The 101,545-nt window shown below is 43.0% G+C and overlaps 2 protein-coding genes and 2 pseudogenes across 29 annotated transcripts; all 4 read right to left on the reverse strand.

Annotated features, from left to right (window-relative positions):
- Window positions 1–4,241: 4,241 nt before the first annotated feature.
- Window positions 4,242–4,394, reverse strand: LOC146399767 (U2 spliceosomal RNA; annotated as a pseudogene).
- A 6,445-nt stretch (window positions 4,395–10,839) lies between these two features.
- On the reverse strand, window positions 10,840–13,596 carry CCDC89 (coiled-coil domain containing 89). The gene has a single exon (XM_003129723.5). It carries the CDS (start codon window positions 13,526–13,528, stop codon window positions 12,413–12,415), a length of 1,116 nt encoding a protein of 371 aa, XP_003129771.1. The 5' UTR covers window positions 13,529–13,596; the 3' UTR covers window positions 10,840–12,412.
- An 8,254-nt stretch (window positions 13,597–21,850) lies between these two features.
- On the reverse strand, window positions 21,851–94,766 carry SYTL2 (synaptotagmin like 2). Of its 27 annotated transcripts, none has more exons than XM_084975520.1 (19): window positions 94,349–94,766; window positions 83,572–83,723; window positions 81,762–81,897; window positions 63,591–63,672; window positions 61,689–61,803; window positions 58,827–59,618; window positions 54,788–54,856; window positions 47,983–48,084; window positions 45,812–45,865; window positions 44,539–44,586; window positions 40,277–40,371; window positions 36,819–36,938; window positions 35,331–35,500; window positions 33,885–33,987; window positions 30,883–31,053; window positions 28,474–28,552; window positions 25,639–25,738; window positions 23,945–24,150; window positions 21,851–23,075 (listed from the first exon to the last, which is right to left on the reverse strand). In XM_084975520.1, the coding sequence occupies exons 1-19, from the start codon at window positions 94,447–94,449 to the stop codon at window positions 22,930–22,932; spliced, it is 2,841 nt and encodes a 946-aa protein (XP_084831646.1). In that variant the 5' UTR covers window positions 94,450–94,766; the 3' UTR covers window positions 21,851–22,929. The 27 variants fall into 27 exon arrangements, 23 of the variants coding, with proteins under 23 accessions (XP_084831646.1, XP_084831641.1, XP_084831634.1 ...); XM_084975515.1 differs by having other exon boundaries at window positions 52,418–54,856; XM_084975508.1 differs by having other exon boundaries at window positions 50,951–54,856.
- Window positions 73,535–78,932, reverse strand: LOC106504834 (large ribosomal subunit protein eL32 pseudogene; annotated as a pseudogene). Its single transcript, XR_014814829.1, has one exon. The product of XR_014814829.1 is annotated as a large ribosomal subunit protein eL32 pseudogene (transcript).
- Window positions 94,767–101,545: the final 6,779 nt, after the last annotated feature.

The raw sequence follows: 101,545 nt of genomic DNA on the forward strand, positions 1-101,545 counted from the left end.
TATATAATTTAATTTTTCCAAGTTTTTATTTTAAAAATTTCCAAATATACAATATGTGAATATGTATGTAAAAGAATATTGCAGTATATACTCTAATTGAACACTACTACCCAATACTCAGACTTAACAGTTCAACAATTGTCCTTTTGTCAAATGTGCTTTATCTGTATGTAAAGGTTGGTAAAAACAATTTTTCTTTTTTGCAGAATCATCCCAAAGTTGCAGATAAGACATACTCCCAGAATTTCATACTTTCTCAGAATTTTTCATCTATATTTGAACATTAATTCTTCCAGATAACTTTATAACATTTTCCAAGTTCAAAAATAAGCTGGAATTTTCGTGGAAGTTGCATTAAATTTATTAATTTATTTTTCCCAGTTACTTTATGCATTTTTTGCTACTAGACTAGATTATTTCTTCTTTTATATTTTCTAAATGGTTATCATTGCTACATAGGAAAGCTGTTGATTTTTTTTGTTAAATTCTTAACTGATTCACCCACTGAACTTCCTTGATAGTTTTTATTTTTAGCTTATTCATTCAAATTTCCCTGGTAGACAATCATATCACCTTATTGTACATAATGACAATTTTGCCATCTTCTTTGCAATACTCACTTCATTGTACTGACTAATAATGAAATAGCACTTCCAAATTGATGTTAAATAATGCTTTTAATAACTAACTTCTGTGTCTTATTCCTAACTTGAACAGGAACACCTGTAGTGTCTAGCTGTTGATTTGAGATGGATGTTCTTACCAGGTTATACTCAGTTGTAGGAAATAGAAACCAATTCAAGTATTTTAAGCAGAAAAAGATGTAATGGAGAGAAGGTGCTTACAAAGTAACTGGAAGAACTAGAGGAGGGGCATTAGGCTGGGTGATCAAGAATGCCTCTCAGTATAGGGTGGCCAAACAGGCCTGACAGGGAGCAGCTATTTCTGCCCCAGTTGGGAACGTTGTCAATAGAAAGCTGGAATGTTGGCCTCAAGAATGCTGCTGCTGCCAGTACTATTGACCCCATGTATTAATTATCTATTTCTGCCTGACGAGCTACTCAAGACCTTGAAACAACAATAAATATTTGCTTACCTAGTTAGGGCTTAAAATAACAATAAACATTATCTCTCACAGTTTCTGTTGGTCAGAAATTTGTATGTACCTTGACTATGCAGTCTAGCTCTGGAATTCTCATGGTCTTCAGGAAGAATTTGGCTAGAACTGGTGTCATCTGAAGGCTTAGCTGGGACTAGAGGATCCACTTCCAAGGTGGCTGACAAGTTGGTCCTGGGGGAAGCTCAGTTCTTTCTCTGTGTGGGCCTTTCTCCAGGCTGTGCGAGTGTCTACACTGGCTTCCCCCAGAATGAATCACCCAAGAGACCAAGGAAGCAACAGCAATGTCTTTTATGATCTACCATTGGAAATCACTTACGATCACTTCTGTAGAATTCCCTTGATCACACCAATCAGACTTTACTCACTGTGGAAGGATATGAACACTAGGAAAAAGAATCATTAAGTGCTATCTTGGTGGCTGGCTACCATATCTCAAAAAAATAGTGAGTGAATGGACAGCTACTTGAAAAAGAATGAAATTAGAACATTCTCTAACACCATAGTCAAAAATAAACGAAATGGATTAAAGACCTTTATGTAAGATCAGAAACCATAACATTCCCAGAGGAGAACATAGGGGGAACACTCAGTGACATAGATTGTAGCAATATTTTTTTGGATCTGTCTCCTAGGGCAAAAGAAATAAAAGCATAACAAACAAACAAAAGCAAATGGGACATAATTAAACTTAAAAGCTTTTGCACAGCAAAGGAAACCATTGACAAAACAAAAAGAAAACTATTTGAAAATGATACGACAAAAAAGGGGCTAATATCCAAAATATTTGCAAATGATATGACAAATAAGGGTCTAATATCCAAAATATTTGAACACCTCATACAACTCAATATCAAAAACAAACAACACAGTTAAAAAATGGGCAAAAGAGGTGAATAGGCATGTCCCCAAGAAGACATACAGATGGCCAAGAGGCACAAGAGAAGACGCTCAGTACCACTAATCATTAAAGAAATGCAAATAAAAACCACGATATATTACCTCACACGATCAGAATGATGATCATTAAGAATTCCACAAATAACAAATGTTGCAGAGGATGTGGAGAAAAGGAAACCCTTGTACATTGTGAGTGGGAATGTAAATTGGTGCAGCCACTACGGAAAACAGTGTAGAGGTTCCTCAAAAAACTGAAAACAGGGAGTTCCCGTGGTGGTGCGGTGGTTAAGGAATCCAACTAGGAAACATGAGGTTGTGGGTTTGATCCCTGGCCTTGCTCAGTGGGTTAAGGATCCGGCGTTGCTGTGAGCTGTGGCTGTAGGTCACAGACACTGCTCGGATCTGGCATTGCTGTGGCTCTGGTGTAGGTTGGCGGCTACAGCTCCGATTGGACCCCTAGCCTGGGAACCTCCATATGCTGCGGAGAGCGGCCCTAGAAAAGGCAAAAAGACAAAAAAACAAAAAACAAAAAAAACAAAAACAAAACAAACCTGAAAACAGAATTACCATATGATCTGGGTGTGTCCCCCTAAAATCTCACTAATTGGAAAGGATGTATACTCCCCAATGTTCATAGCAGTGCTATTTATAATAGCCAAGATATGGAAGCAACACAAATGTCCATTAACAGATGAATGGATAAAAAAGATGTGGTATATACATATAATGAAATAATAGCCATTAAAAATAATGAAATTCTGCCATTTGCAACAGTGGGGATGGACCTAGAGAATATTATGCTTAGTGAAATAAGTCAGGTGGAGAAAAATAAATACTATGTGTTATCACTTATATGTAGCATTTAAAAAATAAAACAAACGTGTATATAATAAAACAGAAACAGACTTACAGATATAGAAAACAAACTAGTGGTTACCAGTGGGGAGAGGGCAGTGGGAAGGAGGACCGTGAGAGAGATATGGGATTAAGAGATACAAACTGCTATGTATAAAATAGATAAGCAGCAAGGATATACTGTATAGCACAGGGAAATATAGCTATGGTTTTGTAACAACTTTAAATGGAGTAAAATCCATAAAAATATTGAATCACTATGCTGTACACCTGAAACTAATATGATATCGTAAATCACCTATACTTCAATAACAAATAAATAAATAAAACTAGTAAATGAATACTAGGATGTTGTTGCAGAAAAACCCAATGTCCCCAAGACTGTGCTTGGCAGCAAGAAGAGCCAAAGCAGGGAGAAAGGATGGCTGTCTAATTTGCAGCTTCCAAATATAACTACAGGGAAATCTGGCAAATATGGTTTGATCTGCGGTTTCTTTTGTTTTAGCTTTTCCATTTCTGCAATACTGAAAAGCACATTAAAAACACATTAGGGGAGTTCCCGTCGTGGCACAGTGGTTAACGAATCCGACTAGGAACCATGAGGTTGCGGGTTCTATCCCTGGCCTTGCTCAGTGGGTTAACGATCCAGCGTTGCTGTGAGCTGTGGTGTAGGTTGCAGACGCGGCTCAGATCCCACGTTGCTGTGGCTCTGGCGTAGGCCGGTGGCTATGGCTCCAATTGGACCCCTAGCCTGGGAATCTCCACATGCCGCGGGAGCGGCCCGAGAAATAGCAAAAAGACAAAAAAAAAAAAAAAAAAACACACATTAGGGAGTGCCTGTTGTGGCTCAGTAGGTTAAGAACCCAACAGGGTGTACATGAAGATGTGGGTTCAATCCCTGGCCTCATTCAGTGGGTTAAGAATTGCCACGAGCTGCAGCGTAGGATGCAGAAGCAGCTCCATTTCAACCTCTGGCTCAGGAACTTCCATATGCCGTAGACACAGCCATAAATAGAAAAAAGAAAAAGAAAAGAAAAGAATACATTAAAAGAGGGATTGAAATAGATGATGAGTACCAATCTATCAAATGCTTTACAAAGACCATGACATAATTGTACTCCATCACCAATACATACATTTATTAGATTTTCCATAGCAGAGAGTTGGAGTAGAGATGGTGGGGAATGCAGCTAAATCAGGGTTGGGGTTTTGCTAAATGAATACAGCAGAACAAGAGTGCTACAGAGGCTGGAGTGCTCACTTTAACACAGTTTACTTGTGCATTCATGAAGTATAATCTGTAAAGGGTAGGAAATAAGATCATGAAAAGATTTTACAATTGGATGAAAATTGAAGACTCAAAAGACTGACAGTATCTAGGGTATTGTAGGATTATGTTTACAAGCACTACATAATTGCATGGATTATATGCAATTCTCTGTGTACTAGCTATATTTCCATTTCTTTCGTCTCAAAAAAAGCATTTCTACACTTGATCTTAGCCAAAAGGCCGAGAAGCAATTTAAAAAAAAAGCATTTCTGAATGCAAATGAATGAGTTATAGTATTATGGGCTGGAATCGGATTTATTTTATTTTAAAATGACCAACATTGGTAACCAACTAAAATAGTAAGAAATCACTGGTATGCCACCCAACTAATCAAGCCCCACAATTGTTGACCCTGAAGCTGACACTTGCTGCTTTGGTGGGGAAAGGGACCACAGGTGTAGAAGCTTGGGCATTAGAGATTTGGAAGGATAGGAGCAAAGCTTTTTATGTTCTGATGGAAAGGACTCCACTTCTCAGGTGGGAAAGTGTCTTCTCTCTCACCCACGGGCACCCCTGAACCAGAACTTGGTTAAGCTCATTGCCAGTTTCTAACCACTTCTCTTCCTCCCTCCTTCACAAACATCAGATCTCTATTAACTTTTTAAATATCGAAAATCTGCAGTCATATACAGAGCTACAGAAAAGAATATGCTGAATCCCTATATACTCCTTCTCCAAATTTAAGAATTATCAAAATTTGCCACACTGCTTCATCCACTTGCCCCCTTTTTTTTGAAGTATTTCAAAGTAAAAATCATTGACATCATGTCATTTGATCCTTACACATGTCAGCATACATTTTTAAGTGTAAGTTCATCTTTTTCTGTAACCACAATGTCCTGATTGCACCTAGTCAGTTGTTATGCATTTCTTGGTATCATTTAACCCAAGTCAATATTCAATTGTCGCAAAAATTTCTAACTACAGATGGCTTGATGGAATGAGGATCCAAACAATGCGATACATTCTTTATATCTCTCAAACCTCTTTTACTCTAGGACAGCATCCCTCTACCCCTTGTCACCAGTCCATTTGATTTTTTGAAGAAGCCAGATCAGTTGTCCTGTTGAGTATCACTTATTCTATATTTGTCTGTTTGCTTTCTCTGAATGCTGCTTTACTTCCCCCTGCCCCCAGCTCCATCATTCCTATAAGCAGAAGTTAATTCTCAGGGCTTAGTTAGCTTAAGGTTCAACATTTTTGGCCAGACTACTTCCTAGGAGGCACTGCTCTGTATGGTGCATCACATGGGGAAGCATGTAGTGTCTATCTTTGCTGGTTTTAGTGAAGCTAAGATTGATTGATGTTTTCAAATGGGGACAGCGAAATTCTCCATTAACTTTTCTCCTAATGGTTTCATCTAATGATGATCGGTGCCTGAATAATTATTTCACTGGGCTTTTATTATCTGGGGTTCTTCAGTAAAAAAACACATTTATCTCACCATGTAGGGGCCATTTTGTTACCCTGAAATAAAGGGACTAGAAAAATGTAGGATAAATGCTCCCTTACTGAAAGTTCTAGCTCTCTGATTTCTTCTTCACCCAGTAAGATCTTATAAATAAGGTCACCCAGGAAGTGACATGATTTTAATCTAGGCAGTCTGATGCCAACACACCCCTTCACTCCCTGCACTAATACCTTGGCTAGTCTGCCCATCATAGATCTAGATTTCTTGAAGGGCCTAGTGAAAGGATTTGAGTGGAGATGGGGCGTGGGGAGGATTGAGCCAGATTATGCAGGCTCAGATTTCTGACCCAGAACCCGGGAGGTAAATATGGATGTGTAATTGGATTAATCAAGCCACAGAGTCTCTTGTTAGAGTCTACCGTGACTGCTTATTCTGCAGCCCTGGATGGTGTGACTATTGTGAAAGCAGTTTTCATGCCAAGAGCAGGAAGAGCTGTAACGGCTTCCAAGCTACTCTACTTTCATGTTTTCCTCATCTCTTCTCTGGGACAATTCTCACACATTCTGCAGGCTTTAACTTAAATGCCACTTCTAGGACAAGCTTTCCCTAACCTTTCCCTAAACTCTGCCATGCACTCCCATGTCATCCTAACCTTCAGCATTTTCTCCCCACCCACCGGGATGCTGATTCAGCGAGGATAAAGTTTCCAGGACTGAACACAGTGCCTAGCTGATAACAGGCTCTCAGTAAACATTTGTTACACTAATGAGATATGTTAAATGACAATTATTAATTAAAATTTAATGATCAGAAAGGCTTGGCCTGGAAGAACAAACAAAAAGGGAGTTCCTGTTGTGGCACAGTAGAAACAAATCTGGCTAGTATCCATGAGGATGTGGGTTTGATCCTTGGCCTTGCTGAGTGGGTTAAGGATCCGGCATTGCTGTGGCTGTGGTGGTAGGCCGGCAGCTGCAGCTCTGATTCAATTCCTAGCTGGGGAACTTCCATATGCTGCAGATGTGGCCCTAAAAAGAAGAGAGGGGAAAAAAATGAATAGCAGAATGGCTTGGCCTGCCCTACCTTTATTTTTTTTTTTAATTTTATTTTATTTTTTGGTCTGTGAGGGCAAAACAACAAAAAACCAATACTCAAAGCCTGAAAATTTGAATATATGAGAAAATAGGCCTTCCTAAAAGTTAAAATTTAAGTCTCCCATGGACATGTGAATATCCATGAGAAAAGTTAATACCTTTAAATCTTTAAATTTAGGAGAGAAATAGTAATCATTAGGAGGCATTCCTAAGGGCAGAAAAAGATACTGTCATCAGCTGTACATTGTTGAACATTCATGAAAGCGGCAGCTTCCAGCTGAACGGCCTGACCCAGTTCTGTCAAGCCATATTTGGCTCTGTGTAAAATATGTCTTATCTACTCAGTTCTTGGGGCAAGAAAAATCTGTAGGTTTTTTGAGTCATCTACACAGAAATAGAGCTGACTAGGAAGCAGTTATGTGGAAGATTCTTTTTTGTTTTTAATTTTATTAAATTTTCAAAGAGGTGATGTATTCACATGATTCAAGGGGCAAATGATACACAATGGAAACATCTCGAAGTTTCCTTCCCAATCCTCACCCTATCCATCCCTGTCTCCACTCCTCCATAGCACTAAGAAACACTTTTCTTAGTAATTATTTTTTCCAATATTTATTTATAGCTGGGAGTACATAAATAAGTAAGAATTTACATTCTTAGACCCCTCTCATTCTCTACCCCTTACACAAAGGTAACATATAACATTCTTTTTTTTTTTTTGTCTTTTTAGGGCCTCACCTGCGGCATATGGAGGCTCCAGGCGAGGGGGCGAATCGGAACTGTTGCTGCCGGCCTACACCACAGCCACAGCAACACCAGATCTGAGCCTCATCTGCGAGCTACACCACAGCTCACGGCAACGCTGGATCCTTAACCCCCTGAGCGAGGCCAGGGATCGAACCCGCAACCTCATGGTTCCTAGTCGGATTTGTTTCCGCTGCGCCACAACGGAAACTCCCACATATAACATATTCTGCAAGCCGTTTGTTTTTTCTCCCTGCATATGTCCTGGAGATACTTCTGTATCAATACACAGAGAGCTTCCCTCCCTCCATCCCTTCCCTCCCTTGTATTCGCAATGTATCCCACAGTTTATTCAAAATTTAATAGGTTCCTTACTGATGGTATGTAGAGTGTTTCCAATCTTTTGCTATTACAAACAATTATGTAATGGTCATCTTAAACATGAAAGAGAAGATTGAAACTCGTGCATGTAAGAGTGGATTCGAGTATCAAATAGGGACGGTCTGGCAAAGAGCTAAGACAAGTCCTTTTGTTGAACCGAGGAATGAGGAGGGTGTGGAAGGGGTACCATGGTTAGTTGAATATGTAGTGAATGATCAGGGAGGTCTGTTCCAAAGGAAAACTTCTTTCTTGAATTAGTTTTTTCCAAACGGGATAAATATCAGGTTTGAAAAGAACAATGCCAAGTAGGGAGACTCAGTTGTAGAGCTCTAGGGTCTTTAATAAGATGTTGTTAGTGTTTGGAAACTAGCATCCAGTTTGTCCTTAGGGAGATGGACAAATGATTAGAAAAGCCCATTTCTGGCCACTTCCCAAAATCTCAGCAACTTTTTTTAAGAGATGGAGAATTGAGAGAGAGACTCCCACCTGATAAGACCACTGCTGGTGGTCCACCCAACATCCACCTCCATTCTCGTGGGCAAAGCCCTACCTTTGTTAGGTCGCTGCATCTAGTATATGCCATAGAAAGTCGCCTCATTCCCAACCAAGGGCACATCCTGATTGAAGTCAGTCATGGTTGCAACACTGTCCATGAAGATGTTTGATTGACGTATTTGCATATGACCTGATTTTGGCCAATGACAGCAGAGTCAATGGTCAGCTTTTGAGAGAGCAGTTAAGGTCATGGTCCTCGTTCCTTTATTCATGGGCCAAGAGGTGGTATCTCAAATGCCCAGTTTTCTTGGTCTTACCATAGTGGGGAGCACAGCACCACTCCTGCCTTGACCCAGGCACAGCCACTCCTCGAGTATCTGAGTCAAGGAGGGTTGGAGAGAACAGCAAGCAGGTGCTCCTTCAAACAATGTTTAACTTCAATATAGAGGAATTGGGGAGAAATTGATATTCTTTAATACTTTGTTTACCAGAAACAAATTAATTTTCACTAAGTGAAACAGTATTGTGAAAACGTCAACCAGTCACTTTTCATTTTTCCTGTAGTTTTTCATTTCCTAGTTCTCTTTCATGGCTTTGTGTGTTTGTTTTTTGAACCAGACAAGTTCCTTACGGGAACACTGAATGGCTTACAATGTAGGTAACACAATAGATCACACTTATCAGCTACACAGCACTACTTACACATTATTTGGTTTTAGAATCTCTGTTCTATTGATTTTCATTTTAGGGTTACTGCTCATGGATGATGTCACAGATAAATCCACCAGGAATATCGGTCTGCTTTGTTATGTTTTTTACATTTCCCCCCAAAGGCAGTAATTTGGAGATCGTGGATTTATACATTGACGAAACATCACTGTATAGCATCCTGCCCACAAGGATGCAGGTTTGATGCCTGGCTTCACTCAGCGGGTTATGGATCCAGAGTTGCCACAGCTGCAGTTTAGGTCACGGATGAGGCTCAAATCCCATATTGCTGTGGCTGTGGTGTGGGCCCGCAGCTGCAGCTCTGATTCGACCCCTAACCTTGGAATTTCCATATGCTGCAGGTACAGCTGTAAATAAAATAAAATAAATAAAAACATGGAGCCCTTTGCCATACAATTATTAAGAATCTCAAGGCAGCGGCAGTAGGACCAAGTGTGGGGTCCCTGTGCAGGTGGCAAACCCATGAAGCCAGACCTGCCCAAGGGGCTTGGTTTCAATTCTCTCCTTCCACCCCAAAGCTCCTTGGCTTTGGGCAAGTCACCCTCTCTGAGTCTCACTATTTTCACCTATAAAATAGTTAATTGAACCTCTCTTTAAGAGTTGGCATGAAAGTGACACGAAAAGCAGTGGACACATGATAGGTGCACATTGCTCTTACTTTCCTAATCTGTTGTGCGATCTTTTCCTCAGCTAACCTCTAGGCATCCATCTGTGACCGTCTATTCTCATTACCACTTTCTAGTATCTTTCAAAGGGGTATTAGAGTGAACATTATGAAATGACCCGTTTCTAATCATTGTGAACTACAAAGTGCCAACTCGGTATGGCTCAAACTAGCACAAACCCTCAGCATGCCTCTGAACAGTGCCATCCTCAGACCTAGGCCACTGAGACCCTTTTTTGCGCCTACGCTTTAGGGGCCGTGCACCCCTGTCCCCCATCTTATCCACCCCCATGCTCTTCCAGAGGTACCCTTCTCCACCTAGCAGAGTTCCAGAGGGCAATCGTCTACCAGCCCACACTCTGTACACAGACCCCAGAATTCCCTGCCCAGATGACTGCTTCCAGGATGCCCTTGACCTCTGCACAGGAGTCACTTCTTCCTCCTCCCTTGCACAAAAATTGAGTAAGAGGGACGACCCTTCCAGTCGTTTGGGTCTAGTGGTGGGAGTTTCCTCAGGCCAGTGCTAGTAGAAGTTGGGGAGATGATATTGCGCCTGCGCACCAGGCTCTTCGCCATACAGCCCAATCTGCGTGGCAAGGGGGGGGGGGCATATCTGTGGTTCCTGTTTTCCAGCTTGCCGACTCTTCTCGCCTCTCCCTGCAAAATATGGGGCCCGCTGGCTTTCGAGGGTCCTTTTATTCTGTCCACAGTTTTATCTGTAGACATGCTTCTCAGCACCGCTTCCCAACGACTTACGGTTTTGCCAAATGTGCTGGACATTTTAGAAAACCTCTGTGACTTTCTACATGATGCTATCGCAATCCTTTCTCCCTTTTCTCCACCTGATGAAATTCTAGTTATTTAAGAACCAGCTTATATATCAAGTGCTGTGTTAGTCATTCCTGGCAATCCTACCATCCCAACCCTGACCCCCAGCCGTTTAGCAGGTGTGTGTGTGTTTCAGCCATAGTGACTCATAACACCCCTGGTTGAAAACACATTACACTGTATGTGATTGCTTTTTGGCCCCTCGTCTAGACTATGTGGGTGCTGCTCCAGGGCAGAAAACATCCTTCTTTAGGCTTATTCTCAGCACCCACCCTTAGAGCTTGGTACTCAGTAGACAGTCAATAAATCTTTCATTTATTGTCATCAAAATCCCAGCTCCCTAGTGAGCAAGTGGCCTTGAACAAATTACTGAATCTCAGTTTCTTCTTTTAAATAAAAATGAACACAATTACTTTCTTCAGGGGTCCTAAAAATTAGACAAAACAATACATCCAAAGTGCTGGTGTTGGGGGGCGGGGAAACAAAGTGCGTCAGCACAATGATAACTAGTAGGAACTCAATGGTCTATAATTAAATTAGCTCCTATATTCTGATTCTTGGTAACATGTAAGAGGAAGTAAGTAGTCCTTTCAAGCCAGCAACGTGGATCTTTGACATCCGTATTTAATACCACCATTTTAATAGAACCATGAGAAAACAGGTTCTACAAATTGTCTTAGATAATGCTTAAAATTGTGTATTAAAAAAGTACCAAGTAATATTTTTTAATAAATCCAAATCATTAGGTAACTCTGGGCACTCTTGGCACCAAGTGGGTGAAAAAAATATGTTGCAATATATTTTGAGAAGTATTCATCATATGCCTCTATATCAACTAAATACAGAGAAATAAGGAAGCATAAAGTGTATTTTTATAACTACCTCTTTAAGAACTTTGTATAAAACAAGTTTTTATAACGACTATTTAAGTATTTCTCAACAATGCTGTAAGTATACAGATACACATTCCACTTAGATGTTTTTCTTTAAAAAAGAAACAATTGCAAGAAAATATGCTCATAGAAAAAAAGCAATCGCTGTGTGTTGCTATATATATCATATGCAGTCTGCTATGACTTGTTATTCCATATTGGAGACCTCTATTAGCATATGTGCAATATTAAATGAAACTACTGATAATTTGCTTTTTTGCACCTCAAATTCTAATTTTTATTAAGGAAAAAAACCAAAAAAATGGCATGTGGTCTAAGCATTCTGGAAAAATTAAAATGGGTTGATTTTACTTATTTGAATCTTATTGCTCATGTAGAATGATTATAATAAAGTTTGCCTAGTTTAGAACTTAATGAACTCAATCTTTCTCTTCCAAGCCAGTATAAATCAAATAAAATCAAAAGGGTATTGCCATAAAGCAGGTAAAGTGAGCAACTCTTTGGCCAGTTACAAAATCAGTCGCTTTTCTGCAGGTTATCTATGCTACTATGGGAGACTCCAAGCTTATCTATTTACAAGGGCTTATTAAGCTATTTTTATTCTCACAATAGCACATCCCAACTAGGCACTTTTAAGATTCACTTACATCCATAAGCACTGCTAATTTAAAAACTTAGGATATCTGAGGTTGAGAATGAAAAATGTATGGGGGAGGTGGAGATATTGACAGCAAACTTACGAAGATTTTAAAGACACAGAAAGAAATTTGGTAAATATAGTGTATTCTAGGTGGTGGCACTAAAATTAGTGTTATCCTTACAATAGCAACAACATCACAGTAAAGTAGCTTTTCTTTGAGGGGTCTTTTGTACTTGAAAGTATAATAAATGGAATACCATCTTTACTCTTGCCATTATGCTAAGGCACAAATACTTGAAGTCTAAGTGAGAGGCCAGAGGAAGCAGAAGCTTCCTTATGGAAAGAGATGGCGAAGTTTGGCATTGAGCTCTCTCTCTTTGCTTAAGAGATCCAGGCTGTGCCTTTTGAAGGCTTCAGACTGCAGCCTGAGTTCATCATAGGCCTTCTGGATCCCATCCACCCTGCGCTGAAGCTCCCGAACTCTCAAGTTACTGTCCACGGCCACTGCCTCTTGTTCAAACCGCTCCACTGCGTGCCTCCTGGCCACATCTGCTGTCTCCAGCTTATCCTCAAGCTGGCGTATCTCTGCTTGCTTGTTCTGGAGCACCTTGCCCCTCTCCATGGACAACTGCAATAGCTCCTCTTTCTCACGACTGACGGTCTGCAGCCTGGCCTGCAGCTCCTGGTTCAGTAGGCTGTGTGCCTGCTCGGCCTTGGCCATCTGCTCCGTGGCCTGCTGGTGCTGCTGCTTGAGGCTCTGCAGCTGGCTGCGCAGCTGCTCGGTCTCCCTGGCGTGGGCGCAGGCCTGCTGGCTCTGCAGCTTCAGCAGCTCCTTCTCTCGGGCCTGCGCCTGGCAAGCATCCTGAGCACTCCGCTGTTTCAGAGTCTCCAGCTCCTTGGCCAGGGCCTCGCTCTGGGCGGTGAGCTGAGCTACTTTGACCTCCTGGTCCTTCAAAGCCTGGCTGAAGAGGTGGTCATTCTCCAGCCTCAGCTTCTCGTTCTCCTCTCTCAGCTTGATGTTCTGATTCTTGTGTTCATCCTTGAAGCGGATCATCAACTCGTGGTTGGCTGCCAGGGTCATAAAGCGTTCCTCCAGCTTCTCGGCATGCTCACTCTTGGCTTTCAGCTTCTCGGCCTCCAGCATCCTCTTCTCCTCCAGTTCTGCGTTGAGCAGCTCCAGGACCTGGCAGCGCTCCAGGGCTTCGTCTGACCTCCGCTTCAGGATGCAGATGAGCTGGGATTGCTCCTGGATGCGGGAGCAAAGCATCGCCTTCTCACCCTTCTCCTCCTCGGACAGTCCCCGGAGGTTTGCCAAGGCTTCCCTCAGACCATCCAGTTCCTTAAACTCCAGTCCCTCCTCTTCCTGGTTTTCGAGCTTTTTGTTTTGCTTTTCTAATAGTTTTTCAGCAGATGGGGCGTCCATCCCGAGAGCTGTCTCTTCCTGAGGCATCTGCAGGTACTATCCTGCACTATCGGGCCGATTACTCACGGTTCCCCTCTCCAGATTTCAAAAGCCACAGCGTTGCTAGGGGCTCCTGGCACTCCTTAGCATTTCACCCAGTAAGGACCCCTGTGATTGGTGGACAGGTCTGCAGAATGCTGTGAAGTAACAACAGGGGAGCCCAGAACCAATGTGGTCAGGCTATGCTCGCCTTTCTGACCAATCAGAGCTCTCAGCTCACAACCCAGGGTCTGGCCTGTGTTATGCAGAGATGCCAACCCCTCTGGACTTACAGCCGGCATAGGGGGAAGAAACCTGACGCCACCTGCTTTCTTGCGAGAGTAAACAAATCCAGCAGCCATGACATATCCCTCTACCCGCTCTCCGCTTCAGTGGTCATGAGAGTAGAGTCCGGTCTGTGGAAACGGCTGGCTCCTTAAAAAATATGCCATCTATAAATACAAAGCAGCAGTATTGCTCCTGAGAGCGAAAATTATAAATGGCTGAGGGTGTACCTGTAGTGTTTAAGACAGCTCAGTGAAAGAGCAAAGCCCAGTAGTAGCTCTTTTGTTTCCCCTTGCATTGGCCCCCAGCCGAGAATACATTTTATTAGATATTCGGCATGTCCTGTTTTGCTCATTAACACAATAGGATCACAAAGGGAAGCTTAACGGATAATGTTGGTGTGATGAACATTGCAACCAACAACAACAACAAAGATTCAAGTGAGGCTTACTTTACTTACACCAAAGGCAATTACAGATGGGTTATATAGTTAAATGTAAAGAGTAAAATAAAAACAAAATATTAAAAATGGAAACTAGAGGAAAATAAAGGGAAGCATTAAAGCTTCGTGTGAGAAGTCTTTCTTAGCTTAAATATTATGTAAGAGATGAAAAAGGCAAAGCTTACTTTGACTTAGCTGAACATCAAAAGTTGGATATAATTTTTAAAAATTATGTGGTTCTGAGGTCTCTCCAGCCTCTTCTTCCTCTGGATCTGCCTGGCATTTTACTCCCTAGCCCAACCCTAGCTGACCAGCTCTCTGGCCCTGCCTATAGGTGTCTGTTCTGCCTGGAATGCTTTTTCCCACCTTGCCCCTGTCACTTTAGTAATTTACTCAGCATTTTATGCTTGGTTAAGAATCATCTCCTCTGTGAAGCCATTCCTGGCCCCTACATATTCATTTGACCACTCACCTCTGTTAGTGCTGCCATTCTAGCTTATTTGTACTTCTAACAGAGCATGTGAAAGCTTTACTGCACTGTTTATTCGCCTGCCTCCCCCTTTTAAACCCCAAGATCCTTAAAGGCAGGGACTGGGTCTATTTTGTTCCTGACGACTAGATCTGTGCCTTGGGGAGATTCATATAAACATGTGCTGAATGGACACTGAGGGCAAAAATCAAATTGACAAAAACACCTACCATAAATATGACAGACGATAGATTTATCTTTTTATAAAGAGCCTGTATAAATTATTAAAGCATTAACAGCTTAAAAGAGAAGTGAACAATTACATTCACAGATGAGAGGAGACAAAGGGCTGGGAATTGAACCCCATGGTGATCCAATAAATACAAGTTTAAACTAGATATCACTTCTTCTCTCCACCTAATCAAAAATTTCCCCCTTATTTTAAGATGACTCAGGTCAGGTAAGAGTATAATGAAATAGGTTCTCTCTTTTACTGAAAGTCAATTGATACCATGTTTTGAGAATTTAAAACAGCTCTATGCTTTTGGAACTAATGATTGTCCTTCTAGGGAGATCTTTGCTCAGGAAATACTCTGAAAGAAAACATTTTGCTCAGAGAGTGGTTTATAACAACTAAGAATTGAAAACCAAAATGTCCAAAAAAGGGAAAATGTTAAAAAAAGTGTATTTTCATATAATAGAATATTATGTAGACATTAAACATTATCTGTTTAAAGGTAATTTAATGGCATGGAGATGCTTGTGTTAGATAACTGAAAAGAGCAAGATAAAAAAGTTAAAATTCAGAACAATGTTAGTAATGTGAAAACTTAAGGACAGGGTAAAGAGCTGGCTTTTTCTGTGTCACAGTTTCTGGTGGTCAGACTCAATTTCTCAAGTCTTTACGATAAGAAAAAAGCCTAGGGTGTTGTTATAGATGGATGGATTTTTAAATACTTCAGATTTCACTTGAAGCAAAATAGAACTGAAAGAAGAGTTTAAGAGTCTCCCTTGGTCCCAAAGATTAGGATCTCTTGTCCCAAATCCTGAATCTCTTGTCTACACAGGAAAAGCAAGGCTGAGGACTAGGGAAATCTTCTGAATTAAAATTTTAATAACAACTTAAATTGTAGGATATTTAGGGTTTATGAAAGTGGGTTCCAAGACTTTAAAAAATAGAAATGAAACTTATTTTTAATTTCTCCATCACATCTCTTCTTCACTTTTCCTTACATTTCAAGCTTCATATACTGAAATGGAACTTGCGAAACTGAGGCAAGTGACTAGAAAGTGAGAACAGTTTTCTTCAACTATATGCAAATGACATGATATAGGAAACCCTAAGGATTCCACACAAAAACTACTCAATCTGACAAACTAATTCAGCAAAGTACCAGGATACAAGATTAATGTTCAGAAATCAGCTATATTTTTGTATACTAACCATTAAATATCAAAAAAGGAATGTAAAAAAAAAATCACCCCCCCCCAAAAAAATACCTAGGAATAAACCTGACCAAGGAGGTGAAAGATATACACTGAAAACTATAAAGCATTAGTAAAGGAATTTAAAGATTCAAAGAAATGCAAAGATATGCTCTTGGATTGGAAAAATCAATATTGTTAAAATGGCCATACTATCCAAAGCACTCTTCAGATTTAATGCAATCCCTATCAAATTACCCATACCATTTTTCACAGAATTAGAACAACTGGAAAATTTATATGGAACCATAAAAGACCCAGAACTGTCATAGCAATCCTGAGGTGGGTGTGGGGGGCAAGGCAGGAGGGAGTGCCTTTGTGCTGCATCAGGTTAACCGAACCAGCTTTGTCACTGCAGCAGCTCAGATCACTGCTGTGGTGTGGGCTTGATCCCTGGCCCAGGAACTTCTACATGCCTTGGATGCAGTGACCAAACCAAAAAAAAATCAAAAAACAAAAAACCCACAAGGCAAGAGGCGTAACTCTCCCAGACCTCAGACAATATTACAGGGCCACAGTAATCAAAACAGTGTGTTATTTGTACAAAGCCATCTGTTCCATATGGCTCATTGGAACAGAATATAGAGCTCAGAAATAAACCCAGACACTTACAGGTCAATTAATCTTTGACAAAGAATGTAAAATGGGAAAATAACAGTCTCTTCAGCAAGTTGTACTGGGAAAATTTGACAGCTGCATGTAAATCAGTGAAACTGGAACACACCCTCATACCAGGCACAAAAATAAACTCAAAATGGCTTAAAGACTTAAACATAAGACATGCTACCATAAAACTCTTAGATGAGAACATGGGCAAAGCATTCTCTGATATAAATCATAGCAATGTTTTATTAGGTCAGTCTTCCCAGGCAATAGAAATAAAAACAGAAATAAACAAATGGGACCTAATCAAGCTTAAAGCTTTTGCACAGCAAAGGAAAGCATAAATGGAATGAAAAGACAACCTACACAGTGGGAGAAAGTAGGTGCAAATGATGTGACCGACATGGACTTAATTTCTAAAATACACAAGTAGCTCAAACAACTAAATAACAAAAACAAACAAACAATCCAATTGACAATTGGGCAGAAGACCTGAATAGACATTTTTTCAAAGAAGACACAGGGATGGCCAACAGGAACAGGACAAGACATTCAGTATCACTAATCATTATAGAAATGCAAATAAAAACTGCAGTGAGGTACCAACTCACACTAGTCAGAAAGGTCATTAATAATAAGTCTACAAATAACAAATGCTGGAGAGGGTGTGAAGAAAAGAGAACCCTCTTACACTCTTGGTGGGAATGTACATTAGTACAACCACTATGGAAAATAGTATGGTGATTCCTCAGAAAACTAAATATAGAACCACCATATGATCCAGCAATCCCACTCCTGGACATATATCTCAACAAAACTATAATTCAAAAGGATACACGCACCCCTTGTTCATAGCAGCACTGTTTACAATAGCCAAGACATGGAAACCACCTAAATGTCCATTGACAGATGGGTGGATTGAGAAGATGTGCTACATATATACAATGGACTACTACTCAGCCACAAAAAAGAATGAAATCATGCCATTTGTAGTAATACAGATGTAACTAGAGATTATCATACTAAGTGACGTTAATGAGAAAGACAAATACCATATTATAGCACTCACATGTGGAATCTAAAATATGGCACAGATGAACCTATCTACAAAACAGAAACAGATTCATGGACATAGAGAACAGACTTGTGGTTGCCAATGGGGAAGGGAGTGTCCTCTTCATTTAAATAAAAGGGTCAGACATACACTGAAAATTTTATTTGACGATTATGATATATGGTTGTCTGAGGTAGTCAACTGAATTCATAAAATATATTTCAAATGCTCAAAATATTGCTAGAAGTTTTTTGTGGATGAGCTTATGGATGCTTCACCCTCTCTTTCTACCTTTCTAAGTCCCTCGCATATAGTCGATGCTCAATATCTATTGAGTAAATAGATTTTCTATGTTAGGAATATTTTATATATCTTCTATGTTAAACTTATTTAAAGTAATACTAAATTTATAGATCGCTTGTCAAGGTCAAGAATCTCACAAGATCCTAATCAATATGCATTCACTGATTTATTCAATAAACATTTGTAATGTATGGTGTGGTGCTAGATACTAGGTCTTCATTATTAAATTAGGTGTGTCACTCTTCTCAGAGAACTTACAGTTTAGTAATAATGACATTCTGCTCCTCTCTGCCAAGGTGGTTTTCTTTGTTCTACCATTTTTTTCCCCCACCTGCCTTTGATCCTGAACGATATATTCCCTTCCCAGAGGTACAGGATGTAAACAGTGGCCAACACCCTCCCTAGGGGTGAACAATACATCCTCCTCCTTGCCTTTGTTAAGTCTTTTAACATCTTTTTAAAGCTACTATTTACATGGTTCTATACACTCTACACAGTACTAGACATTTGCACATTTAATTCTAACAATATTCTTGAAAGGTAGGCATTATTATCCACATTTTATGATCAGCAAGGAACAAAGAAATTAAGGCAGAGAGGTTAAGCAAGTTGTCCCAAGTCACTACGGGAGTGATAGAAACAGAATTCAAATCCAGATCTTTCTGATACTAAAGCCCATGGTCTTTAGTTCATCATTCATTCATTCAGTTCACATACTAAGAAACTTATGTCTAAGGTTTGCAGTCCCACTTCTTAAGATGACTACAGCCTAAGGATGGAGACAAATAGAAAAACAGAATATTCAGTGTGATAACGGCCAACACAACTGTGGATAAAGTAGACACATCACTCCTCTCAAAGAATAAACATGGGGATGCCATGATCTGAACTCTGACCCAACATCCTGACTGAGGTTCTAAATATGGAGAGTGAAAGTCACCTTTTTGTGAGGCTGAAGGAGAACCAGTTCTTTTGGAACAAGTCAGCAAGAAGTGGAAGGAATGTTGTGATTGGATCAAATCTGTAAGGGCACATGTTTTGTCAAACTAGTGAAAAGAGTGAATGAGCCTGGGAGAGAGTGGCAAAGGAAGCGGAGATGGGAGAGCAATCCCAAATCTGAATGGGAATAAGGGTCCAGCAGAAGGCGGATGTTCAAGCACTTTCTACGTAGATGGTGAGTATGGATGAGATGTAGGCAAAGCAGTCCAAGCAAGTTCCCTGGAAGTGAGGGTAGCCTAAGAGTGATCATGCTTTGGTGGGCTCCGAGGCCAGGGGAGCAGGCCGTGCACTGACCAGAATCCTCGCCACCTACCTAGAAATCATGGTGGATGTGGAAATTTAGGCCTCTTTGGAAAGCTTCAGCAGTGACTCTGAAAGATGACCTCATTTTTAAAATAAAGGAATTTTGAAGTGTTTTCACCAGAGGGAGACATAAATTGCATGGCTGTTTACCTCTTGATTTCTCCAATGCCCATGTCTATATAATATCCCATTCTCCTGACCCATAATCCAGGCAGGGTCAGTCATGGATCTTACCCTATCCATTCCTGGCTACAGTGGGTGGTGCAAGAGGTGGGGACATGACCCAAGCCTGGCCAGTTTCTCCCAGAGCTCCCTCAAGCTGAACCTAGGAAAGAAAAGTGCTTTAGCTGAGAGGTTGTGATGCTAGGGCTGCCTGTGGTACTATTTCCCACTCCCTGAGGAAGAAGAGAGATGGTACCTGAGTTCCTGGTTCCAGCCCATGAGTCCCCCAAGTAATATATGTTCCTGCAGTACTTTTTTTTTTTCTTTTCTTTTTCAGGCTGCACCTGTGGCATATGGAAGTTCTCAAGTTAGGGGGTGGAATAAGAGCTGCAGCTGCCAGCCTACACCATAACCACAACCACACCAGATCCTTAACCCACTGAGGCAGGCCAGGGATTGAACCCACATCCTCACAGACACTCTGTTGGGTTCCAACCCGCTGAGCCACAGTGAGAACTCCAGCCTGCAGTACTTAATTCTGTGGGCTAACCCAGTATCTTTCCCATCAATCCCCCCCTTTTAGCTTATTTCCAGTTGAATTTCTGGAAAAAGAACCCTAAAACATGCAATTCAAAGAAATGCCTCCAGTTTAAGCAAATAAAAAGTTTCGGCAGGGACTTTGCCTAAAAATCCCACTGGGTCAAAAGCCCGTCAACTTGAGTTCACCTCCCCAAAGAATTCAGGTTGCCCACACTTTGTAATGCATGGAGATCCCATTTAGCCTTCCTCTGTAGCCAGGTGAAGACTGCAGCTGTAATTTATATTTTCTTTTCCAGAAGAGAATGTGACATGACATCCCTTTGGACATCCCGAGGCAGTTGGAAGTTCTGTGGGTGGATGCAAGAAGGATGGTTCTGTGGTCCACTCTGGTGTTTTGAAGGCCAGGGGTCTGAGGATGGAGACAGGCAGTCCTAATCCTCAGTGAGGGGATACGAGAACCAACTTCATGGGTGCTTCAGAGCCGGCTGAATGCTGGGAGATGTCTGAGCAGGTAACTGGAAACAAGGAGCAATAAAGCTTGTCGTATGAAGTGGTGGGAGCTGGAACGGGATCTGCACTTCAGCCATGATTCCAGGTTGACGTGGGAGCTGGGCCTCCAATCACCTCGTCTTGCTCCTCCCACAGTCAGAACAGGAAAAGGAAATGGAGCTAAATTAAATACCCTCCTAAAAGACCTGAAGAGGTAATGGGTGTAGGGGGGCATTCTTCATTGTTCTAGGTTAGGTGCTCTTATGAGCAGTGGGCTGAAGGTTCTAGCATCTGTTTAGGAGAGGAGGCAAGGACTCTATCCATTTTCAATGATATTTGTTAGACACCCAAGATCTGACGCTCTGCTCATATCCAGGCTTTCCTTAACCTACGTGAAATCAGTGCTTCTTTTTTTGGACAAGCATAGGGAGTTTCTGGGCCAGGGATCAGATCTGAGCCAAAGCTGCGACGCCACAGCCGTGGCAACTTGGGATACGTAACCCACTGTGCTGGGTCAGGAATCGTACCTGTGTCCCAGGGCTCCAGCGATGCCCCCAATCCCCTTGGGACACACTGGGAACTCCAGTGCTTATTTTGAGAATAGCAAACTAGTGGGTTCTAAGGTGGAGAAATGCTTTATGTATTAAATGTCTCTGTGGAAAACATTATGAATAAATGTTAACTTACCTTCAAAGCTTTTCAACTGCCTTCTAAAAATAAAAACTATATGCTCTTAATAATGTAGCTGAAGATTCCAACTTTGAGGAAATGATGCCTGGAGTTACAATAAAGACTCTGGGAAAATATTGTCCCGAAATTCTTTAACCTTGTGAGGGAATTTAGATTTTAGGATTTTTTTCCCTGTTTTTCTTTTTTTGGTCTTTTTAGGGATGCACTTGCGGCATATGGAGGTTTCCAGGGTAGGGGTTGAATCGGAGGTCGAGTCAGAGGTACACCTGCCAGCCTATGCCACAGTCACAGCAATGCCAGATCCAAGCCGCATCTGCGAACTACACCACAGCTCACGGCAACACCGGATCCTTAACCCACTGAGTGGGGCCAGGGATCAAACCCGCAACCTCATGGTTCCTAGTCGGTTTCGTTTCTGCTGCGCCATGACGGGAACTCCAGATTTTAGGATTCTTAAAATAAAATATCTCATTTAAAATAAGAAGTCATATTAATTTGACAACACCATTAATCATATAATAATTTATGCTAAGGGTTTTACAAAATATTTTATGAAAATTATATTATACATACATAAGAAGTACAATATAATTTAACAATTTACATTCAAATTAAAACTTTGTTGCAGGGCATGTCTGTGACCACGCTCATGCTGCTTTCAATGTAGTAGAGATATAAGGAAAACAGAATCATATATGTGAGGGTTTCGTTTTTGTTTTTTTAACATATGGGCGTGCTCTATAACAAAATACAGGCTTGAGACTTAGGACTAATTAAGCTCAAAACTGAATTCCACCTATGGCCAGTGGGTGGCACCAAAGCACATTTGAGATTTTAACACTGGGAAAAGGGAACGTTTCTCAAGGCAGAAACACATGCAGTAGAATTAAGTCTTACTCCCCCAGCATGGAATTCCATATTTCTTTTTCTTTCTTTTTTTTTTTTTGGCCACGCCTATGGCATGTGGAAGTTCCCAGGCCAGGGTTCAAACCCAAGCTGCTGCATCAACAACACCGGATCCTTAACCCACTGTGCCACAAGAGAGTTCCTGGAATTCCGTATTTCAGTAGAGATTACAGAATAATTTCCTCATGGTCAACTTCTTTATCAACAGTGATATTCTGCCTTTTTTCCCCTCATAGGAGTATCTTTCTGTCATTCTTTTCCACAACCAACATTTTTTCAGTTCCTGGAAGGGTTTTCAAGGATCAAGGGACAGGTCCTCCTACCTACACCACAAGACTGTGGTGTGAAACCCATGATGGCAAAAAGACAACTTAATTTTTCACCCTATTTAATTTTTGTTTTTTGGCAGCCTTTTCTTTGAAGCAACAGCAACAGTTTGATTTAAATAGCTTTCTGAAACATCTTCTTTAATGTTGGAGCTGCAAATATAAGTTACACATTCTGTTACTATTTCAGTCTCTTGGGCCTTGTAACCAAAGAAGTACATGCAGGTTGACTTTGACATGTGTGGCATTTTAGTGGCAATAGAGGGTGAGGATCTCCGTCTACACAGTCAGATTTTCAAGATCAGATTCCACCTGCTTAGTAGTTTTCACTGGAGGAGCCAGCAGACTTTGGGTTCACTTGGAAATCTTGGCAATCAACAGCATTCTGAGAGGCAGGGTTGCTTCAATCCAAGTATTCGGGGAATTTACCATTTTTTCCCAGAGAGCAACTTCCTCTGAAGTAGAGTCCATCCAATCCACTTCAGTACCATAGCTTTTACCTGTGAAGGTGGGGGGGGGAGGAAGGGAAGCTTTGCATTTAAAAAGGAATAGCTCATTGGGGAAAAGTGGGTCATTCCCTAATTACAATCACCCATGGAAGACAACTAGGAAGAGTTTTAACATCACCAGGAGGGTAGATCTGGGATTCAATAGAAGACAGACCTGTTTAACCATCTGAGATATCCAATAATGGGACCCTGCACAACTGGGATTATTCTCATTACTCTCCGGGTAACACAAATACTCTCACATTCACATAAAAGGTAGATGAGACTCTCTCGGGGGCATAAGGGAGTAGTAGGGAGAATTCCCGCATTGGGTTGGAAGTGACAGATGATCTCTAAGGAAGTGTAGTTACAACTTTAGTCTCCAACAGACTATAAAGTTTGAATCTTGTCTCGCCTCTTACTAGCTCTGTTTATTAATTTCTTGGAACATCAGTTTCTCTGGGGAGAACATTAGTAACAACTCAGAGAACCGCTCTGAGGACTAAAAGAAACAATGCACATAAATCACTCAGGACTGTGACCAGTTCTGCCTAAATGATAGTTACGATTATTATGCAAAGCACACTTGAAGCCATGAAGGGCCGTAAACTTTTTCTCAGGAAAGAGTAGTGATGAAGGCTTTTCTGTTTCCACCCACAATAACTTAAGCTCTGTGTGGACAACCAATGCAATCCAGTTCATTCTTCATATCTGGATCCCTTGGCTCAAGCCTGACATTCCTTCCCACATTCATTTTCACACACTTAACAGCGACAGAATACCAGTCTTCAGTAAGAAGAAGCAAAGCAAGCAACCGACCAACATCTAGTGTCTCCAGAAGCATTCCGTTCATGGAGAATTTAAAACATAACAAACGGTACCTGTTCCAAAGCCAATCCGAAGACCTCCCAAAAACTGGTTGGTTAGCTTGTAATGGTCCCAGACGGTAAGCTCTACACAGGCTTCTGTCAGATCTTCGGGCCTGAACCCATCGTACACCATGGTGTGGTTGAAGACAGGGTTGGTGGTTTTCCCTACAGCTCTTGTCTTCTGGCGACTTTTCCTACTCGTATCTGGAAGGATGGTACTATAAAAGGAAACATCGTGAGAGCAGCTTAATGAGATGGCTAGTGCTCTTGCTTTCAATGTCCTGCAGTGACTGAGGATTGGCAGAAGGAATTGGAAGAAAAAAGAATGTAGAGAGATGGAGATACTGGTGGTGAGACATCCCAATAGGAAGACTATGCATTTAAGAGAACCACGCTTGCTTTGAATCCTGGCCCTGCCACTTACTTATCGACTATGTATTATAGGAAATTGACTGAACCTCTCAGACACTTGTTTTCTCATCCATAAAATGGGAATGGTGATGCCGACCACATAAGGTTAACGTTAGAATTAAACATGAAGCAAACAACTTAGTTCAGTGCCTGGATTTAGTAAGTGTTGACTATGAAGCAACAGTTTGAGGATTCCTCTAAAATCTATTCCTGATTACTTGTGTCAGCCTAAGAAATCAGTCTTGTACCGAATTGGAAAAGAAGAGAAACCTCTCCAATTGGCTAGATTTGACTTTGGGAATAAAGTACATTATATATTGGCAATTGTTTATGTTTAATTTATGGTAATCATTGAAATTAACCTATGATGCCTTCTGTAAAGGCAAGAAGGTCTAAGATTAGTGCTGGAATGGAAGACTGACTGGAGCTGAAAAACTTACCTATTGATGTCTATGAAGAATATTATTGGGAAAACCATAAATAATGTCATATAAACTTAAATAGCTGGGGATTCTTCTGGTAAAATCCATATAAAGGTAGTCAAAGAGAGACAGGCCAGCACACTACTATCTATGTAGTTACTATTTACTAGAGGCCAGGCATTTATATTACAACAGAGAAAAAAGTTTGCCACTTAAAAACCCAGACTGTCTTAAGCTCACAGAAGCTAATTATTAGTATGGGTCTGCTTAGCAAATAACTTTACAGGCTGATGCAAAGGACCCTTTGCAAATGGGCCACAAAGCACATGCTCCACAGAGTAGCCAACACATGTGGCATCTCACTATGAGACATTTCATAAACTCTTTCGTGCTGAATATATTGTCCTACCAGCAAATGCACCTCCTAGAAAACATTACTTATCTGAGTAAGCGGCCTCTGTTGTTTGTTTTTACAGGCTAGTGGTCAAATGGGAGCTGCATCTGCAACCTATGCCATAGCTTGTGGGAACGCCGGATCCTCAACCCACTGAGTGAGGCCAGGGATCGAACCTGCATCCTCACAGACACTATGTTAGGTTCTTAACCCGCTGAGCTACAATGGGAACTCCTGGTCTCTGGTTTTGATTGTATACACATCCTCTTATCTTTATGACTTAAACACCAAATGAAGCCTTTGAGGGGATGAGGGTGGTTCACGTCACAGACCCCTTTAGCTCATGTCGCCACTGTCTCGAGGTATCTCATTTATACAATGAATGATGAATTTCAGCATCACAGATACAGAGAAGTAAAACCAACCAGCAAAGGCCAGGCTACCGCAGAACTGAGAGAGACTGTTATTAATGTTATTACCATTTAACAAAAGAATTTAGATGGCTGCCCCTCAGCAGTGGTAGATCAAGGCATTCCTTCACCCAGATGTGCACCTCTCCAGTCGTAGGAAGCTTTTTACCTAACACAGAAAAAGAGAGAGAAAATGAAACGCCACTGCCATGCCTCTCTCGGCAACACTCCATCCAAAGATGCCAATCTAAAGAATGCTCTGGTACAGTGATGCTGCTAGGGCTTGATGACATGATCCTAATTGATTTTATCTATTCTTAACTATATCTTTCACAGTCTGGCTGTATAGAGCTCAGAGAGCTCTATGAAGATAATTTAATTGATTCCAAGTAGAGTACTACGTCGTTCTTTTTGGGTTTGGCTTGGCTCAACATCAATTATAGATATTAGGTGTGTGAATCAACCATTTACAGTTATATTCAAAAGCACTTAGTGAAATGCATATATCTTTCCAATATTAATACCAATGTCAACTGGTGCTGACAGGAGGCATTTTAAACATATTTGCCTATAAAGTAACCAAAACAGGTACTGGTTAAGGTACAGTCACTCTTCTTGTTAAAAGCAGTTACAGGAGTTCCCGTTGTGGCTCAGCGGTTAACGAATCCCACTAGGAACCATGAGGTTGAGGGTTCAATCCCTGGCCTTGCTCAGTGGGTTAAGGATCCAGCGTTGCCGTGAGCTGTGATGTAGGTCACAGACGTAGCTTGGATCCCGCATTGCTGTGGCTCTGGCGTAGGCTGGGGGCTACAGCTCCGATTCGACCCCTAGCCTGGGACTCTCCATATGCCGCAGAAGTGGCCCTAGAAATGGCAAGAAGACAAAAAATAATAATAAAAAAAATAATAAAATAAAATCCACCTCTAAACAAAACAAAACAAAATAAAACTTTAAGGAAAAAAAAAAAAAGCAGTTACCCCTTTTATAGGACCGTTGTATAGATACATGTAAGAGCCAGTGCTATAGTCAAGGAATTACTGGAATGGTGGCTTAGTCTCAAGTTGATGTCTAGGCTGGGTGCATGTGGATGGAAGAATACTACCATGTTTTTCTGCGTGGGTGAAACCAATCAGTCAACCAACCAGTGTTTAATGAGAATATATTACATGCTCAGTCCTATGCTACCAATGTCTTTGGATGTACAGGAAACACATGAAATCTATGTCCTTGGGAAATGTTTATAGTCAAGCTGGAGAAACCCTATAAAAACTATTAAAATGTAATATAGGGTAAAATGTCAACTTATTATATTACTGTAATGTTCTAGAAGATGACGTGATCATTGAGGGTAAATATGTTCAGGAAAAGCTTTAAGGAGGAGATGGGACTTCGTCTAAGACCTGGATAGGGTGAGGAGGAGAGGAAGCCACTCCAGGGAGGAGAAATTACACGAGTAAAAACTCAAAGTGAAGCGTATCACAGCATTCAGTCTTCCTGACCCCCCCCCCCCACAAAGAAATGATAGTGGGGAAAATGGGAAATGAGACGGGCAGAATTTCTAGGCATGTTGACCATAAATGATAGGATACAAGTTAAATATAAAAGAAGCTGCCTTTTAGAAAGATTCAGAAGTAACAAGATGGTGGTGCAGCCATTTGGCCTAAAGCTATGCTTTGCTTGCCCTCTAATTCTTTTTCTTTTTTCTTTTTTTAACTGAATTTGAATGCCTTTCTCTAGTTTAGTCACTGTCCCCACCATTATTTCTGTCAACCCACTAGCTTCACTGTCTGGTTCCTGAAAGCGTCTGAGTTTGCAACCCCTGATTTCAGTCATAACATTCGCGTAGATTCGTAAGGAGAGCAACCTGGAGAACGGGGTGGGAAATGAGAGGGGGTTAGCACCCATTTCCTGGCAGTCCCTCGCTCCTTAACTGTGTGGGAGACCTGAGGCCCTAGCATCCAGGATGCAATTAGTCACTTTGGAAGAAAAAGCTTTCTCTCCTAATTAGACCTTGAGAACAGACAAATGAGCTCTAATTTCTTAGGGGCCTCCTATGACTTCTCCAGTTTCCACCTGTGGAAAAAACCCACTCCGGTCCCATTTGTACCCCAGCACTATCAGTAGAACCACATTCTAAACACAGGAAAGGCCATTCGCACTGTGCAGATAGAAACTTTGGGGAGAGTGGGGCGAAAATTCAAACAAAGGCTGTAAACCTGACTGGAAAAAAAAAAAAAAAAGAGGATTTTTCTCACAGAAGCAGAAAATAGCGTGGTGGTTAGCAGGCAGGGGAACCTGGAGGGAAGGAGGAGAGGGGAGTTGTGGTTTCACGGCTCTAGTCTCAGACAAGATGAGAAAGTTCTGGAGATGGGCTCTACACCAATACAAATACACTTAACACTACTAATGGCACACTTAAAAATGATTTTTTTTTTTTTTTGGTCTTTTTAGGCATGCACCCTCAGCATAGGCATATGGAGGTTCCCAGGCTAGGGGGTGAATCGGAGCTGTAGCGGCCAGGCTACATCACGGTCACAGTAACTCCAGATCCGAGCCACGTCTGCAATCTACACCACAGCTCATGGCAACACCGGATCCTTAACCCACTGAGCGAGGCCAGGGATGGAACCCGCAACCTCATGGTTCATAGTCGGGTTTGTTAACCACTGAGCCATGATGGGCACTCCAGAAAATTTTTATATTATGTGTTTTTAACTACAATTTTTAAAAAAAGAAAAAATTCTAGTTTACCATTGTGGATTGACTCATTCTGTCTATACCATTACTAAGCTAATAACTTTATTCAGGGTTTCACCTTTGAAAATATCATAGAATGAAAAGGAATCCTTGGAGAGGGGAGGGATAAGGCAGGGGTTCAAATCTGGACAGAAAATCACTACATACCAGGCATTGGCTCTGGGACATACTGGAGAGCTAACTTCATTTCACCTCTGTTTTCTGCTTCAAGGGCAACTGGAGCCGTCTGTGAAATGAAGAAATGTCAGCAGGTGTGAGACACAAACCATTGACCCTGTTTGTTGGTACTCTGTTATAGGACTGTATCTGCCTGACTTCTGGAATGAGGTATCACTCATGAGTGCCCTGGATTAAAATCTCCCTCCCCATCAGAGCTACACTGTTGCTTTTACATCTGGGGAAAGCTAGCCTATGTATCCTGGAAAACCCTGCAGGATACCCAGAAAACATTTCAAGGCCTTGAGTTCAGAGAAATCAGAATGCCTTTCTTGGAGATGGGAGAGGTGTGCTGGGATGCTTTGATTTTTATAAAGACACAGACATTTTGTTAGTCATTCAACCAGCACAAGAAACAAGTTATATATCCTCTTTCTTTGAAGGAGTAAGAAAAGCGTGGGACAGGGAAAGGGAAGGAGGGCAAATATACATTTTCAAAGTGGCATTAACCTAGTTATTTTAGACCAAATGAGTCGAAGCCTATAAGAATAACAAAGACTGAACAACAAATTCAAAATGTCTATTATTTTCAAGTATTATATTGTTTTACTTTCAAATTTGGGTCTTTTAGAGCCTTGTTTCCAAAACATGGCTATCTATCAGAAACATAAGGAAGTTTGGTAAAAATGAGATGCTTTTGACATATTCTGAGGAATTCTCACATCTAATAAGTCATGGGTAGACCTAGAAATCAGGTGATTTTTTTTTTTTTTTTTTTTTGTCTTTTGTCTTTTGTTGTTGTTGTTGTTGTTGTTATTGTTGCTATTTCTTGGGCCGCTCCCGCAGCATATGGAGGTTCCCAGGCTAGGGGTTGAATCGGAGCTGTAGCCACCAGCCTACGCCAGAGCCACAGCAACTCGGGATCCGAGCCGTGTCTGCAACCTACACCACAGCTCACGGCAACGCCGGATCGTTAACCCACTGAGCAAGGGCAGGGACCGAACCCGCAACCTCATGGTTCCTAGTCGGGTTCGTTAACCACTGCGCCACGACGGGAACTCCTAAATCAGGTGATTTTGATGTGATGTTTTGGAACCATTTCTTAAGTGGAACTGTTGTGTTGTGTAGATACTAAATAATAATTTGTATTAATTGTATGTATCACTTGTAGCTATGATGGACTAGCTGGGATCACACCAACCCTCATACTGAGAACAATTTTAAAAACTGAATTAAAAAAATCTTATTTGAAGATTATTAAGCTAGATGGGGCCCAAATGGACATGTTGGAGTCTGACATTCTCTGTCTACTTTGAGGCACTGACTGACTTTTGGGTAGTGCCAACTGAGAGCATAACAAGCCTGGCAGAAAGAAAGACATGAAGAAGCTGAGCCGGGCTTTAGGTAGTCTCACAGGACTGACGGCAAAAATTGGAGTCTCTGGCCAAATCAAGAGACATGGCCTCAGAAAACACTCCGGACCAGAGGTTCTCAAAGTATGGTCCCCAGGCCAACAGAATCAGCAATGCCTAGGAATTTATGAGAAATGCATACTCTTGGGCCAGATCTTATTAAACCAGAAATCCTGGGAATAGGGCCCAGAAATCTGTATTTTAATAAGTGTTTCAGGTGAGTTGGGTAACATGCTAAAATTTGAGAACTATTACCGAGGCTTTCAGTTGGAACTCATGAAAGACCACAGCCTAGGAATGTGGGTGAACAGAAACTAGATCAAACCATGTGAAAATTAAACACCAGCCTAGTCAGTTCATTACCAGACTGGATAAAGGTGGTGTGTCCCAACTCTGTGTGTCCGATGTAAAGTACGAAAGCCTCTCAGATTAGCCCTAGAATTTTTCACATGCGATGTCCAGCATGCAGGTAAAAAAATGAACAGGCATGGCAGAACAAAGGACCAAATGACCAAACTAAGGCAAAAAAAAAAGAAAAAAAAAAAAGAGATAAGAGAGATTCACAAATGTTTAAGATATTGGAGTTTTCAGATACATACTTGAAATAACTTTCATAAATTCATAAAGATAACATGAAGATGGAGAATTTTAGCCGAGAAATGGACTCTATGAAAAAAGAATCAAATGAAAATGTACCTCTGAAAAGTATAATAACTGGGTGTAATAGACTAGGCACAGCAGAGAAGAAAATTATTGAACTGAAAGGTAGTTTAGCAGAAAATAGCCAGCCCACAGATAAGAGAGCAGGAAAAGGAACAGAAAATAGGGAAAAGGGCGTAAGAGACTTATGGGAGAGAGTGGAAAGATACAAGGACCCCAAACTATGGACAGGCCTTCTTAATGAAACTGCAATTTTATAGCAGCTTTCCTCTATATCCCAGGCCCCAAACCAACCAACGCACAAACCAACAAAAAACCCTGAACTTACCTTCCTCTTTAGAGGGTACCACTTCAATTGTTTATTCTGTTTGTTGTCCCAGTCCCAAGTTTCTAAATCAAGTTCCACTTCCCCTAGAAAACTATTGCGCTTAAATGTATCTCGATGCCAAACGGAGAGGTTCAGCTTCTGCGTCTTTAAGATCTGCTTTTCAATTTTATACTGCAGTTCAAAGAAGGAAGTTTAAATGGTACATAATATTATTTTATGCCAGAGAAATGATAGAGAGAAGAAAAAAAGTCATGTGTATAGATCAGATTTTCTCGTTAGGTTTCAAGTCTCAAGAATATTGCACAGTCATCTTATTCTAAGACTCTTATTTCAAAGAGCTAAAATCCATCTTTCACAAAAGCTGATTTTTCTTTCCTCCTCTGGAAAAGCAAACCATGGCTCAAGTATCATAGCCAGCAATAGTTTTCTAAAAACAAAAGCCAATTATTCAATTTTTTACTGGATGTTTTTAGTTCTAACCTGATATAAATCAAATTCAGTCTAAAAACATAAATGAAGCTAAATCCAATGGTCTATTTTCTAAGGACAAAATATTTTTAATAGACTTAATCTTTTTTATATCAGTTTTAGATTCATGCAAAACTGAATAGAAAATACAGAAGAGTTCCTATATATCACCTGCCCCATATACATACAACCTCTCTCTCTTTTTTTTCTGTCTTTTTGCCTTTTCTTGAGCCGCTGCCACTGCATATGGAGGTTCCCAGGCTAGGGGTCTAATCGGAGCTGTAGCCACCAGCCTGTACCACAGCCACAGCAATGCGGGATCCGAGCCGTGTCTGCAACCTATACCACAGCTCATGGCAATGCTGGATCCTTAACCCACTGAGCAAGGCCGGGGATCAAACCCACAACCTCATGGTTCCTAGTCAGATTTGTTAACCACTGAGCCACGACGGGAACTCTGCCCTCTATTTTTTTTTTTTCTTTCCTTCTTTTTAGGGCTCCACTTCCCAGGCTAGGGGTCAAACTGGAGCCATAGCCACAGCAACACCAAATCTGATCTGCACTTGCAACCTACGCTGCAGCTTGTGGCAATGACAGATCCTTAACCCACCGAGCAAGACCAGGGGTCAAACCATGGATACTGGTCAGGTTCTTAACCTGCTGAGCCAAAAGAGGAACTCCTCTCCCACTACTGATGCCTTGCAAGGACAAGGTATTTTTCAAGGAAAGATACACTTGTTTTTTTGTTTGTTTGGTTTGTTTTTTTTGGTATCCTAAGAGTTTTTAATCTAAAATGTAGTCAATCCTTGATTATATATAATCATGGAAGGGAATAATAGTACTTCTAATCCAAAAATAACCTCTCCTTGGCTTCATGATATACTACTCGAATGTCCATTTTGGTTGTAGCCAAAATGGCTTGTCTCTGAGCTGACCATTCAAATTAGCTGGCTTTTCCCGAGGATAGGGTTGAAGCTGCTGACCTAGAAAGAGCTGGGGTGCTGAGGTATACCACAGTCAACCTCTAATTAAAAGACCTGCTACAGAAACTCCCTAAGAAATTCGCCCATGGACGACTGAGAGTTAACTCTGCTTCTTTCCTCAGAGGATAACCCAAACACTTGGACAGAATTTTCAGAAAAAGGGAATGAGTAAGACTTCTCATATTTATAGTTTTAAACAATCTGTTACCCATGACTAAGGCAGCATGATACAGTCCGAAGGAAAAAGGAAGGTGGTATTTGAGCTGCGATGTTCTCCACTCATCTGTCTATCAATCTCTCCTTCCTATAAACTTTTTTTTTTTTTCCTTTTTTAGGGCTGCACCCATTGCATATCGAAGTTCCCAGGCTAGGGGTCCAATCGGAGCTACAGCTGCCGTCCTACACCACAGCCCCAGCCACTCGGGATCCAAGTCATGTCTGCGACCTACACCACAGCTCATGGGCAACACCAGAGCCTGGACCCACTGCGCGAGGCCAGGGAATGAACCCACATCCTCATGGATACCAGTCAGATTCATTTCCACTGCCCCACGATGGGAACTCCCCAATACACACTTTTTGAGTACCTATCCCAGACATTGTATTAAGAGTCAGCAGCATCAATTAAGTGTTTAATGCATATTAATCACTTCACACATATTAACTGTTAACAACTACTGAGGTAGGTAGGTACTATTCTTATCTCTCTTTTGCAGATCTGAAATGGAGACAAGTCATTTGTCCAAGGTACACAGTTTATAGGCAACACAGAGCTGGCCCCTGCCCTCGTGAGACTTGCAATTTAATGGGAAAGCAGACAATTAAACCAGTCGTTAAAATGCTGAATGTTAATGCAAGTATTATAAAATAAGGAGACTTAGGCAGCAGATAGCAGGGAAACAGGGGTTAAGGGCAGTCCCCACTTGGGTGACCTGAACAAAGACTATGAAAGATGAGGCTGGAGCTTAGGTTGTCAAGGGACTGGTGTGCCTGTTATGAAGGTTGGACTTGACCCTTAGGGTAATGGAAATTCTTAAAGATTTTAAGCAGAGAAATACATGATCAGATTTAGGCTTTTAGAAGACTGTTTCGGTTGCAATGCTCAATGTTGCTTTGTTTCCCTAAGCTTCACTTGTCTCCTCTGTGACATGCAGATAATACCTGCCTGGCAGTGTACAGAGGGCATGCGTGAGAGAATGCCTACAACCTTCATGGTGAAGCTCATACAAAACAGATTCTCAGAAAATGGTTATTCCTTTCATTCTTCTCTCAGTGACAGACTTCAACTGTAAAGATACTACCCAAGAGGACATGTACCCCCCACACACACTTTTTAAAAAATTGTATGGCCACACCCACGACATATGGAAGTTCCCAGGCAACACCCAATCCTTTAACTCATTGCCCGGGACCAGGGACTGAACCCATGACTTGGCAGTGACCTGGGCTGCTGCAGTCAGATTAACTGCACCACAGTGGGAACTCCAAGATGGCCTTTTAAATGCATAGGTCACCACTGAGCATTTTCTTAGATAGGGAGGTCAAAGATACCCGTAGTATCTCGTTATACACAGGATTCAACGTTTTCTTCACGACAAGTGTTTTCTTCTTGCCCATTTTGCCCTTGTCTGGTAACAGGTAAGTCTTTACATATCTAAAAAGAGAAGTGAACAGAGAAGGAAGTTAGAGAAAATAAAAGGGATGTGTCTACCTCTACTTTTAAAAATGCATTGGAGGAGTTCCCGTCATGGCTCAGTGGTTAATGAATCCCACTGGGAACCATGAGGTTGCGGGTTCGATCCTTGGCCTTGCTCTGTGGGTTAAGGCTTCTACGTTGCTGTAGCTGTGGTGTAGGCCAGAGGCTACAGCTCTGATTCGACCCCTAGCCTGGGAACCTCCATATGCTGCAGGAGCGGCCCCAGCAAAGGCAAAAAGACAAAAAAGAAAAGAAAAAAAGCATTGGAAACTGACAGAAATTATTATTTCATGACACTAAGAAAGCAGTAAGTAATTATGGCTCTCACCAATCAATACCTTTATATTTAAATGTTGAAAGTGATTTCAGTCGAATTGATCACTTTATACTGTTTTGAAGATATTTAAGGGGTATCTCCTGAATTTCTATTTTCCTTTGACCTTAACTAATGTGGGGCCTGAGAAGGACAACAGACCTTTAACGTGGTGCTTGATTCTATCGCTTAGTTTCCTATTAAGAAAAGACTCTGATGCTTGCAGAATTTTTAAAAAGTTTTTGCTACAGTATTTTGAAAAAAAAAAAAAACACTTAGCACATACCTAATCAAACCACATTTAATATAAAAAGGAAAAAAGAAAAAGAAAAGGATATTGAGCCCAGCTGTTTTTATAATAAAGAACTGGGCTTAAGTTAGCAAATTCATTAGGAATCAGACTTCTGCACAGGGCTAAGTGGGGGAATACCGATTAACTAAACTGAAATGCATTTGAACTTATGATTTCAAAGATGAACTGGTAAATCCCCTTAAAGTTCTGTGAAATATAATTTAAATATGGAAACGACCTCATTCTAGAGTCTTAACTATTTCTGCACCACTGGACGTTATGCAGTAAGTCCCACATATCCCTCATTTTAGAGAAAGTTTGAAAGTGTCGTGGAGAGAGACTGAGGCTCAAGCCCTCATCCTCATATGGCTGCTGATTATGTGAATTTATGCCAACCTCGCTTATCTTCTCTGGCCTTTGTTTCCTTATCTGTAAAAAGAAGGAATCAGGACTAGAGGACCGCAAAGGTCCCTTCCAACTTGAAACATTTTGTTCTCCTCTGACATTTTTATAATTTAGGAAGTTTGGCAGAGGAATCTATAAAGTAAACAAAAGAGCATTCTCCCCCAAGGTTTTCCCCTCAAACATTCCTTTTGACACAGTCCCACACATCCCCTCCCTTCAATTACTTTCTTTCCTTCACTCTACAAGACTAAGAGTAACGAAGGAAGAATAATGACTCCAAAATGTACTTACGGGTCCGAACGCTGCTTCTTAACATCCGCTGCTGCTAAGTCTTTACACTGGGCCACAAAGACATGCAACTCCTTCAGTGAGTCCACATAGTCGATTGCAAACTGAATACTTCCTCTCACTTCCAGATTGCCGAAGTCTCCGCTATAAACACTCATCACACTGCCGCTTACCTGAAAGCATCCGAAACACGCAGTGTTTGTCTCCATCTCATTCCTGAACCCAAGGATCATGGGTGTAATCCTTGCTTGCCTTTATTTTTCTAGTTTGCATATAAAAGCAGTTAATTTCAAATGGCATTTAAAAAGTGTACCAGCACAGACCACCTGACATGATATATATATGACGCAATGCCTAGTGTTTAACAAAAACGGCCTCTAAGAGACAGACGAAAAGTAAAATGCAAAGTTATTTCAATGCTGCCTCGTTTCAAAGCAGGGTGATTTTATGGTAGGGGGTATTCAGAGTTCCATTTTTAGGCATGCTTAGAATTTAAAGTGTTATAGAAAGAGGATGTGAGAAACCCTAGGCACACAAATCACAGTGACATGTTGCTCTATCAAATTTCCAAGGCACTAAAAAGGAATTTTACTAGGTTACCCATCCCCTGTAACTAAGAAAATGCTTACTGAGCCATATGCTTTTAGAGGTCAGGAAGGGTAGAAAATGGATGATTGATGAAGGAAGTTTAAAGCCTTCCCAAGGCCGTACGTTTGATTGTTATCAGCAGAAATTCAATTAAATAGTTTTTTTTTCAGAGTTTGAAAAATGCAAGGCTAGTGAGAATTTAAGCACAGCTTTACCATTTGTTTAGCATACCTGGTGAGATATGTGCATGAGTATGTATATCAGAGGCCTCTTGTTACATGTATGCAAACATATTTATACATGTATATTTCTATATACATACTACATGCACACACAAAACCACCTCCCTTTGGGAAAGTTTTGGGTAAACTCAAATTCTCTCAATCGAATCTGAGCAATTACTCCTAGAGGGCTTTCCTTGGAAAACCCTGTTCTGAATCCTTTTAAAAGACAAAGAACTGCCTCTCCTATTCTTTTATGTAAATCAGTACTTTTATTCATCAGAATAAGAGGCTTACCAAAAAGAGAGGTACAATTCTATACATGCAAATTGTATATAAAAGCATATCTGATATAAGCGGTCTTTTTATAATAGTTACCCTATTTGCTGCACAGACAAATTTAGCAATCATCTTGTTGGTAATTTAGGTTTATTTTTGAAGTACTTACGTCCAAAAAACCGTATTTATTTATTTTGGATATGAACTCTCTTGTGATTAAAAAGAGAGAAAATGGAAGATTTAGCTAGCCAGAAGCTAATTGTGGGTTAGAGAAAAAGCTTGTGCCCTTTGAATCTGAGAAATACAACAGAAGGCCATTTCACCGTACGTAGCAGGAGCATGGTGGAGCAAGGTTCACAGAAGCAGAGGGATATTAATTAACAAGAAGCCTATGTTTACATACAGAGGACAAGGACGTCATGCCAGAGGAGCTGCTAAGATTGGTTAGAGAGCTTGGGCTCTTCTTGTGTCTGCTGAGCTGGTAACTGCCTTCTGATGCTGTATCTGTTTCTCTGTCATCACTCTACAAAACATCATAGAATATACACAAAGCTTAAATTCAGAATGAGTCAAGATCAAAATTTGTTTAAAGATAGTATCTGGTATCCCACTGGAAGGACATTTTCCCAGCTGAAAGGACCCTAGTGCTAATTGCCAGGGAATGACATTAAAGATGGGGTGGGTGGTTTGCCTTGGGCCTCACCCAAGGAGGGGAGCAGGATTTGGCTACTGAAATAATGATTTTTTTCACCTAAAAGGTGGCCCCAAGATGCTACAAAAGGTAGCACTACTATGAGCTTTCTTGACATTCTCTTAATATATTTATATTGCTTGGAAAACTTTATTGATATATATGAGAAATTAACTTTACCTAAACAAAAGGTCTAAGATTTACTATCAAATCATAACATGTCATGCCTAATTCCTGTCATTAACATAGCCTTAACTTCCCTAAAAATCCAATCTTTTACTTGAGATCCTATTGAACTAGGGAAAACTGAGGCTAATCTGATTTGTGTTTCAAGTTATATATATCATGCATGTGTACATAAATTTTTTCTTTTTCTTTTTAGGGCCACACCTGACATGTGGAGGTTCCCAGGCTAGGGGTCAAATCAGAGCTATAGCTGCCAGCCTACACCACGGGCACAGCAATGGGGGATTTGAGCAGCCTCTGTGATCTACACCACAGCTCATGGCAACGCTGGATCCTTAACCCCCTGATTAAGGCCAGGGACCGAACCCACATACATTCTCATGGATACCAGTTGGGTTCATTACCACTAAGCCACAATGGGAACTCCTAAATTTTAACTACCTTTTAGGTATTTCTATAGTACTATTGCGCTTTTTGTTGCGATAGAGAAGTATATTGAATTATACATTCTACCCACATTACATTTTAACAAGTTAAAAAAACACAGCAACAAGATTTTTATTCTAAATATGTTCCAGGAAATATTTGCCTGGGTCAAGAAAGAAAAGTTACAATAACAAATTTTATTATATTTATATCTAAAGTTTATTAGATGGTAGCTTTAAAAATGCATGATTCAGAATGAGCTCCTTTTGCGGTTAAAGTGTTTAGGGAATAGTTCAGTGGCTCCTGGGGTTAGGGAAACACCTTTGTGCAGGAATGGTTAGTTCATGCCAACATATTCCAGGGCCATGCAATTACATATCAGTGTAACAGATGCCAATTGTAATGCAGATTAAGAAAGGAGTTTTAAAAAATTATGATACATACGGATGAAAAAAGAATCCTTCCTCAAGGATGAAAGAAAAAAAAAATCCACACCTTTTTCATGTCTCTATTACCACCATCTCTCCCCCACACACTCATAAACCATTTCCCCCATCACAGCCCTAATACATTCTACCTAGTACATCAGATCATTAGTGATTATTGCAAGGATAGGACCTTGTTTTGATGACCTGGAACAGTGATTTTCACAAAGCTGGCCCTCAACAAAGGTGACGGATGCTAAGCCTCAAAGGGACAGTGGACAAAGAAGCAGGGCACCCCAAGTGCTTTGGAAGGTAAAATGATACAGCTTAACCTGGCATCTCTGATTTAGACTGTCTTTTGTGCAGAGCTATGAGGCAGCGGGTTAAAACTGAAGGGAGGAGAAAAATTAAACATCAAGGACTGGTATCATTTTGCCTCTCAAGTTATTATATGGTTCATTCAAAGGACCAACCAAGACCAAAGCGTATCAACAAAGGGATAAAAGCATAGGAACTCCATGAGGTGCCTAGGCTGGCTTCCAACTAATGAGTTCATGTCAAAGAATGAGTGATTCTTTCAAAGAAACTGTAATATGGGCTCTTAAGCACATTCATCAAGGGCTGAATATTTGCAGATGCAGATCATCTAAAGAGCAGGTAGAGGGGTGCCCAGGAGGTGGGGGAGGAGGGATGTAATTTATAAGTTGTCCAGAGCTTTCCTTACATTCCATCTACTAAGAGAATGCTTGAGGATGAAGCTTTTATTTCACCATGAAAAAATAAGACCACACTGCAAATAGGAAGCGTTAACATTAAGGTGCTATATGTCAGCATTGTGCTATGTGTTTTTCCTGCATTATCTCACTGACTCCTCCCAATCTAATGAGGTCAGTTCTAGGAAAGCACTCAGGGAAGCTTAGGAAATTGTCCATAATCACATAGACAATCAGTAGCACCACCAGGACCGGGAGTGTCTCACTTCAAAGCTCAGACTCCCAGGTGCCTGGCTGCAAGAACACACAATCTCAATTAAGGCAAAAGAGCTGAGTTAAAATCTTAGATCTACTTTTTAGTAGCTGCTGGACTTGGGGAAAGTTATTTTACCTATTTGAGGCTTTCTTCTTTTATAAAACGGAGGAAGGAGTTCCTGTCGTGGCTCAGTGGTTAACGAATCTGACCAGGAACCATGAGGTTTCGGGTTCGATCCTTGGCCTTGCTCAGTGGGTTAAGGATCTGGCGTTGCTGTGAGCTGTGGTGTAGGTCGCAGACGCTGCTCGGATCCTGCGTTGCTGTGGCTCTAGCGTAGGCTGGCAGCTACAGCTCCTATCCGACCCCTAGCCTGGGAACCTCCATATACTGCGGGAGCTATCCAAGAAATGGCAAAAAAGACTAAAAAATAAAAATATAAAACAGGGGAAACAGTATCTACCACAACTTGGTTAATGAGAGTATCAGAGAGACTATTAAGTGCCTGGTACTTACTCGGCACTCAGTGAATAGTAAATAGTCATGTTTTTACTTGAGACAGTTAAGTAGAGTAGTTAATAGCATGGGGGCCAGATTTGGGCTCTGGTTCAAGCCCTTTCTAGCTGAGTGAGGTTACCTTACCTTGCTTAGTCTCGGTTTCCTCACCTGTGCTATCTGGGAGTAACGATGGTGCTCTCCCCTCTCCCCCAGGGATTCTTGGAGGATTAAGAGAGATAATACCAAGGAATCACACCCAGTAGATATCACTCAAGTTTGCCATGTCACTGTGACTTTATTATTTTAACATATGCTTTCACGCTAGTTATGCTTTCACTCTAAGCATGTACTCTAAGCTGCACAGGAGTTCAGGCCAACATTTTTCTGCCTGGATTTCTTCTTTTACACCGGCTTTGAAACAAAAGTCACATTCCCAAATCGATGCAATATGACTTCACTACCAAAAAAAGGGTTACTGGAGGAGTCAGATGAGACATGCTTTGCCTCATTCCAGGACCAACAACACTACCTCTATTGATATGAGAGGCAAAAGTCAGTCCCGCTGACCTCTCTGGTCTCTGCCATAGCTGAATACAAACACACCAACCTTGGCATAGCAAATTCACCTATTTGGTTCCATTTTTCTGAAGGTACAAAAGACAAACTTGCCTCATCTTGTAGAAAGGCTGGAACAGACTTGCTCATCCTTTTGAGTTTGTCAGGGTGGGAAAACTGATTATCAGGCTGTGAAGGCACTGTGGAAACTAAACAGCAGCATGTTCCATTCAAAATTATCCTCAATGGTCAAACATAAGGCATTAAGTTGAAAACACACTTTTCTTTAATCTATGAACAGAGACGTTTCTGTAAAATGGTTAAAGGCACAGTAGTTCACATGCATAGGACCGTAAGATAAGCGACATGCAGTTTTCATAAATTATAAAGAACTAGCAAGGAGTTGAACCAAAGAGAAACCAAAAATTAATTTTAAGCCCACTAGGTTTGATCGCAATGGAGAACTCAATTTGAATTATACTGAAACATACAGCCAATGTGAATTGGTTTTCATTTTTTCACATCAGAGCTTTGACATGTACTTTATTGGTTCATCTCCTGGAGATATATGTTTAACATGCTGCAGGCTGAAAAACTATTTCATTGGATAGCAGGGATCTTGGTTCACAATTCAATCGTAAGAGTCCTGGGTACTGAGTGCCTGAGAAGAGGTCGGTTTAGTGACTGTTGTGATGACTTCTAAGAGTGTTTCTCACCCAGAATTATGAGACTACAATTTCAAAATAATTCTTTTTTGAAAACAGAACTTAGATAGCTGTCAACTCAGAGAATTTTCAACAGAGATATCCCAAGGCCCAAGTTTGAATGATGCAAGGTAGGCTGCTCTAAGAATTCAATATGAAAATGTAGCACACGGTTTCTTTCTGAAATATTAAGTATACGTATGGAATTTCACAATAAGATGACATATTCTCTAATTTGTGTAACTCTAGTTAGAAAACTGTTTTCTTTGTTTCTTCCTTCTTTCCTTTCGTATTTTCCGGGCCACATTTGCAGTATATGGAGGTGCCCAGGCGAGGGGTTAAAGTGAAGCTGTGGCTGCCAGCCTACACCACAGCCACAGCCACATGGGATCCACGCCATGCCTGTGACCTACACCACAGCTCATGGCAACACTGGATCCTTTAACCCACTGAGCAAGGCCAGAGACTGAACCCATGTCCTCATGGACACTAATTGGGGTCATTACCACTGAGCCACAAAACGAACTCTCTAGAAAACTGTTTTCTTCTTTGTCTAAAAATGACAATGTCTAAACTTTTCCGATGGTGAATCAGAGCTTTTATATTGAATAAGTTAATATGTTTTGAGGCACTTAGAATAGTTCCTGGCACATATTAGGCCCTGGGTCAGTATTTGCTAAACAAGTAAACATTATCTGATAGAAAAGCTTTATTTGGGAGTTCCCATCGTGGCTCAGTGGTTAACGAATCTGACTAGCATGCGTGAGGACGCAGGTTCGACCCCTGGCCTTGCTCAGTGGGTTAACAATCTGGCATTGCTGTGGTGTAGGCCAGCGGCTAGTGCTCTGATTCGACCCGTAGCCTGGGAACCTCCATACGCCATGGGTGCGGCCCTCAAAAGAAAAGAAAAAAACAATTTTAAAAGAGAAAGAAAATCTTCATCTTTCTAATGTGACAAAAAAAATATACTGACTTAGCTTTCTCATTGAAAGAGCTACCAGGAAAACAGATAAATACAGATCAAATTCTATTTCTATATATTATTCGAAAGCCTCAAATTTAGCCCTAAACATTAGCTAAATTCATCTTCGGTTAAAAGAAATCTAATGAAGGAAAATAGAAACTTGAACTACACATATTAAATATTTTCTTATTCACATAATAGTTCTCACCTAGCTTTAGCCTCACAAATGCATCAAAATACATTTACGGTGTCTCTCACAATATGACATCTGCTTTAACCACTTCCCATTAAACAGTAACACATGTGGATGTATTCAGGTGACTTATACCGAAGCAGGTTAAGATTAAGTCCTGCAAGGGCACTATATACCCCAAGGAGTAGGCAAAACTTTTTTATCCTAACACTGCTAACTGTTACTTTCAAAATATAGATCTACTACTCAAATGTAATCAGTTTTACATGTATTGGGCTTTAGTTATTTGTATTCTGATCATGCATTTCATTTCATCGAGAGAAAGAGAATAACCCCAGCCTGGGCACTGAGTCGTCTTGGCAAATATCACAAAAAAGAGAGAAATTAATTTACCCAGAATTTAGCATGTGATTAGCCTAATCGTCTTGACCAATAACTAAGCTAATTAGGAGGTCACAAATGAAGACAGATATATTGTTCTATATTGTCTATGTTTTGTCTTCACTTCTCAGGCCAATGATGAACAAGATATAAAAAGATAAAATAAGCTGACCAAACTCAAGTAGCCAGTTGCCACTTCAAACAAGACAGAAGCCTCATTTTTCTCTGCAGCAGCCGGACAGAGAACACACACAAGCCGGGATTGCTTTTTTCCCTAAATTGTTCTTAAGAATTTGTCAGGTCATGTGCCAAAGCTCAGCGCCTTCATCTCCGGCAGGAGAACTTCATGAGCAAAGTTTCAGATTTCAGAGGAGATGCCACTGCCTTTAAGCATCAGCATTTTTTCTCTAGCTAATGGCTCCTTCATTTAGCTGCTCTTCTCTTTACGAACCATTAGCACAGCCAAAGACCGTTGGGAAAGTGTTATTAAAAACTCTGTGGACTCCAGAGGGCAGGTATGTGTATCATCTTTACCCCTCCAGTGCCTAGGATTATGAAACCGGCTGAAAAAGGGACGCATATCTGCATGCTTTGCTCATTCCCACAGACACCTTTTTAAGGCACTATTTGTCCTCGAGACAATAGTCACAGTCAAGTACAGGAACCTTCAGATTGAACAGAAAACAGTGAATAATCATTATCTTTTCTTGGTGGGGGGTATTAATTAGTTGATGCACATTAGCTACCACAAGTATACATACACTTTTTTTTAAATGAAATATAGTTGACAAAAAGAAAAAGAAAAAAAGAAATATAGTTGACATACAATATTACGTTAGTTTCAGGTATACGACCTAGTAATTTCACATTTGCATACATTATGACTACCATAAGTCTAGTAACCATCTGCCACCATACAAATTTATTATAATATTATTGACCATACTCCTTATGCCTTGTGTTATCTCACCTTACATTTACAAGTTAATCCCCTTCATCTAGACCCCTCTTCTTTCCCCCTGCAACCACCCACTTGTTCTTTGAATCTGTTTTTGTTCTGTTTTTTTAGATTCCACATATAAGTGAGATCCTGTGGTCTTTGTCTTTCTGACTTACTTCTTGTAGCATCACACCCTCTACATCCATCCATGTTGTCACATACATTTCCCACTTAAGATTTTAAAATCCACGTGCTTTACATATTGAGCATGCAGTATTTGAGTTTTGAACCTCAGAGCTTAAACGAGGGGCAGTATGAAATTTACTTCTAAATCTGATACATAAAGGGGTATACAGAACCATACGACATCGTAATGGTCAAAGTGCAGCTCTTTCTTAGGTCCAAATACATCATAAATTGCTTCATGACTATAGTCTTGTGTCAAGGCCAAAAAAGATTCAATACTCAAGATCATAGTGCAACATAAAAGCCAAGTGATATTAGAAAGTGCCAATTTCACTTTAAGTAAACACTCAAACAAGAGAGAGACTGGCAAAGGTAATAACAGTGCTCAGTGACAACATGTGTGTGTCTGTGTGCATATTTATATGCATGTATATATGACTATGTAGTATGATCATATATACCCCTTTATAGATCAGATTTACAGAATTATGTGTGTGTGTATATCATTTTTTTATTTTTATTTTTTTAGGGCCACGCTGGCAGCACATGGAAGTTCCCAGGCTAGGGGTTGAATCGGAGCTACAGCTGCCGGTCTACACCACAGCCGCAGCAACGTGGAATACGAAGTGCATCTGTGACCCACACCACAGCTCACGGCAACGCCAGATCCCTGACCCACTGAGCACGGCCAGAGATCGAACACGCTTCCTTATGGATACTAGTTGGATTTGTTTCCACTGTGCCACAAGGAGAATGCCTATATATTATATATATAATATATATTAAATGTATAACGATTCATCAGTGGAATCATGAATTAATCTGTCAACCAAGGCAGTAGTAAAACGCTTTTTAATAAAACCCTTGTCAGAATGAAATAGTTTTTTGTAAGTGGCAAGAGTTTAGTACAATAATAAATGTTATTAAGGGGGTTAGTTATTTCAGTACATTTAACACCACGTAGAGTGGCAACATTTAGTCATTTGTAAGAAAGATCCTGCTACTCACTTCCTGGAATGCATTCATTTGTATCTGGCTCCTGATCTGCTTTTTGATCTACTCAGAAGAGCAACATTGAGAATAAATACCATTTCAACAGAAAGATTAAAGAGACATGAAAGTAAAGCTCAAATGTCAGTTTCACAACCCAGACTGCAGAATACATGACAGGTTTTCGGCTTGCTTTCGTCTGTTCCCCAGCGCATTTCTTCTGAGCCTGTTAAAGGGCTCCTGTTCAAATGAAAATCCAACATCCAGCATAGGAGATGTTCAGCATCTTTCCTCTCACTCACTCAGCCACAGCATGGAAAATGAAAAGAGCATTGGACTACGAGCAGTGACACCGAGAGCCTATCCCTACCCTCCCACCGACTGACTAGCTAAAGGAGCCTTGACCGATCACCTAATTTCTCTGAGCTTTTCTTATCTGTAAAACGAAGATAAAAATCACTGCCCCACCTACCTCAATGGGATTGTCGTAAACATAAAATGCGAAAGACAAAACTATTACATATAAGTAGGGCATGACCTGTGAAGAGCTCTGTTGCTGCATTTTACATGGGAAAGCTCAGTTAATATACAGTTTTCTTATTTTTGTGAAAGCAATTTAGAAAACAAAATTCCAGCATCCCAATACAAATCATACATTTGCATCAACGCTGAACCATAAAAATCAGCCTCCTTTCCATCCCTTCCCCAGCTAGCAACCTATTCATTTTATAACTGAAGCCAATAATACCTGGTCCACTGACAAGCTGCAAGACCTTCTGGCTCCTTAATATTCAGAATCAGTTCATTTCACTATACTTATGTTCATGAGCAGAAACAGGATGCCCGCTCTTGTTCTGGGACCCTTCTCTTTGAACTTAAAGCTTTACCAGTTATACCCAGAGAGATCTACATGCTGGGACTTGAGAATTAAATTCAGCGATAACTTAACCCAGGAATCCACTCCACTCTCCCTTCACAAGGAGTTCTGCATGTCAGAGTGGCAAAACCCTGCTCATATCCACAGAAATACAATTTCCTATTTATAGAAACCCTCGCTTGCCAAGGGTCTCCGATGAGATCCTCAGAACAGTGTCACCAGCAGAAACCTTAAGCATACAAACTGTATTAAATGCACCAAGTCAGAACCATTTTATAATAACTTAGGCACCATTCATCACGTAGTGGCAAATGACGCTCTTCTATTTATCTCACAGCTGCGTCCCGGTGACTGGCCCAAACCGCCCCAGAACCTGACACACAGACAGACATGCAAATACATAAAGATATTTACCATCTTCAGCACTACGTACTAATTCTTCTGGCAGATTATCTACTTTTGCTTGATCTGTGCAGGAGAAATTAAGAAACGGTTAACACGACTGCCCCTTGGCGAGGAAAGAACAATGCGATTGTCCCTGGGAGCCCCCGGAGTTGGCAGCAATTAGTCAAGATGCGGTGAGGGGTGCAACCAAGATGTCTTCCCCCAAATACTTTCTCTTTAGATTAGCTACTTGAGCCAGTGCCATAGCGGGAGCTCCCATTTCACCCCCGATGCAGCTTACATCAGCACGCTGCTGCACACGGACTCCCAAGGGTTAGATAGAGGGTTAGCTCAGAGCAAGCAATCGGCCGGCAGCAGGAGAAAGCACGGGGCTGCAGCAGCCTCTCTATTCTTCTGGAAAGGGTAAGATGCATAGCCATGACTAACACCTTCCCCAACCCTTGGTCATTAACAAATACTTCTGCGTGTGCATCATCGTTTGTGTATGCCTCTGGGAGCCTTGCTTGGGAAGTCAACTGAAGAGATGTAACTGGGGACCAGCTGCTAAGTGGAATCTTGGCAGGCTAGTGTGAGAGTGGGTATCGGTATTTGGAAGGGAGCGTGCAGGAATACCCGTCAGCTGATGGAGATTTTTTTTTTTTTTTAACCCTACACATTCCTGAGTACTTTAAAGCTGCGCCATGGAAATAGCCCCATGCTTCTCAGGCAAAAGGTTTGCCAAATTGGACAATTGTTGCTGAGGTTTTGTGTCCCCCCACCCCCACCCCCACGGCCTTCAGTGACATGGGAAAGAACAATCAGGGCTGTCTAGTAAGGGACTGGGCTCGCCTTCTCTGGAAGCATTCAGGCGGATGTGGGGGGTTGGCCACCTGTTGAGGAGGCTGTAGCGGGAATTCCTGAATTGGGGGTTGTTCGGAATGGGTGACCTTCAGGGTCTCTTCCAACCCTGGGATTCCAAGGTCTTTGGAAGGGTGAGGACTGCATTCCAAATCGGGACTACTATCCTCGAGCCCTGAAAATCTCCAAATTTTAGCAACTGTTTAGTGACACAGCTTTTTCTCTTTTTCCTTCTTTTTCAAATTCTGACATTTAGTCTCAATTGCAGATGCATAAAAATATTCTAAACATGACAGCAGTCAATTTTTAATCATATGAGTTTGGCAGTGGTTAACTTGCACTCAATACATTTTCTCATGACCATGTGTAATCCCAAGGGTGCATCTTAGATTAAAAATAATAAGAACAGGGAGTTCCCACATGGCTCAGTAGGTTGAGGCTCCAGCATTGTCACTGTAGTGAGTGGCTTGGGTCGGGTTCAATCCCTGGCCCAGGAACTCTGCATGCTGCGGGTGCAGCCCAAAAAAACAAAAACCCCTAGAAGTCGTAGTTTCCAATTCATTTGTCTGGCTCACAAGTTCCTATACACATTATACTTTATGTTAGTATTCAAGAAATCCTTCACCAATTAAAGCAGTCAATGGCGAATGATGTGCCTGAAGAGTTGCGTGCCAGGTAGCCTTTGGGTTTATAGCTCTACCATCCAAAAGAAATTCGTGAAAAGAAGGGATAAAAGAGAAAGGAAAGTTCTTGAAGTCAGGGATGAATTCATATCCATATCATGCAAAATTCATCGGGCAGCCAACACTCTCATATGTAACATGGTCACTTCATAAATGTTCTTGGTAACAGCCTGTTGATTTTGAGTCTCAGCTCTGCTATATGCCAGGATGCAAATTACTCTACCTCTCTTGACTTGACTTTCCTTATCTGTAAAATGGGGATAACAATTTGTCCCTCACAGGGTTGCTTATGCCAGTTCAGTAAAATAATGCGTGTAAAATGCTTAGCCACATCTTGGCACACAGGGATGTTAGCTAGAACCACTAGAACCACTAGCTACCACAGTCTTGAAATTTACTGTACTTAAATAAACACTCAAACTGGGATTTTTCAAGGAAACCCAGTGTCCTAGTAACCAAACCTCATGTGTTATTTTACAAGCAAAGTTTCAGCCACTTTAGGGTGAGCCTCTTCGGCTCCCTTCGGGAAAGTTATTCTCATCTGTTAAGCCCCCCTTTAGGGGTTTCAGTGCACAAGAGCATGCAGTCAGGCCACAGAAGAGCATGTAGCATTTTTAAGCTTAGATGGGGCATGAAGAGTGGGACAAACTTTATTCTCACTTGATGAATCTGATGAAATATCTTCTAGACTTTTGGAAGGCATTTTCCTAGCAGCACTCCTTTCCAAAGTTTTCAAAACAGGACTGGGTTCTTCTTCTGAACCTGTTACAAGACAAAACCGATGAATACTGCACAATGCAAACAAACAAAAAGACCACCAACCAAACTCTTAATAACCAATGGACATTGAAACAGTAGGTTGAAAGGAGGTATTATGCCATAAGTCTCTATACTTGTATTCACTCTAGGAAGCGCTCCACATACGAAAATAAAATTTCTCCACTATTAGTATGTTCTTTAAACAACGTTCCTGGTCAAGAAATATCTGTAAGCATAAATGACATAGAAACAAGATTAACAAGATGACCGCATTAATAGAAATGGGATCTCTTAGTTGTCTACACCTCTGTTTTAGGCACATGATTTGCTCCTTCACTTCTAGCTTTTGAAGATAGCCACAAAATAGTTTTAGGGACATTAAAATCATTAGCTGAAAACCATGGAAGGCAGGATTCAGATGTTTCAACATCGGTGTATAATAGGGTACCTGGATGGGTGAATTCTCCAGATCAACAAATGTAGGCTTTGGGGGTTGCATGAACTTAATAAAATTTCCAGCAAAATGGTGGGTAAGGACATGAGATAGTCAATTTTTTTAAATTTTGCTAAGACATTTCAAAGGGGGGAGACTCTACCGTCCTACCAATGCCTTTCTTTTATAAAAAGGAAAGGCATTTTAGGAACACAAGAGAAAAAAAGTAAAAGGGCATAACACCTAACATTACAAAACAATTGCTCTAGACAGTCCTTCATTTTTCCATTTCGACGGTGAAAACTCCCTCCCAGATAAGCCCTGGTCTGAGTACTGCCATTCGTCACTGCTGTATTCTCAGTGCCTAGAATAGTGGCTGGCAACAGGCACTTCAAAAATGTTTGCTAAATCAATGAATGATTCCATTAATGAGTCGATGAATTTGGGAACCATTTCTCTAGACAATACTTTCCTGAAATGCATCCCAGTTCTGCCCAATGTTAATAGGCATTCCACAGTAATGGATTCCAAGATGGATCAGATTTGAGTTGCTCTGTGTTCAAATGTAAAAGGTTCCTACTACAGACCTTCTCAGTGACTTTAATATGCTTTAATATACTAATAATGCACATAATCTCCTAGCATTCTCTCCCTTTTTTTAAAAGGAACATATTAAACTATTGATTGGTTAAGAGCTCAGCCACAAGTCAAACATGTTAGGATGCTCACCAAAATTATGGTACTCTTGTTGTCAGGTTCTTTCCTACTCTCATTCCAGCTCCACCCATTTATGTAAAAAATAATAATTTAGGTTAAAGGATATGGAACTATGACTGTACCATTTTATACCTCCTACTTGGCTTATCATTTTAAAACATCTTCTCTGGGCTTTGTCTGGGTGGTTCTTTATACTTCATTTTTTTTTTTTTTTCTTTTTGCCTTTTCTAGGGCTGCTCCCGTGGCATATGGAGGTTCCCTGGCTAGGGGTCGAATCAGAGCTGTAGCCACCGGCCTACACCACAGCCACAGCAACACAGGATCCGAGCCGCGTCTGCCACCTACACCACAGCTCAAGGCAACGCTGGATCCTTAACCCACTGAGCAAGGCCAGGGATCAAACCTGCAACCTCATGGTTCCTAGTCGGATTCGTTAACCACTGAGCCATGACAAGAACTCCTATACTTCATTTTTAAGATGGGCTTTTTGTTGTTCAATCAGTTACACTGGTATTCTTGAACACAGCTATACACATTAAGGAACAATCTCCAAAGTAAGAGCAAATTTACAAGCCCTTCACCTCTGATGGGTCAGTTTACCCTAGTAACTCATGAGGTAGCTTAGTAAAAGTCTACTTCAACAATTTAACATGCTTATACACCTGCTTATAACATGCATATGTCTGGTTTCAGAGACCGGTATTTCACTTTCCTTTTCTCACCAGTAACAAATGTTAAAGGGGCTTCAGCTTGATTAATCAGGATTAAAGGTGGATTCTTGGTCAGTTTTCAAGAAGAGGCCCTCCAGTTACTTGTAAAGGAACCCAAACCTCTCAAGTCAGCCACTCAGCAAAGCTCATTTGTTCCCACTGAGACTGAAGGGAGGTAGAAAAATGACAAATTCCATTAATTTTCTACTAAGGAAGGTGGTCAACACTAGTTGTTGTGCAACTTTGGTTAAAATGTTCCAGCCAGAGAGTATCCTTTATCATTTCATCCCTCTAATCAGGTAACTTCTAATCCCTATTTGTTCCTGGGTTTCCCTCCTAAAATAACCATGTTGATCAGAACAGCAAACTGACTTAAGCCCTGGGGCTTCATAGCCTGGCTGAAACCAGGACCCAAAGTCCACTTAGAAGAATATGGTAATTGATTAAGATCTTCATCCACTTAGCTAAAGCTGGAGCCAAAGAAATGCTTCAGGCCAGGCTATGCCCTTAGGTGGAATCAGGTGAAGTCATCGGACTGAGTCATACTCTAGAAGGGGAATAGTCTGCAGATAATTGAAAATGAGAAGGAGAGAGCGGCAGCAAAAATACCACAGCACAAGATATCTGAGGGAAAGTTCCAGCCTTGCACTTTTGTTCCTGGTACTCAGCCACTACTGTGGTAAAATGCTGCCCCTAAAAGAGAAATTTGAGCTCCTTTGTGGCACTTTCTTGCCACAGATCTTACTATTTTTGAAACATAAAGATTCTACTGTTGATTGGTGAGAATCAAGCCAGATTCTGAAACACTGCCTTATGGGTCAAGCAATCGCTATGTAATTCATTTGATTAAAGAATACAAAAGGAAATGTAGTTTTTATTAAGAAAATCTAGGGAGAACTGAAGTGCAGAGAATTTAGCACAGTTTGGGACTGTCAAATTAATCCTAGTTTTAAAAGCTATACCATCCTTTATGTCACCATTATGTAAACGAACTCATTAAAATGCTCACTGGAGGTATTTCTCCAGCTTTCTGCATTAGAACTGATGTTTCCATCTGCAAAATCAGAGTCAGAGATGCCTTCTTTTTCTTCATGTTTCCCTGCTCTCTTATACAGTGATGCCAGAATCAATTCAACTTTACTTATTTTCATAGAGTTTTCTGCGGTCGTCAGGAGAGGGAAGAAGGGTTGCTCACTTCTGGGCAAACTAATTGCTTCAGGAGCCTCTTTGAAACCCGGCTCCTGAGAAGCCCCTTCTTGAACCACTGCCACCTCCCTCTCACTATCCCTGTCCTCTGGGGGGTTTATCATTTCAGTGGTCCCTGTTGCATGGTCCACAGACAGTTGTGCGGTGCCAGGGATCTCAATCCCACTTTCAGAACCACAGAGATCTATGGATCCATCAGTCACAGCTTTGTCTCTTCCCAACTCTTCACCACCTTGGTTGACGTGGGACCGGGAAGCATGACTCTTGAGCTTCATTCCAGAGGCCCCTGAGGCTGTCCAGGAAAAGGGGGGCACTTTCCCCAGGCACCTCGCCTGCCTTGACTGGGAAAGCTCCTTCTCGGGAGTTTCATCCTTCACTGACATTGGGAGCTGATAAGAACAACTGTTAGATGTTTCTTTAAGGAGTTTCTCAAAACCAATATCAAAAGCACCCTCAGCTTTGGATGGGGCCTCAGACTTTTTTATTGTTTCTTTTACTTCCTTAGGATGGAATGCAGGAGCAGCTTGCCTGGGCACCTCAGTACTACCTATTAGCTCAGATGAATCAAGAGCCCTGGGATCACTGTCATGTCTTGAACAGGGGGTTGCAATTGTTTCCTTCAGTAGTTTTTCTAAGCCAGCGCTGAACTCAAGGAGCTCTGATTTAGGCTGAACAACTGTCTCCCTCACACTTTCTGTCACTTCCTGAGGTAACTCTGGGCCGTACCGAGCAGCAGTGGAAGCAGATGAGCTCAGGGTCTGCTCTGTTGGAGACATGTGGGCAGCTGACCAAGACCCAGCTTCCTGAGTTTTATCAGGAACTACGCTAAAGGCACAAAAGTTCTTTCTCTCTGGAACTGTGGTGTCCACTGAAGCCCATGGTGGGCTAACTCTCAGAGAATCTGGGGGGCTACCTGGGACCTGCACGCTCTCAGGAAATTCTGCGTTTACTACTCCAGAAACGACTTCCCTCTCAGCTGGATAACTCAAACAGGCTTCTCTAAAGAGCTTCTGTAATGCAGCCCTGACGTCAGCCAGTGCAGGTTTGGGTGGAATAACAATCTTTTCTACAGTCTCTGAGATTTCCCTTTGAGAAGGAAATGCCTCATCCTGGGGAGCAAGCTGAGCATCCCTGAAAGAGGGCCTGTCTTGGGGAGAGTTGGCCACATCCCTGCAAGAACCCTTTCTGTGACACTGGGGAGGCTGACCCAGTGGGCGAGAACCCTCTGCGCCCACGCGAAATGAGCTCGCCACCTTCAGCGGGCACTCACCACTCCGAGCTGTCTGGGAGGGAGCCGTCTTTCCCCAAGTTTCTCCCCCCTCTGGCAAAGGAGCTACTTTCTCTCTCTGATAGACTGATGGATTCGGATTCCCTTCTATCCCCTTTGCAACCTCTCTATGCTCTTCAGACTCAGCGCTGATCCTAGTAGTGACGAGCTCACACTTGGTGTGCAAGGGCGAGGGTGGAGTTCCAGGTGTTTCCTTCAGGAGTTTGTCTAGACTCGCAGCCAAAGTGTTCGGTTTGACCCTGGGAGGAGCTACTGTTTTGTCTATATGTTCATGAATGATCTCCTTAAGTCCTTTGGCTTCTTCCTCAATAGCAGCAGAATCTGTCTTTGGAGGCCATATCCTCTTTTCAGAAACCCCTGGTTCAAGCACTTGTTTTTCATGAACTTCTCCACCAGAAGCCTGGATGCCTGGGGACGAAGCTTCTGAAAGCAGCTTCTGCAAGCTGTCGTTAAAAGTGTCTTTGTAGTCCTTAGACGAAACACTTGTTTTCACTACGGATTCCTGAATCTCTTGCATCTTTCGGTCAGAGTAATCCTTTTCTTCCTTGAACTCTGGAGTAACAAACGGTTCCGTATTTTTTTCCATGTTTTCCTTTGGTGATTCATTTCCTGGCAACTGATGAGTGGACTTTCTGGGTGGTCTCAATGGAAATGTGGTTTCATCTGGTAACACCTGGAGTGTGCTCTGTGAATTTAATTTCTCTGTTTCCTCTCTTGCCGGAACTGTTTTCTCTCTTTCGTGGGTATTTTTTCCTGATGATTTAATGTCACTGAATTCTTTGTGTTTCTGGCTATTAAAAGGCACAGATTTTTTTTGGCCGCTGGTGGTAGTATTCTCCTCCACAGTATCTTGACTGTTTGGCTGGGCTCCTAAGTCCCAAAACTTCCTCAGATTCTCAAATTGAGAGTGATTATAGACCTGTTCTGTACTGGGTTCATCCATTCTTTCTCTTAGGGACATAACTTTAAAGTTGGGATTCGATTCATCGATTTGAGATCTGTCTTTCTCCAAAGAGGTATGTATTTCACTCCCAACATCTGAAGGATGTGGCAGTGGCGGTAAAGTAGTGTCCTTTCCGGAATGCAAATGGTCTGGCACTGGTAATCTTTTCACAGGCTCAGTTGTCTTATTCCGAAACAGAGACACTTGACCTGGTTGGTCAGCTGAAGGATAATTTTTGGATGGACCTAATACTTGGGGCCTGGTCTCTTTAGGTTTATGTGAGGAATAAAAACCAGAGAGATGGGCTGCTTGGCCATCCTTATCTAGGACCACTGGTTTGGCAGTGACTTGATTATTATATTTACTATGGCCTGTAGATAAACTATTGGTGGACTTCACAGGCGGATATGCATTAGCAGAAGGTCGTTCCTGACTGAATGAAGATGTGGGTTCTTTATGAGTTATCTTAGCAGCAGTTTTCTCACCTTCCCAAAACGATATTCTGTCACTCACTCTTTTGTATTTCTCTCGCTGCACTTGGTTCTGGGAAACCTCACCAGCTTCTTGTAGCTGGACCTCGGGCTTCTTCCAAGACTTATTGCTGGCCACCTCAGGTGGCAGTTCAGTCTTCTCCGGTTCTAAAGAAGCTTTAAGGTTATAAGTATCCCTTCCTTTGCTCTCTCTCTCTGCCTTCATGTTGTCTTTCAAACTTGGCTCTTCGGCAATTGCTGTAGAATCAAAATTCACTTCCGACTTTCCTCTGTTTTTTTCATAAACATGAAGCTTGGGCTCTTCTTGTTCACTTAAGCTGTCAACATCCTTAATGCGGCATGAAGCCTGGCCTTCTGCATGAGATCCTTTGTGAACACTGTGAGAATAGTGACGGGTTGGAGGAAGTACCCCAGTTCCTTCTATGTTTTTTGAACCTTGGCTATAGTCCACAGTTTTACTCTCTTGATTTGGACTATAGATTTCAAATGGTTGCAGTATGCCTGGATGTTCCTTGCCTTGTTGGGACAAATTAATAGATTTGGGTTTGACATTCACCTTGTGGTCCTGGCAATTTTCAGAAGGCAGCATATTTTCCTCCATCTGAAATGCTGAATCAGATACCGCAGGTGTCAATTTCACTTTGGTGGATAATAGAGCCTTTGAGCCATTTTCTTTTGGACTGCTATCATCTGTCTCCAAGGCAACCGCAATCTGTGACTTTGAGTTTGTTTCTCCTTTGGGCTCTGTTTCTCGGGGATGTTGGAGAGATGACTTACTGTCTTCTGAATGAGAACTTCGGTTAAACCAGTCTAGGACTTTAGATATGGAATCATCAGTTGTCTTCCTCATCTCAGTGGCATATGGACCAGAGCGTGAGGACGTCTTAGCTTTTAGGGCCTTGAGAGGAGGGGGCTTACCTTGCTGATGGTCTCTAGAACTGTGATCTGGCACCTGAGAAGGCTCAGGCTCAGTGTGAGACAGTTCATCTGCAACACAGAAACGCTTTTCTAAATAAGAAAAGAGAAAACTTACAGAATTATTCTTTGGTCACTCACAATATCTTTTAAAAAGGCGCTTTGCATTTACACTTTCCACACCATTAACTATTTATAGTAGCATGTATCAGGCGTTAGAATGTAAAGCATCCTCATTAAGATATTCTACCCAAGATGCCCTATAAGAATAAAGGAAGCTAAATATAGACCCCTGGAAGTGCAGGAAATTCCAAGTGTCTGTTTTCTCTTAAAAATTTATGTGGGTTTTGTATTCTGGCCTATGTTACATTTTAAATATTAATTTTCTCCTTGTCTCAAATTTTTGCTTCAAACAGACGTTCCAGGAAGATACAGCACATTGATTTTATGACTCCGCCCATCCCCTGGCACACCCCCAAACCCTTGAGAGGGCTTATACTCGAATTTGAGGGAGTTTCCATTGTGGCTCAGAGGTAAAGAAACCCAACTAGTATCCATGAGGATGCGGGTTCAATTCCTGGCCTTGCCCAGTGGGTTATGGATCTGGAGTTGCTGTGAGCTGTGGTGTGGATTATAGATGCAGCTCAGATCTGGCATTGCTGTGGCTGTGATGTAGGCTGGCCGCTGTAGCTCCAATTCAACCCCTCTCCTGAGAACTTCCATATGCTATGGGTGAGGCCCTAAAAAGATAAAAATAAATAAATATTTATTTATTTATTAGAAACAAAGATTTTGGAGATTTCAGGACCTGGGAAAACAGCTTTCAGGAAGATTAAACAAGGAGTTCCCTCCAGAACATCAGAATGGCACAGTGAAGACACTGGCATTCCTGGGCCTTCCTCCTGCTAGACCTAACCTGAATTTCTGAATATGAGGCCCAGGAATCTTTCCTACCAGCTAGCCCAGTGACATAGTAGAGTCTGGGCCCATGGTGTCGAGAGGCTCCCGCACTACCCCCTATTTCACTTCTGCAATTTGTAGTTTCTGTGAGACAAGTAACATGAGGACTGATGGAGGATGTGATTTCTACCTATCCCCTGATGTTTGCTAGCCCAGTGGCTAGGAGGCTGGAATAGGATATTTAAGTTCTTCCTAAGCTACAGGAAAGCAGGGAGAGACTTTTCTGAACCTTAACCACAAGGGATGTGGCACATGAGGGAACTCAGGCATTTCCCCCTCTTCCTTATAAATGCTAAGCTACACGATACATGTTTCTGAAAATAATAGGAGCCAAATTTTTATGAAGTCAGCTGTATTGCAAAAGCACCAGAAGAAATGTCAATGAATCAAATTCTCTCTTGGAGTTCCCTTCGTGGCTCAGTGGTTAACGAACCCGGCTAGGATCCATAAGGATGTGGGTTTGATCCCTGGCCTCGATCAGTGGGTTAAGGATCTGGCGTTGCAGTGAGCTGTGCTGTATGTTACAGACTCGGGTCGGATCCTGCATTGCTGTGGTGTAGGCTGGCAGCTGTAGCTCCAATTTGACCCCTAGTCTGGGAATCTCCATATGCTGCAGGTGTGGCCCACCCCCCCAAAAAAAATTCTCTCTTTAATTTTAACAGCTCTGGCTACATATACAAACAACAAAGGCTTAAAACAATAACAACAACAACAACAAAGGCTTGTACAATAATTGGCTTATAGTGGATCCTGGTTTCTTTCTTAACTACACATTATACAATTAAATTTCTGTCAGTAATAGTGAAGTTCTTTTGAGATATATTTAAGCATTCTTTATTAGTCTAACAGAACACTTAAGATGAAAAAAAATGCTTATAATATACTGTCAGGGGAAAAAAAAAGTCTGGACAGTATAAACATAATTTAAATTATATCCATGACTGAAAATGATTGAAAGGCCCTACAATTAAATGTTCACAATAATTAATGCTGGGTGATGTTATCACAGATGATAACTGTTTTATTCTGCGTGCGTTTCTTTTTTTCCAATGTTTCTACACTTTTCAAATGAACATGTATTACTTTAAAAATAAAAACACACAGGGAACTACGTCCAATTTCTTGCAGAACATGATGGGGGATTATAAGGGAAAGAGAATATATATATGTATGCCTGGATCACTCTGCTGTATAGCAGAAACTGGCACATTTTCAATCAACTATAATTTAAAAAAGAAATGAAAATAAGAATAGTTATTTTAAAAGTTTTATGCCAGGTAATATTTTGTTTTCTTCGAGTATTATAATGAGTGTGATACTGACTGTCCTAAAGCTTAGAGCTAAAGTCACATCCTTATAATTCACACAATTAGAGAGTTTACCAATTTTTCTGTCCTAATCTTCTTTTTATGCTCTAGTATTTACTGGTGTGTGTGTCTATATCATACACATATACTAATATATTATATATAATATGTATATATAGGGATAACAGCAGACCATTAATGAGTAAGTAGAACTTTGTTTATAAGCTCTAAGGCCAGAATATTTGTTTGCCAATCAATTTAATTGACGCCTTCTTCCCAAATTTCATGGTGAGTTGCAATTGAAAAATCACAAAGCACAAATAAATAGATGATATAAAGTTATAAAGGTAGTCTGTGGGAAAGCAGGCATACTTTGAAAAACCAAAGTTTTGCCAATTTTTTTCTATGGATTATAACAAAGGAAAACAACCAAAAATTTTTGTTTCCTCTTTTGGATGAATATTTAAGTAAGCATCGTCCAATTATTGGCTAGGGTCTACTCAAACTTTACTAATTTCCTTTAATACGAGCTCCTTTATATCTTGAAGAAGCACCTGCTAATTTAAAATTTTTTAAAAAAAATATTCTGTTCACATGCTTTACAATGTCAGGGAGAGGGGTGATAGAAATGTTTTATCCTTTGAGAAGTGAACTGATCCTAACAAGTATGAAACTGTAGGCCGGAGCAAAAGTGACTCAAGGTCAACTTAACATTGACTAATAAGGGAGGGGAAAGCACATGAAACTTGACTTTTACTACTGGAAATCTTCCTGACTAAAAATATTATCATAGGGTTGGAGTAAGATTTAGTGAAGGTGGAGAAAGAATATATAAAGTGACTTTTCACATTTTTTTTTCTTTTTAGGGCCGCACCTGTGGCATATGGAAGTTCCCAGGGTAGGGGTCGAATCTGAGCTATAGCTGCTGACCTACGCCACAGCCACAGCAATGTGGGATCTGAGCCTCATCTGCAACCTACACTACAGCTCAGGGCAACACTGGACCCTTAACCCAAGGCCAGGGATCAAACCCGTGTCCTCATAGATACTAGTCGGGTTCGTTACCACTGAGCCATGATGGGAACTCCTTGTTTTTTAAAACATAAGAATTACGAAGTAATTCTGTAGGTATGGGGAAGCTGTTTGAGGCATCCCCTGAGAGTTTTAAAATCTTTGAGAGCTAGTTAGTAGGAGAAAGTGGTATTCTCACTGCCTCCCAGCTCACACCGCAGAAGAAGAAAATTCCTTCAGAGCATTTAAAGTCTAAGAACAAACAGATGGAGGCCCTGGGCTGGCCCAAGCATGAGGCTTTTTGTAGTAAGAATTTAAAGTCTAGTTTCCCGTCCTTTGAGGCTAGGAAAGTGAAGGTTCTCCTGAAATTAAGAGAAAACAGAATTTGGTTTAAATGATAATTGATAAATTTGCACTAGGTGAGTAATAATACTATTTACTCTGTGCAAAGGTCTAAGCATAATTCACACAATTAGAGAATACATTTGACTTATCTCAAAATACTGCATATACATTTTGACTTATCTCAAAATACTGTAATTTGTTTAAATAATTGATACAATTACATTTTTTAGGATTAAGCACAATGTGCCAAAAAGTGTGCTATCCTGGTTCTTTTCGTTATTGGTGGTTGAGGAAAACCTCCAAATCCATTAAGAGGTATAGACATTCCCCAGGGGCATCCACTGGGCTGCCTGGCTGGCCTGGCTATTCCAAGCCCACTGGGTCATTTTTTTGTAGCCCGGTAGTGACGAATCTCTTACCAGCAGGGTTTTGGGACAATGTTGACTCAAGCTTTAACAATTCTGATGAGTTAGCTTTGTGTTCACCAAGGGTGTGTGGATTCTCAGTGGACTGTGGTCTTGCAGTGAGAACTTCTTTGGGAGAATGGTGCTCATTAACTGGAAAAGAACCAGAAGTTGTTGGCTGATGTGTGTCACTTTTTGATGCACTTGGGCTTGAGGCTGGGGGCTGAAAAGGCAAAGGCTTTCTGTCCTGCGAGGGCTTAGGGTCCTTCCAAAACTCATCTGCGTCCCCAGCATCTTCTGTTCCATTCTTCAACGAGTCAGATTCTAAAACACCAAATTCTCCCACCTCACGGCCACGGACTAGCTCTGGACTCTGTGGGTGTCCATCTTCCAGCGCAGAGAATCTCACGTGCTTTAACGGCTCCAGCGAGTTTGAGGAGGAGTCATCCTCTAAAGAACACTCCTTCTCAGAAATCCTCTCATGGATGGTTAGGCCAGGGGACACGATTTTGCTTTTGGGTTCAAAGCTCTGATGGAAACGAACAGTTTCTGAGTCTGTGCTGCTGGAACTGGAGTTGCGTTTCAGGATCCCTCGCGGAGGCCCTCTTGTGTTCAGGGAGTCTGTCCTTTGTCTAGGAAGGGACTGCTTATCATCTTGCTTTAGGTCAGGTGATTTGTACATCATTCTCCTGGCTTTGGGGATTGGAGGCTTGATTTGGGACCCTTTCTCAGGGCCTGGCAGAGTCGGCTCTGGTTTCTCTAACTTTTGACTTGAAATATCCGGGCGAGATGATTTTTCTTTGGACTCTGACAGTTCACCGGAAAAATCAAACATATTAGATGATATACCAAATGGACAGTAACTCAATAATTTAAAACACTTATAAATTTAATCTACATTTAGCAAAAGTACTAAAATATTAAAGACAGTAAAGCATGTAGCCTAAGTACAGTCCTAATTAAAAAACCTTTAAAAATTAACGCCTGAACGTTATTGAACCAGACATTTAAGACTGCTGTGTTTTACATATATACACAATAAAAAAAAGTTTAAAAAAGAATTTAAAAACTCAAGTAGGCTAAAAGAAAACCACAAAGTCACTTAAAAAATTCACGTACACAAACTAGAAAAGGGAATACAATTTTTTTAAAGAAAATCTCAATATCTAAAGCAAAGATTAATATAGTCAAAAAGTTTTAAAAAAAAAGTGTAACCTGTCCTGTTTCAGGGACTTTTTACAGTAAAATATTTTGTGCTATAACATAAATGTCCATCAACAGAGGAATGGATAAAGAAGATGTGTGTACATATACAATGGAATATTACTCAGCCATAAAAAAGAATGAAATAATGCCATTTGCAGCAATATGGATGGACCCAAAGCTCATTATACCAGGTGAAATAAGTCAGAGACAAATATCCTATGACATCACTTTTCTGTGGCATCTAAAAAAAATGATACAAATGTATTTACAAAACAGAAATAGATTCACATCCTTCAAAAACAAACTTATGGTTACTAAATCGGAAAGTTGCAGGTTAGGGATGAAGTGGGGGCTTGGGATTGGCATATGCACACTATTATACATGGAATGGGTGGTCAATGGGGACCTCCTATAGAGCACAGGGAAATCTACTCAGTATTCTGTGATAACCTATATGGCAAGGAAATCTGAAAAAGAATATGTGTGTAACTGAATCACTGTTGTACAGCAGATATTATCACAACCTTGTGAACCAACTATACTTCAATAAAACATTAAAAAATGAAAAAAGTATGCTATTTAAAATTTACCCACTGCTGTATAGCACAGGGAACTATACCTGTGATGAAACATGATGGAGGATAATGTGAGAAAAAGAATGTATATGTCTACATGTATGACTGGGTCACTTTGCTGTATAGCAGAACATTGTAAATCAACTACAATAGAAAAAATAAAAATCTTAAAATAAAATGTATCAAAAGGAGAGGAGGAAATACACTACTATTAAAATAGGTGAATCGAAAAGCCCAACTCCACTGTTTGACTGTTAATTTTCTCTCCTTTAGCCAAGCTTTAATGCTTATGGAATCTTCTTACAGTTGCTTTCGAAGAGTTTAAATTGTCTAAGAAGTCTTCTTAATGGTAGGTAAAAATGGTAAAATTCCATAAAAAGCAGACTTCAATCAATTAAGCCAAAAACTTGACTGAACGCTCCTGAGGGACTGGGCTGATAACTGCAGACTGGAGGACTGTAGCATTGTCAAGTGGTCTTTTTTTCATGAGGCAAACTCTTTTACTTCTATTTTATTTATTTTTTGTATTTTTTTTAGAGGGCCACACCCATGGCATATGGAGGTTCCCAGACTAGGGGTCAAATCAGAGCTACAGCTGCCAGCCTACGCCACAGTCACAAAAACAAGGGATCTGAGCCACGTCTGTGACCCACACCACAGCTCATGGCAACACCAGGTCCTTAACCCACTGAGGGAGGCCAGGGATCAAACCTGCATCCTAACGGACCCTAGTCGGGTTCGCTACTGCTGAGCCATGATGGGAACTCCTAAACTCTTTTATTTTTAAACAGAGAACTGTGAGGTGAATACCTGAATGCCTATGGTGAGAAAACTTCCCAGTTTGCTGACAGGGGCCCCACGGCATGGAGGTCACACAAGTGTCAGCTCCTAGCCTGAATGCATGGATTTCGAGCTTCTAAAACTTCTGCCTCCTTCCATCAGGCAGGAAACCAGTGGGCATAGTAGAAGAATAAGAAAACCATCAGGACTTGGCTCTTTCTCTTGAGAGCTATTTTAGTTCAAGGATCTCTGAGAATTTCCCTCAGTCCATAGATAACAAAGATAAAAATATCTAGTTCATAAAAATAATATTTACCCTTTTCTGAAGTCTGAAAGAAACCAGCCCTTCCATTGTGTGACTGCTCGTTTTTGGTTTGTTGAGATAAGTGATCTTCCGGCAACATGGAGCTATTAAACGGATTCTTCCTTTGCTGGGGAAAAATATTGTTTATTAAACTCATTTTAAGTGTCATAACACCAAGTCAGTGTCAGCAAATGCTTATTATTATCTCCAATATGTGATAGTTCTATGTGGTAAATTCTTTTTTTTTTTTTGTCTTTTTCTTGCCTTTGCAGGGCCGCACCCACGGCATATGGAGGTTCCCAGGCTAGGGGTCTAATCTGAGCTGCAGCTGCTGGCCTACACCACAGTCACAGCAACACCAGATCCGAGCCACGAGATCTGCGACCTATTTACCACAGCTCATGGCAATGCCAGATCCTTAACCCACTGAGTGAGGCCAGGGATTGAACCCACAACCTCATGGTTCCTAGTCGGATTTGTTTCCACTGCGCCACAACGGGAACTCCCTTGGTGGTAAATTCTATCTGGCACGTTTGAAAAAATGGCTGTCCTCGTAAATGCACTGAGCATAGAATGACCATGTATGCCATACCCGCCCCCCCAAAAAACCTGTATAAAATATACTCAATTCCAGAGTCCTACAAAGGTAAACCAGAACCAGGCATGCAAATGTAAATCTCACAGAGGTGTGGTTTTTTATAGAAGTGAAAAAACTTGGGCCCAAACATACCAAAGAGCTGGGCAAGGGCAAGGTGAACCTGAAACCCTCGTCAGGGCAGGTTCCCACCAGTGCCCTTTCTACTATATGAGACTCACTCTGAGAGATTAAAGCTGTACAAAGGATAATTCTAACTGCCCTTCTTAAAAGGATGTAAAAGACACATATCAAAGTATCTTAAAGTGCTTCATGGTCACTGTTACAACCATCAACTCTAATGACAGAAAGGGTATCAGTAAATAGATTTTTTTTTTTTTTTTAAACATAAGACTGAAAATCCACGTTTGCTATCTGTAGTTTTGCACACTGACAATTCCCCCACACAACCTCTAACAGAGTTTCAGGGAGTCAGGGATAGGGACTGACACAGAACCAACAAGCCACATTCCACAGGCTGAATAGTGGAACAGCCCCCAATAGTGTCAGACCTTTTTTTTTTTTTTTTTTTTTTGGTCCATATGCACCTGCAGCATATGAGGTTCCCAGGCTAGGGGTCCAATTGGAGCTGTAGCCTCTGGCCTATGCCACGGCCACAACAACACTGGATCTGAGCTGCACCTGAGACCTACACCACAGCTCACGGCAATGCCAGATCCTTAACCCACTGAGTGAGGCCAGGGATCGAACTTTTGTCCTCTTGGATGCTATTCAGATTCACTTCTACTGAGCCATGACGGGAACTCCCAGACTTTTTAGTCTTTAGAGGGAAGACTATCTTCAACCATGTAATAACATGGTATTCATAAAATTTTCCACCACAAGAGTGATTTCCTATGTTAAATAGTAAAAACTGGGAGTTCCCGACATGGCTCAGTTAACAAACCCGACTAGTAACCATGAGGTTGCAAGTTCGATCCCTGGCCTTGCCCAGTGGGTTAAGGATCCGGCGTTGCCGTGAGCTGTGGTGTAGGTTGCAGACGCGGCTCGGATCCCATGTTGCTGTGGCTCTGGCATAGGCCCAAGGTTACAGCTCTGATTCGACCCCTAGCCTGGGAACCTCCAAATGCCTGCTGCAGGTGCAGGCCTCAAAAAGACAAAAGGTCCAAAAAAAAAAAAAAAAAAAGTAAAAATCATCTCTATTTTGTAGAGAAAAAAAAAGTACTACAAAATCCTCTTTACTTCATGATGCTTTGATAAAATGAGGAAAATGGCATTCTTGCCTCAAATGACATTTTCAAAGTCTGAGCGCAATCTACCTTGGCTGGAGACGCATCTGACTTCCTTGTGTTTTCCTGGGATGTATCAATCACGGTGGAAGCTGGATTTACCGCACTGGAACTGCAAAAGAAGCAATAATTCAGAGAATAAAAAGCTACTCTTTGAGGAAGTGTAAATCACGCCCCTGAAGCCAAAAGCTTCGAAGGCAGGGTAGGAGAGGAAGTTTATCAAATCAAAGAGCCAGGAAGGGAGAGGGACCTGGAGCCTAGGGATGATGAAGCAGTCAGGCAAAGGCAAGGGTGGAAAAGAAATGAAAGACAGACATGAGACAGGACAAAACCTTCCATCAGAAGCCTGGACATTTTTATCACAATACCAGGCACACAGGACGTTCACAGTTTAAATCTGTAGAAATAAACCTGTCTCCGTGTTGGAAGCTAACACCAGGTATAGGCTAGAGAGTGGGCAGGCAATGTCCCTGCTGAAATAAGGCCCCCAAGCAATGGAGAGAGTCCACAGGCCAGGGCCCAGCATGGCAGTGCTGTAGAAAATTGCTAAAGGCAAGACTCAGGGGAGACAAGTGACATGGCCATGGAAGAGAAGAAACGGCAGATCTCAGAGACGCTGTGACTGGATGATGGTGGATTGGGGCAACTTACTGCGAACTTTCAACCCAACTCTCCAGGCAGGCTAGGTGAGTTCGTGTTCAAATACAAGAGGCGTAAGGACAAGAAGAGCCCCAGAAGATGGAGGGAGGTGAGAAGCCTGGAGCTGGCTTAGAGGATGAGGATTCTCTAGATCATGATTCCGTATCCCAGGAGGGGGCAGGGCAGCTCTAGAGGCAGAGTATGGGGAGAGTGAATGGAGAAAAGTGAGTTGAGCTCGCTCCCTCCTCAACAACCACTCCCTTGGCTAGTGAGTAAGAAGGGCAATAAAGGGTCATAGTAGCCCCAAATAGGAAGGAAAACCACCTGCTCAGACTTCCTGCTCCAGGGGCCTAGCCTCAGGCATAAGAGGTGAAGTCACTATTGGCTGAAAGCACTGTGCCTGTGTTAAACTCCACCCATTCTCTTCGTGACATTATTGAATTAAAGGCTTGGAAAAATACCTCAGAGGGTGCTGGCTTTTCAAGGCACAGCTAAGAAACTGGAGGTAGGGGAGAGGAGCACTTTGCCCCAAGGTCACAGAAACTTGCCCAAGATTACTGTCGCTAAATTGTGGGCTAGATTTTCTGCAGCTTCATTTCCATTCCTTCTTGCTACACTTCAATTCCTCTTTTGTATAGTTAGTCCAAGGAAGAGGCTGAACACTTGAAGGCATGCTTCCTTTCGTTCCCCTTCTCACTGTTCCAGAAAGCATTTATCACAGATGAGGCAGATGTGTATCAAATACAGCTTGACCACAGGGATATGAGAAGTGGGGAAAAGAGGATGGGGAAGGGAAGGGCAGGGAAGAAGAGTAGGCACTTTTAACATATCCGGAATTAAGGCTAATAAACGCACACACACACTGCAGGAGGCCTCTACTCTTATAACAGGTGAGCACAAAGTTGAAACAAGTTATCCAGCAGCCAGTGTGAAAAAAGAATCCTGGTCACTGATAGACCTCACAGTAAAAGCAGCCGAGAGCTCAGGACTAGAAAGCAACGTCTCTTGAGTGTCGCCTTAAGAAGCCAGTGAGTGAGACGCTATAGCAGATATTGTGTCCAGTTTGTCAGAGTGTTTTGTATCATCTTCCTTAGTAAATAAAAGAGCCTATGATTAGAGGATCTGAGCCACATGCTAATGTGTCTCCATGGAATAGCCATTTTCTTCCTTCCCTTCCCCACTCTCCAACAACAAATGACAAGCAGAGCCTCTATATCCTCTTCCCTCTGCTCCCTGGAAATCCAGTTCCTGTGACTCCAGTGCCACCAGCCCCTGGCAACTACCCATGTCACACCTCATTGCTGCCCTCTCCTTCCCAGAGACGAAACCAGTCTCTCTCTTACTAAACTCTATGCAGCAAAGGATTTCCGGTCTGCTCTGCAACGTCATTCTGTGCATACATATCTTATCTCTCATAGTAAACTGGTAGATCCTTTGAGAACATCTTGATCATCTTTCCATCCCCCACAATGCCCTGTATAGTGCCTGGTACACAACTGGTGAGTGACTGAACAATTAAAGGCTGATGGAGCCGGTGCCAGGGAAGGCAGCAGCAGACAGGAAACCATGTTTTTTGTCTTTTTTTTTTTTTTTTTTTTTTTTTTTGTATTTTTGCCATTTCTTGGGCTGCTCCCACGGCATATGGAGGTTCCCAGGCTAGGGGTCGGAGCTGTAATCACCAGCCTACGCCACAGCCACAGTAACTCGGGATCCAAGCCACATCTGCAACCTACACCACAGCTCACAGTAACACCGGATCCTTAACCCACTGAGCAAGGCCAGGGATCGAACCCACAAACTTATGGTTCCTAGTTGGATCCATTAACCACTGAGCCATGACGGGAACTTGTTTTTTTTTTAAATCAATGTTACCCACAGCCGATGGAAATCCTGTGAATTTAGATTGTTATGATCATTATACAACTACAGATGTGATAAATTCATTTGAGTAATAAAAAAAAAAAAAGAAAAAAAATGTTACCCACAGCCAATATAATACTCAGTGGAGAAAAGCTGAAAGCCTTCCTGCTAAAATCTGGAACAAGACAAGGATGCCCACTCTCACCACTTTTATTTAACATGGTATTAAAAGTTCCAGACACAGCAACCCAGAAAAAGAAAGAAAGGAAGGAAGGAAGGAAGGAAGGAAGGAAGGAAGGAAGGAAGGAAGGAAGGAAGGAAGGAAGGAAGGAAGGAAAAGAAAAGAAAAGAAGAGAAAAGAAAAGAAAAGAGAGAAGAAATCCAAACTGGAAGAGAAGAGGTTATTGTCTCTATATGCAGATGACATGATACTGTATATAGAAAACCTTAGATTCCACAAAAGAACTACTCCATCTAATAAATGAATTCAGCAAAGTAGCAGGATACAAGATTAACATTTAGGAATTGGCTGCATTTGTAATATACTAACAATGAAATATTAGAAAAGGAATATTTAAAAAATTCCTTTTAAAATTGCACCCCCAAAAATAAAATACCAGGAATAAACCTGAACAAGGAGGTAAAAGACCTATATGCTGAGAACTATAAAACATTAATCAAAGAAATTAAAGAGGATTAAAAAAAATGGAAATCCCATGCTCTTCAATTGGAAAAACTAATATTGTTAAAATGGCCATACTACCTAAAGCAACCTACATTTTTAATGTGATCCTATCAAATTACATGAGACATTTTTCACAGATCTAGAACAAATAACCCCAAAATTTATATGGAATCATGAAAGACCCAGTATTTCCAAAGCAATCCTGAAGGAGGCAGGGGGAAAGCAGGAGGCATAACTCTCCCAGACTTCAGACGATATTACAAAGCTACAGTAATCAAAATAGTGTGGTATTTTAAAAAAGGAGTTCCTGCTGTGATGCAGAAGGTTAAGAATCCAATTGCAGCAGCTCAGGTCACCGTAGAGGGGCAGGTTTGATCCCAGCAGGTTAAAGGATTGGGCGTTGCCACTGTGGCACAGGTCGCAGATGCAGCTGGGATTCAGTCCCTGGCCTGGACACTTCATATACTGGGGATACAGTCATGTTCATACAAACAAACACACACACACACACAAAAAGTGCGGTATTGGTACAAAGACAGACATACAGATCAACACAACAGTAGAGAGAGCCCAGAAATAAACCTAGACACCTACAGTCAATAAGTTTTCAACAAAGGAGGCAAGAATATAAATGGGAAAAACAAAGTCTTTTTAGCAAGGAGTGCTGGCAAAATTGGACAACTGCATGTAAATCCATGATGCTAGAGTGCACTTTCACAGCAAGCACAAAAATAGCCTGAAAATGGCTTAAAGACTTAAACAGAAGACATGACACCATAAATCTCTTAGAAGAGAACATAGGCAAAATATTCTGACATAAATTGTACAGATATTTTATTAAGGCAGTCTCCAAAGGCAATAGACAAAAATAAACAAAAATAAAAATAAACAAACTGGACCTAATCAAACTTAAAGTTTTTGCACAGCAAAGGAAACCATAAACAAAACAAAAAGACAACCTACAGAATGAGAGAAAATAACTGCAAATGATGCAACCAAGGGCTTAATCTCCAAAACATAAAAATAACTCATATAACTCAACAACAACAACAACAACAACAAAACCCAATTGGAAAATGGACAGAAGAGCTAAATAGACATTTCTACAAAGAAGACATATGGATGGCTGGTAAGCACATGAAAATATGCTCAACATCACTGATTATTAGAGAAATGCAAACAAAACTACAACCTCACACTGGTCAGAATGGCCGTCATTAATAAATCTGCACATAGCAAAGGCTGGAGAGTGTCTGGAAAAAAGAGAACCCTCCTACAGTGTTGTTGGGAATGTAAAATGGTACAATCACTATGGCAAACAGTATGGAGGTTCCTTAGAAAACTAAATATAGAACTACCATATGAGGAGTTCCCGTCATGGCGCAGTGGTTAACGAATCTGACTAGGAACCATGAGGTTGCGGGTTCGATACCTGGCCTTGCTCAGTGAGTCAAGAATCAGGCATTGCCATGAGCTGTGGTGTGGGTTGTAGATACGGCTCGGATCCCGCACTGCTGTGGCTCTGGCGTAGGCTGGTGGCTGTGGCTCTGATTGGACCCCTAGCCTGGGAACCTCCATATGCCACAGGAGGGCCCTAGAAAAGGCAAAAAGACCAAAAAAAAAAAAAAAAAGAACTACCATATGATCCAACAATCCCACTCCTGGGCATATATCCAGACAAAACTATAATTCAAAAGGATGCATGCACCCCTAGGTTCATAGCAGCACTATTCACAATAGCCAAGACATGGAAACAACCTAAATGTCAACTGACAGATGAATGGATTAAGATGAGGTATGTACATACAACAGATTATCCCTCAGCCATAAAGAAGAACAAAATAGTGCCATCTGTAGCAACATGGATGCAACCAGAGATTATATTAAGTCAGAAAGAGGACAAATACTATATAGTATCACTTAATGTATTGAATCTAAAATATGGTACAAATCTACCTATCTACAAAACAGAAACAGACTCACAGACATGGAGAACAGACTTGTGGCTGCCAAGGGTTGGGGGGAGTGAGATGAACTGGGAGTTTGAAGTTAGTAGATGCAAAACTATTACATTTAGAATCAATCAGCAATGAGGTCCTACTGTGTAGCACAGGGAACTACATCTCCAATCTCCTGTGACGGAAAATAGTACTTAAAAAAGAATGTGTATGACTAAATCACTTGCTCTAAAGCAGAAATTGGCACAACATTGTAAATCAACTACACTTTAATTAAAATAGAAAAAAGTCTATGTTATTTCACAAACTACAAGGCACATTATTTGTGTTTTAAACAAAATATCTTTGTTCCTGTTATTCAAAAAGCAAAAGAGAAAATGAAATGAGGCATTCAGAGTACATGATCAGATGCAAAAGTTCCAGAAACATGCAGTATTCACAGGGTTACCTTGTGGTTGGGGCAGATGGAAAATGGGAGAAGGGTGGCAGACTTGGTTAGCTATAGTTCACAAGTCTGCTTAAGTAGAAATAATTAAAACAAGAATCCTATGCCTCAGATTCTGCTTATGAACATGCAGCTCCTTTCACACTTAAGCTCTGACTTTGCTTCTCTCAAGGAATATAATTTTTTGCTTGTCTGTCTTTTCTTGGGTGGGGGGAGGGTGCTGATAACATGTGGAGTTCCTGGGCCAGGGATCAAACCCGTGCCACCACAGTGACAACACCAGATCCTTAATCACTAGGCCACCAGGGAACTCCTTGCTTGCCTCTTTCTTACTGGGCATCATCATTACAGCAACCATCTTATTCTCAGTGGATCTTTGCAACATCCCTGTGAGGTACATATCCTTCTCCTCATTTTACTTGTGAGAACACTGAGGCTTGGAGAGGTTAAGTTACCAGCTCCGTGTCACAGAATTAGTGAAGGAGCTGGGGATGTCCGCCAGGTGTGTCTGACTCCGATTCCAAAGACAATCACGGTGATTGCTGGGCGCTGCTGCCAAGGATTTCTCACATTAGCAAAGCAGCGGTTTATGAAAGAGGTCTGGAGTGAAGTCTGGGCCATTCTTCCTTCCCAATGACTCTCCTGTCTGTCACTTCCTTTCCATCCCTACCCATTTCTGTCATCTGTATTAGCCTCACATCTGACCTCCCGACTCCAAAGTTCCACTCCCTTAATGCGTTCGGCATTTTGCCACTAAGCTGCAATGGGCTAAAACCTCACTTTGATCATGTCGCTCTTCTGCTCATTCTCTCTCCCGTACCCTCAAGGCCTGTGGAAGGAAGCTGGAGTCTGAACTCAGGAAGGAACTGGAGATGCTCCTCCCTCCTGCTGGCCCTCATGCCAGGCACACCTCACTGCCCCCTTTGCTGTCTCCTCCAACCTAGCTCCAACCTCCCCTTCAAATGTTTGCTCGGCAATCTTTTTTTTTTTTTTTTGTCTTTTTGCCTTTTCTAGGGCCACTCCTGCAGCATATGGAAGTTCCCAGGCTAGGGGTCTAATCGGAGCTGTAGCTGCCAGCCTACACCACAGCCACAGCAGTGCGGGATCTGAGCCGCATCTGCAACCTATACCACAGCTCACGGCAATACCGGATCCTTAACCCACTGAGCAAGGCCAGGGATCGAACCCACAACCTCATGGTTCCTAGTCAGATTCATTAACCACTGAGCCATGACGAGAACTCCTGCTCAGCAATCTTGACCCAAATCCTCACTATCACCTCCAAGCCCAGTCCAAATCTCACCTCTGTGGCACTGCTCACCTCTCAGCCCAGCCGGAAGTGGGTCTCCTTGTCTTAAATCTTACAGTTCATTCTATTGGTACTTTGGAACTGGATTTGCTCCCTGCCTGGCACTATGTGTTATCATGCGATCAGATATTCATACAGGGAAGCATTATTTTTCCTAAGAGAACGTAGTCGCCATAGCCAGACACCGTGTCTTCTGTTTCTTAGAATCTCTCTCAGAGGGATTAGCTTTCTCTTCTTAGGTTGTGTCCTGCATATGAAAGATATTCAATGCATTACATATGATGCATTCTTGAAACTGTACGGCAAGCCGAAGTTCACACCTTGTGTTCTGTAATTTCTTCCCTCAGGTACCGTTCAAAAACTACCTGCAATACTAGAGGTAGCACTTAGACAAAATAGGTTTACTTCTTAAGAAGAGTATCAAAATATTAGACTAGGATATTGCTGTTGGGGTTCCCCCTGTAAAAGTGTTGGCATTTTAATACAGGTCTTTGAAGACTTAACTAAAAAGCATAATAACGTTAGGTCCAGTGTTGGGGACACTTGGGGAGGAAGGAGGTAGGGTTTTATAGCAGTCTTGGAACTGCACCGACATGGGCAGCGGGATAATCCAGCCGGCCATAAAGTGCTTCTAAGCACACCCAGCGACTTTTAAAAGTTTTTGAACCTTAACCAGTTAAAACTAACAAGAGATATAGCTTCTTCTGAAGTCTTTTTCAGTTTAAATATTAATGGATTCTAGACAAGTTTTTTGTTTGTTTGTTTTGTTTTTTTTTTCCCCACTGTTTGTTACTGCAGATTTCTCCCTTTGGATTGTGAATTCTTTGGACGCTATTGCTGGGCCCAGCCCCAGCCTCCGGCACATGTTACACTCAGGGAGGCTTCAGCACATGTACAAACACATGAAGAAATGGGTTAGGGATTAAGTGAGTGAAGCAAATCAGGAAATGGGCTATGCCAGCTTTTCAAGTCAGTACGTTTCTTAAGTAAAATATCACTTATAGCAGTTCCTGTCGTGGCTCACTGGAAACAAATCTGACTAGTATCCATGAAGACGCACGTTCAATCCCTGGCCTCACTCAGTGGGTTAAGAATCCGGCATTGCTGTGAGCTGTGGGGTAGGTCACAGATGTGGCTGAGATTCTGCCTTACTGTGGCTGTGGTGTAGGCCAATGGCTACAGCTTCAATTCGATCCTTAACCTGGGAACCTCCATATGCTGCAGGTGCAGGCCTCAAAGGACAAAAAAAAAAAAAAAAAAAAAAAAAGATAAAAAAAATATTACTTCTCTGGTTCTGCCATACTTCATGCTACAGATTTATCTAACAGAAACATTCCCATCCAAACATAAGGCATTCTGAGGTCACAGTGAAACTATCGCTACCACAACTGATGTGGCAAATCCAAGATCCTGTAGGATTAAGAAGGATTCTTTTAAGAGCTCAGCGTAAGTGATTCTGTGGGGCAGGCCTCCAAGGAATGAAATGTTCACATCACTGGATTTGCAATCCATCTAAGGACCAAAGATGAAATGCATTGTTCCAGAGACTGGCTCATCTCTACCCTGCTTTTTCGAGCAAGTGAAATGCCTCAACCTAATCCTATTATTGAGAGTGAAGGCAAGTAGCTAATCCTTCTGGGAGAGGGAGATAGATATACACAAACAAAAGCTTTCCAGGAAAAAGAGTATTACTGGGAAAAAACAACACTATTTCAGAGCTAAAAACAAGGTGTTAAGCGATTGGTTCCCACTGCACAGAGGCTAAGAGAGTAACTGGTGTCAGAAGTGAGTATCACTGAAGCACAGACAGTGAAGCTTGAAGACTAGCATTTTTGGTTCACTATGATGACCTAACAAACAAACAGCCTTTTAATTCTACCAAAAACAAAGATGCACACTTTTTGCTTGCAATAAAACTCATCATTTTCTATTTCATAAGGAAATTCCCAGAGGAAAACCTGCCAATGTCATGGAAGGAAACACCATGGTGCAGGCTTTCTCTTGTTCTCCCTTGAACTCATTTTGGAGACACTTTCTTTTGTTTATTATTATTATATTTTAATAGTTATTTCCCCAATACAACTTTTTTTTCTACTGTACAGCATGGTGACCCAGTTACACATACATGTACACATTCTATTTTCTCACATTATCATGCTCCATTGTAAGTGACTAGACATAGTTCCCAGTGCTACACAGCAGGATCTCATTGCTAATCTATTCCAGAGGTAACAGTTTGTATCTACTAACCCTAAGTTCCCAAACCACCCTGTTCCCTCCCCCTTCCCCTTGGCAACCTCAAGTCTATTCTGCAAGTCCATGATTTTCTTTTCTATGGAAAGGTTCCCTTGTGTCTTATATTGGATTCCAGATAAGTGATATCATGTAGTATTTGTCTTTCTCTTTCTGACCTACTTCACTCAGGATGAGAGTCTTTAGTTCCATCCATGGTGCTGCAAATGGCATTATTTCGTTCTTTTTTATGGCTGAGTAGTATTCCATTGTGTATACATACCACATCTTCCTAATCCAATTATTTGTCAATGGACATTTGGGTTGTTTCCATGTCTTGGCTATTGTGAATAGAGCTGCAATGAACATGCGGGTGCATGTTTATTTTTTAAGGAAGGTTTTGTCCAGATATATGTCCAAGGGTGGGATTGCTGGGTCATACAGTAGTTCTATGTATAGATTTCTAAGGTATCTCCATACTGATCTCCATAGTGGTTCTACCAGCTCACATTCCCACCAACAGTACAAGAGGGTTCCCTTTTCTCCACACCCTCTCCAACATTTGTTATTTGTGGACTTATTAATGATGGCCATTCTGACTGGTGTGAGGTGGTATCTCATGGTAGTTTTGATTCGCATTTCTCTAATAATCAGGGATGTTGAGCATTTTTTCATGTACTTGATGGCCATCTGTCTATCTTCCTTGGAAAAATGTCTATTCAGGTCTTTTGCCCATTTTTCCATTGGGTTGTTGGCTTTTTTTGCTGTTGAGTTGTATAAGTTGCTTATATATGCTAGAGATTAAACCCTTGTCAGTGATTATTTTCTCCCATTCTGTAAGTTGTCTTTTTGTTTTCTTTTTGGTTTCCTTTGCTGTGCAAAAGCTTGTCAGTTTGATTTGGTCCCATTGGTTTATTTTTGCTCTTATTTCTGTTGCTTTGGGAGACTGACCTGAGAAAATGCTCATAAGGTTAATGTCAGAGAATGTTTTGCCTATGTTCTCTTCCAGGATTTTGATGGTGTCTTGTCTTACATTTAAGTCTTTCAGCCATTTTGAGTTTATTTTTGGGCATGGTGTGAGGGTGTATTCTAGTTTCATTGATCTGCATGCAGCTGTCCAGGTTTCCCAGCACCACATACTGAAGACTCTCTTTTTCCCATTTTATATTCTTGCCTCCTTTGTCAAAGATTAACTGACCGTAAGTGTCTGGGTTTATTTCTGGGTTCTCTGCTCTGTTCCATTGGTCTGTATGTCTGTTTTGGCACCAGTATCACACTGTCTTGATGACTTTATAATAGTGCCTGAAGCCTGGGAGAGTTATGCCTCTTGCTTGGTTTTTGCTCTTCAGAATTGCTTTGGCAATTCTGGGTCTTTTGTGGTTCCATACAAATTTTTGGGTTGTTTGTTCTAGTTCTGTGAAAAATGTCATAGGTAATTTGATAGGGATTGCATTGAATCTGTAGACTGCTTTGGGTAGTATGGCCATTTTTACAATATTAATTTTTCCAACCCAGGAGCATGGGATATCTTTCCATTTCTTTACATCTTCTTTAATTTCCTTGATTAATGTTTTATAGACATCTGCCACAGCTTGTTGCAACAGTGGATTCTTAACTCACTGAGGCCGGGGATCAAACCAGCATCCCTATCGATACTAGTTGGGTGCTTAACCTGCTGAGCCACAACGGGAACTCCTGTCTATTTGTTTTCTTCACTGTGCAGCCTGGCATTGGGACTGGAGACCCTGATGGCCAGCTGGGCCGCTCTCTCCACAATGGCTTTGTGGTTCTTGGAAGAGACGCTATGAGCAATCTCAGCACAGTAAGATTTGTTGCACATCAGCAGCATGTCAAGCTCCTTTACACCGTGTACCAGAAACTTTTGGAAGCCACTGAGCAGCATGTGCTTTGTTTTCTTATTGCTCCCATAACCAATGTTGGGCATCAAGATCTGGCCCCTGAACCTTCTCTGCACTCTGTTGTTAATGCCTCTGGGTTTCTGCCAGTTCCGCTTAATTTTGACATATTGGTCTGACTGGTGCCAGATGAACTTCTTGGTCCTCTTTTTGATGATCCTGGGCTTCATGAGGGGTCTGAGAGTGGCCATGATGCCAGGTGGAGATGGCTGCCATCTCCGTAAGGTAGCGCCAAGGAACTTGGAGACATTTTCCAGGGATATTTTTGATGTGTGGACATTACAAACCTCTGCAGCTGCCATGCTCCCTCCTACCGCCAAGCCTTCTAGTTTTCCATCCTGAATGCTCTTCTCTTGTAGTTGTCCAAATTTGAGAATTTCCCTCAAATTCTCCCCCACCTTTTATAGTCACCAGAGCTCATGGTGATATACCTGCAGCAAGGAATTCTTGGTAATGCAAAGCAATGAAACCTGGATGCACTGATGCCATCTTTACCTTGTAGTTTAATTTTTTTTCTCCCTCCCTTCTTCTCTTTTTCTACTGGCTCGCTGGGATCCAAACCACATCATTCGATAATTTATTATTCACTTGTTTATTTTTCAACCCCTCATTCGCCATCATTCTCTATCTCATAATTCATTATCTCATCAACTATTCTCACTCATTTAGTCAATCGCTCACTCTCTGTCTACTCTTCATGCATTCATTTATTCCACAAGACACTTGGTGGGCACTGTTGTGCATTCCAGGAATAGGGCAGTGAACAACATACAATATAGCAGTAAACGAAGTCCTTTTTCTCATGGATCTCAGGGAAGGGCACAATAAACACGCACAAAAATAAACATGTAATGTAACGTCATGTAGTGGTAAGTGATGGAGGACAGTAAGAGAAAGTACAGGGATTCATTCATTCATTCCTTCCATAGATAGTGACAGCCTACTGTGTGTCAGATACACAGTTAGAGGAGGGAGGTATAGTGGTGATTGAGATTCAGGTCCTCGACCCAAGACAGCAATGCAGTGATACTCAGCCCTAGGAATCTGGATTTTTTTTTTTTTAAAAAAAGTTCCTTGAGTAATTCTGATCTATAGGTCTCAACAGAGAACTTCTCCTCAAGTAACCCACATATCCGAAACCAATTATTAGTTATCTCTGGGTGTCCTACGAACAGCTCAAATGTCTTTTATCCTCATCTCTAAAATTCTGTCATGTTTCCTCTTTTCTCCATTCCCTTAATTAGGGTCTCACCATCTCCCACCTGAACTCCTCTTATTATGTCTTCATTGAACCCTTCCTCTGCACTGTGACCAGAATCATTGTGCTAAAAAAGCAAACTTGGTCAGAAAGGCATATGGTAGTTCCTGGTGACCTAAAGGAAAAAGTCTAGTCCTTTGGTCAACATTCAAGGCTTTTCAGTCTGGTTCCAACCGCTTTTTCCAGCGTAACTTCCCACCCCCATGCAATATATCCATCACACAAGACCCTTCCAGGTGCCGAGCCATATCAGACCCCCATGTCATCCCCTGTCTGTACTGTCCTCTTTCCATGTCTACCTAACAGAATCCTTCTCATCTATCAAGAATTGCCTTAAATGCGACTATCTCTGGGATGAGTTCCTCACGGACAGGGACCATATCTTCTTTGTCTTTGAATTCCCAGCTACCATTTTGTATGCAATAAATACTCAGGAATTGTTGACTGAATACGTGCATGAAGAAGGAATGAGTAACCCTACAGAATGATTTATTCTACTGGGTGCTAGCAAGATGTTAAGTCAGGGTTTCCCATCAACTGCAAACAAGGACATTTAAACTTTATTTCCAATATTCTGAAAGTAAACCTAGCTAACTTCTTAAAAAACCATCCTAAGAAAGGAGGTTCCCAGACTAGGGGTCGAATTTGAGCTATAGCTGCCAGCCTACACCACAGCCACAGCAATTCGGGATCTGAGCCACATCTGTAACCTACACCAGGGCTCACAGCAATACCGGATCCTTAACCCACTGTGGGAGACCAGGGATCAAACCCACAACCTCATGGTTACTAGTCAGATTTGTTTCCACTGCACCGCAATGGGAACTCCAGACCTAGGCAACTTTTGAATTAATACTTCCATCCTCACTCATCACTCATCATACCTATTTCTCTTTGTCCTATTTTCCTCCACATCTCACTCTTACATGGCTTACAACTGGCTGTTCTAACCCTTCTGTCCATGGCTCAGGCTACTTGTGCAGTCACTGACCTCTTACTGACTCTCATCTTAAATTACTAGGGCTGGTTCATATACAGTCAGAGTAGGTTACCACCACCTAAGTGTGATGCTCACTGCTCCTAAGATAACCTTTGCACCTACGAACTTGCTTCCTGTGGTTGAAGCCTCTGATCTTTATCAGGACACATTCTAAGGGTAATTTTTCAAACTTATAGAAACCATCAAGAAAAGGAAAGAGCCTCAAAACTATTCACCCATACAGGCTTAAGTTAGTGAAAAGTCAAATATGCCTCAGGCAGAATGCATGTTCGATCCTTTCAAAGGAGAAAGGCAGACCCCAAGGTAACTGAGGAATGTGGGGTGTTGAAAAGTGTGGGAGGAGGACCCAGAAGAAGAAAAGAGTTGGGAAGCTTAGAACACACTTGAGAAATTTCTGTTGTGGCTCAGCGGGTTGAGAACCTGACATAGTCTCCATGAGGATGCAGGTTCGATCCCTAGCCTCGCTCAATGGGTTTAGGATCCATCATTGCTGAGAGCTGCAGTATAGGTCATAGATGTGGCTTCGATAGGGTGTGGCTATGGCTGTGACACAGGCTGGCAGCTGCAGCTCTGATCAGCCAGTAGCCCAGGAACTTCCATATGCCACAGGTGCACTGTAAAAAAAGAGAAGGAGAAAAAAAAAAAAAACACGATTGAAGAACTTTTTTTTTTTTTTTTTTTTAAAGGCCTGGGCTGGTCCTATCTGTGGCCACAGAGCCAAGATGGTATAAGCTACCAGAGGGACCAGTCCTCAGAGAGGTTGTCTTGGAAGAGATTAGAGACAGAAACTGAAAGGTCAGTCCACTGCCAGGCTCCTTCTGCCCAAAGCAATGTTAACACTGGGGACATCTAAGGCCCCGGTCAGTAGAGAGGCTCCTGGACCCTCAGCGTTGCCCCAAGCTGCTCAACTGGTTTCACAAAACAAGTCACCTCAAATAAAAAAGGAGGGGCTTCCCAGCCCAGAACAGCGCTGTCTATAATCAGGATACGTGTGTTATACTCGACTGGGGGCGGGAGTCTGACCCACAGAGAGTTTCTCACATCTTTACCCTGTGCTCCCCATCTGGGCTCAGCCGTGTCCTGTGGATGACTGGGGGCCTATCCCACAGTTATCGGGGGGCGGGGGGACATGACATGCTATCAAGGTGTGGTTCATGGATCGGTGCCAGTATGTGAACTGTCTGTTGATGGTTTAGGAGATAGCACAGAAATCAAGAGAATGCATTTAGCATTATTTAAAGCCATCTGCTGACACATCCTAGCACACGACTGGCGGGTTTCTATTTTGCAAGTCCTTGTTTTCAGCATTTCATTTTTCTGGTATTCATTCATTTTTACTGTATTTTATACAAGGTTTCACTCTGTGATAATTAGAAATAAAATTTGTTTTAAAAACCCCAAACAGGAGTTCCCATCATGGTGCAGTGGTTAACGAATCCAACTAGGAACCATGAGGTTGCGGGTTCGATCCCTGCCCTTGCTCAGTGGGTTAACGATCCGGCGTTGCCGTGAGCTGTGGTGTAGGTCGCAGACGCAGCTCAGATCCCGCATTGCTGTGGCTCTGGTGTAGGCCGGTGGCTACGGCTCCAATTGGACCCCTAGCCTGGGAACTTCCATATGCCACAGGAGTGGCCCAAGAAATGGCAAAAAGACAAAAAAAACAAAAAAAACAAAAAAAAACAAACAAAAAAAAACCAAACACTAGTCCTTTACCACCGTTTGTGCCCAGCCTACCCTGCTGAGAACCAGTAACCCCAGCCAGAACTGGGAGCAACTGGAGTTTTGCCTGCGACTCAAAAGGGAACCTCTGTTCATCCCACCTCTCTGCTTCCTTGTGCTACAGGTGCAAAGCTGAGTTCCCAAAGAACACGGGCAGCTTCCCATGCCTGAGTGCAGGCTGAAGACCCACAGCATTTAATGATTCACTGGCAGAACCCACCGAAGCGGGCTGCCAACGGAAGAAGGAATCTTGCCCCAGAGCCTATAAGACAAGCTCCCTCAGAAACTGCAACATGCAGTCACTGTGGCCTCACTCTCTCTGACTCCTGGCTAGGAAAATATTGACAAGTATTGAGTCATTCTATTCAAGTTCACTTAGTCTAAAGGTGCAGGCCCCAAAATGTACTGAACACACCCAGCTCCCAAGGGCTAAACTGTAGGTGAGAAACACTGCAGGAACCTGACACTGAATAAAGCCAAAGTTTCTGACACGGAAAGGAGGAAGTCGACGGCAGCTTCTTGGTTCTGGGTGATCACCACCCATGCCACGTAGTGAGCCACGCACGCTGGATACGTCTACCATCCTTATTCCCGCCTTCTCGACAGACTGCGTATCTGTGTTCTAATAACATAATTATAATGCCACCCACAAGTTGCCAATTTTCTTTCTTTGTGGGAAGTGCTAAGTGGTTCCCACACCTCATTCCATTTAATCTCGTGACATCCTGGTGAGGCAGCTCGATTCTGATCTACAGATGAAACCCCACAGGCTCGTCTGAGGTCACATAAGGAATGTAGCAAACAAGAGAGATACAAATGTGGGCGCTACATTAACAGCCTCAAATTGAGGAAGGGGGACGGGTACCCACCAGGCCACAAGGTCTTCAGGAAAATCAGTCAGGTTCCAAGGGCAGTGGGACCTCGGTCCCTTAGGCCCTTAGAGATTTGAGTTCCTGGGAGAAGGAAAGGACGTTTGACCCACATAAAACTGCAATGAAGTAAGTTTGTGTCTGATACCCCCAAATCTTCTCCTGCCCCCCTCTTCTTTCCCTAGGTGTCCCATCTCCCCGATCAAACCCATCTCGTAAGAGCTGCTTTCACTCCTTGAAGGTGAATCTAAATGACTGTGTTCTCACTCCCAGAGCTTCTAATTTTTTATTTTTCTTTTTAGGGCCACACTGCAGCATATGGACGTTCCCAGGCTAGGGTTTGAACAGGAGCTGGCACTGCTGGCCTATACCACAGCCACAGCAACACCAAACTGGAGCCACATCAGCAATCTACACCACAGCTTGTGGCAAGGCTGGATCCTTAACCCACTGAGTGAGGCCAGGGATCAAACCTGCATCCTCATGGATACTATGGCAGCTTCTTAATCCTCTAAGTCATAACAACAACTCCTAATATTCAAGGCACCCTCTTTCCCTATGGAAGGAAGGCAGGCCTTCATCCCACTGGGGAGGCTGCAGACAGCTGGTAAACGGGGCGTCACAAGGGGAGGGAGGTAGGGTGTTCCCCACATCCTCTCTTAAGCTCCCTGAAATATCTGCATGGAAGTGAGAGTCCATGCTTCCTTCCATTCATTGAGCACCTACTATGCACTATGAACTATGTGTAGTAGCTAATTAGATTTGCAAAAATCCTGGTAACAAATGACTATCGTTCCCATTTTACAGCTTAGGAAACAGAAACCGAAGAAGTTAAGCCACTTCTAGTGCAAGGTTGCAGAATCAATCCATGGCTACTGTTCAAGTGTTTTAACCTCAAGCCAACAACAGAACATTACAAATTATCCCACAGGGGAAACAGTGCAGCTTACCACCCAGGAACACAAAGTGAGTCCTTGCCAAAAGGGGAATGGATAAATGATGAGTACCTTAATAGAACCAGCATTCTGGAGTTCCTATAGTGGCTCAGTGGTTAACAAACCTGACTCGTACCCATGAGGACGTGGGTCCAATCCCTGGCTTGCTCAGTGGGTTAAGGATCTGGCGTTGCCGTGAGCTGTGGTGTGTGTCACAGACGCGGCTCGGATTCCACGTTGCTGCGGCTGTGGTGTAGGCCGGCAGCTGTAGCCCCAATTTGACCCCTAGCCTGGGAACCTCCATGTGCTGCAGGTTCGGCCCTAAAAAGACAAAAACAAATGAAAAAAATAGAATCAGCCTTCCATTATCCATGTAACATAATTTTACTTACATTTGACCCTGAAATACCTGCTGGTATTTGCTCACCTGTAAATTATGTTGGAAACATCCCTAGTTCCCAGGGGCCTTGGACCCTGACTCAGTGACCATCCTAACCAGCAAATTCATTGACTTCATTCCAGTTGGAAACTCTGAACTGAACTGTCTTCACTGAGGAGCCAGAGATAAAATGCAATCGCCTTCCCACCAAAGGGTAACGACTATACCTCCAAGGGATGGATACCAATGGGAAGATCCTTCGATACCTAAAAGCAAAGCTTCATAGTTCATAAGGTTTGTGCTAACGTAGTTCCATAATGAGCTATAATGCAGAAGCAATGTACAAATGTACATGCACCGGCCAGCTGATAAAACGTATGGAAAACACCCAGAAATCAAGACTGAAAAACATAATCTACATCCTGAAGAGGCATCCACTGAGTACCCGCCAGGCGCCAGGTATCCTACCTACAAAACCACGAATTCTCACCACAACCTTTCCTATAGAGCACGATTCTTATCTACAGTTAAGAAAAGAGATCTGGCAAGATGAAATGACTAGTAAATGGCCTATTCGGGATTAGAATTCACGTCTGTCTGGTTCTTGTACTTGAGCTTCTTCTCCTGCACCGACAAGCTGTTACACCTGACTGGATCATCATTCATTTTTCCTGAAATGACTTATTCCCCTACACTCACTGGGGAAGCGCCTCTTCATCTTCTCTATGCAGACGTCCTTAGCGTGAATAGAAACCAGTGTTTGTTGGTGCTGGAAGAAATCACCACTTAACATTTCCATGTTATGTGATATGCAGGTTTGTTAGAAATTCTGGAAGCTGGGAAAGAATAGTGCTCAGGCTTTGTCCGCATCAGGGCCCCGAGTTCTCCCAGACAGGTCCCCTGCCCTGTGCCCATGAGACCAGTCTGGCACCTGCAGGCAAACAGCACACCAAGCCACGAATCCCACCCACAGCTCCCCCCAGGAGCTCTGCCTTACCTGGGGCTTGCGGGGGCTACGTCTTCTCCGGGCTCTTGCACAACACCGCTCAGCTCTGGGGACGGGAAGGCGTCTTTGTTGATGTTATTCACCCAGCTTTCCTTTGCCCCATTTTCTCTGTCCTTACTCTGCTCGGCTGACACAGGAAACAGCAAAGACAGGAAGGTTATCTTGCTCTCACCTCCACAACCTACAGCCCTCATAGCAGCTCTTATCACTGAAGTCTGGACCCTGTACTTCAGGCCTTCCCTGAGCACCGAGGCCATCCTGGATGCATCTGAGTACCTGGGATCAGCATTATATCGGCACCAGCAGTCAACACATTCCCACATTGTTAGCTCCCTGCAAATCGAGTCTCCAGAGAGCATAGGCATTCCTTTACATGTGCAGAGACAAGCAATAATCCGACTGCCTCAGGTAAATCTGACCTGAATCGGGGTCAGGACTGAATGTGTGTGGCCAATGGACACTCAGGGCAGGGAGAACTCACTGGGACAAAGGTACCATCATGACCACGTATTTACTGAACAGCCACGATGCGCCCGACTCAGGGCTGGATTCCGGAATACAAAGGGGGAACTAATGCTTCTATTCTGGAATGTTCCTCTCCACTGCCTCCTCCTTCCCCAGTCTCTGCACATCCAAATTCTGTTTTCCTCGATAGCCAGCTCAGAAGCCAGGGCCTTCAAACAAACTCTGGGATCCCTCTTTAAGAAATAATCTCTCATGCCTCTGAACACCCAAGGCCCTTTACCCGTACCGATCGGATAATTAGCATCGACTGAGGGATGACTGAGCGCCAGGTACAGTGCTGGGTCCTTTGCATGCATTGTCCTATGAGGAGGGGACTATTTTCCAAGTTTACAGACCGAGAAATGAAGGTAAAAAGGGTTCTTGAAGCTTGCCTAAGGCCACAGAGCCAGTAAATGCCAGGAATACTCTGATCCGTGTTAAGAGGATGAAGCAGCCTAAAGGCTCCCAGTTTTCAAATACACACACCCACAGGTCTCTTTACATGTAAGTCTAGTTTCTTCAGCTGGGAAAGGGAGTCCCCAGTACTAACCTGTACCCCCTCTAGATTTCCGAAGGTCTGAATGCAAATCAGGCAGGCTTTGAGCAATGCAGAGCACATAATAAGCAGTCGGCCCATATACCTGCCTTACAGGATTGCTACTAAAATTAGAAATAATGGAGACTAAATGCCTATTATATATTAGATGCTGAAGAGGTATTTTCCTCACTGAGTACAGGCTAGAACTAAAAGGGGTTGTTCTTGGGGGTAAAAGTTCACACTAACCAGTGCAGAGTTAATTAGAGAGAAGGCACCCGGTAAATATTTAATGAATTCAACAGAATCCCACAGAAGCCCTCAAAGGCTGTCTTCTCAGCCCCTTAAATGACGTACTTGATTTTTAAAGAAGTACCAGATGTCAAGGTCATTGAATACAGATGCAAATCTCTTTTCGTCACCCTGCTCAGGAGGAAAGGTTCTGAATTTCTAAAGTTAAACCAAAGAGAGAGGAGGTGGTAGGTCCCCTATAAGTCCCAATCGCCAACGCTACTCCAATTCAACATGGCGCCCACGGCTCTGCCTTTGTCCTCCTTCCCCACCTGCGTCCCTAGGTCCTGCCCTCCTCCATCCAAACTGGCAAGAAGAGTCTAACTTAGAGGACTACCCACTGTGCAGGGCGTACCTCTAAATGATTTCCCTCCGCAGATTTCAGTGATGATCCCAACACCCCTTCGCTTCTCCCAAGGAGTCCTTCCCAAACAAATGCTGGCTCTACACGTACCAGCCAAAGCAACTCACCTGCTACCTGGTGCCTCTTCTTTCTCATGGATGCTCTGATGATATCTGCACCGTGGATTTTGTCTCTGTGCCTTTTCGCCTTGGCTTCGTAAAACCACTGGCCACTCATGTTCTTCAGCTGCTGGTCATCCTTAATTTTTTCAGGCAAATGTCTACAAAAGGAAAAAAAGCTTTACTTTGCTAAGAACCCACAGTAAATAAATGAGTTCATTGTGACGCTGCGTCAAGAAATTTGTAAACACTCAGCCAAAATGAAACTCTCCATATTTCAGAAGATCCCACAAACCTTGCAGATGACTAGCCAATGTATGCTCCCCTTTGACCAAAAGGTCAGAGAAGCCAAGGCCAACTTTTAAAAGTTCAAAGATTGAAACCATGATCCTCAGATGACGCCTGAGATTTCTCAAGAGCAAATTCACTTTCTGACCGCAGGCTTGTGTGTCCACCATTCAAATGCAAACACCCCAGGGAAAGAAAGATGACATAGTAAGCTTCCCTAAACCTTGGGTTTCCTTATCTGTAAAAACGGGTTAGTTAACAGTCATCTGCCTCATGGCATTGCTAGGAGGGTTAAATTAGCTAATGCATGTTCACTATCCCCTGCACATGCCTGGCATCCAATAAACACTCAGTGAATAACTGGTGGGGACGTTATCAGGCCATCAGTTCTTGCCATTTCAGTAAAATGATGATCAGAGACTTTCCTGGCATCCTATGGTGGGGAGTGCACGATGTCCCTGGTTCTTAAGCCTGGGGAAGGAAATGAATTCAACAACAAGGCAGGCTGGGATCAGAGAAGACCAAATTTATGTGAGGTGGGGAATGGGAGGCAGGAGGGAATTCCACTTGTGCAGGTACTGTTTTTAAGGGCTCCACAGTCACTCAGGCTCACTTGAAAAGGTAAAACCCAAAGAACAAACCAAGTACCATCCTTCTAAAAAAAAAAATCTCCCTAATTTACACTGGAGGAAAAATACTGTCCTACACAACAAGTCTTTAAACCTTTGCCTCTCTCTATCCATCTCAATAAACAGAGAATTGCCAAATCTGTCTTTTCTTAGTCAGAGACATGTACCTAGAGTAAAGTGGAAAAAGAGCCTTGAGGAGATTTTGAACTCTTGGAAGATAATGTGCTACAAAAATCTAAAAGGGTTTTATGATCTAAGAGGGTTTTATGTCATTCAAGCGAACAGGCACACTTCCTCAAAGCAGCAAGTCTAAGTGTTTTAGCCAGACAACTTGTGGGAATAGTGACCACACCAAGGTGGTGGTGGGGCCATGTGTGAGGGTTGCAAATAGGCATATCCAGGACTGGGGAAGACAGGTGGACAGTTGCCTGGGTGCTGGCAAGTACATTTCTCTCCCTCAAGAGCGCCTGGAGCAATTCTTTCCCAGCTGGAGTCCACCTCTGCTAGAAAGTGCTTGCCTCTCCCAGTTACCCAAGGAGAAGTGACTCTGTCCCAAACACGTCCAGTCACAACCCTTGGACACACAGCCCGTCACCAACTCCTGACACGGACACAGTGTCACCACTTCACGGTTCTGAATCACCAGAGAGGTCATGATTCTTCTTCAACATTTTTAATCATTTCCCACTGCCTAGATTTTCAGCAGAGCAAACAATCCATCCTGGGCTGCTGGTGGAGCTTTTGCCTTCTGTTCCCAGAAGGAACACATTCAAGTCCAATACAAGCCCTTCCAGGAGTACCCACCATGGCGCAGTGGTTAACGAATCTACCTAGGAACCACGAGGTAGTAGGTTCGGTCCCTGGCCTTGCTCAGTGGGTTAAGGATCCGGTGTTGCCGTGAGCTGTGATGTAGGTTGCAGATGTGGCTCAGATCCCGCGTTGCTGTGGCTCTGGTGTCGGCTGGCGGCTACAGCTCTGACTAGACCCCTAACCTGAGAATCTCCATATGCTGTGGGAGCAGCCCAAGAAATGGTAAAAAGACGAAAAAAAAAAAAAAAAAAACAACAACCCTTCCAGCTCTCCTTGACTAGTCAGTGAGCCCCGATGGGCAGGGCCTGTACTCAAAATATCTTTGCTTGGTGTCTGGAATACAGCAGGTGTTTACTCAGCACTTTTGTAATGAAGGAACATCATTTAAGGCTCCTGACCACTGGCTTCAGGCTACCTTTTTAGATTCATTTTCCAGCACTCATTCCCCTGCTCCCCCTGCCAGGACAGCAGCCCTCTCGATGGTCTCCAAACTGCTCTCACGTGACCCCTGTGGAATTAGGCTCTGGCGTCTTCCCAGATGAGGTCCAAATCCCAGTTCCCATCCTTCCTAGATGTCACCATTGGCAGATGACTAAACTTTTCTAAGCTTCCATCACCTTGTTTGTAAAGATGGGGGAAATAAGACCAACTCTGCAGGACTTCTGGAATGATTAAACACGGTGTCCACCTAAAAGTACTTAACAATGCCTGGATCCTGCTAAGAGACCAATAAATGTGAATTCTCCCAGGACATCCTTCTGTCACTTCTCTGTCCAGCATATGGCCCCTCATCCCTCAGACCCATGGGCCACCTTGCCGGGAAGCCCTCCCTGACTCCCAAGGATATGGTGCTCCCAGGTCCTCCTCGACGGCACTTACCACACCGTATTCCAATCATCTACCTGCACACCTGCCTGGCCCCCTAAATCTGCGAATCCTGCAAAGTCCTGGAAGGCGAGGACCACCTCTAAACCACCTTCATGACACTGGCACCTGGCACCGAATTGATACCTAGAAACTGAATAAATCGGTTGATAAATAAAAGCTCAGCAGCCAGCCCTGTGTGAGCCGGCCAAGAGATAAGAGAGTTCCTGCCACTGCTGGGGTTAAGTGAACCACATTCCATCATAACGGTGGTGCCCCCTCTTGATGACACAGACCATCGCGTCTCTTGGCAGATTAGGAAAGAGCATGATGACATACGGCATCAGGGAGTTCCCTTGTGGTGCAGCAGGTTAAGGATCTGGCATAGTCCCTGGAGCAGCCCAGATCGTTGCTGTGGCTCGGGCTCAGTCCCTGTCCCAGGAACTTGCACATGCCGCCAGCACAGTCAGAAAACAAGCAAGCAAGCAAACAACTGTCATCAGCCATCATCTTTGGAAGGAGACCACAAACCCTCATAGCAAAACAACGCTCAACTTCTCTTCATGAGATTATTTGTTTGCTTATTTCTGTCGTTCAACTGAAAGGCACTTCACAAGAGTCCTTGTGCAATTCTTGTCCTGCTCCCGCCTAAACGACTGTCTACAGGCCTTTGGTCCCACGAAGCTTTCAGTGCACAATGAGCATGTACTGTGTGAGTCAAGCTCCCTGAGGCACATGGGCCCTTACAGTAAGGTCCTTAGAGTAAAGAACTGAGGTCGGAGAGCTCCTGCGTGGCTCAGCGCTAACGAACCCGACCAGGAACCATGAGGATGTGGGTTTGATCCCTGGCCTCACTCAGTGGGTTAAGGATCTGGTGTTGCCATGAGCTATGGTATAGGTCACAGATGTGGCTCAGTTCTGGCGTGGCTATGGTTGTGGAGTGGGCCGGCAGCTGCAGCTCCAATTTGACCCCTAGCCTGGGAACTTCCATATGGCACAGGTTCAGTCCTAAAGAGTAAAAAAATGAAAATAAAGAAATCGCAAGTAATGATTAAAAAAAAAAAAAAAAGAACTGAGGTTGGGTTTTTGGCATATTTCTTTTATTTCTTTTTTTTTAATTTTTTTTTATTACTCAAATGAATTTATCACATCTGTAGTTGTATAATGATCATCACAATCCAATTTCACAGGATTTCCATCCCACAACCCAAGCAGGCATATTTCTTTTAAAGCGGCAGATGAATTGGAAATTCTTCCAAATTCAGTAAGTGCTATTTATATATTTCCTGACATGATAATCATTGCGAGGGTTAATCAATTTCTTTTTTTTTAACTTTATTGAAGTGTAGTTGATTTACAATGTTGCATTAATTTCTGCTGTACAGCAAAGTGACTCAGTTATCCATATATATTACTTTTCACATTCGTTTCCATTGTGATTTATCACAGGATAATGAATATAGTTCCCTGAGCTATACAGTAGGACCTTGTTTTTTGTTTTAAATTTTTGGATTGGAGGGAACTTTATTTTTTTAAATTTTCTTTATTCTTTGGCCACACCTATGGCATGCAGAAGCTCCCATGCCAGGGATTGAACCCAAGCCACAGCAGTGGCCATGCTGAATACTTAACTGCTAGGCTACCAGGAATCTCCCTCAATTTCTTTTTCTATTTTAGTCATTGGGAATATTTTATAGATGAATCCTTACGTATGACATCAAAGCCCAAGTTTTGTAAAGATGTAGATTTAAAAAAAAAAGAAGCCACCATCTAGGTGGTGTTACTAAAATTTCCTCTGCACCTAAATATATTATGCTTATGAAATAATTCAGAGAAAGACAAATTCTGTCTGATATCACTTATACGTAGAATCTAAAAAAATAATACATACTCAAGTTGGTGCAAAACAAAAATAGACTCATTGATATAGGAAACGAACTGGTGGTTACCAAAGCAGGGGAGGGGCAAATAAGAGGTGTGGGATTAAGAGATACAAACTATGTAGAAAATAGATAAGCAACAAGCATATATCGCATAGCACAGGGAATTACAGCCATCGTCTTGTAATAACGTTTAACGGAGTCTCATCTGTAAAAATACTGAGTCACAATGCAGTACTCATACGAAACGTATGTAACATGTAAATCGACTATACTTCAATTAGAAATTAAGGGAAAAAAAAGTCTTCTCTACCAGCCCACACTGAGCTCTCATTTTCCTTGAACTCCAATGGTACCAACCAAATTAGCACTTGATTCTCTGGCTGTTGTACCATTTGGTCAAAGTGACAAAAGGGTAACTTCCTTGGCACTCACACTGTATTCCTTATCGTCCTCTCTCTGGGTGCATGCAGTACCTAGAGAGAGCTGAGCATGGAGAAGAGGCTAAAAAACACCCCTGGGCTGCTGGGCAGAAGTGAAGGGAGAAGAAGTGCCCTCAGCCCAGGAAAGACATCATCCCGGCAGCCGGCCAGGCAGAACATGCTGATGACAGCCCACTCCTTCAGCTAATAAAACACAAACCATGGGTTCTGTTCTGGGCCTCATGCTTGGCACTTAACACACATCATCTCATTCAATCCTTACAACTTCACCCTGATGTACAAAGAATTCAGTCAACTGCAAAAGGTGGCCGTCTTGCCTCCTTTAACCAGATTATGGCCTGGTTACAGGCCATCCCTGTTCATTCACTAATTCATGAATCCCCTTGCATATACCAGCCATATGCTTGGAATTGTATAAAAAACTCAGTCTACAGCCCTCACTGCCAGCGTCAACTCCCGGGGTGCAGAGAGGGTGCAAGCAAAGGAAAGCCAGACCCATGGTGCCGCCCTGCATCCCAGGTTCAACATTTTCCGCCCTTGTGCTCACACAGGGCACCCCAGCTTCCAGCTACTGATCACGATTAAGCAGGGCCCAACATCACGGGCAGGACCTGGCTGACACTGTCTACTCAGCGGCGGATCATCGGCAGACTGGCCAGAGAGGTTGAGAAGTCCGTTCTGGGCAAGATGGTTAGATTATGCAATTTGAAGGTACTCTTAGATGTTTGTTTTGAACATGAGAGCTGGCAGGGACCTTAGATGGTTACAAATGGCCTCCCTGGATGCACGAAATGAGGCCCAGAGGGGTTAAGAGGTTTGCACAAGGTCACACAGGGCTGGGACTGGAAGCCAGCCGGACTCCTAGCCAGTGTTCTTTGCCCCATCCTGCCTGAGCGAGCCAAACAGGATTCCGATTTCTAAGATGGCTATCACACGTTACTCATTCTACAAAGGCATTCAACCTTTGATAGAGAATCTGAACATCAACACGCGTGACCATGACATAGGCTGCACAAGCTCCTTACAGTGGAAAATGAAAAGAAAAAAAAAAAAAGTGCATCGCCTGGGTTGCAGACCCATCATTGATTCCCCCACCCCCACCCCGTCTGTGGCGGCTGCACGGTGTGTGAGAAGCACAGACTTTGCAGCTGGATGAGCCAAGGCTTCGATCTTGCAGGGCGCTTGGTCTCTTTGACCCTACTTCCTCATTGTTGGGCCGGTTCAGCCACACTGTTGTGTGGATGAAAGGGGAGCATGTATGGGAAGCTCTGTGTATAATGTAGATCCGGGACAAATGGTTCCTTTCCCCTCTGCTCGGACAGAAAACGCCATCAGAGGTCCTGGAAAGCAGTTCTCCAATGACAACTGCCTTCGTTTAAAAGAAACTAGGTCTGACAGCAGCAGCTGAGAATCCTAAGATGTGGTTGTGGTTGAGACAGTATCAACTGCAAGAACGCCCATCACCCTAGATGTGGTCGTGTGTTTGCGGGGTGGGGGACATGGGGCTGGTGGGGTAGCGACACACAGGGGCAAGGATTTCCTGCTGGCAGAGTGACGCACAGCACAGGAAATACCACTTCTAGAGCGTGTCGTTTTCAAACATAAAAGACTAAAATGACATACACGTATGTATGGCAGTGACTCTTAAAAAGAGAGAGACAGAGGCAGGAGGCAGCGGGGAGGGAGAAAAAGAATCCATCCTGATGTGTGCTTCCCTGCTGGTTTGTGAAATGCCCCCAGCTGGTAGGGAGGGAAGCAAGCTGGGTAGAGATGCGTGGTAGTAACTGGGCCTGGCACTTGTGGCCACAGGTAGGGAGACACCATGAGAGACAGTCACAGTGGCTATGGTGACCTGGAACTGCTTTCTTCTGAGTGAACCCCACACACTCAGCACAGTGGATGGTCCCTTGGGTTCAAACCCATGTTGCAGCACTAACAAGTTGAGTGTTTTGGGAACTGAACCCATCTCCTGTTCGACACGCATGTTCTCCTCCATGCAATCGGGATGGGAGGTGATATAGAGGATAAATCACCTCCAAAGTGTCTGGAAGGAGCCTGGATGTGAACACAAGTCAAAGCACTGGATGAATCAGGAATGGCAAATAGACTGCAGGTTACACCCAGCTCTCGTCAAGAGCCACGCCGAAAAGGATTCTGAGGCAGTGTCTGGTCTCCGTGGGGCAGCAGTGCTATAATCCATTAGTAATGTCCTCACAGCGACAAGGGTTACACGCCAAAGTCCACAGTCAATTAGCATCGGAAATAGCAGTCTGAACTATAGTGGCAGATCTGCCTCTCTAATGATATTTTGCTTCAGCTAACGTTAGAATTTACCTAGCGTGTGTTTCTAAAGTCACATACTAACTTGGAGGGGGACTGGGGCATCATAAAAATCATGTTAGGAAAACAAGGTTGAGATTTTAAACGCAACTGATGGCTTGCTTGATAAATGGTAAATTCCGGGAGGGCGGGGACCATGTTTCAATTACCCTAAAATTCCTTTCCTTTGTCCAGAAGTTCCCCATGCTTAATAAGCACTCAGTCAAATTCCACTGCATTAAACAGTTAGGAGTTTTAAGAGAAATTTCCTCCTAAGGAATCAGACCACTAACCAGAGAATTCTGTCCTTTTTTAGAGGCACTGCCGGAGTGGTGAGTAAGGGAATTAAAATGTATCCATCACCTATTACGTGCTAAGATTAAGAATCTTACTGAAACCTGACTGTAATTCTTTTAGTTTAGCACACGATTATTCCTAGACTCTGAGTTGAGGCTCAGAGAGGTCAAGTAACTTGCTGAATGAACTCTAGTTGATGAGGGGTGAGGACAGGATTCAAACTCACATCAGTTTTGACTCAAGGCCCGTGTGAGGACCTTCACTGTTCTTCTGAAAAAGCAACACCAGTATGCAGCATGGGGAAAAAAGCAAAAGCACTAGACCGAGCACTTTTCCTATCACGGCTTTGGCAGTGACTAGCTGTGTGACCCTGGGCAAGTCACTTCCCCTCTCTGGGCTTTCCCTTCCTTATCTATAAATTGATTAATATGGACCCCCCAAAAATCTTTTCAGAGCTGCCATACTCTAACTCTGATGGAAGAGCCAAAGACAAACAGCTGATGGCTGGTGAAGGGGCTGAAAAGCAAAAACCCATGGAACAGCATTTTCAGAGACCAGAGGCCGAGTCCTGGTTCCACTAGCCCAGGAGCAGAAAGCCTCAGAACTGTCCCAAGTCCCTTTAGTGTTTAGAGCAAAGGGAGCCAGAGCTCCATGCCTCTTGTGTGGAGCAGGCTATGGGTGTGGCCTCTTTCAGGGTCCACAGGCTACAGGCCTCATGCCCATATGTGACCCCTGCACCCAGTCACTCAGTCCTGGACCAGCCTGGGGACATGTGTGCATGAGCCGCTTGGAGCCTAATTAGGAAGGCCCCCAGAATGGCAGCAGTAAACAGGGCTTGACTCACACCAGGTTTTTCCCCACCCCAAGCCTTCTCCCTACCAGTTTGCAAAAGCAGCAGCAAGGGCAGCACCTGCAGCAGCTTCTGGGGCACCCTCAGCAGCAGTGCGTGGAAGGAGAATGTGCAAAGCCACTGCCACAAAAGGACTCAGGGCACTTCTGCTGTGGCTGTAGACTGGCTGGTGCCAGTGGCTACACACTCATACCCATGATAAGGCCCAGCTCCAGGCAGAACTCTGAATTATACATTTTCATCAAAGTCCTGACAGTGCCTAAGAAATGCCTGTGTGCCACTCACACAGAATCACGGAAGCACAGGGAAGACGCAGTAGCCCAGAAACCCAGGGGCCGGAAAATACGAATGGCAGGGAGGACCCATCTCTCTCCATAACCTGGCGAGACAGAGGAAGCAGAACCACAGAGCGCACGCAAGGCCTTGTAAGTCAGAGGAGTCACAGGTCACACTTGCCAATGTCCAGAGTCTCCCTGTCCTGAGGCAGGAAGAGGGGCAGGATCTGGTGCAACCCCAGCTCCAGTGCTTTCTTGCCCAGTCTCTCCATCTTCTGAGAGGCTAAAGGAATTCCCATGTCCCATGATGCTTTAAAAACCAACTAATATTGTCTCTGTGCTGCCCCCTCCCCTTACTCCTAAAATGAGCGTAACAGTCTCGCCTGGCCTGATCTCAAGGGTGCTGGGAGGAATGTAGGAGGATAACATTCACCGACCGTGAATGCGTGAAGGATGGATGCTCCCCAGAGGCTCTGGTGACTGATTGGTATAAATCCTAGCCCTCCACGGGAACTGCTCAAGGCACCCCGCTGCTGAGAATGGGGAGCAGTGCTTGTGGGATGGGGCGTGACAAGTAAGGAGCCCATTCTCGTGATCTCCACCACCTACAGCCCCCTCCTGTCACCATCATAGCCCAGTGTCCCACTTCACCCTAAGACAGCCACCCCCTCTCCAAGGCCAGGACCCAGGATGGCCAGGCCACAGGGATGCTCTCAGGGAGAGGAGATGGAGTTAGTGAACAGGTATGGGAAGGCCAGGATTTAATTCTCACTTCTGACGCCTATGGATGGCATGCGCTTGGTTGAGTCACTTGACCTGTCTCAAGGTCGATTTCCTCACCCATCACGTAGGCATCATCGCATCCCACCCAGCACCCCAACAGCCCAAATACTGTGAGCTCAGATGCAAGAAAGTGTATGTAAGCCTCCTGCAATATACTAAGCACAATCTATGAATTAACAGTAGTACCCATAATCAGATAGTATGGAGTACCTGAAGTGAGTTCCAGCATGTTCTTTTATAAAGTATCTGAGCTCACCTTAGGTCAAAATATGGAAAATAAATATGTGTACAAATAAGTCCATTACTCACAATCCTTGTAAGAACATGGCGTTTGCTCCTTTGGATAACTCCTGGGAGGGAGATTGTGCAGTTCTTACTACCTTACATTCAGGAGGCCTTTCCCTGTCTTCAAAGCCCCAGGTTCAAAGGCAGTAGATGGGAGGGCTTGGACCCCAGCCCACGTCTTCGGCCTGCTGGTCTCAAGCGCGCCCTACCTGGCAGCTGTGACTCAAAGCGGCAGGGATGTTGACATGGAACACTGGGGTTCCTCCCAAAAGAATGCCGTGTCAACGCTGTCACCCCGTCTTGTGAGACACAAATGAACAACTGGCTCAGAACCAATTTCAACTGCTATTGAAACCAACTAACATTTCTGAAAACATGCAAAAAACATGAGTCACTTCTCAATTTATTGTCTTCTAAAAACTTTAGAAATTTAAAAACTAATTTACTACACGATCTTTTTTAAAAAAGCAGATTCAGTAAAAAAAAAAAAAAGGTGGTTATAAACATATATCTAAAGCGGCAGATGGATATGTGTTTGCAAATAGCATTTCAGTTTTAATCCAGCGTTTAATAAATTAAAAGAGTTCAATTAGGTTATTTTGTTTTGTTTTTTGTCTTTTTAGGGTCGCACCCATGGCACATGGAGGTTCCCAGGCCAGGGGTCTCATTGGAGCTGCAGCTGCCAGCCTTCACCACAGCAACACCCCAAGCTGCGACCTACACCACAGCTCACGGCAACGCCGGATCCTTAACCCACTGAGCGAGGCCAGGGATCGAACCCATGACCTCATGGTTCCTACTTGGATGTGTTTCTGCTGCACCATATGGGAGCTCCTCAGTTAGGTTTTTAATCAAGACTATTTCTGGCAGGAGTCCTATGGGATAAATTAAGGGATACCACGGAGGAGAAAGCTCTATCTAAGAAGCAAACCTAAAATTGGAACCCATAAGAGAGGCTCCAAGTCAGAACTACCACTTATGGTTGAGGGTGAAAAAAAGTGTCCCATCTTCTTACAGACCGTCCCTCCTTCCCTCGTGCCCAAGGACCTCTGGGGCCTCTTACCTGACTCTCTCTTCTTCAGCCCTCTTCAGGGCAGCATCCCGCTGCAGAACCTTCATGATGGCTTCTTGCTCCTCCTCCGTCAGGAAGCTTAAGTCGATCATTTTGAAAAGCGAACACAGAAACGACAGGAACCAACCTGGCTTAAAATTCTCAAAGCTGAACAACAGTGACTATGGCCCAGAGGATCCAAAAAAAAAATGCAAAAACTGAAATGAAATGCTGGCGCGTGCAGGTCTGCAGCAGAAGTCTTCTTTTCTTTGGCTAGGCCAAGGTTTGAGGTGGCTGAGAGCAAAATCCTAAGTGCCCTTCGCCTAGAGAAAGTGGTGGTCTGCGGGATGATGTGAAGAAGAGTCTCTCGGGATGCTGCATTACTTGCCAGACAGGTCTCTTATGCCTACAGCGGCATTCCTACGTGCACCTCCTCTCTGGACCAGTCAGAGACTCAGCTTAGTTTCCTTCCGTCCGTCAGAAACTCGATGAGAGGCAACAGCATCCGAGTATCACCTACCTGGGGGAATCATAAGACAATAAATACCTGAGAGCAAGAGGCGGTTCCTGCAAGCACTGCTCATCATTGTAAGATTTAAAACCTGTCTGGGGAGTGTGGGGGGACACGACCATGGGAGATGGCCTCTGAGATCAGGGAAACCAGTTCCGCCAGCTTTCAGAGTGAATAGAAAGTGGGTCCTGAAACTCCATCCCAGACGGTTAAGACGGAAAGTGCACAAAAACACCTGTCAAGGTTTAACGACCCACAAAGGGAAGGGATGGCAGCAAGAAGGAGGTGGTTCTCTCCGAAGACTCATGGAACACGGGGCTCGAAGGTCACGCTAAAGGTCAGTAAGACCAGGGAGCTCTTACTCCGCTGTCAAGTGACTACAGGTGGTAACTTAGAGATAAAAATCCACCAACGCTCACGTCTTCAGGTGTAGGGATGTCTCCCTAGGGTGCATCCGGGCCCTGTACTGACAGCAGAATTAGGACTAGGTAGTCATCACTCTCCGCTCAGTCCCACTTCGAACTTTCGCTGGACCTGGAGCAACTCACCAGGCTTGTCTCCCTTCATTTCCGAGAAGAAAGAGCATTTGTTTACTTGTGTGTGTATATAATCTGGGGGAAAGGAAGAGGCAGAATTTCCAGACACCTCGCCATTCAATGTGAGCATTTCTGTGTAGAACTACAGGCAAGAATCCTATTTTCTCTGAGGCATTTTATTTTATTATTTTTTTGTCTTTTCTAGGGCTGCACCTGCGGCACATGGAGGTTCCCAGGCTAGGAGTCTAACCGGAGCTATAGACACCGGCCTACACCACAGCCACAGCAATGAGGGATCTGAGCTTCGTGTGCAACCTACACCACAGCTCAGGGCAATGCCAGATCCTTAACCCACTGAGCGAGGCCAGGGATCAAACCCACAACCTCATGGTTCCTAGTCAGATTCGTTAACCACTGAGCCACAACAGCAACTTCTCTCTGAGGCATTTTAAACCCACAGGCAGTGAGAAGAAGGTGAGACTGACAGAATGCCACAGCCAGGCCAACGTCAGAGGTTACCTCCTCCAGGATCGGGGCCCTTTAACAAGCACAGTACTGCATGTACATCGGACACTCAAAAACATGGGTTCTGTAAATTTTAAAGCAGCCCTACTTAATAAAAATACAGTGTGCACAGTGTGTACTGTACTAGCAGTTTTTATGAAAAAGAATCCTTTGCTCTTTGTCAAAACAGAATTGCTGGGAAGTAGTCCCAACGCCACCTGCGACCCACAAACCATCAGGCAAGTTACCTGCCACTCTGAGGCTCAGGGTTCTCGTTTGTACTCACCTGACACTAGGACATCCCGCACAGGTTAGGTTGTAAGAATTAAATGAACTGATGAATGAAAACCAGCACTTATCTCGCCGCCTGTACCAAGCGTAGCTACTAAAAATATATTCTAGCTTCCTTTCTGAGCTCACACTTGTGTTCCATCTAGCTGAGTAAGAGTGTTCTGGTCATACATTTCCCTTTCATCTCTTCTGATCCCTTCCATGAAGTTTGCTCTTCATAGACAGGAACACTGGTGACCTTCATTTTATCTTCTTGTAGCTCTTTGCATATTGCCCACAGTGACTACTTAATATTAAGACAACTTCACACACTCATTTTAAAAATTTGCATGCACTTGCGTCTGTTACCGCCTGTTTGTCTCAAAACGACTCATCGTTGGAGATGAAAGTTACCGCCTCCAGGAAGCCTTCCCTCCCCTCCACAGCCAGAGTGAGATGCTGTAGTAGACTGGATTATTCCTAACTCCTCCCTCCCTCCCTGGAATCGAACTACACAGTCAGGCTGCCTCTAGAGGCAGCAAGGCATTTCACCCCTACCTTCCAGATGGTGGGTATGGCCGGTGACTTAACTTTGGCCAATGGAATGTTATCAGTGTGATGCAAGCACAGGCTATGGATGGGCTTGTGTGGCTTGGCTTAGCGTCTTATACTCCAACCACAGGCCACAAGCAGAGCTGGCCCCAGGTAGCCACTGCCTCTCCAGTCTGGGTCCCAGAAAAAGAGATACAAGGACAGACCAGAACCTGACCCACCTGGAGCAGGGCCACCTTGGCTGACCTGTTAAGTCTTGAAGCAAGAAATCAGTATTTGCTGTTGGAAGCCATGGAGGCCTGAGTTTGTCATACAACAAACACTTTAGAGCAGACCTTGACTTGCACACTTTCTCCTCCAGGTACATATCTCCACTGCTCGAATTATCTGTCTGCTCTCCATCTCTCCCATCGGAGTCCCTCGATGTGAATAAATAAGTGAACAAGTAAATGACCAAGTGAATCTAATCCCAAGAGACAACTTCACCAGGGACGGCCATCCCGATTCTTTCATGCAGAGCAGCTTGCTTTCAAGCACAGTAACGTCCTCAGATCTCAAAGGCTGGCCAGGACATGGATGCGGGCCACATTCTGGGAACCAAAAATGCCTGAGGAGGCACTGCCCTGCCATAAGGTTCAATGGGAGATTGTTTTTTAAGTTCAATGAGTTGGGGACCGGAAGAGAACAAAAGAGAAAAGACAACTTAAATTGTCCAGCAGTGGAAATCGGCAGAGCTAGAGGAGAAGGCTGGATTCCACACCTTTCAGGTAGAACTACAAGCTGACCCGCGTGTCTGTGGAAAAGCTTCTAAGGGTGAAGGTTTTCCTAAACACAGGCTATTTAGTGAGGCAAAGGGCAATGTCTTCATTCTACAAAGGAGGGAAGGGCCAGAACCCTTGACTCCTAATTGGGTAGCCTGGAGTCAGTACCCAGTCAGACTGCAGGAGAGCCCTCAGATAACCAAGACGTCAATGTCATGGGCTCCCCAAACTCTCAATATTTTGGATGCTATCTATCATGGGAGCTAACCAAACACCCTAACACTTCATTCATTCATTCAACAAACATTTACCGAGAGACTTCTATGCACCCGGGACCGTTCTAAGCCCTGGAGACACGACAATGAAGAAGCCATTAAAAACCTCCTGTCCCTGTGGAGCAGATATGCCACTGGGAGGAGGTAACAATCAAACTAAATCATAAAAACATAAATGAAAATAAAGGCAGATGATGAGGTAAATTTGGGGAGGGTGATAAGTGCTCTGGAGGAAAACAAAGTGGGGCAGGGAATGGTAAGGTGTTGCTCACTGTTGCAGAGTTGGCGATGCGAAGAGAACGGTTAGGGTAGGTCTCATTGAGAAGATGACATGCGAGCCACAACATGCCAGAGCTGAGGAAACGAGCCATGCACGTACCAGATGGTCCGAGGTGGACCTGTATGTCGAGTGTTCCAGAAACATCAAGGCCACCAGTGCTGGACCACCAGAGGGTGCCAGGAGAAGAACAGGACGGAGTGAGTCAGAAAAGAAGCAAGTCAGACTGCGCTGGGCTTTGTATGGAGCAGCCAGGAATAAATATTTACCAGGCACCTCCTACACGCCTGGCACCTGACATGCACCATCTCATTGGAGCCTCCCAAAGACCTGGCAGAGGCATTTTATGACCTGTGTTTTTCAAATGAGGACCACGAGGCTCAGGGAGGCGCTTGCCATTGAGCTTGTGTTGGGGCTGGATTTGAATAAGTTACCCGATGTTGACATCTCATTTAATTCTCCCATCCACACCGAGTCCTCAAACCACAGAAGCAGAACAAGGCCCTCCTGGCTGGCTGTGGACCCTCATTCTTGCCTTATGTGTAAAAGAATCACGGGCCCACCAGGGGCGGTCAGCATGGGGCAACCTCAGTGCCAACATTCCAGAGGAATGAAGCTCATCGGCAGGGATTCTCCGATGTGCGCACAGCCAGAGCAGCTCCCAGGATGAGCCAACAGTTCTCCCAGGTCCAGCCCACCCTCCCATCCTCCGCCTGCTGCTGAATGACGCTTCCAAAACTCGGATGTAGCAAAGCCACATTCCTAGGCTTAAAACCCCTCACCAACTTCCCACTGTCCATTGAATAATGCCCAGAGTCCTTCCCGCAGCCCGTAGGCTCTTGGCGAACCAGCATCTGCTTTCTTCTCCAAGTTCTTTTCCAGCCACACTGAGCTTTTTCTGCTCCTTTTGCCTTCAGGACTTTGCACATGCTAGTCCCTCCTCCTAGAACAAACACCCTTTCCTGAGCTAATACCTCTTGGGTCTCAAGTCAGATGTCACTTATTGCACGGTAGCCTTCCCCATCCTCTCAAGGCCAACTTAGGTGCCCTCCAGCCTGCTCCATTAGCATCTAATTTCCTCACTCGGGAAACTCACCAGAGATCTCAAATCCCATCTACTGGAGTTCCTTGTGTCTCAGCGTAAAGGAATCGGACTAGCATCCATGAGGTTGCGAGTTCAAACCCTGGCCTCGCTCAGTGGGTTAAGGATCCAGTGTCGCCGAGAGCTGTGGTGCAGGTCGCAGATACAGCTCGGATCTGGCGTTGCTGAGGCTGTGGCGAAGGCTGGCAGCTGCAGCTCTGCCTCAACCCCTAGCCTGGTTTCTTCCACGTGCCGGGGGTGCAGCCCTAAAAAGACAGTCGATCACTAACACGAACGTCTTCAAGCCTCAGTTTCCTCACCTGTATGATGGGTCTACTCACTCCTCCTTCCCTTGCTTGTGGAGATTATTGAAGCACTGGTGAGATGGAAGACAGTGCTGAGGGCAAACAAGGAGTGGGCAGCACTAAGAGCAGCCGCTAAAAGGGAAATCTGAGGGCTCCAAAGGCAGGCTGCACTTAATGCAGATTTTCCGGGTGTCATTTCGAAATGCAAAGCGATGTCAAATCACTGTTGTTAACAGGAACTGACATGGTGTTGTAGGTCAATTATACTTCAAAAACAAACTTGTAGAAGACACGATCAGATGTGTGGTTACCAGAGGCGGTGGTGGGGAGGAACTGGATGAAGGTACAAGCCTCCAGTGCACAACCCGGTAAAGGTAACTAACACTACCCATCTTATATTGGAAAGCTGCTAACCGTAAATTGTAAGAGTTCTCATCACAAGGAAAAAGGGTTTTGTCCTCTTTCGTTTTACATCTCTATGAGATGATGGATGTTCACGGAACTTGTGGTGATCATTTCAGGACTCATGTAAGTCAAATTATTGTGCTGTACATACTAAACTTTTTCAGCATTATAGGTCAATTTTATCTTAATAAAACTGGGGAAAAAAAGAAAAAAAAGTGCCCATGTATCAGCCCCACCACTCAACATCCATAAAAGCTCTTCTCATCTATTGTCCAAAAGCTAAACTGGAAAAACAAACAGAGGCCCCCACAGTGGGTGCTTGGGTTTGATGGCAGCGAAGAGAAAAGCGTCTAATCCCGATCATCACCTTCTCTAATCCCAATCATGCTGCTGACCAAACCCAAGTTAAAACCTGATAAACAGCAGCACTGGTTCCCCCAACTCGCTCTGCTCCAAGGAGGGGTCCAGATGGCACGTGTTCCTTTCCCGGACAGCGGCTGCTGTCCCAAAGCCTGCGGACCACAAGGAAGGGGAGGAAAACTCGAGGAGGCAGTGACTCTCACATGACGAGGTTTTCAGAAGAGAAGCAAATTGTTCTGACGGTCCCATGACATCAAGAGTGAAGGCACGAGAGAAAAATCGGGGAGGCAGAAGGAGAGTCGGGGAGAACAAAAGCAGTCCTGATCGCTGAGGAGGCTTGCCCCAGGCGGTGACAAACCATCTCGCAGAAAACCAACCACTTTGGAAACTTCCTAGATCACAGAGGCATCAAAGGACAAATGCAAGCCTAGGAAGGAATAAAGGGAGTGGGGCCATCAGAAAGCCTGTGCCCACTTCCCTCCCAGGGGAAAGATCTCCCAGCCTGTGAAGCTGCGGTCAGCAGACCACCAGGCCCAAGGCTGCTAACGCCCCTGCCTGGGCTGCTCCTCTTCTCGGGCTTCCTTCCCTCTGTGGTTGACTTGGCCTGTCATTTCCACGCTTTGCCTCCAATTTGCCCTGCTGCCACAGCTCTCTCTCCCTTTCACACAAGAGTCTAAAAGGAACACAGCATTCACCTTCTTCCTGAGTCCCCTTTATTGGGGGAAGATGAACGTCCTCCTTCCCTCAGCTGCTCATCGCGTGACGTTTTCTAAGCCTCGCACAATCTTGGCCATTTTTCTCTGTGCTGAGATCCTTTGCACACAGGAGATCCGTTAATCACGCTACTGTGCTCCCCCCACCACCAACTCCCCGCCCCCCCCCCCCCCGGCCCCAGTCAAGCAGGCATTCTCCATACCGTGCACATAACACAGGGCTCAAGGAGTGAAGTCACCAGAAAGTCCCTCAACCAGAAAGTGATTTGAATCCAGGGCTGTAAGATTCTAAAGCGGCTGCTTCTCAGCTTTCATTACACCACCAAGCCACCCCCGCCCTGTCCCACAGCTAGCTAGGCACAAAGACGAGACCAGACCCGGGGGTCCTGATTCCCAGCCTGGCTGTGTTTCTGCCCTGCTGTTCCTCCTCCTGATGTCCTACTTTCTCCTTTGCCGTTTCGTGTGAGTGACACGCACCAGCCCTCAAAGCACGGCATCCTGGTCTTTGCACAACTTGTTAGGAATAGGAAAATGACTGCCCTTTGGGTTTGTTTTATGGCCAGACATGGAAAAGAGAACAAGCACTCTTCTCGTTGAGGAAAAAAGGCACCTGTGTCAACATGCCAGTGTTTATAGGTGCCCATCAGCCTCTGAGAAAG

Source organism: Sus scrofa, chromosome 9 (genome assembly GCF_054392235.1).
Source record: "Sus scrofa isolate SSC_HxYL_T2T_F1_AM1 chromosome 9, Sscrofa_HxYL_maternal_Yorkshire_Landrace_v2.0, whole genome shotgun sequence".
NCBI classification, from domain to species: Eukaryota; Metazoa; Chordata; class Mammalia; order Artiodactyla; family Suidae; genus Sus; species Sus scrofa.

Coding starts and splice junctions, on each gene's coding strand:
- SYTL2 (XM_013979213.3), bottom strand. CDS start 94,449: ATGATCGACTTAAGCTTCCTGACGGAGGAGGAGCAAGAAGCCATCATG. Junction 63,673..81,761: donor GTAGCCCCCGCAAGCCCCAG/GTAAGGCAGAGC, acceptor CTTCTTTTGCAG/TTCCAGTGCGGTAAATCCAG. Junction 25,739..28,473: donor TGTCCCAGAGCCAATGCCTG/GTATGTAGTGAT, acceptor TTTCTGTGTTAG/GTAAAAAGCTTCCTACGACT.
- CCDC89 (XM_003129723.5), bottom strand. CDS start 13,528: ATGCCTCAGGAAGAGACAGCTCTCGGGATGGACGCCCCATCTGCTGAA.